Source organism: Dreissena polymorpha, chromosome 5 (assembly GCF_020536995.1).
Source record: "Dreissena polymorpha isolate Duluth1 chromosome 5, UMN_Dpol_1.0, whole genome shotgun sequence".
Lineage (NCBI taxonomy): Eukaryota > Metazoa > Mollusca > Bivalvia > Myida > Dreissenidae > Dreissena > Dreissena polymorpha.
The window spans coordinates 54,816,862-54,961,040 of NC_068359.1; the positions used below are offsets into that span (position 1 = coordinate 54,816,862).

The 144,179-nt window shown below is 34.9% G+C and overlaps 4 protein-coding genes across 6 annotated transcripts; 2 read left to right on the plus strand and 2 right to left on the minus strand.

The window, feature by feature from the left end:
• Positions 1 to 11,592: 11,592 nt before the first annotated feature.
• LOC127881308 (pneumococcal serine-rich repeat protein-like) lies at positions 11,593 to 65,127 on the plus strand. 2 transcript variants are annotated; one of them, XM_052429060.1, is made up of 18 exons: positions 11,593 to 11,737; positions 12,044 to 12,133; positions 15,053 to 15,261; positions 27,749 to 27,835; positions 34,761 to 34,926; positions 39,204 to 39,286; positions 39,701 to 39,776; positions 46,008 to 46,110; positions 50,005 to 50,098; positions 51,114 to 51,191; positions 52,763 to 52,908; positions 54,385 to 54,422; positions 55,662 to 55,770; positions 56,543 to 56,710; positions 60,088 to 60,208; positions 61,654 to 61,773; positions 62,125 to 62,176; positions 63,333 to 65,127. In XM_052429060.1, exons 1-18 carry the CDS (start codon positions 11,668 to 11,670, stop codon positions 64,901 to 64,903), a joined length of 3,381 nt encoding a protein of 1,126 aa, XP_052285020.1. In that variant the 5' UTR covers positions 11,593 to 11,667; the 3' UTR covers positions 64,904 to 65,127. The 2 variants fall into 2 exon arrangements, with proteins under 2 accessions (XP_052285020.1, XP_052285021.1); XM_052429061.1 differs by lacking the exon at positions 11,593 to 11,737 and having other exon boundaries at positions 11,773 to 12,133.
• A 7-nt stretch (positions 65,128 to 65,134) lies between these two features.
• LOC127881324 (cation-dependent mannose-6-phosphate receptor-like) lies at positions 65,135 to 90,081 on the minus strand. The gene is made up of 4 exons (XM_052429083.1): positions 89,961 to 90,081; positions 83,644 to 83,795; positions 70,546 to 70,672; positions 65,135 to 70,032 (listed from the first exon to the last, which is right to left on the minus strand). Exons 1-4 carry the CDS (start codon positions 90,072 to 90,074, stop codon positions 69,904 to 69,906), a joined length of 522 nt encoding a protein of 173 aa, XP_052285043.1. The 5' UTR covers positions 90,075 to 90,081; the 3' UTR covers positions 65,135 to 69,903.
• Positions 90,082 to 99,824: 9,743 nt separating this feature from the next.
• Positions 99,825 to 118,724, plus strand: LOC127881320 (cation-dependent mannose-6-phosphate receptor-like). Of its 2 annotated transcripts, none has more exons than XM_052429076.1 (6): positions 99,825 to 100,002; positions 110,090 to 110,250; positions 112,282 to 112,406; positions 116,774 to 116,925; positions 117,502 to 117,628; positions 118,425 to 118,713. In XM_052429076.1, the coding sequence occupies exons 1-6, from the start codon at positions 99,860 to 99,862 to the stop codon at positions 118,449 to 118,451; spliced, it is 735 nt and encodes a 244-aa protein (XP_052285036.1). In that variant the 5' UTR covers positions 99,825 to 99,859; the 3' UTR covers positions 118,452 to 118,713. The 2 variants fall into 2 exon arrangements, with proteins under 2 accessions (XP_052285036.1, XP_052285037.1); XM_052429077.1 differs by lacking the exon at positions 99,825 to 100,002 and adding an exon at positions 107,070 to 107,159 and having other exon boundaries at positions 118,425 to 118,724.
• Positions 118,725 to 119,068: 344 nt separating this feature from the next.
• On the minus strand, positions 119,069 to 120,146 carry LOC127831238 (uncharacterized). Its single transcript, XM_052356223.1, has 2 exons — positions 119,961 to 120,146; positions 119,069 to 119,200 (listed from the first exon to the last, which is right to left on the minus strand). Exons 1-2 carry the CDS (start codon positions 120,144 to 120,146, stop codon positions 119,069 to 119,071), a joined length of 318 nt encoding a protein of 105 aa, XP_052212183.1.
• Positions 120,147 to 144,179: the final 24,033 nt, after the last annotated feature.

The following is a 144,179-nucleotide window of genomic DNA, read 5'->3' on the forward strand; positions in this document are numbered from 1 at the left end:
TGTCGATGTAGACTCGCAAACCAAAAAATCAGCTCAAAATCTGAAAGCGTTGCATAAAAAACATCCGAAAAACGATCATTATAGAGAACATAACTAATGTTGTCTCAAATTTTCGTGCCTTTCAATTTCTATTAATAGAAGCTCCTACCTTTGATCATTCCCTTAAAAAAATATTACTACCCCTGTCATAAATAAACTTTACCTGCCAAATAATATATACGAAATATCTCCTTTTTAAAGCTTATAACTTCCCTTTGCAAAAAATTGATCAGTCAAAGGCCCGTTTCTTCGTCAAAATTCAACGGACCGGAACGAATTTTAAACTTCATCTGTAGGTCAAATAGGTAGACAAACATAACCGAAAATCAGCTCAATATCTGAAAGTGTTGCGTAGTACCCCGGTAATCCGCAGGAAATACAGAATGCTTGACGGACAGATAGTGCGACTGCTTTATGCCACCCTACCGGGGGCATATTAAAACAACATAATTAATATTCTTTTCGTCACGGTTCAATAAACATGCGTATTTACTAATTCACGGGATTTTCGTGAGTTTATGCGGGTATAGCGTCATTCGAGGTCCGCTTACAGGAGACGACGCACGTTGTGGTTCAATATATGTGTTAAAAGTTTGATATTGTGTTGGAACAATGTCGGAAAATCAAGAAGTTTTGTCGGGGAATTTCAGCAATTCATCGGCTGTGGAACAGTCGTTGCTCAGCATGGAAGTAGAATGTTCATTTCAGTGTAGAAAATAAATTTTCAGTATCAAAAAGATTAGAGATTTGATGATTTGTTTAGTTTTTCATGTTTGGCTAACATGTGATTTAAAAACTTAAGTTTCTCCTTTGTTAATTCGATAAAAGCGGACCGCCTTGTACATTTGGTGTTTGTTGTAATGTTTGTTGTTATTTGTTTGCTAGTCAGCAAACAAAAATTTATTAACGTACGAACGAAGCGAGGGAGAAAATAATTAACATTCTTTTCGTCACAGTTCAATAAACATGCGTGTTTACCAATTCACGGGATTTGCGTGAGTTTTGGCGGGTATAGCGTCATTCGAGGTCCGCTTACAGGAGACGACGCACGTTGTGGTTAAATATAAAAGGCGTTAATATATATATATATATATATATATATATATATATATATATATATATATATATATATATATATATATATATATATATATATATATATATATATACACATGTTTATTGTTCCAGCATAGTGGACATAGCAGTGTATGGGACGATATTGGTCAATTAAGTGCACATCATAGCTTGGGACACGCGGCTCAGAGGATATCGGACGTAGCCAAAGCAGTAAAATCCAAGAATACAAACAAAACGTATGACCTTTATTTTGAAAAATTCCAAAAATGGTGCAGCGAGCATGGTTTGATTTCGTTGCCGGCAAAAGAAGCATGTGTATGTGTTTTTCTTAGTGATTTAGTGGACAAACAAGTTTCGAGTGAGGTTGTAGACGCGTATTTCTACGGCATAAGTTGGAAGCATGATTTGTAATTACAGCAAAATCCATGTAATAACAAGCAAAAAAAATATATTTGAAGGATGCACGCGAATTTTTGCCAAGTCAGTGACTAAGAACCATTAACTGTGGATATGTTAAATAAAATCATTGATTTTCACTGTAAGGTCGTGTGGGAAAAATATGAGATTATGTTTGATGTGTACTCTTGGGTTTTCAGGTTTTTTTTCAGATTTGATGAGTTGTCGAGGTTAAAAATGAAGCAAGTTTCTTTTTATTATTATCATGCTTTAGGTTTTATAGAACATAGAAAATGTGATCAATTAAACTCTGGTAATAGTGTTTTTGTGTAAAAAACAGATAACAGGTTATGTCCGGTATTTTGGTTAAAGAGATTCATTTCAGTGTAGAAAATAAACTGTTTAAATGAACATATTTCATATAGACTGTGACTATGCTGTTGGATTGGTGTGTTTATGACCTTGTATTTTTTCTAGTCTACTAGTGTGGGTGAGGCACAACACTCGGCAACATGACATTTGACAAACGGGCACAGGTTTCCAGAGCTTTTTCCATAGACTTTCGAAAAGGTTTTTATCTCTGGTTTTTCCTGGGCGATTCATGTTGCATTTTACACGCATCCTAGTTTAAATAATGTGTATTTTTTGGAGTTTATGTAGATTGTATGCTTTGTTTGTGTGACAATAATATGTTTTACATAGTTACGAATGATTTTTTCTGTATCTGTTTTTTTTTAATTGGCAAGAACTATGATCTGTTAATGCACTCGTATACTTACATAAATCCTGGTGGTAAAACGGCTACAATAAAAGCGGACCGCCTTCTACATTTGGTGTTTGTTGTAATGTTTGTTGTCACTTGTTTGCTAGTAAGCAAAGAATTAATTTATTTTCGGACGAACGAAGTGAGGGAGAAAATAAGGAAGTTGAATTGTTAGCTGGACGGTTTGAAGAACATGAACACCTCACGCATCACGTATTCACTGACCTCAAATACCAAAGCAAGCGGGACAATTTACTTTTTTTCAAAATTCCCGAGGAAAAGGATTAGCAATGTTAAAAGAAAACCTGGACTTCATCGAGTGAAAAATATTGATCGAACAGGCATCCGGAGATATTAATTTGCACCTTGCCCGTATATTTGACCGTTATACTAGCACTTTCGTGTTACTATAAGACCTATAGTCGCACGATTTAAATGCTATCCGGATAGAGACAAAGTGAGGAAGGCGTCCAATGAACTCACATGAACTCCGTTATGAATATCAGAATAATACCACATTGGGAAATGGAAACCAAACAGAGGCTTACACTTGGCGAGAAGAAAGAGGCCTTCCTGAGAATCGACATATTTTTCATCGATGGCCGTGAGGAGTCACATGCTGATAAAAATGCGCGCATTCGTATTGATCAGTTATCTGTATATTTTCTATTATTCGCCGCCGACGCAGTATTATTCTCTGAATTCGCAGATGGATAACAATTTTCCCTTAAAGGGACTCTCAACCACGAATGATGAAAAAAATAAAAGTTCTAAAATACCGTGTTTTTTTTTAATTATTAGTTTATATTGATTAAAATTTCACGACTGGTATATTACATTACTTGCAAACAGTTCATATTTTCAGTATATTCGGTGATAAAATTTTGCGATGTGAAATCGAAAGTACATCGCGAAAATAGATGACATAAAGATATACACACTTTAAATAACGCAAGTAGATTGATCATTTGATAAATAAAATATATACAATTCACACCGCATGCACAATTTGCATTCCTGGGTTTACCACGTGACGATGATGATCAATCTACTGGCGTCATTTATAGTTAACTGGTAATTACCTGGTAGACATACCCAGTAAAATTTAATACCAAATATACTGAAAATATGAAAACTTAACAACTTTTTGCAAGTTATGTAATATACCAGTCGTGATATTTTAATCAATATGAACTAATAATTGTAAAAAATACGGTATTTTAAACTTTTCTTTTCTTCGTCTTCGTGATTGACAGTCCCTTTAACAATTTGTTTGCGCATTGCATGAACAAAAATTTTAATCTTTCATAGAGGCAGATTAAAAAATGGATATAGTTGGGTTTATAGCAACAATTCTCTTGAAATCGCGAAAATTATATTAATTATCTATGAATAGTTGTGCCAAACTGCTACGCATTGATTCAAGCCACAAATACTTTGTCAGCAAAATCCCTAAGGAGGATGAACTGATTATTTACGGTTAAAAACTCCTTGAATGCATTTAGTAAAATCATGGGCAATCTGTTTGATGTCTATATTGCATCGAGTCATTATTATGGACGATTGTAAGGATTTATTAAAGCTGACGATATTTAGCGAGTCCAACGCAAATTCTGCAAATGGCTTTTCTGTCCGTCTGTCTGCTTTTAAATGTGAAATCTGTTTCAAACAATATTATTTGTAGACAATGTTAAGAAGCATGTGGTAACCCTCACTCCAAGTCATGGGTATCAAACGTTCAAAAACGTTTGCAATAGTTATGTTTGAATGAAGTGTGGATATATCTAGTATCTGTTAATTTTTATTGTAAGGTTTCGCAAAGATTACACGATGTGCCCAGTAATTGGTCGTGTTTTCTTTAAAATAGCTACTGTGGAACTTCAAAGCATAGTAGGGGGTGGTCATTTTGTTTCACAAACACAGCCTTTGTTTCAAGTATGAAGCATATTGCTGCCAAGTGACACTGAATCGCTAGTTCTTTACAAGAAATTGAAACCCATTTTTGAAACTTGAAAACTTCAAAATTTAGAAATACCAGGGTGCAGGATCACGTGACTTCGTGGGAACCGGTAAGTGGTGATTTGTTTTCGAATAACTTTTGTAAAACATTTTTTTAAAGATTTCCAATTAGTGTATAACAGACAGATTTGTATGCTGCTTATTGCAATGTGAAATACATGAGAATTAATTTATTTAATAAGAATGTGTTTGTGATCAAAAAGTATATGTGCACTGCATTCATTTATACGGTTATGTTTCACGCAACGTGAAATTTTGACGTATTCAAGGATGTATTCATATACCTTAAAATAAGATATCGAAACAATCTGCAAGAAAAACTCTCTTGTATGCACTAAAGATTTTAGCAAAAACCAACTTAAGACAGAAAGTGTCGTCCCTGATTAGCCTGTGTGGACTGCACAGGCTAATCTGGGACGACACTTTAAAGCATTTGCATTTAAACTCTTTTCAAAAAGCACGGCTCATATATTTTTAATGTTCGATCATAAATTGGACGAGAAGCGCGTTCAGTTGTCTTATAACAGTGATGTATAGAGCTCGAAATATTCAAGAATATGATAAATGAATATTTATGAAACATTTTTTTGTTTTTGTCTATCGTATCGCTGAAGTTATTGGTGAACATATGTTCAACGTTTTATAAATTGAGAATATAAATAAGCGTTAACTTTTTCCCGAATTTATTAATAACCTCAATTTACGACCTGTACTACGTCATTGAGGTGTATGTGAGAGCGTAACCTATTGCGTTGTTATCGCCCGAGGACTTTCCTTTGTTTATCGACAGGCGCATCTATTAATACCCTCATATTATGAATGGACTGAGCAAAAATACTACGTCATGAAGACGCTGCAGAAAGTGGACTTTCTTAGGTTACAATATACTAAAATATTTTGGAGTGCAATGCTATACTCTCTAAAAACATGAACATCATTTGTAAGAAGACACAATTCTCTGTAGGGGCACTTGCCATGGCTTTATTTTAAAATGTTTCTATGTGCATGTTGTAGGGAAAACATTGATGTTTAACAGAAATTCACTCTTTTGCTTGAAGGTTGGAGACTACATGAGACTTTGACAGATGGCGGGAAACCCTTCTCAACTGGTACGAAGCCAGTAAATAGATGGCCATAAACAGTGACCGCTGATTCGCGTCGAGTTCTTTCTTGCATAACGTATGACCACCCCCCTTTTTATTGTTTAAATCAGTGCGGTTTGGAATGGTCTTTAAGAAAATGATATGGTTATGGGGATGTCTATGCGCAAAAGTTTGACTTTATTTTTTGTTTAAGTTATTGTTTTCACATTGAATTTGTGTAGAAAATCTTTTAGTATATTGTGACCTAAAAAGATCAGGGTCTGCGCTGTTTTCATCTCATCAGGATCTGCGCTGTTTGCTTGTAGAAATATTCTAAATATAGAAATAAATATACTAGACATCCCTAATTTTGGAAATAAATTGATCCAATTTAGAAAGATGGGATAGTTCACGAGGCATAAATGGGTTAAAGATAATGCGCCTCAGGGTGATTACACAACTTCTTGTTTATTGGTCGTGTATACATGAGCCATGTTTTGCGAAAAAATGGTGTTACGCGAGATGACCAGATTAGCTCTTTACCTGTCTGCGCAGGTATTAGCAGTAAACAGCTCTCTGTGTTGGTGGATCTGGCTTTTTGAGCGCTTGTGCTGGGGCAGTTTAATGGATGACATAAATGTATAATACTATGATCTCTTCTAGCTCTGAATGCTGAGCAGCATTACATGTGTTGTGTGATACTATTGTAAATAAGACCCAATGTTTTGTAATATAGTGGAGAACAATGACAATGCATAGTCCACACCTATATTTGGTTTGCTGTAATTTCTCTCAGATTTCAAATCACAATTATTAGAGTTCCTTTTTACCATGTCTGTTTTGGTAAATGGTGCTTTGGATCCTATGTTGGTCTTAGTGCCATATCTGGTATACGATTTGCTCGATATAACCTGCCGGATCTTAGGGCAATTATGTTTGATCAAACTCATTATCTATGTGAGGAGTGTTGGATTGTCCCAAGTCATCGCTCTTCACACAAAGAAATTGAAGTAATACTCCTAGAAATATGTGTAAATATTTCAAGGCTGTGTTTAATACATATTATGATATATTTTGTGCAAGTTGTGTCAAACAGTAAACAGCTCTCTGTGTTTTTGTGTCTGGCTCTTTGAGCGCTTGTGTCGGGGCTGCTAAGTGGATGACATAAGTTGTACAACACTACCATCTCTTATAGCTCAGAATGCTGAGCGGTAATACATATGTTTTACGATATTATTGGAATGCTCTGTAATGCGTAATATTGTGTTGATGAGATGTAAATAAACTATTAAATCTAAATCTATTAGCGTACAACGTAGATCCTGACTAGCTTTGGCGCATGCACAGACTGATCCGGAGCTATGATGGTCACATAAGTCATAATAACCATTTTCGCGTGATGAGGCTCATATTATCTTAATACCCAGATAGTGTTTAATCGCATGATAGAGCTATCCTATCCTGAATTTTTTAACATTTCAGTATTTTTAAAATATCATTATCAAATCCCGCGGCTACAATGGCTTCCTTTGTTAACATTTGTAATTTGTTTTTCGTCAAATTTACAATGGTTACATCCATGGACTATCGGTTCACTCACTTAGTATACAAACTGGTACATATGGTAGAAATAGAATTGATAGGAGGGGTCAGCGATATTGTAAATTTTGAAAGTAACATGATATTTAAGATGGATATCGTGTCATGCATATATGTCCTTTTTTGGAGGAGATACGCACACATATGTACCAAAGTATTATTATCAACGCCCACCTATGTTTACATTTTTGAAAATTTGGGGCATTGATAAAAACCAAATTAATTAAAATTTCCCTTTTTATTAAAAACGCATTAAATAAAAGAGACTCGTTGTTAAATATTAGTTCATCCTCGTAAAACAATCACACATACTTAAACATTTTGAATAACACAATGTGTATGTATATCACAATCAAAGGTTATATGTTTTATAATAAAGACCAGGTATACCGTATATACTGATTTGTATACCGTAGGTACTGAAATTATATGATTAACGTGACATGAATCTTGTTAATCATGCTTTGATTGTTTTGTAATACTGACGATATGTGTCGCGTTCGGAGAAAACTGGGCATGATGCCTGTGCGTAAAGTGTCGTCCCAGATTAGCCTGTGCAGTCCGCACAGGCTAATCAGGGACGACACTTTCCGCCTTAACAATAAATTCGGTAAGAAGGGACTTCCTTTAAACGAAAAAATGCGGAAGGTGTCGTTCCATGATTAGCCTGTGCGGACTGCACATGCTAATCTGGGACGACACTGTACGCACATGCATTATGCCCAGTTTTCTCAGAACGCGAATCATATATATTGTGCAAGTCCTAATAAAACACCTGTTCTGTTCTGTTAAAACATGTAGAAGTATTTGTTATCAGTCAATCAGCACATTTTCACCCGGGGAAGCGACAAGAACGCATGACCACATTGCTTCCGGCAATTGAAAATATGTGCGTGATTGGAGACAATAAAGGCTCAAGCAAAATATAGTTTTGTTTCGTGAGACTCGCTCAGAAAAACTGGATTTAATGCATTTGTGCTAAATGTCGACTTTCAGTCCGCACAGGCTAATCAGAAACGACACTTTCCACAAAAAACATGATTCCGTTAAGAAAATACTTCCGTTAAAAATCCATAAAAGCGGTAAGTGTCGTCAGCGGTTAAGTGTCGGTCCGCACAGGTTAATATGGAACAATACTTAACGTTTATGCATTAAGCCCCGTTGTCGGAGAGCTTGGCTCATGTATTTGCAAATTGTATGGTCAATCAGTGAACCGCCGATTACATTCGAAACAAATGCGCCAATACATAATTGTGTATTGCTTTTTCAAATAAATTGTAGTGATTGAACATAATTTTCACAAAAAAATAATCACGAAATGAATGCGGGTTGCAATAAAATACCGGCGAGGCTGGTGATCCGGCTTTTTTATTTGTGCCGAGCCTTACATTAAAAAACGATTCGACAATTTCTTGATTTTTTCTGATTATCAGACATGTACGCCCCCATGTATAGCGTAATAATGAAATAGTTCTCCCTTCATGGACTACTCAGGAAAGACACAGGTAATTCCTTCGATGACGCCATCAACAACTCGTGGCAATTTCCTATTTTACTTTAATGTCCCACACCACAACTTTTGTCCTACGGAAAATCTCGTGATGCATAGCAGTCACGAATTTCAGTTGAGCATAACTATTGGTAAGGATGGACTTCCTTGAAACCAAAAATATCATAAAAGCACAGGTTAATCTAGGACGACACTTTGCGCACATGCATTAAGCCCAGTTTTATCAGAACGCGACCAATATGGTCGAAAGGTCTTCGATCACAGACAAGGCGTTTTAATATTTGGATATCGCGAGAAACAGGAAACACCCATCTCCAGAGACGATGAGCGGCTGCTGAGGATCCATTGTGAAACATACAGTAAGTAACCTGTGTATAACTAAATAGGAAAGGTTCGATATATGTATAAATTTGTTTAAAAAAAAGCAATTAATATACTTGATAGAATTCTCGATTAATATGTAAATATTGCAAAGCGTTGCTGCTACGGAAACATGGTTACATGCACTATCATAACGACTATTATTAGGATTTAATGAAAAATTTCAACATTCAAACATTGACCTTATGCCATATCCGGTGAGCCTAGCTCCTGATCAGTGTGCGCATTCGAGCAGTCTGGTCAGAAGCAACGCTGTCCGAAATGCGAAGAATGGTCAGGAGCTACGCTTTTCGCTTTAATTAAAGTCACACTAAGTTTCGAGGTCGCATTAGCTTGCCGCATGCAGTTTAAAGTTTATTTGATACTACAGTAAACAATACGTCCATGCGTATATATGACATGTCAATACAGTATACATTAAACAAAGACACAGGTCATTCAAATCATAAACATCAAAAATAAATCCGTACATTGTCCAAAAAATATTGGGTGTTAGAGAGAAGACAATATACAGCGAGTGGTGGGGCATAAATATATAAAAAAAAAACTACCCTAATCGTAATAGGTATCATAAGTATTTCTTATTTACTATACTTTATAAATAAACATAGCCAAAATGTTAACAATATTATAATTTGAGAGATCAATAAATCTATAAACGTGAACATATTTGGTTCTACGTAATAACATGGTTTTTAATACGCTTTTCTTATATCAGTATTTAATCCATAACAAAGTGATATTCATCTTTTAAAGCATTGCATAGAGGACATTTTCTTTCTTCATAAAGAATAGCTATTTGTTTTTGCCATCTATCCGCATATGATATAAAACCATTTTTTGCATGACGCGGCTCAAATAACAAATAGCTATAGCGTTTTCCCTTGACTGAGGCAGTCATCACATGTTAAAGATCCGTAAACACTAACAAATAAACAAAGACTTCGTTAAATGAAGTAAACCCATGAACAATCAGTGTTCCTGATAGTAATAGCCAACATTTGGACGCCTGATGTGGTCTGGTAATATGGATACAACGAGATACAAAACGCTCGTTTTTATTTTGTGTCCGGCAATATGTTCCATTTGAATTTCCCGCGACGATATCCAAACATTTATGAGCAAAGTTGACGCGAGATTGGCTTCGAAAAGCGTCGGAAGCATGACGAAGTTCTCGTGAATAATCATTATGCTTTAAATGAGCGGAGCTCAAGTGAGGACGTCCTTGTTGATAGTGTGCAAATATGAAAGTGTACGTGGGGCAATACATTACTGAATGGAACTGCGTCAAGAAATTGGGTTTTCGCATGAATTTGAAATCGCCCTTTATCTATTATAATAGCACGCGGACCTAATTGAAAGCACAGGCAAATTGCAAATTAACGCAAACCGAATGAATTCGATCCTGACTCGAGATCACCCGTAAATCGAACATTGTAATACGATTTTTAAATGCTAACAAGTTGCAGATTATTTTGTATTTTAACGTTTGACACCAATATCACTTGTTTAATTGTCCTCGTATTGTAATTGACCTTCGTATGGCACTTTTTGTTGTTGAAAGTTTGTATATAGCATAAAAGTATTGGGCAGTGTTTATTGATCTTTAAAATATTAGTAGAAAATACGGACCATTAACAAATATTTACCTTATACATGTATTTCTCAGTTTCTCGTTTGCTTGAGAATGTATGGCGCATGGTACAAATTCAAATGATCAAAGCGATTGAAGTTTAATACCCGTTAAGATGACTCTTGTTTACAAATATATCGGCAAAACGTGTTATTGTCACACATACCGCGTTATCCGGCGTGATGTATATATTTAAATTGAATACCACATGCGCACACATGTTCATATATCAATCCGACTCATATACTAGTTCAAAAATGAAAAAATCGTTAAAGCATATATTGTTTTATAACAGAAATAAACGACGTTATGTTAGTTTCATTATTGTCAAAACCACCTTCATCCCCAGCCATCTTTAGCGCTCATTAATCTTACAAAAGAAGAAAACGGAAAAGTCGGGAAAACTAATGGAACCGACAATGTGAAGTTTTTTATTAAGAGAACAAATGACGCATTAAAAGTTTGCTTTTACTCATATAAATATGTATAAGCCTGATACACGAACATGTGCCTGTTATAACAAACGTCAAACTGCGAACCGTTGCATGCGACGTCAACTGAAAACCGTTGACCGTGACATCAAGCTGTGAACAGGTGCCTGTGACATCAATGTGTGTGAACAGGTGCCTGTGACGTCAAACAGCGAACAAATGCCCGTGAAGTTTAACTGCAAAAAGGTACGTCTGAGTGAAATCAAATGACCGTTAAATGTTTTTGTTCTGTTAAATTGCGATCATTTTTTTATTAAATCTAATATTTTTTAAAACATGATCTTTTTAACATAAGATGCTATTTCGAAATGTGTTTATTACGCTCAGTGTATAGATAAGAGCGGCTTATTTTACTTCCAAGTGTAAATTGTTTTTTATTTGCTTTTACACATAACTCAGTTTTAAACATTAGTAATTCTAAAGTATGTTTTACTCTTTATTGTTACATTATATTTTATTAAGTTTATAATTCTCGATTCATAATTGATAAGAATGAAATTAACAAGCGGATTGCCCCGGAAACGAAGTCGTATTTTTGCTTGGCCTCGAAGTTCGGACTGTGCGTTTGCGATGCTGATCAACGGGCCATGTGAATTTTGAGAGGCGACTTGATAACGTGTGTCAATTAATGGCGATACAGATTTGTTGTATTGATGTCTATGGATAAAATACATTGAATGTGTTTAAATTGTGTCTTTGTGTGTGCCGGATGTTGGCTTTTTGGACAGTTAGATAACCTACCGCTGGGTTGTGTATTGCGATTGGATTAAAAAAATGTTTTGACTGTTTTGGAAATTGAGAATGTTTTAAATCCGAAAGTGGAGTTAAGTAAAATTTGCAAAACGAACTTAAAGTTAGTGTTTTAATACTAACTATTCATTCGTATTTGCAAATAATGCTAATGTTTGCAACGTAACATAAGTACAATATATCAAAAGTCTAGCCTCACAAGAATGTCCGATATGCTGGTTCGGAATTAAACATGCTTTTATGATGTAACAATCTGGAATAAATATAAACAAAGAAATAAAAGTTGTGTTTTTTTTGCATCAGAAATAAGAATGACGGCCTTTTCCTGGAAGGGGATGGTGATGACAAGTTTCTTGGTGACAGCACTTTCAGCTGCGGTTGATTACGAGCAAGGTAAGGTATTAAATTGAAGATTTGAGCCGCGTTGTGAGAAAACTGGGCTAAATGCCTTTGCGTAAAGTGTCGTCCGCTTTTATGGTATTTTAGTTTCAATGAAGTCCCTCCTTACCGAAAATCAAGTTTAGGCGGAAAGGCTCGTCCCTGATTAGCCTGTGCGGATTGCACAGGCTAATCTGGGATGACACTTTACGCACATGCATTAAGCCCAGTTTTCTCAGAACAAGGCTCATTTTAGTTAATATGCGACTTTTGCAGCAATTCGTAGTAATCTGTAAGCTCTGCAATCATGATAATATAAAAATCGGTAGTATACCACAATCTTTTTAAGAACGATTTCATATCGCATATATTCTATGTATCACTGAAAATCATATAAAGTGATACTTCTCTACGACAATCATGCTTATATAAATACAAGCAAATCGAATTTATCAACCGTTGGCACTTTACACATGTTTTTTTACAAGACAGGTCCATCTCAACGAGTGCAGTTGGTCGGTTTTTAGCAGCAAGTAAACTTAAGTTTTCGTCTAACACATTACGTAGTATTAACATATAGGTGGATTGTCAGCCCTCAGATCACACACCACTTTCACGGCTGTCAACCATACTAAATTAACATACAATCATCACGTGTTCACACGTGAAAATTTTTTATAGAAGAAGCACGAAAGTTTGTAATTTAAAATTTTGGATGTAGGAATCTTTGTGATTTTTTACAATAGCTGGGAACTTTTTCTGGAGGGTCCAAATCCATCTATTTTAAAGTCCATGTATTTAAAATCTTTTCAAACTACACACTTTTTGCATATGGGTTAACACATATTTGTTAAAGCAATTTTCGACGCGTATGAAAGTTCGAAAGGTATTTTTACTGAAGCCTCAATGTTAAGGCCATAAAACGGTTGCACTTAATTCGGTGCACGTCGGTCCTTCACCCGTGAAACACAAATTAGTTTTCGGTTCAATGGGATTAGCACCAAAAATGTCCGCAAATGCAATCATCTTCAGCTTCTTAAAAAGGGTGCAAGTATATAATTAGAGGTTACGTTGAATGTATTAATACTTGACGCTTTAATATGTCGGCAAATCTGACGTTATGATAGAATTGGCATTTACAATACACTATATTATCCTTAATATGCAAAAGTGTATTATATAGCCAGGTAAAGGCTAGTGACACCATCGTCCATCCTACGTGATTAATTAGATCGCATGTAGTGTTGAATTTGAGTTGCAATTAATTGCGGATATATAAATATGTCTCATTATTATTTACTAATTAGCTTTTTTACCGGTATCGTAAATACATTTAAGGGGCCTTTTCACGTTTTGGTAAACAGACAAAATTTGAAAAAGTTGTTTCAGATTCACACATTTTCGATTTAGTTATGATATTTGTGAGGTAACAGTAATTCTGAACATGCACCATGCTCTAAAATAGCCATAATATGCATCGTTTGACGATTTAAAAACCCGAAAATTATATGCGTTGCAACGCGAAACGAATTAATAATTTGGAGAGTTCTGTTGTTGTCGTTAGCTTTTGTGAAACTACGAGGATTGCTTATGTATAGTAAAAAATAGATCTGACATTGTGTCCGGAAGGATGGCCGAGTGGTCTAAGTGGTAGACTTTTTACTCCAGGACTCCAGGGGTCAGTGGTTCGAGCCCTGCTGAGGGTTACCTTTTTTATTTTATTCTTGATTTTTTACTGGAGCTTTTTATATCCAATGTTAACATTTATCAATATAAAGCATTAAATGACAAACTTCAAAACATTCCAACATCTGCGAAAAGACCCCTTTAATAATTACATACGTAGACGGTAAATGTGCTTATCCGCCGTTTACTAATGGGTCCATACGGTTTACCGTTAAGGTTTTAAAACTATTATGAAGATCAATTATGGCAGACTCTGAAATGATAATTGAGCCATGCTCTGTGAAAAGGGGGTTTAATGCATGTGCGTAAATATCATAAAAGTGGAAAGTGTCGTCCCTGCTTAGCATTTGCGGACTGCAAGGCTTATCTGGGACGACACTTTCCGCTTTCATGATGTTTATGTTTAAAGAAAGCATATTCTTTTCAGAAATCCAGTTTAGGCGGAAAGTGTCGTCCCTGATAAGCCTGTGCGGACTGCAAATGCAAAACTGGGACGTCACTTAACGTATATGAATTAAACCCCCTTTTCACAGAGCACGGCTCATATGTTTATGGAGTGATTTATTGTTGCAGATAACACAATTATACGTTTGGTGCATAGAATAGGGCGAAATGATATAACGGACAAAAATATGCTATAAATCATTCGTTGCAATAAAAATGTATATTTTAGTTTTAATGGCTACGAATATGTCTGAATTGGAAAACATGCATTTCTTTCGTGTTTTGCTAATAAGTACTGACAAAAACAAGTGCCTCAAATTACACGTTAAGATGCATGGTAAACTTTTGACCTATGTTCAAAGTCCGCTTTGACCAGCTATTTCCTGTTCATTTTGAGGTTATATACTTGAACGTTAAAGTTGCTATGGTTAATAAATAATATCAAGATAACACATTTAATGGCGGACTGCTACATTTCAACTAGACGATTTACGGATACATTCACCGCGTGGAGCAATGACTAGTTCCACGCATTCAGGTTAGCCCAAATCAGAATTGTTCATTGCACATGTTTGTAAAACAGCAAAGCGTTCTTTGTTTATTTTTTTGAGTTTATTGATTCAATAAGTTTGCTTTGGTTTTTAATTCAATTATTCATGTGAATTTTCAAAGTCAATGATATCTTATTTGGAACACAACTCTTTTGAGCTTTTTTTAGATATATATTTAAATTTTCTATAATCAGAAAAGTCTCTAAACGTTTTGAATTACGTTTGTTAAGATTAGGGCTTTTATGTTTTCCAGAGACCGTGATTGTAAAGAAATTATCCGGACACATCAACAGAAGAAAAAGATCTGAAGACTATGAGTTTCCGAAAACGATGACATTTGAATTTAACTTCACATCCGGTCCAGTGCGCATGTCCCTCGAGAAAAACCCGCTATCTAGTGGTATCACGCCTGTCTACATAATCGGCTCGGACAATGTTGAACTCCACAAGAGAATGAATATGGTAAGAAATATCAAGTAAAAATAATAATGATAATGATATTAATTATTATTCATATGAAATAAGGCAAAGCCTCAAAGCGAGCTGGATTAATGTTTAAAAGAAGAAACTAACAAAAAACTTTAATAAAGATTATATTTAAATAAAATTATTATAGGCACTTCCTAACAGAAGAACGTGGAGTTCGTAAAGACTGGTAATAATATAGGCACTGGTATAAGAAAATAAGGAAACGAACTTTTAATTATTAAATTAATCAGCAATTAAAAAACAAACGGGCCATATTAAAGGGTTTCATGTGACCTGATGAACAGAACTTTTAGCCCAAAACGCCGCCCAAAACAGATTGTCACACTATCGGTTGCCAGCCTTGCAACGACAGGTTTACCTACGACGGTCAGATCGGGATTCGAACCCGAATCCAACCATGAGCCATCTGATGATATTGATCATATGATATTGGCCTGGGTTGCTCTTCCAATTAAGCTATCTGACCTTTTGAAAAATATATAGGTATACTGCAATGCTGTATAATAGCATTATTACCTTGCTTAGGAAAATTTTACAAAGACTTACATTTAATTGATATTCTGTTATGATTTAGAACAGAATATTGTCAGTTCAAAAGCTCACATGAGTTAATGTTTGAAAAGCCCACACAAGCTTCTGTTTGTAAAAATGAAGCTAATTAATTTGCCGACTGTGTATAGTTGAGATAAAATCACCTTATTTTGCACAAATCTGGTAAAATATATATGGTTCGAATACCAACTGCGGATAAGAGCAACAGAACAGCCCTTGTAACTAAATAACTCTAATATTTTAATAAGTAATTATCTAAACCATAAAGTGACCTATACTTCGATAATTATGTATACCTGAAGAGAAGATATATCGAAGGTGAAAGTTGCGTAATACATGAAACTATAAACAAATTGTGCAGCAAACAAAGATTTGTATATACCAAGGATAAATATATTAATCTAGTATGTATGCCCTTGGCATTACCTCCTTAAAACACCAAACAATCAACTAAAACCTACAATGTAAAAAATTAGAACAGCCAACTGTTGCTACCTTCTCAATTATAATTTTCACTGGCATCAGCAATGATTTCTCAATGTTGCATACTGTACTTAGATTTCACATTAGGGCCAGGCAGCATATTTGTTTTATTTTCCTTTTTGAGCATTTTAAGTCAAAGTAATTTCAAATTGCCATAAATGAGGAATAAATGCAAGGTAGGTCAGCGATAATTATGTCACCCATTAAAACATGTTATTTAATACCATTGATATAACACTTTGATAATTTTACACTTGTAAGTATATATTTTTTTAAGTACCAAAATACTAGGATTAAATTAATTTGTATATTCCTAACTTCTGTTTAAAAGTCATTTTGGTTAGCGACTGTCAGGTCACCCACCGCAAGGGAGCGACTATCACGTCACCCACCGTACTCAAGGTAGAGACTGTCAAGTCAGCCACCGTACTAAAGGTAGCGACTGTCACGTCACCCACCTCAAAGTTATGTAGCCTTCTTTCCTATACATTCGACCATTCCTATACATTCGTTATTTTTTTATTCGTGTTAATTTGCATATCATCCGAGCAACGCGCGTGACCGAATTCTTTGCAAGTTAGACAGAAACTTTGTTGCTCGTGTGAAAACTGAAAAATGCGCACTAAAACGGTATGTACTGTTATTTAAACCACATCCTACATGTAAATCTTACCTTCAAATCAATAATTCAAGCTATAGTATGCTTTAAACTCCAATGTTTACATTGTTTGACCCACATTTGTGTCGACTTGTTTTGTAAGTCACGTGAACAAGTTGATGCAAATGCTGATGACGTATTTGGGGCCGCACACGGGGTATTTGTATTTTGCGCATTGCTTTTAACAGCGACACAGTTAATTAAAATCCAATTTAAGCGCTATGAAAGCGTCAATTCATTTCATCTTACAATCTTATTTGAAATCATTTTTTATTTTTAATAATAGAGCCCAAGGAAATTCCATTCCAAATACAAGAATTATTTGCCAGAAAAAGTACTCAAAGCAGAGGTTGAGGTAAATAATAAACAACTATCGATCCGTCGGGCTGCCCAAGAATATGGCATTCCATACAACACCCTGCGAGATAGGGTCAATGGTCGAATTGACAGTGACAATTATGGAAAGGAGACGCTGTTCTCATCGGAGAAAGAGTTGGGGTTAGTTGAGCATGCTGAAAATTCTGCTAGACTAGGCTACGGCTACTCAAACACCAGCATGCAAAGATTAGCCGGCGAACTTGCCTACACGTTGGGAAAGCGGCCGTCGGATAAGCCACTCAGCAACTGCTGGCTCTACAGCTTCTTGAAGCGATGGGGTGACAGAGTGTCTTCATTAAAACCTTCATCCCTCGAGACAACCAGGGCAAAAGCCACCACTCCCGAACATATTGGGGCATACTTTGAAAACTTAGAGAAGGCGGTAGCTCTGCACATGCTCCAAGATAGGCCAGAACTCATTTACAACATGGACGAAACAGGCATAAGCCCCGGACACCGCCCCCCTAATATTATAGCACCGACAAAAGAAAAGGCCCATGCTGTGACCTCACCACGTTCCGCTACAACAACAGTGATTGCTGCTGCTAATGCTGCTGGAGCCTGTATACCCCCATATTTCGTGTTTAAAGGTTTACTTTAAACATATTTATTTTAGTAAAGATCGAATCCACAAGCTCGCGGTCGCAAGGCGGACACTATATCCACGACACCCCCGTGACCTCAGATGTTTGCGATCAAAGCATGCACACTTTATTAAATAATGCACAGTAAACATACAAAAGCCTTTAAGCGATTGAAATTACACACAGAGTAATTCATTTACTAACGTTCGTATTAATTGTTTCATTCGTATACAATATTCTAATATTCTAAAGGAGTATGTAAATAATTTGGGTAATAACACCATCTAACAACGCTATTATATATAAATAAAAAAAAATACGGCGCGTTGTCATCCGCAGGTAAGAGATACAACGAAGAGCTGATGGAAGGCGCGACACCGGGCGCACGGGCTACAATGTCGGATTCCGGATGGTCAACGACAGACGTTTTTAAGGACTACATTGAAAACCATTTCCTTAAGTACGCAGCCAGAACAGACGAAAACCAGCCAATCTTACTTCTTTTAGACAGCCACACTACCCATACGACACCAGAACTGACCAGATGGGCGAGGTCTAAAAACTTGCACCTGTTTTGCCTACACGCGCACTCATCCCACTTGCTGCAACCTCTTGATGTCGCTGTCTTTGGTCCATTTAAGAGGTATTATTACAGCGAGTGTGCAAACTTCATGAATGAAAATATGGGAAAAGCTGTCACAAGGTATGACATGGCCCGCATTGCATGTAAGGCCTACCTGAATGCAATGAGCCCATGGAACATTGTTTCGGCCTTCAAGAAAACTGGCGTCGTTCCGTTGAACAAGCAGGCCATCTCCGATGTTCAACTCATGATATGCGAGGCCTTTCGAGATGAGACACCTGTCTTGAAGTGCAGGGCCATCCAGAGCGGAAAACATGCGGTGTATGCATATCTAGAAAGGAAGCTAACCGTCAAAGCAACTTGTTCCTGCCCCTGCAACTGCCAGAAGAAAAAGTCGCCTCCCTCCATTAAGAAGCCTAACCCCTCTGGCAAAGAAATCACCAGTGACCAATTCCTGGAAGAAATGGAGGTTTATGCTTCGCAGAAGGAAAACCTGCCACCGAGCTCCGTCATGTCTACGGCAGGCACGAAAAAGCAAAAGCCGACACCCGTGGCCTCTCACATAAGCCCCAAACCAAGCACCAGTGGCCTTAAGCAAGAAATGATGGACTTGTCCGAGTCTGACGAATGTTCTGATGTTGAAGACACAGAAGTTTGTTGCGTCTGTGAAAGGTTTTCGCCAGAAGGATTGAATGATCGCCCACACTTGAAAATTGTAAATTGGGGACAGTGCGATAAATGCGGTCACTGAGTACACCTTTCTTTCTGTCATGAGAAGGCTGTGTTACGAAGGGGAGACACTTTCATCTGCCCCCACTGTTAAAAATGTTTTCTTCAAAATGTTTGTATTTTTTTCAAGTTATTTACTGGGTGTCTGGTGTGAAAACTACTACCCGAATTGTTTTGTTATTATTGTTAAACTTAGACTATATCCACGAGAAGATTGTTTGAATACTGAACGTGTGAAATCTGCTAGCTTCTGCTGGTCATGTTTATTACGCATTATCGTTAGATTATTAAAATTGATTACAACTTTTTTACAAAAATCAAATAGCATTCCGTTCTTCTTCATCACACCTTATTTCCCCGTCGAGAACCCCACCACAGTGCGCAAATAAAGGAGCCAATGAAAAGCAACGAATGTATAGGAAACTCCAGCTGATTTTGACATCCGGTTGTTTAGGTCAATAGGCAAGTAAAACAATATTTATGCATCGATTGTTTTAAACTTTTGTGTTGAAATACAATCAAATGAATGTCCGGCTATGAATTGAGCACAGTTTAAGTTCATCATATTTCCTTACAACGCGCATGCGCGAGATTCAATCCTTAGGTGGTCGAATGTATAGGAAAAGAGGCTATGTCTTATTTGAATTTATGTTTTAAATATGGTTTATCACATTTGATCACATCTTTTGATTGCTTGAATCAATCACATTTTATAGTATCTATAAACATTGAACTAATTGAAGTTATAATCAAATAATTAATTTAGAATGTACTTTACCAGAAAGGTTAGCTCAGATGTCAATAAGAGCGCTATCTCCCTCACTTTGAGATATTGTCAAAAATATTTGTTTGAATCATGCCATTTTGTGAGGCATAAAAATTAAACTAAATTCTTGTATTTTGTCAATAGAAGAGAATAGATATCTAGAATATGAGATAATCAAGTTTGGCCATGTTGAAATGATACTCAAATGTGATTTACCACCTTTAAATTTAAATGTAATGCATGACTAAGACAGTGAAAGAAAAACACTGTATGAAATAGTTATGAAATCGAGTTTTTGACTGTGCAGGTTGTTTTTTGAAAAAGTTTGGTACCTGAGTACATGCCGAACCAATCGTGTGTTTGTTCCTCAATGGCAATCGTCCAATAAATAATAGCACTTACTTGTTTTGTCATCATTTTTAATAAAAAATGCGAGTAGCGGTCGGTGTTGACACTTGCTATGTACACACAAAACGGTGACGTCATTCGTTACTTGGATAAATTTTGTGATGACATCATCGAACGGGGAAGTCCCTGAATGAAGACACATGTTTTACACGAAGAATGCTGATGCTTTATTCGAAATATAGTAACAATAAATAGAGAGAAGAATTTTAAAATATTTAAAAGCCGTAAATTTGATCAGTTTTTCTATTTTATCATTATGATCAATCAGGAGACGCTGGTTATTTACTCCGAAAATTTCCAGTTCCGGTTTCGGATATTCCGGATATCAGGTTCGGTTGCGCGCGTAGATACCAAACTTTTCAAAACAACAACCTGTGTAGTCCAATACGCAATACACGTGTTAACGTAATGCGAGCTCTCGAGCCGCCTACGGCGGCTCAGCGAGCTCGCTAGTATCAAATTACAAATTTAGAAGACTATGTTTATAATTGACTAATTGGCGATGTTAAATAACGGGACACATTTTGGAATTTTTAGATTATTTGGAATTTACGAATATCATGTTTAACTTTGTAAATAATTTAATGCTTTCAAAAGGGCATCAATTCACATACAAGTAAAATACGCTTATTTCCTTAAATGATGCTGTATTGAAGTGAACTTCATACCACCGTAACTACATTAACGTAAACTAATGTTTGTTTTTTTTCTTTACGATAATCAAGTTATATAGCTGCTTCTTAGGTAGAAATTGGAACATGCATATTTCGGGGAAATACCTTGAATATCACCCTTTAGTGATAATATTCGTGACAGATCAATTACTTTTACATGTTGATTGCAACAGTAACAGTGTGTGTCCCTCGTTGTAGACATAGATACAATCTTAAACACGCCATAGCTGCTATCGCCTCAAGCCTAATTCGATCGTTAATTATATCGTACACGGATATGGTGAAGATCAAAGCAACATAAAAAACGCACGTATAATATATTCCCCTGTACAGTTTGACGACAGATATATACCCATGATGATAATATCTATTAAAAAGTGCAAGAATGTTTGAATCAGATAAGACAGAACAGAACAGTAAGTGTATTCATATAACTTGAACAAGTGAAGTTCATCGTTACATATACACAACTGACAATATATAATTAATTAGCACATGCATATAACAATATACGCGTCCTCGATATCATTTGACTCACATATACTACATTTATGTTCGTTTCTATGAATATTTATTTTTATCCCACTTTTACAGCGAATTCGGTTGATTAAAGCCACGTTGATAAAATTTCTGCTATAAACCACGGCACGTGCTACGTTGTAAGGCTACGTTGTAAACAAATGTAGTTCCTAGTATAAAACAACTAAATGTTATATTGATGCTCTACAGCTTAAAGATTTGTAATTCAATATGAATAAACTTGTAATTAATAACGCACGACTCTTTGTCACATTACGATATTCTGATTAAAAAAAAATGATTATTTGATCAGCGGTTATTTTTGGAACGCAGAGTAATACACCGACCTTGGTTACACTACAGTCATTATCAAAATACGAAAAAACGAAAACACTCAACCAAAGACGTATTTTATAGGTTTACTGAATAAAAAGTGGGGTACATAGAATAATAGGTTTGTGTTTATTGATTATAGATCAGGTTTAACATACTCGGCACAAAAACGAAAGGCAGTAGCCAAAGCTCGTGCTTTTTGCTTTCTAAGCCTCGCATGATAAACCTGATCTATAATCAACACTAAACTTTTATTCTGTATGTCGCACAGATTCAATTTTTAACATATAAGACGAAAGTCTTAATTTTGATAAGTTTTTTCTTCAATCAAAGATTTGGATTATGTTAAGGTAATCAGATAATTCAAATCGATGTTTCAATCCATGATCTTAAGTTAATGAACTTTTAACATTACATAATTTCGCCACAAAAATATTTACCATATTAAAATTTACAAACAAAGGATACATCCAAACATCTACAAAATCACTATTTCGAAGCCAGTACCGTACTTTGGTTATCCAGTTTTTACATCGTATTATATATTCAGCACCGTTTCTCATACAATATACCGGTAGTGTACTTTATAATATACATTACGTTTGTTTACAAGTATGCAATTTTATTAAATATTTTATCATTCTTACATAGCGATTTATATATAACGGGTATCGCCCTAGTTCCCTGTATACTTCTGCATTAGGAGTTCTTATTTTGACATCAAGTAATCTTTTCAAAACTCTTCTATGAATTTTTTCAATATCTTCAGCATTTGAAAGAATACAAACCGCACACGCATAAAACAGTATTGAAGTACCTTACGAATCAAACAAATTCAACATTATTTTAACAGGACATGCATGCATTTGTTGATTAAAATAAAAGTACTGACAGTACTGGTGTGACGATGCTTTTGAAAAGGATTGATATGAAAGCATCAATTTAAGTTTATCTACATCACCACAATTGTGTATGTTGGTACGAAAAAAAAATGTGGGTACGAAACAATTATGCGAAAACAAATTTGGGTACGAAAAAAAAATGTGGGTACAAAAAAAAAATTTGGTACAAAAAAAATGGGTACGAAACAAAAATTGGGTACGAAACAAAATTTGAGTATGACAAAAATTTGGGTACGAAAAAATAATGGGTACGACAAATTTGAGGAAAAAAAATTGGGGGTACGAGGAAGTAGTACCTGTGGGGAACTTGACCCACAATCTCACATTTTCGGTCCTTTCCGTCAAACATCGGATAAGTACCTCGAAGGCAATAATATGAATACACATTTAGGAAGCCGTAATGCGGTCCTACCTACGCGCGTCAAAATGTAAGCGAAATATGTAAACAAAGCGGTAGCCTGTCAGGAATGTTTTAATTAACGAAGAAAATCGTGTATTGATGTAAAAATTTTTTAAAGAAATGTGCAGAAAAAAAAAGCAATGGCGATATTTTTCTCAGCCACATAATTGTTAATAGTTTGATAATATATAAATATTACATGGCTGACAGGGTGACAGTAAATTTGTCAACTTGAGGAAATACTGTCAACCGAGGCGAAGCCGAGGTTGACAGTATTTCCTCAAGTTGACAAATTTACTGTCACCCTGTCAGACATGTAATATTTATTTTATTATACCGAATAAACTATTTAAAAATGAACAATTTATATGAACCATGAACAATTTTAATATTCAATAATTGAATTTAATTTCAGCAATGAACAACCATTAATATGTTGAGTGGTTCAGATTTACGGGCAGAGCAATATGAACTTCGCTTTATTCGGCACCGACCTAGTAATCAATTTATCCCATCAATTTTCTTAGTCGTCAATTATTTCTTTAAAAATATATTACAGAACCAGCTTTCCGTATTTTATTTTCATCTCTTGATTACGCAATTTTATGACGTACTTGTGTGACGTCATTAAGGTGACGAAACATTTTGGGACAACAATATGGACGTGGTGCGGTTTTTTTAACAGTAAAATATTTGTTTAAAGCATCATACGAATCCAAAACGTATTTCGGATTGTGTGTTTGTCATGCATAACACCTTAAGAACAGACACTGAAAGTGTATATCGTTGTTACTTTATTGTTATTAGCATTGGATTAAAGTTGCCTTTGAGGTAAGCGTGTCGTTCTACTAAATTGATTTTCTTTTCGACTCCTGTCAAAGCTTAAATAATGGCATTAATCTATTCTACAGCACAGTTTCAGCTGCAATCGATATTTTAATTATCCAAATACAACGGACACGCAAAACTGCGTACTGCGCATGCGCGAATGGGACAGTATAATTTTCGAACATTCCGCACGTAATTGCTAAGGCAGCGGGATACAGTATTTTTTTGTCAGTAAATGTTTTCCCGCTGGTGGCACGTGATTGCTATGGCAGCGGGATACAGTATATTTTGGACAGTAAATTTATTCCCGCTGGGTCTGACAGTATTTCTATGTCACGATGGCCTATGGGAGTTTAGCATTGTAAATAAAAGTGAGGTATAATAACACAAAATGAAAGTGAAAGTAGAACTGTAAAAAAATGACAACCTGTCAACGTGTTGTTTTTGGTGGCACGAGAGGGCGATTACACTTAATGTGTTCACATTTTTACCATAGGCTTTGTCAAGGACCTTTTATAGTATGGGTGGCTTTGTTATTATATATTGCTATCATGTTACTGCATGATTGTGTGTATGTTTACAATACACAAAGCATAAATAAATATATAAATATACTGATTTAGCTTATAATAACCCGAGAACAATAGCCAGGTCAATTAAGGACTTAAAATACAATTTTTTGTCCTGATTTCATGAAGACTTGACCATGCATGTCCTAGATTTCAAAATCCCTGGTCTGACACATCGGTAACATTAACGTTAAACTGTTACCAGGCTTCTGAATTTTTTTTTTGAACTATGTAAGGAAATCTAAATCAGACATTGATTTTCCTTGTTTTATAACAGTCATAGGTCAGTTGTGGCCTCTCGGTAATGACCCATTTTTGCTTACGTGTCACACCCTTATAACTTCTTTAATAGCAAATCTGGATTTAGGTGATCTTCAATGGTACATTTAAACTTTAGCTCTGTTACAAGAGTGCTGGTAAAGTCAAGTCGCATATTTAAATCTAGGCCATGTCAAAATCAAAGTGTCAAAGACAAATAAAAGATGCGTTTATTAATTATTGTCCAATTGTTTACTACTGCTGTGAGTTTTTATATAATATAACTGATGACCATCATGTGAGAGAAAATTCACATTATCTTAGTATATCAGGTTTAGCAGCCTTTTAGATAACAAAGTTGGCTAGTTTTCAAAGTTGCTTCTGGGGATCAAACCCGCAGCGCAACCTCCTGCAATCAAAGAAGACACTCTTCCACTAGGCTTTTAGGAACATTCTGAAATTGTTCGATCCCTCGAGAGCAACCAAACCAAAAAATAAGTCAAATATTGCCGACTCGGTTTTATTGTGTCGGTTCATGAGAGATAATGGAGCTCGATTGGTCATTGTCGGCTCGGGTACTACTTACATGTACCCCGGGTACTCTTAAGTATACTTACATGTACCCCGGATACGGTAAATATACGTAATCGTACTCGGTCGATATTAGACTGTAACCAAGTTTTATTCCCGCCCCAAATCCGATGTCGTAAAACGCGCAACCGATTATCTTAAACAAACTTTTCTTTAAAATAAAAGCTGCATCAACATGCTTTTTGAGTATGAGTTCCGATAATAAAGAGGCCATTTTACAGAAAATTGACATAAATGTGAATATATAATCAATAAAAAAAATAGCCGACAACGACCGATTTAGCGTTAAATTTCCCGCTTTAGTATATTTGCCGTACCCGGGGTACATGCAAGTATACATAAGAGTACCCGGGGTACATGTAAGTAGTACCCGAGCCGACAATAAACAATCGAGCGATAATGGAAGGTGCAACATCTCTCACGCCCGTAGCATCGCCTTAAGCAGTATTCAATTCTAAACAGGAAAATGCTGGAGTCATTGAATTGATTAATGTTCGAAATAAATCATTTGATTAATGACAATTCTATTATTTGAGCCAGGTCACTGGAAAAGCGCAGTCCAATCAGTATCCAATTAAACTATTTGTTATTGTCAGAAAACCGCTTTTAAGCAGACAGCTTTCAAGCGACCGCAGGCTGATCTGCATCAAAACTGGCCACAATCGCCTTAATGTCTCTTTTAATGTGACACAGTTCATTTAGCTTTAAAAATGATATAAAGTACTAAAATAGAAAGAAGAAAGTACAAACCAGTAGTGCCAGTAAAGAGTTTGTAATCAATGTTGAATTTTAGGACAGCTTGGCGATCTGCAAATCCCCTATGATATGTTGATATCGGGTATCATAGTCATTCAATTAGTCGCAAATGTTCGAATACAATTTATAATGCCAAATGTGACTTGAATTGATAACTAAAAAAACAGTATGCCAGTTTTGCAGTGTCAAGCTGTCAAAATCCAGAAAGTCCTTCATTCACATGGAATATATCCTTCCAATTCCATCCATTGTTGTCATAAGCGGAGATTTAGTGCATAAATAACTCAGATATCCTAAATGACACTTTCTAAATAGCCAAACAAGCCGATTATTGCTGTAAGAAAGTTTTGACACGAGTGTCAACATTCTCTCATGCGCGCGGCCATTGTTGTATGTTGAGGCACGAACGACAACTCTGCTAGGAGAATGTTATCAATGATAATCAGCGAGGTATGTCGATTAGAAAAATCTATCTATCTCAATCGGACTGCCTCGGTCTTTTACATAGGTCGCCATTGTGAAGAATTTGTTCATGGTATGATAACTAAGACGAGCTGCTGAAGCAGCATCGTCAAAAATCGACCCCATAGTTTGAAGCGTTTATCTTATCAAGTTCGAGTAGTTTGTGTCAATGACCCACCACTTGATAGTACAATGCTGAGATAGTTAAATGATTAAACCATTTCTATTCGCTAATAATTATAAAAAAATATAAAATGCACGTTCGCATTATTTTTAATTAGCAGCACAGACTAATCAGCGACGACAAATTCCGTTTTTGTTGTATTTTTCTTTAAAAAGAAGCCTCTTCTTTGCGAAAACCCAGTTAGGAGGGAAGGCGTCGTCCCAGATTACCTGTGTGGACTGCTTATCTGGAACAGAACTTTGTGCTTATGCATTCAGTCCATTTTTCCCAAAGCGGGCTCTTATGTTCATGTCTGACAATTTTCAGGCACGATTCTCCGTGTACCAGGACATCTCGTTAGAGGCATCCTTGGGTGCCATATGTTCATGTCTGACAATTTTCAGGCACGATTCTCCGTGTACAAGGACATCTCGCTAGGGGCATCATTGGGTGTCATATATTCATGTCTAACATTTTTTCAGGCAAGATTCTCCGTGTATCAGGACATCCCGCTAGGGGCATCCGTGGCTGTCATATATTCATGTCTGACAATTTCAGGCACGATTCTCCCTGTACCAGGACATCCCGCTAGGGGCATCCGTGATTGTCATATGTTCATGTCTGACATTTTAGGCAATACTCTCCGTGTACCAGGACATCTCGCTAGGGGCATCCTTGGGTGTCATATGTTAATGTCTAACATTTTTCAGGCATGATTCTCCGTGTAACAGGCTATATCGCTAGGGGCATCCGTTGTTGTCTTATGTTCATGTCTGACATTTTTCATGCACGATTTTCCGTGTACCAGGCTATCTCGCTCGGGGCATCCTTGGTTGTCATATCTTCCTGTCTGACATTTTTCAGGCACGATTCTCCGTTTACCAGGACATTTCGCTAGGAGCATCCGTGGTTGTCAGACGTCCTGACACAGCGGAGGCAGAGTTTCACCTGGTAAGTCAGTGGTATGGTGTTGTGGTTAGATTTTGCCTCATTCCCAATCTCGATTAGTATATTTTCCCCAAATGACTGTCTACAGTTTCTCAATAAAATGTATGTTTTTTTCTTAAAATACACTGAAGTATTTGGTGCATTTCCCTATTATGCGCCATGAAGTAAGATTCAAAGAACACATCATATTGAAAAAAACTTTTACTCTAAATATTAAAGTATTTGTCAGCAAAAAACAAAACACATTATTGTCATATTTTCCAATATTTAACCCAACCCAACCCAAAGGGATCCGGCCCTTTTCCCAAAATGTTGAAACACGCTGTCAGCACATAGGAAATGACGTTATATGCCTGTTAAGACACTAAAACGTATAAAGTGTTAATTTGCGAAAATGTCTTAGTTATGTCTCGAAAAGAAAGTTTAGGAGAAACGTCTATGTAATGTTTTAATAAACATATTACTTCTGTATTTTTGTTTATTAATGTCTCTTTTGTAGATGAGTAATAAATAATACTTTCCGAAAATATTAATGTGTTTTAATATTTTGAATTTTAATAAACTGCACAGGCTAATCTGTGACGACACTTTTCGCACATGCATTAACCCCCATTTTCACAGAGCATGACCCAGTTACATGTATATTAATTTCATGCCCTACAGAAATGTACCAATGTGCGTCAAACTTCTTTAAAAGAAATGGCGATATCTACCGCAACATATGTACACTTCTACCCAAGATTATAAATGCACGTGAACGACAGGAGTATGTGCTGGAAATCGAGATTCCTTATAATATATTTATACATCGCATAAATATTATAATATATGTTTTTTAAGTACGTATAAGAACTTCTAGAAATTAAAATCGAACCATTGTACCCTTTCACTATGTGGAATTCAAATGAATACAATAATGTTTCCAAAAGCCGTAAATGTGAACTTATTCATCGTTATATGTTGCCAATGCAAATAACGCTAAAAATGGGTTAAGATGTTTCCACCGACAAATCATTGCATACGAGGAGAAGTTTTATGCTATTTATTTTTCGATCAAGTTAAAGAACATAATAGTAATTATATTATTATATAGAGAGAATATGTGGTTGGTTACATGTGATATCACACAAGTCATATATAGCATAGGCATTGGCAATGCTTGTCAATTAAAGTACGTTAACACAAGCCCATCTGTGTCAGATATTTTAAAAGCACTAAAGGAAGATTTCAATAGTTTTGAAGAAGCCACCGCAAATAGGACACACACGTGACATAAAATTCATGAAATAGCACCTTAAAAAAATTAAGAACCGTTGTTCGTAAAGAAACCTTTACAGTTTATTGTAAACCCTTCCTATGTGCGTTTTAAAAACTGCATAATGCATTGTAACAACCCGTTGTGCAATAACCCCATTTTGCAATAAATTTATTGCGAAACGGGTTGGAGTGCCTTATTGCAATTTGATTTTTTTTTACAACAACCTGTTTTGCAATAAACCCTTTTTGCAATAAAATCATCGCTCATTTATTTGCAATAATTTCATTGCAAAACGGCTTGGAGTGTCTTATTGCAATGTGAAAATTTGATAACAACCCGTTTTGCAATAAAATCATTACTCTTGTATTAATTTATTCAAATGGAAGAGTCAAAAGGGAGATTTCAAGTGTTGTATTTAAATAAAATAGTTATTAAAAAATAGACAAAACTTTGAGTTTTCTGGGTTTTCTTCACTTCAGTACGAACTTTGTTGAAATCACTTTCCATACACTTTTGTACTGTGTGTCATATTTATCATGAAATCGATCACTTTCGATTGCGTTGTTTTGTCTGCACTAATACTAATTTGTGTTATTTTGTAAAAAGAAAATCCATAAATACCACAGTGTTTAAGAATTTATGTTTACAGTTTTCTATTTATGATTTAAAACATGTGTGATGCGTTCATTGCAAAAACGGGTTTCTTCCAAAACGGGTTCAAATAAAAATTACAAATTGCAATAAGACACTCAAACCCATTTTGCAATAAAATTATTGCAAACGGGGTTATTGCAAAACGGGTTGTTAGAAAAATTTCAAATTGCAAAAAGACACTCCAACCCGTTTTGCAATAAATTTATTGCAAAACGAGTTTATTGCAAAACGGGTTGTCATTTTTTTACATTGCAATAAAACACTGCATCCCATTTTGCAATCAAATTATTTCATTTCCGGGTTTAATTCGCCTAAATATGAAAATGTTAAGATCACTTTATAAATACATTCGGTGTTTGTTTATCACATTTTCTCATGACGTTGGTCACTTTAAATGGCTGTTAATTTTTGGTCGCATCTTTCACCTCTGCTTATTATATGTATACAAACTCCCTTAATACGAAATTTGAATCTTTCTTATCGGCGTTTCAAATCAATTCGAATCAATAAGTACACGTGTAATAAGCTTATTGCAAAATGAGTTTAGTGCAAAAAAGGTTGTTAAAAATGCACATTGCAATAAAACACTGTATCCCGTTTTGCAATAAAATTTTGCACTTCTGGGTTTTCTTCATATATATATAATGTGTTGTTTTATCATATTTTCCTTGTATACGACATTTAAAACTTCCTTTATACAGTTTCGAATCAATTAGTATATTATGTGATAATTTTATTGCGAAACGGTTTGTTACACACAATCTTTATTTAAGTTCCAAATAGGTTGATATCACTTTCTATATACATTATATGTTGTTTTATCGTTTTAAATCTCGAAATACATCGCCTTCAATGCTTTTTAATTTTTAGTAGAAATTAACAGTTTTGTCTATATTTGGAAAAACTATTATTTCACTACGAGATTTCAAATTTCCTTTTAAATGTTTCCAATCCATTTGAATTAATTAATACATGTGTTACTATGTTATTGCACAACGGGTTTATTTCAAAGCGGATTGCTATGACAATTTCAATTTGCAATAAGACACTCAAACCCGTTTTGCAATAAAATTATTGCAAATCGGGTTTATTTCAAAACGGTTTGTTATAAAAAATATCAAATTGCAATAAGACACGCTTACCCGTTTTGCAATAACATTATTGCATTTCTGGGTTTTCTCCAATTAAGTATTACATTGGTTGAAATCACTTTCTATACCAATTCTGTGTTGTTGTGTCACATTTACTCATGAAATTGATAATTTTAATTGCCTTTTATTTGTTGGTCGAATCTAACACCTCTGTCTCATTCTGAAAAAAAAATCCTTATAAACAATATTTGAGACTTTCCTCGAAAAGTTTCCAATCAATTGGAATCAATTAGTACAGTTGTGATGAATTTGTGCAAAACGAGTTTATTGCGAAACGGATTGTTATTTATTTTTTACAAGGAAATAAGACCTGCAACCCGTTTTGCAATAACATTATTGAATTTCTGGGTTAAATTCGCGTAATAATGAACGTTTTAAGATCACTGTTTATATACATTCCATATTTTTGTTTCGCATTTACGGATTAAATTGGTCACTTTTATTGCCTGTTAATTTTTTGTGGAATCTTACACCTCTGTCTAATTATATACAAACTCCCTAAAAACGACATTTAAATCTTTCTTTTTCTCGTTTCATGAGTTTATTTCAAAACGAGTTTAGTGCAAAACGGGTTGTTATAAAAAAATACACATTGCAATAAAACACTGCAACCCGTTTTGCAATAAAATATTGTACTTCTGGGTATTCTTCACTTAATTCCCAAATTGGTTAACATCACTTCATATAAGCATTCGGCGTTGTTTTATCATATTCACTTAAGGGACGACATTTGAAACTTCCTTTATACCGTTTCAAATCAATATGAAACAATTAGGGTATATGTTATGATTGCATTGCGAAACGGGTTGTTACACAAAATCACATTGCACTAAGACATTTCAACACGTTTTTCCATTAATTATTGCATTTTTGAGTTAATCTTAACTTAAGTACTAAATTGTTTGAAATCACTTTCGATGCACATTCTGTGATGTTTTATCGTATTAAATCTCGAAATTTACCATCTTTCATGCATTTTAATTTTAAGTCTTAACTCACAGTTTTTTCATTCTTTTTTTAAACATTTTTTTTTAAATACAACACGTCAAACTCCCTTTTAACTCTTCCAATCCACTTGAATTAATTATTACAAGAGTGATGATTTTATTGCAAAACGGATTAATTGCAAAACGGGTTGTTATAAAATTTTCACACAGCAATAAGACACTCCAAACCGTTTTGCAATTAAATTATTGCAAATAAATGTGCGATGACTTTATTGCAAAACGGGTTTATTGCAAAACGGACTGTTGTAAAAAATCGAATTGCAATAAGACACCCCAGCCCGTTTTGCAATAAATTTATTGTAAAACGGGTTATTGCACAACGGGTTGTTATAATACATAATTGAAAAGTCTTGTATTTAAATCTATAATCGACAAAAATCAACTGTGATCATTAAACTGTCCATACTTTTGAGCCGGTGTGTTCGTTATGTCTGCATCAGAGACCATCTTGTTCTAAATGACATGATTGTTATACGACGTGGTTGATGTTTAAATTGCGCACTTTTAAATCTAACCGTTCATGTAAATTGTCGTTTGCTGACTGCGTTTTCTTATAAATACTATGATGTAATTTAATTTGGTCTCGCTTTGATGTTTTGTTCACATACAAAATGAGTGTTTAAACGTTACGATTCTTGTATATGTTTATATGCCTATGTACTGATTGTATTCGCCAATAAAATTGTCTGTCTGTCTGTCATGTTTTTATCAAGAACTTGTTCATGTTTGTGCAATACACATCGATCCATGTTGACGTCATCAGGCTCTCTTAGTTATATATTGTGTTGTTTGTTTAAATAAGTTTAGTTTCTTATGTGCAGGAAAGACAGGAAAAAAACTAGCAGCATATATATTTTCCTGCGATCTTTTAGCATTAGTTATGCGAACTCTCCGATTTCATTTAATGTTAATCTGTTAAAAACATTTCCAAGAAAATCTTGAGTCAATATTTCTAAAAATGGCTAAATTAGTATGGTATTGAAACTAGATTTCGAGAATGTCTATCCATAAGTAAGTATTGACGCCTAATGTTTCATATTGTCACGACGTCAAATAAGCTGCTAATTGGGTTATTTATTTGACACTGAAATAAGAATATGATGCAAGCCTCGCCTTTTCCTACGCCTTACGAAACTTTTCTGACAACAAATGAATCAAATGTCACCAACTCTATTCTCTATTATCGATCCTTCTATCCACGGATGCTCTTAAATTGTAAAGACAACAAATTTGGTTTATGAACGATGTTTTAATACTGGTGTTCAATTTACATTATTGTTTTCTTTTAAATGTGCACAAAAACGAAATTCATAATGTGCTAACAGTTCGGATTTAGGCTCCCAACGAAACGAGTATAATTTGCTGAGGTCAACTTGAAGTGCAATACAAATGTTTTCTTATACCGTGTGCAGGTTCTACGGGGTTTTCAGGGGTTTTCAAACGGGCTTCAAAGAATGTTAAGAACTGTATTTTTTGCAAATATCTCAAGTTATTGAAATACTTTTTTCGAAAATCTTTTGTGCATAAAAGACAGTGTTTTATTGCAGTTGTGACATTCACTCCTCTTTTCTTAAATTGCACTCCTCTTTTTTCTATCTCGTGGCCACGAGTTAGTAAGTCGAGGTCTCGTCGAGATTGAAAAAAGAGGAGTGTACAACTACACAAAAGAGGAGTGCAATTAAAAAAGAGCGGTGCAGTATATAAATGAAGGTTGCATTAAACAAAACAGGAGATAATTTTAGCAATCTCGAGGGAACAACTTAGCTCTCGGCCACGAGTAAGTCAGCCAATCAAAATGTTCCATATGGGTGTCCATGGCGATCTTTGTACAAAGGAAAGTAATCATCACAGTAAAAGCCCGCTTTGGCCACGACATAGCTAACTCGTGGCCACGAGATAGAAAAAAAGAGGAGTGCAATTTCAAAAAAGCGGAATGAATGTCACCTCGTTGCCATCGTAGTGTATGCCAATATCTTAAGATTAAAGAATAAATCCTTGAATACGTCTGACATCGGTGCCAAAAGTTCACGTTACGTGCTGCATAATTGTAAACATGAATTCAGTAAAGATCGAATTTCGGCCATTAACACAGGCTTATTAAATACAGTAATTCTAATGTATTTCACATTGCCATAAGCAGCATAAAAATGTCTTTTATGCACTAGTTGAAATTCTTAAGAAGCATTTTTGAAGTTTTAAAAGTTCTTTGAAATACAGCACCACTTACCGCTGTATATAAATCCATTAAAGTTTAATTGAACACCTCACGAAGTCACGTGAACTTGCATCCTGTTATATCTAATTCTAATAATTCTGAAATTCAAGAGGAATACTTTGCATAAGCTTATCAATTAAATTGTCATGTTAACATTTGTTATTACACAATAATAAAAAGTCATCCAGTCTACTTTAAATTATTTTGTGAAAGTGCAATTACCAGAGGGGGTAATCACGTGATAGTCAATACGGCGTCGTCCATGCCGAGGCAGGTCTTTTTTCGCCATTTTATACCCTTTATTACTTTATTACGCTACACAAAGAAAATTTGCGGGGAGTTAAGTCGATATATAAAGCGAATTTTAATAAGAAATAAACGCTAATCTCCATTTTACTGATATGGCTGGAAAGTGCGTGTCATTTAAAAATTTAACAAAAGTGATACAAGGTATAAAACGGTGAAAAATAATTTTCTCGGCATTGACGTCGCCATCTTGACTATCACGTGATTACTCCCTCTGATTCGTGTTCAATTTGAATTAAATAACAGAAAAACGGTATAAATTCTAAAACACATATCTTAATATGCTTCATAACAATGTATTAACATTATTTGTTCGATATATTGGTTACATTTTCAGTTTGGCTCTTTCGCTAACAATCGAAATCATTACCAGATAGAACCTGACATGACGTCATCTTCTTTAGTAGACCATGACGTCACGGCTGGTGTTTTACACAGAGTTCGACGACAAGAACTCCCCAGGGGTGTGGATAGTTTTTTGGGCGACGAGTTGCTGCCACCAGGTAAGCCTGTGAATAAGTCGTCTTTTTATTTAAGCCGCGCTCTCTAAAAACTTGTCCCGAAAGTAGCTTTCTGAGCGACGAGTTGCTACCACTCGGTAAGCATGGCAACACATTTAAATATACTTTTTTATGCGAGCCTCTTTCTTTGATGTTTGTTAAGTGTCGTCTGCACAGGCTTATTATTGACACTCTCTGCTTTTTTGGAAGTTTTATTTTAAGGAAGTGTCTTCTTAGCGAAAATACCCAAATTCATAATTATCATGTTCATACTGTTAAAGCAAATCTTGGACGACACTTTACACACATGTATTTAAGCTCATTTTTCAAGGCGCGGCTTATTTTTAGATGCATCTATTTTATTGAATTGATTACTTTTTGTGCTCTTCATTTCTGTAAAATAGTAAATTGAAGGTGAGATGTTTGCATACAGAAATCCCGATATTGTTGTAAAACGTTTTAATTTGTGGTCGTCTTGTCAATGCTAAATATATTGCTGCAACACACATGAAATACGCTTTTACTCATTAAATATAATGATAATTATAAAAAATAATAAAGTTTTTTTTCTGCAAAAATATATGGAGCGTTTCATAGATATAAGTTCTCAACTCTGCCTGGAACTTGTGACAATCACCATTCTTATAAATGAAGTCATTGTTTATACAGAGGATATTTGTTTATGTCAGTGTAAGTTTTTTTATTTCACAAGTGATCATAGAAAATATTATTTCTCTATGATCACGAGTGAAAAAACAAACGATCTTCCACTGACATGAACACATTTTCTGTTTCTTTTATGCCTCTTTTTCAAGAAAATAATGAACAGCTGTTTGCCTTTCGCTGACTGTGGCGTGCCTCAATACATTTCAATACACAAAATTTCGTCATTATCCCAGCGAAATGCAAGAGTTTAACTCTTTTACAATGTAAATAAACGGTGACAAAAAAACACACAAAAAAACAACATAAAATAAAAAGAAAATGTGTTGGATTCCGTTGATTATCGATTTTAATTCAATCGTGATTATAGAAAATCTTGATATGATAATCTAAAAATAGAAAAATTAGTTCCGAAAATGTGTTATTTTCACCGGTAAAAATAACAATTTGTTTTTAACACTGCTGTTATTTCGCTGCAGAAATATAATATTTTATCATTAGGTATAACAGAAAAAGAGTTTACTCAGGAGACATTATTCATATGAACAGCGTTCTGGGCAAACCGGGCGTAAATCACGTACGTAAAGTGATAAGCCTGTGAAGTCAGCTTTTACGGAAGTTTTCGTAAAAAGGAAATCTCATAAAAACTAAATGCCAATTAAGGCGGAGAGTGTCGTACCTGATAAGCCTGTGCGAACTACACTCGTAAAAGAAAATGTCAACAACAAGCATGGTATTTCTATGACAAAACCCCCGTCCTTGTTATAAAAGGGTGAAATCGAGGGTGGGGCGTCTTTTAAACGTCAAACATATTGTTACAACACATAGACAATACTTAGATAATCACGCAAATTGACTGAAATGTTTCATAAGAATTTAAGTTAGGAAAAGTTTGATATTTATTATATTTGAAAAGTCAAATACTGCATCAAGTGTCTCATAGACGACTAACACAACAACGTTTCTAGCTTATGAAGATCGGAAGTAAAGTCAATAGTACAATACATAAGGTAAATAAACGAAATACTGTACAATCATTTTAATTCATTAAATTTTCTGGAGAAACAAACATTATTTTTCTTAGACGTGTGTTATTTCTTTTATTTCAGATTTTGGGGGAAACGATTAGAGTTTGCGTTGGTCATTGTCCGATTGGTTAACTTTACATTCGTTGATCGGTCCACCCACGATAGCAACCATAATTATTGACCCACGAATCATAATGGGCCGTGCTCTGTGAAAATGGAGCTTAATGCATGTGCGTAAAGTGTCGTCCCAGATTAGCCTTGCAGTCTGCACAGACTAATCAGGTGCGCCATTTTCCGCTGTTATGGTATTTTTCGTTAACAAAAAGTATGTACTTAGCAAAAATCCAGTTTAGGCTGAAAGCGTCGTCCCTGATTAGCCTGTGCGGTTTTATGTCATTTGCAGCCAGCGTACATGTAGCTCCTTGCCAGCCTGCGCAAAAGCTCAGTCTTGTCAGGAGCTTCAATTTCCGCTATGGAGTCACGCATAGGTTCATGGCATCATTATATCACAGACAGGCTTCTGACGTGACTACGCTGATGGCCAGGCAAGACCACAGCTACTATGACCGCATATGACATGAGAATTATTGCGCGACGCTGGTCATATTTATGTTATCTACGCTAAATAGTTATTAACCCATTTGTGCCTAGTGGACTCTACCATACTTCTAAATTGGATCAATTTATTAAAAAAAAATAGGGATGTCTAGTATATTTATTTTATATTAAGAATATTTTTTACAGAAATTCGTTTAAGCAAACAGCGCAGACCCATATGAGACGCCGCATCATGCGGCGTCTCATCTGGGTCTGCGCTGTTTGCCAAGGCCTTTTTTCTAGACGCTAGGCATACATGCTGACAAAACCGTACACACGTTAAATTTCCAAATCGTTTTGGTATGTGTTAATGTTGTAAAATGAGTGACCAATTCCATTTTTGTTACAATACAATAAACAGAACTTATTAACGGGAAAGATGTGTTGTCACGTCTAAATGGTCAAAAGTCTGTTTATAACTCAATAGGACTTCGTTGATATTACTTCACACAGAGGGCTAAGATGTTAATTAGATTAGTCTTTTCTAATATGTAATCGCCCTACATATGGATAATTACATTGAACTAAGTCTGGATAATTTGTTACATATTTTGTGAGCCATGTATCGCAATATAAATGTATGATACTATTTACGCAACTTATGCTTATAGACAGTGACATTTTGTATCGATTGATGATAAGGCTTTAACGAGCCGGTATTTATATGCTTTGTAATTAATACAAATTCATGAACAATCCCCTTTCATGTAGTTATATTTCACATTCATAACAACGTGAGCCAAATCACCTTTTCCGAAAATACATAATTATTGGTTCGTCTATATTACTCTAAAAAATAATCATTCTTCATCATTCATCGGCACATTGACTTTTTCATTGACGTTTATGCAACGTTGAAAGTTTCTCAAAAGAGTTAAGCAGAGTTGTGAAGCAGTGCAACGTTTTCGACAACAGCGACAGACAGACAGACAGACAGACAGACAGACAGACAGACAGACAGACAGACAGACAGACAGACAGACAGACAGACAGACAGACAGACAGACAGACAGACAGACAGACAGACAGACAGACAGACAGACAGACAGACAGACAGACAGACAGACAGACAGACAGACAGACAGACAGACAGACAGACAGACAGACATTTTATTTGACTTGCACAATGTACATCGTCAACATCACATGTGGTTAGAATTGATATATGTCAACATGTATATGCGCAGTAAGCAAGTGTCAACAAAAATGAATATTTACAAAACAAATATATACAGAAGTACAGAGGATGAACAATAAGAGAATTATGTTATACGATTTAACAAATTCAATCTAATACTCAATGATTCCTTAACAAACAAACACAGTTTTATTAAATCAGACCTATTGGTTGATTGTAGCAATTGTACATACTTAATAACATATGGATTATTATAGAATTTTTTTATGTATTTCTTTCTTAAATCAACAAATGTTGAACAAATACATACAAAATGAAATTCGTCCTCAACATCCGTGGTATTACAACAAAGACAATATCTTTCTTGCCTAGCAATAGTGTTTCCATTATATCTACCAGTCTGTATACGAAGGGGGTGTACAGATAATCTTAATCGGCATAAATAAATCCTTAAATGTTTCGGAACTAAGAATAGGTAAATCTCATATTCGAGATTTGACTTAAATGTTCTATAGATGTCTAACATTGAACTATCTTCTAGTGTACGGTGCCAATTTTGTTTATATGAATCTATAATTCTGGACTTTATAATGGGTTTAAAAAGCGATACTGTCAGAAATGTACGCTTATTAATCATCAATAAATAAATAAATAAATTAATTAATTAATTAGTATCGAAATATTGTTTACTACGTTTCTTAATAAAATGTAGCCAAGTTTATCTATGAAAATATAGTCTCAAGTTATGCAGTGATATTTTCTTAGATTGTTATGGTTTGTCACATTTCTAGTCAACATGTGTATGTCCTGAGCGCTTTGATTAATTACATCATGAATTTCTTTCATACTTGTAGCGGAAAATATGGGTTTGAATAGACCGGAATCGCCACCGTTTCCGCACAGATACAAAGGAAATTATTCGGTCTTTTCACTCGAGGTAAGCAAAGGCTACAACCCGCATATATATCTTTTGCATTTTCAAACAACACATCGATAGAAAAATATAAAGTATGGATCGTGCACTGTTAATTTTTATTCGGTAATGCTAATTCAGAAAGATTGGATTTCAGTTAAATCTATAAAAAAAAGTTCGACACATGTACTCTTTTTAAAAACATCCACGTGACGTGAGTACATAATGATATTCAAGTTAAACGTTTTAACACCACTTGTTCTCTATTGAAATTGAAAATGGAAGCGAAGGTTTGGTATCACAAGCATGTACTAATTATAGTTCATTAAAATATTATAATAAGAACAATATATAATATTGTGCGTTATTCTTGATTATAACGTATTATTAACGTCTACATATTTATGGGAGTGGTCAAGGCAAACTGTTTCTTTGCAGCTCGATAAGACCGGAAGTAGTCTAGTAGGAGGAACGACAACTCTGTCACAACACAGCGATATTCTACTTCCGCCTGGTAAGTGGACTGGGCCTTACTGTCATAACCTTCTAGCATGTTTCTAATATTGCAATTTGAACCTGCTAGTTTATTGTCTAGACAATATGCAACATATATATCCGTTCGCGGTAGGCAACAGTTTTTATTTTATTATGCCACGACAGCGCATTTACGTTGGAGACGCTGACATGATATTTTAAAGTGTTATCGGATACCCATCCGATAACAGTTTTAAGCTCCGCCCATCAATATCCGTTTTAAAACTCCGCCCATATTTGGTTTACTCAATGATTTTTTTAGCGTTCCATGTTTTAGCCCCGCCCATTCTGAGAACTACTTTTTTGTAGGCGTGGTATGTCGCTTCTTTGATTTAAATGGAAACAAACAGCGATTCATATTTTATTCAGAAGTTAGAACATTAATAAACAATAAGTTGATTTTTTAAACAAAACTAACACTTTATTAAGTATATATCTATAGGGAAATATAAATTAAATGAGCATTAATCAATGGAAAAAAATTAAACAAATACAAATGTGCACCGCTAGCCTACCATTCATTGGCTGCAGATGAACACAATTTAAAACAGTAATGATAAACATTTAAAACGTAACACAACTATACTTAACACGTTTTAAATAAAATATGACAGATTTGATCAAGTTAAAGAAGAATTTATGACAAATATTCACTAAACATCTCGTCTAAGATTATATAAAAAAAATTAACTAATACTTTATTCTTATAAAAAGCAAGGCAAACAGGTGAATAGCATACACAATGAATTAACATTGACAAAGTAAAATAATTAATACTTGATTGAGATGCTTTGCTAATGCCTGCCATGCCTAATAATACATGACAATTTCAATTTTTAAGTGTCTGAAATCAAACTTTCACAAAAAAAATGATTCTATCTCCACAACCAAACAGGAAATTTTTGTGGTCAACCTGAAAATAAAATAAAGATTCCTTTAGAAGAAAAAACATCATCAAACATTCATTGCATAACTGCTTTAACCCTTTCAGTGCTGGAACCGAATTTTGAAGGCCTTTGCAAACAGTTTTGATCCAGATGAGACGCCACAAAACGTGGCGTCTCATCTGGATCCAAACTGTTTGCTATTCTGATAGTTATCTTTGAAAAAAAAAGAAGAAAATGCTTATTTTACAAATTCAGCAGACGACATTTTAGCAGACGACAAATTTCCCAGCATGCAAAGGGTTAAAAATAAAAATCCAGATATATAATTTGTATTAAAATTGAAACTTTATAAATATAGTGACATATAGATTTATAACATGTTCAGATAAAACAATTACATAAATACTTTCAAAAATAAATTTGTCGACAAAAAAGTATTACCTTTCCGACAAATTAATTAGATGGGTTGATGTGAAGCTGTGCCGGGATGCAGTTGGGGGGGGGGGGATATCTCGAGTTGGTTGAGAGGCAGAGAAAGACTCGGACAAGTGCAACTGACGAGGGTAGAACTGTGCCGCCAAGAATTTTGGTAGATATCATCGCCCATGGAATGTGTGGTCGCAACTTTCTGCCATTAAAAGAAAAACATTTCATATTATAATAAAATAAAACAAATCCAACAGGAGATAACATTTCAAAATAGAGTGTTTTAATAACATTTTTATGGCACAACTTGAACAAATTACAACTTTAATAGACACAATATTATTAATACAAAATGAAAATGTATAAACTCCACTTTATATTAAAATAATTAAGAATTTCTTTTAACTTAAAATATTTTTATTATGGACTCAGGGCTTTTTTTGCTTATTAAGGGAATATGTGTTTGTTTTCCTTATTTGAGAAATTTGCGACTCAAATTTTCACAATTTAAAGAAGTTCGGGACTCAAATTTTCACAATTTAAAAAAAGTTTGCAACTCATTTTTTCACAATGTTGGTCTGTGGGCGACACAATTTTGAACAGTTTTCGACACAGTCTTAAAAAAGTTGCACAGCGCGCAACTCATTTGTTCACAGTTTTCAACAGTGAATTTTTTTATGAACAGTGCGTGACTCAATTTGTTTACAATTTTGAACAGTGTGCAACTCATTTTTTAAAATTGTGAACAGTGCGCGACTCATTTTTCCACCATGTTGAATAAACAGTGCGCGACTCCTTTTTTTCCAAATTTTGAACAGTGCGCAACTCATTTTTACAAATTTTGAACAATGCGCAACTCATGTGTTTTCACAATTTGAAGAGTTTGTGACTTATTTTTTTGTAATTTTGAATGAACAGTGCCCCACAAAATTGTCCCCCATTTTTGAACAGTGCGCAAATGATTATTCCAAATTTTGTACAGCGCGTGACATGATTTTTTCACAATTTTGAACAGTGCGCAACTCATTTTCCCACAATTTTGAATGAACAGTGCATGCTTATTTTTTTGCAAAAATTTGAACAGTGAGCAACTCATTTTACAAATTTTGTACAGCGCTTGACTCATTTTTTCAAAATTTAATTTATGAAAAGTGTGCGACTCATTTTTCCACAATTTTGAAATCATAATGAACAGTGGGCAACTAATGTTTCCCACAATTTTGAACAGTGCGCGACTCATTTTTTCAAATTTTGGTACAGTGCGTGTCTCATTTTTTCACAATTTCGAACAGTGCGCAACTCATTTTTCCACAATTTTGAATAAACAGTTCGCGACAGTAGAACAACTGGCACTGATTATTGGTTCATCAGCATGAGAATGGGTGTAAAAAAATTGGCACAAATAATGAAACATGTGTGTTTAAGTATGCATACATAACAATGAAACTTACCAACTATTCGGACAGGAAACATATGGTGCAGAAGCTGCGGGATTCAGCATGCTCTCCCACTGATATTATGCAGATCAGTGGTCAAACTGGCAGTCAACTTATGTTGGGATTTCCCAATCGTTAAGATATTAACCTCAGCAATCTCCAAACACAAACATGTTCATTTATTGTCAGTCAAACAGCAATTAATCCATCATGTCACCCTGACAGTCTCAAAACACGATGCAAAACCAAAGCATTTTCGTTTCGTCTAACACACAGCTGGTAACGTCGCTGAATATTGCACAAAAGCAGCTTCATTATGAAGTTCCAGCGACTCGAAATACACGTTCCCCACCCACTTTGATTTCGCATGTGAAGGCCTGTTTTTTGGGGAAAACTGTGAACATCTCACAACTAAACGTATATTACGGAGATGGACAAGTTGAAAAATAAATCACTCTTATCACTTCCAAATTGCACACTACGTTAAAATCCCGTTCCATTTGATTATTGTATTTATTGTTTGAAATTTTCACTCTACACATTCGCTTTGAAAATAGCGGTTGGTGTGTACTCTTGGAAGTACATGGCGAATGTGTTATTGTAAAAAAATATTGGTATTGTGTTTTTATTGCAGAAATTGTTCTTTTAAGTTTCGATTTCTCGCTATAGTTTTTGTATTATGTGCGTTTAAATTTGATTGATTGTTGCTTACTTTCGAACTATTTTTTTATGTGTAAATATATATGCATAGACGCTAGCGGATGTAATCAGGTTGCTACTAATTTGCATATTTATCAATGAATTTAGCGGTTGTTTGTTTTTGTTTGTTTTGTGAATATTTTTTTATTTACTTTAAAATGTGGCATAATAAATAGAATATATGGTTGGTGACTTTTGATATCATGTGATATAAGACTCGTCCGATATGGCGTGTGAAAAGGCTCGGCAAGCCTCGCCTTTTCCTACGCCATATCAGACTCGTCTTATATCACATGATATCAAAAGTCACCAACCATATATTCTCTATTTATTTATTAATTTTTAGAAAAATATTTGCTAAATATAAATACATTTCATACAAAAAGTGCAATATAAAAATATGTGTAATGTATACGTTTAAAAATTCCTTTCAGCATCAAAACGTATCAAGGTCAAATAATACAAACCCATCTTGTGACTTATCAGAATGCAGGATTTATAGTACGTAACTTATGACTGGGAGTGACAAGCCTCTTAAAGAACAGAGATTAAAGGGTGCATGGCCTGTAATACGATATTATTTATATATCTAACGACAAATTAAAACAACATCATACTCATCGAAAAAAACAAGCGTCTCTTCCCATTGTGAATATTTCATTTAATCCGTCTTACAAATCGCCCATTTGGTGCAAAAAAGGCACCAAGTTCATTCTAATTTCAATGTCACATGGTGCCGTTTTCCACCAATGGGGCGAAATACACTATGAATAGGGAAGATAATATGCCTGTGATGTTGGCTCTTTAGCGCAGTGGTTGGTAAACGCGTTGCTCACCTCTGCAATACGGGCTTATTCCCCGCGCACGGTGAACATGAGTTTGGTTGGTAGTCACCATACCTTACAGGTGTGGTTTCCTTGATTTATTCTGACCCCACCCCCAATTGCAGCACACGACCACACTAATACTATTTATGAAAAACTCAACAAGACAACTAGTGATGCAACGCATCAAACAGCGTCGGGAATTTCAGTGTAAAAGGCACTCAATGATTTTACATGGAACGATTTTTTCTACTGTGATTATTAATATATTGGCCGAATATTTTTAACAAAATAGAAAAAGATACTGGTATAACCATTATCTATGATTTTGTGTTATAACCCCCAAATAACCATTATCTATGATGTTGTGTTATAACCCCCAAATAACCATTATCTATGATTTTGTGTTATAACCCCCAAATATTTCATAGTTCATTTTATTTACATTGGTTTCCTTTTTTTACTGGTATCCATGTGCAGTTTTCATTAATGGAACAGAACTGTGTAGGTTTTATAAAATCTGCTTCATCTTGTAAGCGTAATTTCATATTTTTCTCAACTTCAAGGGGAGATGATTCTGAACTTATTCTTACGTTGCTCATTTACGATAGGGGTTGAATACTCATTGATATGAAAACACGGTAAAAGTTTTTATATCTTTACGAACCCCCCCCCCCTCTCTCACACATATATTTCATGGGCAAAATAAAAACAAAAAAAATGTTACAATAAAACAGCATATTTATTTAAACTAAAATGTCTTCTTCAAAACAAAAAGTTAACATAGAACACAAATAACATAATTTGATTCTAATAGGGCTCGAACCATGGGCCTCTCACATGTGAAGCGAGCGTGTAACCACTACACTACGGAACCGCTTAAAAAATCACCTTCTAACTAAGATATTAATAAGTGACTGTAGTGTAACGGTTATCAATAAAGCAATAAACCGTGTAATTGCTGTCGTCTTGTAAAATTGAAGAAAATACGCGTTAACCAACCCTCGAACAGCAAAAGTCTGCGCTATTGTTATAAAAACCACAAAATAAATATATTTTGATTATGTTTTGTTTTTATACAAAACCAGAAAGTTTCACCGGTTCGTGTTTTTGCCCAGTCCCTGTGATCTTTTATTATTGCCCAGTCCCTGTGATCAGTTATTAATTAAAAGAATTATCTTTGCATTATTAGCAATATAAACTGGTAATTGTACCTATCATTCAAAATTCGCTCCAGCGTTTGTGTTAGTTATAGATAGGGATGCTGGGACACATTCAGTATCATCAAATTATGCGTCCTTAGGCGTGAAAAAAAACGCATAACTTTTCAAACTCACACACAAGTTTTATAGTACGTTAGATTGTATCGCACAGATTTGTGGATGTTGAATTCCCCAATTCGACACGATATTAAACGAGTGCAATACAATCCACCGGAACACAATGATTTTGTAAAAGTCCAAATAGTATATACTTCCTTACAAAAAAAAACACTGGCAAAAATTATAATTATTGTTGAAAATAACGAACCCATTTAAAATTGGTTAATCAGCAAAAGAAAAAAACACAAGCAAATGTGTGCATTGATATATCGTATACGACTTTTAAAATTCCCTAGCTCACCTCTGAGAAGCCATATGATTAAAGAGGTAACATCAAACAGCGCTCTAACCACTTACCACACTTTGCATGCAGAAGAGTCTGCACTATCGGTATAGAAGATACTCAAACACAGAATTATATCGGCAAAATGTTAACGTTAAACCGATCAAACAAACAAACAAGAAATACACGTGTAAAATATGCACTTTTTGTTTCATGTTATGTTACCATGGTTTAACGATATTTACGAGTCGGAATTGTTCTAAATGTCAGATTTCTTATGTTTTGATGTTCGTATGATCATATTTTCAACTTTGTGTCTTGCATGTTCTTTCAGACCGGAAGCGAAGACAGGCTTCCCCTTCAGACCGGAGGAGACGACAGGTTTCCCCGTTATACATCGAGTATATGGCTGTCGTGGATTACAAAAACATGGAGAAGTGAGTTGTCCTCGGTATTGTACTAGCCTTATACCTGTCTGATCTTATCAAACCTGTTTTGTCATCCAAAAGCCGAAGTTTGCATCCGAACTACTAGGTCAGTAAGCTTGCACTTTTTAATAATGAAACCATTTTATTTAACATTAAACGTAACCAACAAAAGATTAACACAATTATGTACGTATCGAGTTTGTTATAAGGTTGCATATTAAGTAATTTCCGCGAAACATGTATCGGTGAGCAGTTTTAAAGCATGAAAATAAATGCTATATTACAACACGGTTGCATGCCATTGAAACGAAAATTAATCAGTTATATATTCAAGAGTCTCTTCTATACTTGTTTTTGGCTTTCTATGGCTTTTATTGTACCTTACAACATTATTGCATTCTAATACATGAACCAAACAAAATTGTATTCTTAAATTTATTATCCGTCGGAAGCGCATTTTCGGTTGATCAAAAAGTACATTTCAAAAGGCATAAACTCGTTTAGTTTGTTTATATTTTACCAATCCTATTAAGCTTATTCTTAAAGGTTTGTAAGGACCGACGGTGTGATTAAATGGAGACTTAGAATGATCAAAATCGACATGCAAGAGAGTCAAACTTCTTACAAGGAATTAAGAACATAAAACTTCAGTCATTGTTTCTTTGAAATGTTGCTCGTTTATGAAAATTAAAAAGCTTTCGGTGGTGAGAAATCATTTGCATTTATATGAAAACATTTTGCTTTATGAAACGATGTCACTTGAGACTTAGATAGAATAAATCATACTGAAGTACAGTACCCAAACCATAAAATCAGCTTTCAAATTACCTCGTAAACTTTTATGACCTGTATATGATCATAGTTATATAATATCATACTTTAGAGAAAAAAATTCATTACCCACCTGTGCAGTATATCATATGTTTTTCAGGTGTTTTTACGTAATGTAATTTACTAACGGTTTACGATAACAGCACACACACTGGTGTTAATTAAATGCTTTTCTAAACCTAAACGCCATGGCACGATGCTAAAATAAGATCTTTTTCACATAATGTGAAACATAATATCGGTGCTTTCGAAGCTAATTTGTCGCTAATTAAATAATAGACCTACACTGTATTACGTGCTTCCAGTGCGAAGAAGTCAGTGCATGACTCCTATTACATTGTGAGTTTTAAGATGATGAATTAATTAACGTGCTTCTAATGGGGTTGGCATATTGACCGGTCAACCGGTCAATACTGGTCATTACTGGTCAATACTGGTTGATTGAAAATTATAGCATTTAAACATCACAAAGAAAGACGTTAAGCTATTCTATATTAAATCAATCATTATTCTGTAAGTGATAAACTTTTTTGAGTTATTTATTGTAAAAAAATAATTAAGCTGTTAAAAATTACTTCTTTATTATTTATGGAAACGGCCTCAAATACATAAGGACTAAGGCAATATCTTTATCTCAGTGTATACTATCACATCTGTTACTAAAGTATTATTACTATTGTAGTAACCATAGTATTTCACTGATCTATTGATAATTCCAGGGCCGTACCCAGGAAATTTTGACTGGGGGAGGGGGCCCAAACGGGGAGGGTGCGGGAGGGGTTGCCCCTACCGAATATATTTTTTTTATTAGGCACTGTTCAAGGTGAATTTTAATGCATATAAAAACATTATTTTATGCTATAAATTTATGGATATATAACAAGTAAATTAGCACTTTTCTGAAGTCTAAAGCATTAACCATTAGGGGCAGTCTATAAAGTATGTCATGCTCCAGGTGGGGGGGGGGGAGGGTGAGTAAGAAAGTGTGGCAGTTTGTGACATGGGGGAGGGGGGTCAGGCCATGTGTGCAAAAATTTGTGAAAAATTTGAATTAGTTTTATGTCAAAATAAGACGAATTGCTTATCTCCTGAATGTGTGTTTGAATGTTTAAAATCCGGATCTCATCTATTCTCATCTTATCTATTTGATAAGCAGATGGACAAACAAAACTCTGGCCCCTAAGCCTTAATTGGTGATAAATTGCATGCAGTGTTATGTCTCTGATATTGACAATGAAGCAAATCTGCACTTAGGCTTTTTCATATCACTCAAAGAAAAGGAGATTAATTTAATTTCATAGTTACTTCTAACTTGTCTTCTTTCTGTATTAAGAGTTTTTTCCTTTCATATTTTTTAGTTCAATTGGTCTTCAAATGAATAAGCAATCAAAGTTCTTGATTTTGCCAACAAGTAATGTTTTCCAATTGTTGGTCTACTCTATACTTTTCTTTTCAATTATTTTGTTTTCTTTAATAATTATTTCTTATTATGCTTTTTATTTTTATATCAATGGTTAATAACATATTGTTTCACTATTTTGTGTCAAAAGAATCATCGTTTAATATTCAGTTCTCAAAACAACTTTGACTAATTTGCAAAATTTTGAGAGATTGGCCTACAAATTGCATGAACAGCTCTAACATATTGGGTATTAATAGCTTAAGACATTATTGGCAACATGTCTGTTTGATTTATATTATCAATATTGTTTAATTAAGAATGGAATTTAATCAAAATTTGGGGTAAAGTTCAATCGGCCAGTTTTGACCAGTAATAACCACTTCGGGAATATTGACCGGGGCAGTTTTAACCGGTAAAAACCGCCGGTTAAAACCGGGGGCGGTCGATTGGTGCCAACCCAGTTCTAGTAACAGGCATTGCTAGTATTCTTGAACTGCATTACGTTTTGCTAAGTGTTGCACTGTTCAACGATTTCAATGTACATTAGTGTATCACGAGTTGCATTATGTCACACTGTGTCACGTGTTTCCACTGAATCACGAGTTTACACTGTATTATATTTTTCCACTGTTTTAAGTGCTTCTACTGTATATATTGCTTCTACTGTGTCACGTGTTTATAATGTTTCAATTGTTTCCTCTATATCAATTGTTTACATTGTATTATTTGTCGAAATTTTATCAATTGTTTACATTGTGTTTCTACTGTATCAATTGTTTCTACTGTATCATGTGTTCCAACTGTTCACATGTTTCTACTGTATCAAGTGTTTCAACTGCATCAAGTGTTTCCACTGTACCAATTGTTTTCACTGTATCACGCGTTTCTACTGAATCACGTGTTTTCAATGTATCAGTTTCTTCTACTGTATGAATTGTTTCCACTGTATGACGTGCTTCCACTGTATTAATTATTTTCACTGAATTAATTGTTTCTGGTGTATCAATTGTTTCCACTGTATCACGTGTTTCTACTGTATCAAGTGTTTTCACTGTATCACCTGTTTGTACTGCTTCACGTGCTTCGACCATATCAATTATTTCCCTTGTATCATGTGCTTTACTTTTTTCACGTGTTTCCATTGTATCAATTGTTCCATCTGTATAACGTGTTTCTTTTGTATAACGTATTTTCACTGTATCACTTGTCTTCACTGTATCACATGTTTCCACTGTATTACGTGTTTCCACGGTATCAATTGTTTCCACGGTATCATGTGTTTCTACAGTATCGTGTGTTTTAACTGTATCATGTGTTTCCACTATAAAGGTGTTTCGACTGTATCAATTGTTTTCACTGTATCACGTGTATTAATTGTTTCCACTGTATCACGAGTTCCACGGTATTAATTGTTTTCAATGCACGACGTGTTTGCAGTGTCTTGACGTGCTTCTTCTGTATCAATTGTTTCCACTGTATCACGTATTTCCACTGTTTCACGTAACTCCACTGTATCTATTATTTCCACTGTATCACGTGTTTCCACTGTATCAATTGTTTCCACTGTATCACGTATTTCCACTGCTTCACGTGATTCCACTGTATCAATTGTTTCCACTGTTTCACGTGTTTTACGGTATCAATCGTTTACACTGTATTACGTTTTCTAGGTGGAAGGCCAAGGTTGGCGGTGCGACAGAGAATGAGCAGTTTGACCGGGCGTTCGAGGCAATGCACGAGTTTTACACGTTCGTAGTCAACGGGGTTTGTATACAATTCGTACTTACGTTCATAAATACAAACTTTGTAACTTATTTATACCAAAAATAAGTTTTTCGTGCCTTATGAATATGCGTATTAATCGGGGACTTGGTGAGTTTACGACTATACAAAAATATTTCAAAAGCAGTGACTTACAAATTTAGAATTTGTTTACAGAATTAACACTTTTATACGTAAGTTTGTTGCAACAGGCGATTATTTTGATTATGTATATAAAAATAATCAAGCATACACTTCTTGTTTTATTTAGCTATTTGGCAAATATTTCAAGAAACTACACCCGATATGCATAAATAGTATATTTGCGCAAGCAGTTGTTTTCTTTTCAAGTTTGCAAATATGGCAAATGCACGTTGCAAAAAAGTAGATATGTATATAGAGAAAACTATGTTAGTGTGATTGTGTACTTAAATTTATCCCACGAGTGGAGAAAGGTTTGCATGGCGAGGCTTGCCAAGCCTTGCAAGCCTTTCTGAGACGAAAGGGATACATTTAAGTACATAATCACACTTACATAGTATTCTATTTATCCTACAAAATAATTCATCATACCTCTACGTCCCCGATTTGAAAGGAATAATGAAAAAATCGCTAAAAAGCTGCAGTTTTACCGGGACAGAATACCGGGTCGTTTGATGTGTTAATAATGACGTCATGAGCACGCGCGCTTAATATTTGTAAAAAAAAGTTTTGCTGTTTGTGTTGCATTTTGTGTTTAAAATATATTTCATCTAGGTATCAAATTGTTTGTTTTGTTTAATCTGATTCGATTTAATTAAAAATGAATACTTTATTTTTGATTCTGAGTAAAATGACTTTCCTCCACACATGAGTGGGATAAACCTTATCTTTTCTGTATCATAATCAGTCCTATTATATGTTCTATAAAATCATTTAGCCGTTAAATAAATTTAAAATCCCCATTGCTTAAACTAAGAAGGTGTCCCTGTAACAATTAAATTAAAATAAAACACCCCGAATGTTTCCCTGATCACAGATTGATGTACGGTTTCAAACTGCGACCGGCGGCGGACAGGCTTTGCGAGTCACCTTGGCCTCCCTGCTCGTCTCTACTGTGAGTATTCGGCAGCAATGTATGAGTTTCACATAACAACAGAAAAACATATGAGTCGCGTTCTGAGAAAACTGGGCTTAATGGATGTGCGTAAGCAGTCTGCACAGGCTAATCAGGGACGACACTTTCTGCTTACACTAGATTTTTCGGTAAAAAGTGACTTCCTTTAAACGAAACATACTATTAAAGCGGAAAGTGTTGTCCTTGATTAGCCTGTGCGAACTGCACATGCTAATCTGGGACGACACTTAATGCACATGAATTTTGCACAATTTTCACTGAACACGACACTTCACAGAACACGACACACATATACAAAGTAAAAAAAATCTGTAAACGTCTTTGCATCAGTGAAATGCCTTACCATACGTTCCTCATTTTGTACGTGAAAAACTGTTTAAAACACAGACATATATTCACACATCAAGCGTTAAACCGCTGTTTATTAAAAGAAAAAAACGGTCACATACTGAGTAGTGCATTAGATACATTACTAAGGATCGTATAAATATGTGTTTGTTTTGCATCAAGTTCAATATCGTGACTACCTAAATGGATATAAAATATACGCCATATATTAACGTCAAAGTAGACGAAGAGAATGCTCCAAGTTATTGCAATTTGCTCGTTTCACTAATACGTCATTCCCTGAGTAAGCAGATGCAGCCCATTTGATATGTTGTATACTTTCATGTAAATGCTTGGTAGAATAACGTCAAACGTACGTTGCATGTCATATTACGTCGTTATATTCGAACACGTAATTTTTCACATGTCACAGTCGGAAATTGCACACGTCACCATTTAGTGCTTCAATGTATATCAATGTATTCACATGCCGCATATACCTTGTTATTCAGAATATTTTACGGTTGTTGGAAAACGTTGTCTTAGAGTGTTGTCAATAAAATATAATCGCAATAATAACTTTAATGAACGTGTTTTCGTTATTGTGTTCCATTGAATATGCGACAAAATTTAGAAAATAAAACAGGTTCATATTTAAACAAGATGGGTTTATGAAACACTATGTCCCCCCATATATTTGACCTTTAACCTTGAAGATGACCTTGACCTTGTCCTTTCACCACTCAACATGTGCATCTCTATGAGATACACATGCATGTCAAGTATCAAGTTGCTATCTTCAATATTGCAAAAGTTATGGTGAATGTTAAAGTTTGACTCAAGCAAACAAACAAAACAACGAACAAACCAACAAACAGACAGGCAAAAACGATGTGTTCCCTTGTATAGACTGGGGACATAAAATGAACTAAAACGTTAACACATTGTTACTGTATATATTTGATAATTCATTTTGCACATATAGTGTTTTTTAAAGTTTTTTTTTTTTAGTATCAAATAACCATTTTGTTTCAAGTAAATGTCACATGTTAAACTTCTTTTACACAAGTCGGAAAACCCCATAAATAAACTAACAGCCCGAAAGCATACATGTATATTTTTAAAACGACATTCCAATGCAAGTTTTAGATACTTGTTTACATGTTTATAATATTATTCTTGTTATTAACAATTTGCCTAAATTCTCTCCGTGTTGCTTTCAGGAGGCGGAGACTTCCCCGTGGGTAACAAACAATATGATCGGTTCAAATGCTGTTGACGATGCCGGTGTTCTCCTTGATTTTGCCACGTGGAAAAGCTCTGTGTACCAATACCTTCCAACACACGATCATGCTGGTTTGTTCACTGGGTGAGAAAACAGATTTAAAGTGCAAGTGTAGTACTGCCTTTTAAGTATTCCAAAATAGATCATTTAGAGTAGCATTAATATTTGGCATTAACAATAAAAACAAAATCAAAGCGCTGAAATCACATCGTTGTTTGATGCTTTAATATGGTTTTCGAACGTTTTATGTAGAAAAAATAATTATTTGAACAATGCGGTTTCGTGGGAATTGAAGAAGTTATTTTTGTGGAATGTATGAAGGATCTATTTGATTTTTTCAACAAGTTTCAAATTGACAATAAATATTTAACTCAGACAGATAAGTGTTATTTACTGTTAATTTGAACACAGTATTCAGGTTACCCTCATTAGTCTTCTATATACTTGATATAAATAAAATATATGAGCCCCTCTCTACCCAAGACATTCACAGTATAGTCAAAAAGCATTTTAGGTTACATCAAATTTGGATTAAATCCTCATATTTAGGTACTAGCGATGTATGTCGTTAAAACGAAAAATATACGTAAGTATTTATAAACGTCACCTGTGACGGTTAGAAAATGACCTCATCAAAAAAATGATTTATTGGTTTTGTTATAGTATTGTTGTACTACGTCGGCCAATATTTAGTACGCCAGAGAGAATGTGCATGTTTACGAAGACAACACAATTCTTATCGATTTAAACTTAAAATATTGCAAACGTTTCATAATATGGTAATTCATCGAAACGAATCGTGTCTTATCGTATGTCCGCGTCGTGGCGATCGCAGGCGATCTTCGGTGCAGCGCGACAGTAGGCTGTGTAACGATCTTAAAACGACTCGTTGACATATTTTTATATTGTTGAAGACTGTCATTTAATTATTAACGAACAAATATATGATATTTTAAATAGTTTACATAACTATAATAGCAAGAAAATAAGGATATAAAATAATGATCTTTGAAAGCAAAATCAAATACGGTACCACTGGACAAACAAACCGATACTATTTTTTTATGTTCATTTTCAAAACTAAGAGTGCCATTTCTCCTGTACTAATGCAATGTATGCTCATTCAACAAGTCCATAAAGTAAAATGAGTTCGAAAATAAATTTGTTTCAATGGTTAGTGACATCTCAACCACAATCCTTTTGATTCTTAACAGAGAGAATGTATTCGCGATAGAGTAGCTGACCGTATCACCGAGTCAAACAATCGGACTTATCTGTGTTATACGAGTTGGATGGTCGTGTCAAAAGCCCTAATCATGATCGAAAGAAATCCTGATATTATGTCTAATATTTGAACAATTCAAATTTAAATTACGACAATATTCCTTTTGTGAACATTATTTGAATGTCATTGTATGTATGTCGGACTGCGTTAACCACAGTCTATATTCTTATGTATGTACGCTTGCATACTATATCTCTATTATATGAGAATATCTTGAGTAAATTACCTTTTAAAATATATAAATAGTTGTTGTACTTTGACCGTTTTTCTTTCAGGTTTGACATTTCTACACCGACATCTAACAACCCAATTGGTATGTTTCGCTATTTAGTTTTTGTACAAAATTATATATATATATATTTGCATAAATACCAGCGTGCTGTCAATCATTATACCGGGAGTAATTTTTATCGACATAAAGAAAGCAATAAAATACACCATTGCATACGTTATACATGTATTTAGCTATACGTTATAGTTTTTTAATTCAAATTAGACGGGTATCCATATGATACTAATGTCGACATTAACCAAATTACACATGTAAACAAGCTCTTATTCTCATTCATCATATTTCATTTTTATATTCCACTTGCAACAGTAATATTTGAGTTAGGCGCGACACAAACAGTGAACAGACGGCTGGACGAGCAATTACAAATCTATATGCCCCCATCCACTCTGAACGTTACGCTAATGATCGTTAGAAGCATAAGTAAAGCTGAACTGATTGTTTAGTGACCCTAACTTAAGAAAAACCTGTTAACGACTACGGACCGCGTTGACTACATCTTCAAAAATCCTTGTCTTAAAATAGCTTTATGAACTTCATCTACCATCCTTATTTCGCATTATTCGATGCAGTATTGAAAGCGTCATGCAGGTTACAGCGATTGCTACACAAACTTTTCAATTAGGCGATCCGTTGCCAGGCCTTTCTTCCGTTGCCATTTGATTAATATATCTATAAAAAAAAGCTGTATCTTGGATCTTAGTTTTACAATTTATCGTCCACATTTTCTCGATTCTAATGACTTCCTTCGGTAAATTTGCTTGGCCACACTCCCGATCCTTGCGCCATGCAGTCTCAGACACGGTGGTACTTAAAAGACTTGGACACCCACAAGATTCACGTATCTTATGTACTACGTACTACTTGTTTCCATATGAGGGCTATATGAACTTCATTGGCCAAAACTCCTCATTCATGTTTTATTGACGTAGGACCTAATGGCATTGTGTTAGCAACAGTTATCTTAAGGGAAAACACTTTTCTCGACTTGAATACAAAGTAAACTTTAAAGATCGAAAACAGACTTTGAGTTATCGGTATTAGGATAAATGTAAACCCTTTGCATACTGGGAAATTTGTCGTCTGCTAAAATGTCGTCTGCTGACTTTTAAAATAAGCATTTTCTTCGATTGTTTTAAAAGAATACTATCAGAATAGCAAACAGTTTGGATCCTGATGAGACGCCACGCCAAGGTCTTCAGAATTCGGTTTCAGCACTGAAAGAGTTAACAAACCCCCTTTGACGCATCCTCTTTGCAGGTATGGGTTATCTGAACTCAGTATGCCACAGTTCCTGGGCCGTGTCTGAGATCGAGGAGACCTACAACGCAGTCTCCATCCATATAGCCGCTCACGAGCTGGGTCACAAGTAAGATGAATATAAAACTAACTACAAGTACTTGTTATAGCAGTCGCACAACTGTTGTAAATGTTGCATAGTGGAATCAGGTTGTCATTTTTGTTCGAGGCACTTCTTGAAAACTATAAGGAAGAATTCACTCAAACCGTCATTAAGGTTATATGTGGTAGATTTATTGCCCTGTATATTTCATATGCAAACTTTGATATGGACATTTCTTGATCCTTTAAGAGCGCTCACAATGAAACTGTAAACGCCCTTTTAATAAATTATCATAGTGTTTTTGTTTTATCTGAATATAATTCAAGAAGAAAGTAAAACAAAGCATAAATATCTTAAGAATTATATCAAGTGACGTTTTGATGGTTGACGATGTACACGTGTTTATCTGAAAAATCTTACCAAAATGCGCATCCTTATTTGATTTCCACTGCGTACATTCACGCCATAGTAAATACGTTTTGCCTTAATGATCACCCATATTTGATTTCCAGTTGCACCATTTATAACCAAATTTTACTTGTAGGAATAAAATCTTCACCAAACTCACTAATTATTGTTGTATTATTGCGTTAATAAACATTCAGATTTTTGTTAGTTTGTAAATGTACACTAAGATAATATTTTCAGGGCTTATATATGGGCCTTGCTCTGTGAAAAGGGGGTTTAATGTATGTGCATAAAGTGTCGTCCCAGATTAGGTATGACGGTTACAGTTGTTCCAGCATAGCCATGTATTTGATGGCTCCCCGCCTTCCAATAATCAGCTCTTTTATTACAGTATTGGTACCCGGCATGATGGCAGCGGTAACGGATGTTCCAGCACAGCCCTGTATCTGATGGCTCCCCGCCTTCCAATCATCACCGCCGCATCAATGAAAAACAATCCGTGGACGTTTTCTTCCTGCTCGCAAACCGCCATCAACAGCTATATAGCGGGACTGGGAAGGTAGTGTATACATAGCGGGACTCGGAAGGTAGTGTATACATAGCGGGACTCGGAAGGTAGTGTATACATAGCGGGACTGGGAAGGTAGTGTATACATAGCGGGACTGGGAAGGTAGTGTATACATAGCGGGACTCGGAAGGTAGTGTATACATAGCGGGACTGGGAAGGTAGTGTATACATAGCGGGACTGGGAAGGTAGTGTAAACATAGCGGGACTGGGAAGGTAGTGTATACATAGCGGGACTCGGAAGGTAGTGTATACATAGCGGGACTGGGAAGGTAGTGTATACATAGCGGGACTGGGAAGGTAGTGTATACATAGCGGGACTGGGAAGGTAGTGTATACATAGCGGGACTTGGAAGGTAGTGTATACATAGCGGGACTGGGAAGGTAGTGTATACATAGCGGGACTCGGAAGGTAGTGTATACATAGCGGGACTCGGAAGGTAGTGTATACATAGCGGGACTCGGAAGGTAGTGTATACATAGCGGGACTGGGAAGGTAGTGTATACATAGCGGGACTCGGAAGGTAGTGTATACATAGCGGGACTGGGAAGGTAGTGTATACATAGCGGGACTGGGAAGGTAGTGTATACATAGCGGGACTGGGAAGGTAGTGTATACATAGCGGGACTGGGAAGGTAGTGTATACATAGCGGGACTGGGAAGGTAGTGTATACATAGCGGGACTTGGAAGGTAGTGTATACATAGCGGGACTGAAAAGGTAGTGAATAAAAAGCGGGGCTTGGAAGGTAGTGTAAACATAGCAGGACTGAAAAGGTAGTGTATACATAGCGGGACTGGGAAGGTAGTCTAGAAGGTAGTCTAGAAATCGACATGAGCTCGCCAACAATGACCGCACATAGCTCGCCAGAAATGTCCTCACAAAAACCTGTTTGAGAATATGAGCTTTTATGGATTTTTTAATAATATTATTAGTATTTTGTTATATATTTTGTATTATTAATAACATTATTTATTAAGTAGTTATCTGGGAAAATGGGTCTTAGTGCATCATATGTACAATCCATTATGGTCACCACAGACACATTTTAAAACATCGCGAGAACTCCGGCCATTACGTTTTTCCGCATGAAGATGGTGTTAATAATCTGTGTGCTTGTTTTAAGGAATTATGTGTCCAATATTTCATGCGATCTATATCATAGTAGAATGTAAGTCCGTACTTTTTCCCCTCAACAAAACGAGTATTAGTTTACATTAGCTTATTAATGCCTTGATTTATTACTTAATACTATGATGTCGCCTACGAACAACAGCGGCACTGGTCAACTACTCACTTAGGTCTGATATATTCGCACACGAGCTCAATTTCAGTCATTTCAGTCATTTCACTCTGTTGACTTCAACGCCATAGCATACCCTACCACGTCTTTAAAGCAAGTTTATACCAATATGTACTGTTAGGTCATATATGACTAAATAACTAGAATAAACGTTCAGAAGCAGATTTCCCTGAAAATTATGCACACACAGGCAAATTCATCCACAAAATAATGTACATATTTTAAAAATCTTCAATATCCTCCGAAGGTTTGTTCGCTCATACAACATTTATGGTTTTGCAATAAATATTAGTAAGCGCGTCGGTATTTGCGTAAACTTGATCGTAATGAATTTCATTCGAATAAAAAGCAATTTACAATACCATAATAGGACAGTGTGTTATTTTTTCCCCATGCACATGGATGTAAAGGTATTAGATTAAGACAATGTGATATTGACATTAAACCCGTCGAATACTCGCTTTAATTGTATCTGATCAAGTATTTGGTGAATAATGGCCTATTTGGTGAAGTGTTGCCTATTGGGAATATTGTTGCCTCAATCTCTTGCACGACGGTGACATTATATTTATTGTAGATTAACGCATGGAGCGACAACTCTGCATGGAGAATGCAGCTTACTATCAATGCAGCGTTGTTGTCAACTACTACTACTACTACTACTTTGCAAAATCCTCCGATAGAAATAAAAGATACTAGATCTGCGCATGAAAGAAAAAAACAGCACATGATGTCATAAATATTTGTTTACGCGTCACACACAATCGGAGTAAAAGTCAGATTTATTAAATGTAAAATAAGATTCAAGTATATTTGAACTTAATTGTGGAAAAATGACAGGACTATTTTGCTAATAAATTGTCCCCAAAATATCAATTCCACATATTTGTGTTATATCGTATTACTATCTATGCTTTGCCTCTCGTGTGATACGGCATGAAACAAGCCATTCAAAATATACGCACTCTTTGAGCAATCTCTCAATCTCCACGCAGAGTTGTCGTTCCTTGCTTTTACATTCAATCTCGTAATCTATATAAAGAGTTTTCGTTCCTTGCTTTTACATTCAATCTCGTAATCTATATGAAGAGTTGTCGTTCCTTGCTTTTACATTCAATCTCGTAATCTATATGAAGAGTTGTCGTTCCTTTCTTTCACATTCAGTCTTGTAATATATATGAAGAGTTGTCGTTCTTTGCTCTCACATACAATTTCTCAATCTCTGCGCAGAGTTGTCGTTCCTTGCTCTCAAATACAATCGCTATATCATCAAGCAGAGTTTTCGTTCCATGCTCTCACATACAATCTGTCAAATCACCATGCAGAGTTGTCGTCCCATGCTCTTACGTGCAATCTCTACCATAACAAAAAAAAATCATTCCAGATTTTTTGTTTTTAAAAGTATTATATTATGAAAATTATTATCATGTTCTTTTAAAGTTTGAAAAGAAAAGAAACCGTTATGGTTCATATTAAAAAATAAATTACCTAAATTTAATAAAGTAAAAATAACAACGGGAACATTACCATACTACGTGGCCCGGCTATTATCACGTTGTTGGTTATAACGGAAGGGATTAGATCCAGCTATACTGGTTCCAAACAAATCTCAGCGCGGAGGTTTGCAATAGACTAGGACAGATTTAGAGTATTTACGTGCTTTTTTCCACCTTGACTTTTTAGCTCATGTAAGAAGGAAAAACTTTATCTAGGCCCAAATATGAGGAAAACAATGTGATGCGTGAAAGAAACTGAGTGAAGTTGGGTGTCTTACCGTGCTCTGTTTTCGTTCCCGCCCTGCTGCAACTCCGGCCTGATCAAATTTATTAATGTTGACATTAGTTTTAATCAATTAAATTTAATGTAACAAATACGAAAATAACTAATGAACGAATAAGTAACTGTTATGTTATTCTGGACCGTGACATATACACGAACAAAATATGCATGTATTTCCAAATGTCTATGTGCTTTTGATTATATAAAACTGTTAACATTGAATGTTGCTCGACCCAGATCTCTTAAATAATATCCTGCTAACATTTCGAACACACGTGTCATTCCAGTTCCAACTGCCTCACCAATGTTCCCGGAAGTTCCTCCCTCGCGGGCGGGATGCCGGGCCTCGTGTATTCCGCGGACCAGCAGTGTAACATGACGTTTGGCCAGGACGCCGTAGTATGCCGGGTAAGATTTGTGATAATGGATGCTTACCTTTGCAAAGTTATGCTGCGACCACCGTTTGTAATTAGGCCTATTCTACGCTGTTTAACCCCTGTGTATTATATATGAGCCTCGCTCTGAGAAAACGGGTATTAATGCATGTGCCTTAGGTGTTAGGTGCCTTCCGTCTTCACTGAATTTTCGTGAAGAAGAGTCATGCTTTAACCCTTTGCATGCTGGGAAATTTGTCGTCTGCTAAAATGTCGTCTGCTGAATTTGTAAAATAAGCATTTTCTTCATTTTTTTTCAAAGAATACTATCAGAATAGCAAACAGTTTGGATCCAGATGATACGCCACGTTCTGTGGCGTCTCATCTGGATCCAAACTGTTTGCAAAGGCCTTAAAATTCGGTTCCCGCACTGAAAGGGTTAAATAAAAATACAGTAAAGCGAAAAATGTCGTCCCTGATTAGCCTGTGTGGTACAATTGTTGCTAATGCAATATCTGTTGGTTAATAATTCTTAAAAAATCCAAATGTTAAAGATGTGATAGTAAATTTATTGAATATTCATTTCATCATAAACTACGAAAATATGTAACTTCATGCGGTCGCATTGTCTGCCAAAGAGGTTGTGGACTTATCGGTTATAGGAAATGAAACGTATTAAGATCACATCTTCAGTAAAAGCAATTTGAAAACACAACAACAATTATCTAAAATATTAATATACATAAACCATTTTCACTGATCAATAGACATTGGCTGCAATTATTAGTACATTTATGTTTGTTTTAAAAGTTCTCTTTTCTGATAAACGGATGTTAATCTCATTTTCTTGCTTTCTTTCTTTTTGAATTTAACTCTACTAAATGGGGGATGAATACGCTGATTCTTAAAATTCAGTTATGGATCTACAACTGCTGGTGTATTTAACCCATTTATGCCCAGTGGACTCTCCCACCCTTTTAAATTGGATCAATTTATTTCCAAAATTAGGGATGTCTGGTATATTTATTTATACATGTTGTAGTACGGTAAGCAACTAGACATGTCACAAAACGAACTGTACTAGATTAGTGTGTGGATGTTTCTATGAGTTTGAAGTTAAATTAATCTAGGATACGCGGCTTTTTCGAGGCACGTTTTCTTATTTAGATATGGCAAAAATGCTCATCAACTTCGGAAAATGCATTCGTCACATAAACTATGGTAAATATGGTATTGGTTATTTTGAGCCGTCCTGTGAGAACAACATGTACAGGCTAATCATGGACATCCCCTCCCTCCTAGACTATATTTTTGTTTGGACGATACCTCCTTTAGGGAAGAATTCCCCAAATCGGGAAGTATCGTCCTTGCTTAAACTGTGCGGACTTACAGGCTAAACTGGGACAATAATATACGCTCATGTATAAAGCCCTTTTTCCAGTGCGCAGCTCATTCGATAACGGTATTGTTTCATTCCAGGACAACCTGTACTACCAGCTAGACTCCATTTGCTACGCCATGCAGTGCAAGAAGAAGGGAAGTAACTCCTGCGAGGGACAGTTCTTTCCCTTTGACGGAACTCCATGTGGCAATAAAAAGGTAAGCATGCATGCATTCGAATGAAATACGCGCGTACATGCAATACGATTTTTTTGTGAAGTCTTAGAGTGTAAAATAGTTATATGATAAAGTCTATTAACAAGAAGATACCGATTTATTTTTGGCGTTTTTACACCAATATTTCGGTTTATAAACACATTTTTTTCCTTTCAAACACCGATTTATTTCGGCTTATTTCTGATGCATAGGGCTTAACAAAGAGTTATGCATATGCTATTTCATTCCATAAGAAAATATACACACAAGAAATGTAAGAATATACAATTCTTCCAATGTAGCACTGTGTTTTTCTATAAGTTACTTACTGCTTACATACGCTATGTTTCACAGTGGTGCCAGTCCGGATCTTGTGTCTACTCCGTCGACGCACCAGCCCGTGATGGTAAGGAACAACCAAACGAACCTCGCTCCAGTGAGACCGGGTTGGGCGTAAAATTTCATCCAATAATAGCTTGTTGCGCCCGCACAGGCTTATCCGCGACAAAACATTTCTGCTTTAATTGTATTTTTCGTTTAAAGGATAAACTCTTCTCTACAGAGGAGCAGCATGATGGGACAAAATATGTATGCCCAGCTCATGCAGCATGCAAGTTTTAAAATTCGGATGATGATAAGTGTTCTAGATCTTACTTGAAAAGAAATTGTTATTCCCAATGTCAATAACTCCATCAAAACTCACTGATATGGAACGACATGAGAATATACGCATGTCCGCCCTATCAAATTACAGCAAGTAAAATGCCATCATTTGGATTGTAAGTTCCTATAAGATCTCCCACTGAAAGTAAAGTTTGAGAATATGCCCATATTCACCATGTAGGAATACTGCATGTAAAGTTGCATTGAGTTCGGGTCATTAGTTTTTGTAATATAACACAGAAACTTAAAATCAAAAAGTAAAATTGTAATTCCAATGCAACGAGAACCTGAACAATATTGGATCGGAACCTGAGAATATGAATGGAATTATGCATTTGATGCTGCACGCGAGGTGTCATATAATTCGGATCGTTGGAATGATAAGGCCATAGGCGTTTGAAAACAACATAAACAACTATATACAATACATTCTAATCTTTTCTATTTGTTAAAAAAAAAACAAAAAACATTCACCTCAGAAATTACGAGCATCAAGTCTGCCACTTTGAGTATAAAACAAATGGACTAAACACTCGCTAGAAACCACAAAACAAAGAAGTAAAAAATGGGGTATTGTTCTTATTGCTTTAATAATTAGAAACCTTTAGACTGACAGTTAAATATCAATTTTTTAATAAAATTATTTTCCACCAGCCACCGACGCTTATTTTCAAACTGAAATGTTTGATTTCAGATCAAACATCAAAATCGTCGTCACTTCCGCATATAACCCTCCTGCATATAACTCTCCAGCATATATAGCCCTCCTGCATATAACCTACAAGCATATTACCATTCTTCCGAAAGACAAAGAGTATTCTAGTACATAGAGTGAAATACGGATTTATATCACTGGTGTATTTCTATGTTTCGTACAATAAAAATATATTCAATTTCAGAAACGTGCGTTTTTGGAGACGATCCGAATGTGGACTGCACCTCTAGCAGTGCCTGCAGTAACGCTGACTTCTACACTAGTAAAGTACGCTGTTGTTCCACGTGTAGAGTAACAACTACTACAACAACAACAACAACTACTACTACTACTGCTGCACCAACTACAACCACTATGCCATCGACAACATTTACTGGAACATCACAAACAACTGCCTCAAAGACAACAGTGCAACAGACAACAACAACAACTGCTGCACAGACAACAACAACTGCTGCACAGACAACAACAACTGCTGCACAGACAACAACAACTGCCTCAAAGACAACAACTACTGCTGCATCGACAACAACAACTGCTGCACTGACAACAACTACTGCTGCATCGACAACAACTACTACTGCATCGACAACAACTGCTGCATCGACAACAACAACTGCTGCATCGACAACAACTACTGCTGCATCGACAACAACAACTGCTGCATCGACAACAACTACTACTGCATCGACAACAACTGCTGCACTGACAACTGCTGCACCGGCAACAACAACTGCTGCACCGACAACAACAGCAACTGCTGCACAGACAACAACTGCTGCATCGACAACAACTACTGCTGCATCGACAACAACAACTGCTGCACCGACAACAACAACTGCTGCTCAAACAACAACAACTGCTGCACTGACAACAACAAATGCTGCACCGACAACAACTGCTGCATCGACAACAACTACTGCTGCATCGACAACAACTGCTGCACCAACAACAACTACTGCTGCATCGACAACTACTGCTGCATCAACAACAACTGCTGCACCGACAACAACTGATGCACCGACAACAACAACTGATGCACCGATAACAACAACTGCTGCATCGACAACAACTGCTGCACCGACAACAACTACTGCTGTATTGACAACAACTACTGCTGCATCGACAACAACAACTGCTGCACCGACAACAACTGCTGCATCGACAACAACAACTGCTGCACCGACAACAACAACTGCTGCACCGACAACAACTACTGCTGCTGCACCGACAACAGTAACTGCTGCACCGACAACAACTGCTGCACAGACAACAACAACTGCTTCACCGATAACAACTGCTGCACAGACAACACCAACTGCTGCACAGACAACAATTACTGCTGCATCGACTACAACTACTGCTGCACAGACAACAACTTCTGCACAGACAAGTGCGGCCACGACAACAACTGTTGCACCGACAACAAGTGTGGCATCAACAACAGCAACTGCTGCACCGACATCTACTACTGCACAGACAATAACAACTGATGCACAGACAACAAACCATGTGCCATCAACAACTGCTGCACCGACAACAAGTGTGGCATCGACAACAACAACTGCTGCTCCGACAACAACTGCTGCACAAACAACCAATCCAAACGCACCGTTGTCAACCACTACACAGTCCACAGCAACCACTGTTCAACCAACAATCGAAACAACAACAGTCGAAACAGGTGACGCTGAATTATCTTTCGACTTACAAACCATGATCTCTTTATTTGTTTCTGTCGCCATTATTATATAACTTGTTTCGCCCTATTATCTTTTAAACAGACAATTTTACATTTACTTAGGGTGTGCAGAAACATTACATTTCAATGTGTTAAAGAGTGTACAAATGCATTTTTCCACTATTCGAAGATATTTTTTAACTTACACATAACTATGTAACTATAAAATTGTATGTAGGTATGTATGTATGTATCAAGCATGAAAACGTTAACTCTTTGGGGGAAAAAATAACGAATCTACGATGCTTTATTTCATTTTTATTATTTAAAAAAGGGAAAATAAAGAACATTCAACCCAAATAGCAACCGCACATCTGCAACTAAAACATTTTTCATGTGAATACATAAAAGTGAAGCCATGTTTCGGAAATAGTAAGCAATGCCAAGAGTTTAATGCACTTGTATATGTATAGAGCAATTCATTCAGCCATTTGAAGAGTATCAATGTGTTCGGACAATGTCGTATTCGGACAGAAACTTACGACACATTCAGTGGCACCCACCTATATTGACACACATTCAATAATGCTACTGAACCACGATTAAGATTAATACTGTAAAGTCATAATCATGTGTAGGAGATTAACTGCCGTTGATTTAGCAATGCGTGAATTTAACACATTCAAATAAATCGGAAAATGCAAGATGCGAATTCCTCAATTTTTCCATAATAAGAAATCCACGAATGCACGTGTCAATGAAAACGCCATTTTTGAAAACAGGAGGGCCTCAAAGGCCGAAAGTCGCTCACCTATGATACACTGAAACTGACATGTTTTGTGCAGCCCAAGATATAATCAGAACAAATGTTCTGACCAAGTGTCATTGTGTGAATTATAAATGTAACTTTAAGAGTGCTAACGATATTTTACGATAGCCAAATAAGGATAACTTCCTCGCCCCCTGGCGGCCTTGTTTTTCAACATTCCGGAACTATTTTCGAACGTATCGATGATATCATTAAACGAAACGGTCTGACTATGTTTCATGATGATTGGGCAATAAATGTGGCTTACAGAGTGTTCAGAAGTTTTATAGGAAAAATGCCCCGTCCAATGGCGGCCATGCTTTTCAACCAACCTGAACCATTTTCGAACTCGTCAAAGATATCATTGTGAAAATCGTCTGACCAAGTTTAATGAAGATCGGACTATAATTGTGGACTCTTGAGTGTTAACAAGGTTTTACTATAGCAATAAATGGAAAATGCCCAAGATATTAGAAAAAATGTTCAGACCTCGTTTCATGAAGATTGGACGATAAATGTGGACTTTACAGTCCAGTCGAAACAAGGTTTTACCATAACCATATAAGGAAAAATGCCCGCCCCTGGCGGCCATGATTTTCAACCAATCGGAACCATTTTCAAACTCTTCCAAGATATCATTGACACAAAACTTCTGACCAAATTTTTCAAGACGATCGGATAATAAATGTGTCCTCTAGAGTGTTAACAATGCAAATGTTGACGCTGCACGACGGATAAAAGGCGGTCACAAACGCTCACCGTTAGCACAATGTGCTCAAGTGAGCTAAGCAAAACACCAAATGTAATGCCAACGAGTTTTCACTATTTTCACAGTTGTATTTTAAATTGTATTGTTTCATTTAAGTGTATTAGGATATCATCATTGATTCAATCTATTCGTCATTCAGTCAGTCTAGTCGACCAGTATCACATTTTTAGGATAATCTCCATTGGGACAGAGACTGAGGGACATTTAGTGACATCTACCAACAGTTACACTCATTTAACAAAGCTTGAACAAATATAAGAAGCTAAAAAAAGAATTGCAATAAATAACAAAAGGAATGTGATTTGAGAACAAGAGGGCCTAAAAGCCTTAAAGTCTCTCACCTGAGATACAAAGGAACTGACTTGTTCTGTGCAGCCGAAGTTATCATATGAACCAATGTTCTGACCAAGTTTCATAAAGAGTGGACTACATATGTTACCTTTAGAGTACTAACGAGGTATTACTATAGCCATATAAGGATAAATTCGCCGTCACCTGGCGGCCATGTTTTTCAACAGACCGGAACCATTTTCAAACTCATGCAAAATATCATTTAAACAATGTTCTGACCAAGTTCCATAAAGATAGGACAATAAATGTGGCCTCTGGAGTGTTAACAAAGTTTTACTAAAGCCATATAGAGCCATATAAGGAAAAACGCCCCGCCCCCTGGCGGCAATGTTTTTCAACCAACCTGAATCATTTTCAAACACGTCAAAGATATCATTGGGACAAGTTTGAGGAGATGGAACAATAAATGTGGTTGTTAGAGTGTTAACAAGGTTTGACTAAAGCCATATATAGCCATATAAGGAAAATTGCTCCGCCCCCTGGAGGCCATATTTTTCAACGAAATGAAGCCATTGTCTAATTCGTATAAGATCTCATTTGGACAAATCTTTAGATCAAGTTTCATGAAGATCAGACAATAAATGTGGACTCTAGTGTGTTAACAAAATTTTACTATAGCCATATATAGTCCTGTACGGAAAAATGACCTGCCCCCTGGCGGCAATGTTTTTCAAGCAACCCGAACACCATTTTGGAACTTGTCAAAGATATCATTGGGAAAAATCTTCTAACTAAGTTTCATGATGATCAGACAATAAATATGGCCACTAGATTGTTAACAAGCTTTTACTATAGCCATTTCAGGAAAAATGCCCCTCCCGCTGGCAGCCATGTTTTTCAGCCAACCCGAACCTTTTCCCAACTCGTCTAAGAAATCATTGGCATATATCTTCTGACCGAATTTCAAGAAGATTGGACAATAAATGTGGCCTCTAGAGTCTTAACAAGGCAAATGTTGATGCTGCACAACTCACGCTAGACAAAGGGAGATCACAATAGCTAATCACTAGCACATAGTGCTTAGGTGAGCTAAAAATGCTCATTTTAATTACATAATGACTGGATTAATACATAAGACAAACTGTACAAAAAGAACTTTTCAAATATTGCAACAAACATTTATTGAAAACAATAATTATACAATAATTAAACAGTACCACTGCCCGTGAATGACATTGACTAACGAAAAATAAGGTTCTACAAATACAAAACCGCCTCACACATTTTTATGACTAAAATTTTGAATGCTTATTAAAAATCACTACAGTTTCAAATTCATTGATCATTAAATGCATTAACATGTAAGTGAATATATTATCTCAGCATTACCAAGATGTAACTTGTAGATGATGGCACTATTCAATAACATAATCAATGAAATAATTGAAATAAATCAATGCCATTAAAATGAACAAGAGGGTATGAACGGCCCAAAGTGGATCACCTGAGTGCACTGAAACAGACCTGTTCTGTGAAGCCCTAGATATCCTCAGACACATGTTCTGACCAAGTTTTATAAAGATTGAACAATAAATGTGACATTTAGAGGGCTAACAAGGTTTTACTATAGCCATATAAGGAAAAATTCCCTGCCCCCTGGTTTCATGAAGATTAGACAATAAATGTGGCATGTAGAGTGCTAAAAAGGTTTTAAATATAGCCATATAAGGAAAAATGCCCCGTACCCTGGCAGCCATGTTTTTCAACCATTTGGAACTATTAAGAATCTCATACAAAATATTGGGTCAAATCATTTGACTGAATTTCATGAACATCGCAAATAAATGTGGCCTCTAGAGTGTTAACAAAGTTTTAACTAAAGCAATATATAGTCATATAAGACAAAATGCCGCCTTCTGTCGGCCATGTTTTTAATTCAACTAGAACCATTTTTTATCTTGTGTAAGATAGCATTGGGACAAATCTCATGAAGATAGAAATCCCTGGTGGCCATGTTTTTAAACCAACCAGAACCATTTTCTAACTCGTCCAAGACATAATTAGTACAAAAAAGCGACAACCCTTTATGCACAATTAACAACTTGTTATGTAACTTACAACATTTGTTATCTTAAAAGAATAACCATAATGAAAGGTTATTGCAAAAAAACAAAATTCAGCATTTTTACATGTTCTCTCATGCTCCAACACAAACTGCAAAAACAAGACTTACAAAATAACTTTGTTCAAAAATCTGTTCATCCTTTACTTGTTTAAATAACAACAATTTATATATCACTATTTTGTAAATGTTTATTTGGAGTCAGCACTTTCGAAAACAAACATGTGACTTGAATTCAAAACTTTTACACTTCTGGACAAAGTGCTCTGTTAGAAAACAATCTTTTAGAATCTATTAATACCTCCACACATGAAATGAAAATGAACATTGTAAGTCATAGTTAATCTCTGCCCTCAGATATCACATGATTGTTATCCAATTTACTCTAAAGAACAAACCTTTATGCTACTAAAGGTTTAGTGACGCATAGTTAAGGGAAAACTAACATATATTAACAAATGGAATGTTTATATCTACAACTAGATCATATGTAATATAAAAGAATCTCAGTAATTTCTGGAAAAGTTTACTGTTAACCCTTTCCCACTTAAAAGCAAAGTAAAAATAGCTATGTGCAAACAGCATAAAACCAGAACAGGCTGCCCGTAACTCTCAGTCTGTTTAGGTTTTATGCTGTTTGCTGCTCAACAGTATATAAATGTAAGCATTGAAGCCTTAAAAACTTGAGTCTAGTAAGAAAGGTCTTAAATTAAATATAAATTTCTTAGGGTCTACAAATTCGTCAAAATATGTATCGAAGTAGTAAAGGGATAAAGCAGACTTTTTTTTATCATTTACATGATTTTTTATTACAACATATACATATTTGTCAAAACATACTGGTAGTTCAAAAGTTAGCCCACTCAACTTATTTAGTTTTTCGTTTTAGTGTGGTCTCTTCTTAACGAAAATCAGAACGAGTAAACAGAAAGTGTCATCCCTGATTAGCCTGTGCACACTGTACATGCAAATCTGTGATGACACTTTCACTTTTTATAACGCAAATACATTAGGCCAAATTTTCCAGAATGATGCTCAAACATGCCTCATATCCCTCACTGATCTGAGTCTACATGTAGTGGCCCTACATTGGCAGGAGACCATCGTCATGATTGGCCGTGAAATCAGGCTCATCAAGTTGGGCGTCTGCAATGCCTTTGTACTCCCGAGGTTTACGTGCGCCTCTTGAACGACACACAAGGTCACAGCCATCCTGCAATTTATTATCATAGCACAGTTTGTAAAAAGTGCTGTCAATTTATGGGGTAGATTTACAGAAATGGAGCCAATCTGTGCAAAGAACAGCAGTTTATATGTAATAAAATCCATAAAAATATCCCAAGCAAAGTTTCTATATTAGCAACATATGCATACAATTTGAATGCAATACTTCCATCAACACTGAAATGATTTAGCACAATCAGTCTTTCTATTTTAGTTACAGTGACCTTGACCTTTACCTGACTGGCCCCAAATAGAGTCCCAAGCTAATTATCCATTGAAGCTTGTGGTACTGGTATAAGATTTTCTTTAAATTTGTGTTCCAATCAAATTAAAACATACAGTACCAAACTAACTACGGTATTTAAAATAAGAATTAACAATTGCAATACAAATTAGCATTAATTTTGATTTACAGTTTTAAAGCTCTCATCCAACATATAAACAACCCAGTAACTAAAGGTTACTGTAACAAGAGCTGTTAAAATAAACACATGTTACTCACAGCTTCCAGATTTCCAAAGTCCTTCCAGAAGTCTATGTTCGGTATCTGCTCAAGACCTTTGGCTTTCAGCATCACCCTCTTGTATATCACACCGGCAAGTAGGTAGAATGTAGCCACACATAAAAACCTGCAAGTAAGTAGAATGTAGCCACACATAGAAACCTGCAAGTAGGTAGAGTGTAGCCACACACAGAAAACAGCAATTAGTGTGAATGTAGTCACACACAAAATTGTAAAGAATGAGTTTCCATTAACAATTCAATGAAGACTATTTTGTAAATGCTTTTACAACAACTAGGCTGTCAATTCAATTTCAACTTCTTCTTCTTCTTCTGATACAGTACTCCTTCTTAATAGAAGTTTTGTGCCGGCGCCTATTGGTTAAGGGTTGAGACCTGTACAAAGGTGCTCAATTGGGTGTTAGTTTAAAATAATTTACAATTTAAATGTTTACAGGGGGACAATGCCTTGGAAATGTAGTTTTCGCAAAATGCATCATTAAAGGTTTCACAAAATTCCTCATGAAGCTATCCATAAAGCTTCATTAAAACTTTCTAACAATACCTAATAAACCCCAAATTACCCATAGTTCAATGACTGGCCCAAAATGCAATGCCAAACTATGTATCAATGTACACACATGTAAGCCTCAACAAGACTAATTAATACTATGATCCTGTGCCAACCCACCATACTTCAATGTTATAACCAGGATTTTTCAATTTTGATTTAAAACATTTGATAAAATTGCTTTACAACAAATCAAAATTATCTAAACACATTACAGGAAGATTTGGACAAAAATACGACATGTAGAGTGTTAAAGGGGCCTTTTCACAGATTTTGGCATGTTTTGAAGTTTGTCATTAAATGCTTTATATTGATAAATGTAAACATTGGATCTAAAAAGCTCCAGTAAAAAATCAAGAATAAAATTTAAACAAGAGCACCGCCTTGCGGGTGTATATTGCTCATCTATTTTCTTTTTAAAGGTGAAGGGACTCTTATTTTCAATCACAAAGGGAGGGAGGGGTGGAGTGAAGAGGGGTGTATAGTGTGGGGGTGAGGACATTTATTACATTATCTTCCAAAAATGCAAAAAAAAAAAGCAAAAATGCACAAAAAAAAATCCAGGGGGGGGGGATACTTGGGTGCGATGGTTGGACGGTATTTCAAACATAAAATAATATAAATAAATATTTGTGTTTTTTAACTGTTTCAAAAAAAAAAATTGGGGGGTGGGGTGGGGGGGGGGTATAGTGTGAGGGTGTGGTGGTAATTTGTGAGATGATCTTAAATATAAAAAAAAAATTAGGATGGGGGGATTCAGGTGGGGGGAGGGGGGGGTGGGGGGGGGGGGATTCTTGGGTGCGATGGTTGGACGGTATTTCAAACATAAAATAATAAAAATAAATATTTGTGTTTTTAAACCGTTTCAAAAAAAAAAATTGGGGGGATGGGGTGGGGAGGGGGGTATAGTTTGAGGGTGTGGTGGTCATTTGTGAGATGATCTTAAAAAAAAAATAAAAAAAAATTGGGGGGGGGGGTTCGGGGGGGGGGGGGGGGGGGAAGGGCACGGGGGATGGTTTGGGTGGAGTCTATTGTGGTATGTCAGGTAAGAGTAGTTTTGTCAAAGTATCAATCAAATCTAATCATAACTAAAGAAGTTATGGCAATTTTAGCAAAATTTAATAATTTGACCTTGAGAGTCAAGGTCATTCAAAGGTCAAGGTAAAATTCAACTTGCCAGGTACAGTAACCTCATGATAGCATGAAAGTATTTGAAGTTTGAAAGCAATGGCCTTGATACTTAAGAAGTAAAGTGGATCAAAACACAAAATTTAACCATAAATTCAAAGTTACTAAGTCAAAAAAGGGCCATAATTCCGTAAAAATGAAAACCAGAGTTATGCATATTGTCCTTTTACTGTACCCTTATGATAGTTTGCGAGTGTTCCAAGTATGAAAGCAATATCTATGATACTTTAGGGGTAGAGTGGACCAAAACACAAAACTTACCAAAATTTTCAATTTTCTGAGTATAAAGGGCCCATAATTCTGTCCAAATGCCAGTCAGAGTTACATAACTTTGCCTGCACAGTCCCCTTATGATAGTTAATAAGTGTTGCAAGTATGAAAGCAATAGCTTTGATACTGTAGGAATAAAGTGGACCTAAACACAAAACTTAACAAAATTTTCAATTTTCTAAGTATAAAAAGGGCACATAATTCTGTCAAAATGCCAGTCAGAGTTACATTACTTTGCCTGCACAGTCCACTTAAGATAGTTAGTAAGTGTTGCAAGTATGAAAGCAATAGCTTTGATACTTAAGGAATAAAATGGACCTAAACACAAAACTTTCAATTTTCTAAGTATAAAAAGGGCACATAATTCTGTCAAAATGCATGCCAGAGTTATCTAACTTTGCCGGCCCAATTCCCTCATAATAGTTAGTAAGTGTACCAAGTTTGAATGCAATAGCATTGATACTTTCTGAGAAAAGTGGACCTAAACGCAAAACTTAACCGGACGCTGACGCCAAGGTTATGACAATAGCTCATAATTTAAAAAAAAAAAAATAGATGAGCTAAAAAGGACAAAAAAGTTTCCCGCAGTAGAGCTCGAACCAGAGACCCCCGGAGTAAAAACCAATAAGACCGCTCGGCCTTCCTGCCAAGTATGTACAACAGACGTATTTTATACTTTATATAAGCAATCTTCGTTGTTTCACAAAATTAAACGACAACAGAACTCTCCAAATTATTCAATCGTTTCGCGTTGCAACGCTTTATAATTTTCAGGTTTTTAATTTGTCAAAAGATGCATATAATGGCTATATTAGACCATGGTAAATGTTCAGTATTACTGTTTCCTCATAACTAAAACGAAAATTTGCGAATCTGAAACAACTTTTTTCAATTTTGTAAATTAACCGTAACGTGAAAAGATCCCTTTAACAAGCTTTTTTTTTATTTGATCTAGTCACCTAGTTTTTTACCTCATGTGACCCGCTTTTAAACTCATCCAAGTTTTCATTGGGACAAATGCTCTGATCAAATTTCATTAAGATTGGATAATAAATGTGGCCAAAAGGGCATTATATAACAAGTTTCACTATAGGACGATCACAAAAGCTCACCATAAGCAGGTTGTGCTGAGGAGAGATAAAAATAATTGAATAATGAATTTAACTTGGCATTTAAACTTTTACTTTACTCATTAATTTTGGTTTCCTTTATTTATGTATATTATAAGTCTGACAAGGGACAAAATTGTCACAAAACCAGGTTTTCAGTTGAAAAAAGTCTGATAAAGGGAGACAATTCAAAATGTGTATTGTTAACCCCCTTGTGTAAAATTGACCTTGATTTCAATTTAAAAAAACAAGAGATTTGTTCGTCAGAAACACAATTCCCCCTATTGCGCCGCTTTGAAATAAATATAATTTATTTTTATTTTTTTACCTTTGACCTTGAAGGATGACCTTGACCTTGAACTTCCAACAATCAAAATGTGCAGCTCAATGAGAACGCCGCTTTGAAAATTTTTTATTATTGTTTTTATTTTATTGTTTACCTTTGACCTTGAAGGATGACCTTAACCTTGAACTTCCACCACTCAAAATGTGCAGCTTCATGAGAATGCCGCTTTGAAATTATTATTTTGTTGACCTTTGACCTTGAAGGATGACCTTGACCTTGAACTTCCACCACTCAAAATGTGCAGCTTCATGAGATACACATGCATGCCAAATATCAAGTTTCTATCTTCGATAATGCAAAAGTTATGGCCAACTTAAACTTGTTGTTTTTTTTTTGGATGGACGGACAGACAGACTGACATACACACATACTGACATACACACATACTGACATACTGACGGACAGTTCAACTGCTATATGCCATCCTACCGGGGGCATAAAAAGTCTGATAAAGAGAGACAACTCAAAATCAAAATGTGCATTGTTACTGATTGTTCATAGTTACATAGTTGTTTCAAAATCAATATATTTTTAGTTGTGGCAACCTTGACCTTGGAGATATTGACGTAATTCTTTCCCGCCACACACCGTCCAATAATGATGAACAAATGAGCCATATGATTTTAAAATCTCACAATGAATCACAAAGTAATGGCCCAGACAAGCTCATTTATGGCCATTTTTGACCTTCAAACTCAAATTGTGACCTTGACCTTGGAGATATCGACGTAATTCTTTCGCGCGACACACCGCCTAATGATGGTAAACAAATGTGCCAAATTATTTTAAAATCTGACAATGAACAACAAAGTTATGGCCCGGACAAGCTCATTTATGGCCATTTTTGACCTTCAAACTCAAATTGTGACCTTTACCTTGGAGATATCGACGTAATTCTTTCGCGCGACACACCATCTAATGATGGTGCACAAATGTGCCATATGATTTTAAAATCTGACAATGAACGACAAAGATATGGCCCGGACAAGCTTGTTCCGCCAGCCCACCAGCCCGCCCGCCGACATCCCCAATCTAATAACCAGTGTCCAATAATGGTGAACAAATGTGCCAAATGATTTTAAAATGTCACAATGAATGACATAGTAATGGCCCAGACAAGCTCATTTATGGCCATTTTTGACCATCAAACTCAAATTGTGACCTTGACCTTGGAGATATTGACGTGATTCTTTCGCGCGACACACCGTCTAATGTAGAGAACAAATGTGCCAAATGATTTTAAAATCTCACCATGAATCACAAAGTAACAGCCCTGAGAAGCTCATTTATGGCCATTTTTGACCTTCAAACTCAAATTGTGACCTTGACCTTGAATATATCGACGTAATTCTTTCGAGTGACACACCGTCTAATGATGGTGAACAAATGTGCCAAATGATTTTAAAATTTGACAATGAACAACAAAGTTATGGCCCCGACAAGCTTTTTCCGCCCGCCAGCCCACCAGCCAACATCCCCAATCTAATAACCAGTTTTTTCCTTCGGAAAACCTGGTTAAAAACACAAAGGGCCATAACTCAGCACAAATTGGTGGCTGTCAAAATTCCGTTCTTTACTGATGTAATTAAACTATGGAAGTTATGGAAAGATTCACACAGAAGTAAAAGAGGAAATAATAAAACACATTTTGAGAATATATATTCTTTAGTGGAAAAAAACAGACACAAGGCCATAATTTTGGCAACACTCCACACATCAAAATTCCTTTCTTTAACATCATTTAAACATAAGGCTTCTCTTCAGTGCTTAATCAGCTCAGAATAGAAGTTGTCCACTTCTGGAGATTTCCCTGCCTTCAGACTACGCACTCTCTCCTCCACCTCTTCCTTTAGTAAGCACGGACAATCGTCAACCACTTTCTGGTCAGAGATCGTACTGACAGAGAAAGGGCGCTGGTCAAAGCAGGTAGTTAAAGTAGTCGCTGGGTTAGATTTGAACAAAATACTATAAGGGACCACTGATGATGTGACATAACAACTATTAAATCTGTGCTTTTTGATGAAAATACGCTTGGCGGTTTGGAGCTAATTGACAACTGACCTCTTACAAATGACAACACACGACACGCCGCTGGGCCAGCTACTACCATAGCTCACCGCATTTTGTACTCAGGTGTGTTAAAAAAGAACCAGTACATTCGTTGAATTCATATCCCCCGAAACATAAATTGAGTTGTGGATGGGTGCAAATCCTTTGATATAAAGGTATACTCATAAATAATAATTAAGTGTATGGTAATTGGTTTATGAATTCTCCTCATTGATATCTTAACACCCATGAATTTACATGTTGAAATATGGCATTGTATCTGAGATATAGCCTTGAAAAGTTACATCATACAAAAACAGCCAAGGGCATTAACTATGAGTTAAGAAAATGCAGGGTTATGGTTATGTTCATGTAACTTCTTTTCATTGATTTCTTCACATCCATGAATTATCATATCTGAGATATAACCATGAAAAATTCCATTGTACAAAAACAACAAAAGACAATAACTCTAATTTAAGAAAGTGAAGGGTCATGGTTCTTAGTCACGGAACTTCTCCTAATTAATATTGATACACCCATGAAGTTTCATGTTGAAATCTTGCATGGCATCTGCGATAAAGCGCTAAAATGTTCCATGATACGGAAACAAACAAAGGGCAATAACTCTTATTAAAGAAAGTTTGAGTTATGTTTATTGTGCATGGCAATTCTCCTTATTGATATCTACACGCCCACGAAGTGCCATGTTAATATCTTATATAGTTTCATAGATATAGCCCTTACAAGCTTTGTGACAGAAAGATGGACGAACTGACCGACTAGCGGACGGAAAAGGCCATTTCTATATCCATCAGCCTTTGCGGGGGATAACAAGGACCATTATTCTGCCAAAAAGTGTTTCACTTAAAACCTCTTTACAAGCATATACATATAAAAGCCATCCAACTGTGAAAGTTTGAAAAAGATCCACCCAGTAGCAATAAAACAAAAGAGATACACAGCATAAGTTTTGAGACGGACGTTATCAAGGACGAACTTACGGATGGACAGTTTGATTGACAAGTACATTGCTAAATGCCTCCCACTCGGTGGGCCCATAAAATAATAAAAAATGACAAAATTCTGCCAAAACAGGTCAAAGCACAAATTCCTTTCTATATGATAATATTTACATTAAGGTCATTCTACTATAAAAGTGTGAGCAAAATCGGCTCAGCAGTTAAGGAGGTCGAGTTAAGTACACACTTTCGAGGCCTTAATAGTCCATAGAAAAATCAAAGCGCTGAAGGCACTGAAGTTGTTTGCAATTGCATAATATAAGATGCAATTCATTTTCCAAAATTAATCACATGATTGAAAGTAACACAAGTCATTCAAATTTATAAAGAGTGAGTCTATCTCGGCACGGATGCAGCAGTTATCAGGTTTATCGTACCTAAAAAAACTTGCTTGAAAAATGTGGTATTAATCTTGGTATATCAAAAGCAAACAAGAAATTAAGCTGTGAAAGTTTTTTACAAACATTTGGCACAAACTTAAGGAAGAAATGAGTACACAAAATATTTGGGCTTATATATAATTGAAAAACATACAAAGGGCCATAATTCTGTCACAACTGGTTGCAGCCAAAATGTCTTTGCATGTATTTACGATCATCTGCACACCAATGTATTTCAGCTGTGAAAGTTTGAGCATGATCCACCCACAAGTTGAAAACACATTCTTGATATCGGACACGGAAATAAAAAGTCCTTTTATTAATTTAACAGCAATAACTAGGTAAACAACCCAAGTATTCAATTTGGGATTGAAATATTCGATAATTAAGTGTTTCATTACCAGTAATGTCATGGTATCGCCATTTTGAAACAAGAGCACCGCATTACGGATGCCACGCTCGGCTGCCAAAGCTTGTCAGAATTTTTTTTCTTTTTTTTTAGAGGTCACAGTGACCTTGATCTTTGACCTAGTGACCCAAAATGAGTGTGGCATGTAGAACTCATCAAGGTGCAACTACATATGAAGTTTGAAAGTTGTAGGTGGAAGCACTTTGATTTTAGAGCCTATGTTAAAGTTTGATATTAGAAGTCACAGTGACCTTGACCTTTGACTTAGTGACCCAAAAATGGGTGTGGCGTGTAGAACTCATCAAGGTGCATCTACATATGAAGTTTCAAAGTTGTAGGTGGAAGCACTTTGATTTTAGAGCCAATGTTAAGGTTTTAGCACGAAGCCTACGGCAGACGTCGGACGGCGGACATGCTGGCTATGACAATAGCTCGGGTTTTCTCCGAAAACAGCCTCGCTAAAAATACATTTTACAAGTAAATGTCTTTAAATGAGACAACTGTCAATAAAATTATAACCGACAAGATGTTTGTCCTAAATATACCCATTGTTTTTGTTCACTATTTTGAGAATGGGGCTGGTTCACTTTGATTTGAGAAGTATCACGTCTTATGTACTTAAATTTTGTAATTAATCTTGTTAACCCTTTCCTTGACAGGTACGCGTTTCTACGACCCTATCGATTCCCTGTCAAATACGCGTATCTACGCCTGTATCGATTCCCTGTTATCTACGCATTTCTACTACCCTATCTATTACCTGATATATACGCGTTTTTACGCGGCACGATTTGATTTGCTATTTAAATGCTTAAAATGACGTTTTAAGTGTAACAGAAATGCATATACACCCGCGTTCATCATTTTTCTAAACTGTCTAGTAAACATCCAGTAATGTTGCTATTTAAAGTTATGATGCAATTGGCGACCAATCAAGACAAGGGTTTACCATTTGACATGCGTAAATCACGTTCCGGGATGTGCGCGCTTCAGGCATTTCGTAATGTCCTAAAATAACTGCTATTCTCGAACCGTATTAATTTGGACATTTTTCCGAAAACCTATTAATAACTTGTTACAAATGTCGCAAAAATAAACACGTTCCATAGGGATATAATATCATTTGGGTGTAAATCGATTTCATTCTTATTGTTGTTTGATTCCATTATATCGTAAATGTTTGTTTCTGAGATCATATACGAGAATTACATATCGATATGTTTAATGGCATGTACACTAAAATGTTTTTACCAACGACACGTGCTTATCTAAAGTTTGTTATTTCGTAATACACAGGATATTGGATTATCGGTGCTTGATTGGGCAATAAAAACAAAGACACAGTCGGCGGTCTTCAATATTCCTTTGAACTGACCAATAATAATTAATAGCGCACGTGGTAATCTAACATTTAGGGATAAGAAACATGGGTTCTAGACACTTTGAATAAACATGTTTACCGGACACAGCAGTAGTCTTCAGATGACGTTGGCGCACGTGCCATGTTACCTCGGCGTTTTGTAATTTGGTACACTAATACACGGGTTTGTCGGCGACTTCTGGGTTATAAAGTTATATGTCGGCGATCAGATTATAAACTGGAGTATTTGATAATAAAGTAGCCGCTTAAAATTGGAATTTTGCAAATAAATACACGAACTGAAGACTTATTGCAGACGCCGACATTGCTGGTTTTCGATCGGTTATAAAATGCAAAATGCAAATTAATTATATGAATATTCATGGCACATGCAACATCCAATTAAATTGTTACCGGTATCTATAAATGTTTATAAATCATTTAGTGAATTAATGTAATAGAAATACCAAGTATTGTACGAATTTTATAAGAAATAATACAATAGATTTGGAAAATGCATGAAGTTGTTTGAGAAACTCTGTGTTTTTCTATAGTTATTTATAAGAATTTACATGAATTTTGAGGCTTGCAGAATAAAAAAATCTTCAAGAAAGAAGAATTGTAGTTTGGAAAGTAAGAAAAAAAATTAATATTCCAAAATATAATTATTTGTATTTGATTCAACACACCAACTTCGCAAAGTTTTTATATGAGCTGGAAAGAGATTTGCATTTAAATCCAGTAAAACACACAACGGTCAACTTTACATGACTATAACTGATGAATAAAATAATGTAGAAACATAAGTTTACACCACAGGAAAGGAAATTTTATTAGCTAAAACTTTCATATTGAGTGTTTTTCAATAATATTTCAACTTTTATGAGAAAATCAGGTTTAAAGGCAATGACGGTTGCGTTTCCAAAGAGGTAGATTTGCATTGAAACGCAGTAAAACACACAACCGTCAACTTTGCATGACTATAACTGACCAATAAATAAAGGTAGAAACATACAGTTTACACCACAGGAAAGGAAATTTTATTAGCTTAAACTTTCATATTGTGTATTTTTCAATAATATTTCAATTTTTATGAGAATATCAGGTTCAAAAGCAATGAGGGTCATACAGGGTTCATACAGATTTTCTCCAATGAAATTCAAGCACTTTTTAAGCACTTTTCAAGGGAAAAAATCCAAATTCCAGCACTTTTTTAGTCCGTTCTACTGAAAACTGTATATTATTTTGTGGCCAATACTGACAATATTTTCGCTAAATTGGTCTCTTCTTGCCTAATATTCTATGTAAATTTCAACAGTCTGCACTACCCTGCTACAGTAACAACTGTTTAATCAAAAGTAAGATATTTCATTATGATATAGTAATTGACCAAGGCATTACACATACCAAAAAAAAACCTGTTATTTGTATTGTTGTATTGAATATCATTATGTTATCTAAATGTTCATAACAGATATTCCAGTGGTATAATATAGCTGCTACAAAATGTTAAAGACAATTATGCATCTGATACAACTTAATTCTGAAGTAAAAATAGAAAACTACAAATGTACAGAATCTCGCAACGGCAATATTAAATGCCATGTATTAATTGAGGCTTGTAAAAAGTATACTTATTAAGTAATTTTCTACAGCAGGTACACATATACATGTAAAATCTGTTATAGATGCAATAGTGTACTGTGTATGTTCAGACTGAGAGTCTGCACTCATGTAAACAGATTACAGTTTCTTCACAGTATCATCTTATTTATTTGACAATCAGTCAAGTGCAACTTTTTTGTCTTTTGTCTTTTGCAGTACGTCTGAATGAATTGGGTTAACCGAATGAATTTGCTTCACAGACAAACTGCATTTTAGGTGGCTTTTCAACGCCGATTCCCACAAACTGTCGATCTCTATACCTGTTCTGCGTTCTTTACAAGATGCTTTGACTTTAGAATCAGCATTGTCAACAACCCAAGGGTACTTCAAAAGCCACCCTTTCTTAAAAGATGTACTTATTCGCTGGCATATTTCTACTTGTCAGCACCGTAATGGAATAATGCGTACAACAAAAACCGAAGTAGACCAATTAGCGGAAGATTAGTAGTAGTTGCCTCCCTTACGTTCTAAAACCCGTACCGATCCAGTACCTGCCAGTATGAACAGATCGGAACCGTCATAAATCCTGAAAAACAACTACGACTTCCGATTCACGGAAATTAAATATTTTTATCCGTTTTTCAAGCACTTTTCCAGCCAAATTCAAGCACTTTTTAAGCACTTTTCAAGGCTATGGTTGAAAATAAGCACTTTTAAGCACTCGATCCAGATCGTTTTTAAGCACTTTTGAAGATAAACCTTGATTTTCAAGCACTTTTCAAGCACTTTTCAAGGTCTGTGCGAACCCTGCATTACCAACCCTGCGGCGCTCCGCCAACATAGACCACACCCACCCAAATTTGCCTTTTGCTATAACTTCTTCTTTTCAACACCGATTTTCTTCAAATTGATACAGCGTTTTTCCAATAATGCCTGTAAATATGGGGTACTGATATTGATAAGATGGCTATCAGCCACTGGTCAGCAGGCAGCTAGGTCTTGTGGTAACTGGAGAGGCTTATATTGGCTAAATAGCTGTCAAGGAAAGGGTTAATTTCATGCTAACAAATACTTTATAACAGATAATAAAAGTATTGCAATATAATATTGTATAAGGTTCAACTTAAAGAGCTGGATTTGGAGATAATTAAAATTTGTATCCTTATAATAAAAAAACTTTTTTGAAAACTTTCAATTGGGAATTTGTAGGTCCCATTTGGGAAAATATATATACTTCTTTCAATATGGAATGGGCCCCCATACCGGACCCAAATTTGAACAAAAAAAACACACTGATACCATAGCAGGACAAATATGATTGGTTAATTGTCTTCTGGGCCCTTAATTTTTGCACCATATAAACTATATTTATTCGGTCAAAAACACACATTCTTTATTTAACATTAAGTTTAACACTATCATTATAAATAAACTGTTCTGTGAATAATTCCATGAAATACCATCCCAAATATACATCAGTGAAATACCGCCCCATATTCACATCAGTGAAATACCACCCCATATTTACATGTACATCAGTGAATTATCATCCGATATTTACACTAATGAAATACCCCCCCATATTTACATCAGTGAAATACCACCCCATATTAACATCAGTGAAATACCACCCCATAATTACATCAGTGAAATACCACCCCATATTTGTTGCTTAAATGCAAAGTTTTTCTTGTTCTGAAAGTTAGTTTTAAATAAGTTACATTTCAAACTAGAAGTGTTATGCAAAATGTGCATGGTTCACGGACGATCATGCCTTTTTCGCCCATTCCTGTAGCGCCACATTTCTGCCCCATTCCCAATCTAAAATCGAAAATTTTAATAAAGTAATAGAGCTTTTTCATTTATCTTTTGTTAGTTAAACAATATGTGTTTGTGAAACACAATGTCCCCCTATATGACGTTTGACCTTGAAGGATGACCTTGACCTTGACCCTTCACCACTCAAAATGACCAGCTCCATGAGATACACATGCATGTCAAATATAAAATTGCTAGCTTCAATATTGCAGAAGTTACATTACATGAGCAATTTTGACCCATATATTTGACCTAGAAGGATGACCTTGACCTTGACCTTTCACCACTCAAAATGTGCAGCTCCATAAGTTACACATGCATGCCAAATATTAAGTTGCTATCTTCAATATTGCAAAAGTATTCATACAAGGGACAAAATTGTCACAAAACCAGGTTTTCATTGTGAAAAAAAAACTGATAAAGGGAGACAACTCAAACTGAACTTTTGAAATGAACAAACAAAATTAACCCCCTTTGTAAGTTTGTTTTAAAATAAATCTATTTTTAGTCGTGGCGACCTTGACATTGGAGATATTGACGTGATTTTTTCGTGCGACACACCGTCCCATGATGGTGAACAAATGTGCCAAATGATTTTAAAATCTCATAATGAATGACATAGTTATAGCCCAGACAAGCACATTTATGGCTATTTTTTACCTTTGAACTCAAAGTGTGACCTTGACCTTGGAGATATTGACGTAATTTTTTCGCGCGACACACCGTCTAATGATGGTTAACAAATGTGCCAAATGATTTTAAAATCTCACAATGAACGACAAAGTTATGGCCCGGACAAGCTTGTTCCGCCAGCCCGCCAGCCAGCCAGCCAGCCCGCCAGCCAGCCCGCCCGCATTCGTCAATCTAATAACCAGGTTTTCCGTAATAACCAGTTTTTTCCTTCGGAAAACCTGGTTAAAAACCTGGTTAAAAATTAGTTGTTTAATAAGGGCCTGCATTTTGTGAACTTACACAATGATGAGAATGGTGCCGGTACTCAGTCCTATAGTTATCAAAGGCCTTGTTTCGCACACCACATTCGTGTTGATCTCGAACAAGTAAAAGCAGTCCATTGTTTTGTTATTCATTTCTTCCACAACGCGAGGTTGCAGTGCTTTCACATCCTGTGGACACAAAGCATGATTTAAGTATAAGCACTTATATTAATGACAAAGTGAGGATTTAGTATCCATGTTAAAGCAAATAAATGTTTTATATCAGTTTCATATAGAAAGCATCAGTTTATCAACAGTATTCAAAAGGTTAAAGAATCAGTTTTACAGCTAAGGCGAAGGTTAAGCCAATATAGTGTCTGAAGTAAAGGGAGAATAAAGCATCAATTGTAGTGAACAATAAATGTTTAAGCAGCAGTATTGGTGACAAAGTCAGATTTAAGCATCAGTATTGGAGATAAAGTAAGGTTTAAGAATCCGTTTTGAAAAAAAGGTAACGTTTAAGCATCAGTATTGGAGAAAAAGTAAGGTTTAAGAATCAGTATTGGAGACAAAGAAAGGATTAAAAATTAGTTTTGGAGACAAAATAAGATTGAAGCATCAGTATTGGAGACAAAGTAAGGTTGAGCATCAGTATCGGAGACAAAGTAAGGTTGAGCATCAGTATTGCATTAGTATTGGAGACAAAGTACGGTTAAGACATCAGTATTGGAGACAAAGTACGGTTTAGACATCAGTATTGGAGACAAAGAAAGGTTTAAGCATCAGTTTTGGAGATAAAGTAAGATTGAGAACTCAGTATTGGAGACAACATAAGGTTTAAACCCATCAGTATTGGAGACAAAAAGAGGTTTAAGTAACAGGCATATAGGTATTGAAGTAACTTAAATGATCATAAGTCAAACAATGCCCATGTTCTTAAATAACTACTTACAGAAAAAGACCTGTGTTTGTGAAACACAATGACCCCTTACTGTGCTTGAAAAGCCGCACAGCAGCTATTTGAGAGGAAAAAGTCCCAGGCCATAACTTTACCAAAAATCGATGGACCAGAACAAAATACCCACACTTCATCTCAATCTGCAAGTTATGTATGTTAACTAACATGCCAAAAAGCAGATCTGAAACATTTCTAAAACCAAGACCCATAAGTTTGCCAAAAATCGATGGACCAGAATGAAACTCACAGTCTCCCACTTTATTTTAAGGTCATGTAAAAAGATTCAAATATAAAAAATAAGCTAAATTTTTTAAAGTGTTTCGTAGGATTGCTCTGTAATTAGAAAATTTTGAAGTCCAAGGCCCATAACAGGGCCAAAAATAACATGGAGTCATGAAGGTAGACTCATGTACCTAAAATCCGCTCAATTTCTAAGTGTTGCGTAAAAAAAACGCTCCGGAAAACGTTTATTTTAGAGAAAATTTCAAAGTACAATCAGGGTTGTCATTATGATTGTAAACAAAGGATTATTTTGGAAAAGTAACCGATTCGGCTGGGGGTCAAGGGGGCCGCCTAGGCCCCCTTATAGGTCCAGGGCAAGGCCCTGGTAGGGAGGTCAGGTGGGCGAAGCCCCCCCCCCCCCCCCCGATCGAAAACGAATGCTAGACATTTTAGAGCATTAAAAGTTAAAATGAGGTCTAAAAAGAATAGAAACTTTTAAGATTTTCACATTTTTAGTATACTGTACAATGTAAAAACATATTATATTGATAGATCTTTGCATGTTCCAATTCTATCCATTACCCGATAATCTAGTATTATTACGATTTCTTTTTTTTCAAAACCAAATTACGCCCAATTTTGACGATGAATGTCGTCCGCCATTTAACGCAAGTGCATATACAAATTGAATTGTGGGATTGGGGAATTCCCACTGAACATGCGTGAATCACGTGACGCGATTTGAGAGCATTGAGAACCGTTTATATTTAGTAATTACGACAAGTCAACCACTCAATCTAAACTGTTACATGTACGGTACCTCCTTTCAGAAAAGTTTGCGAAAGTGAAAGTGAATTTCTGAGAATAAAAACGCGCCTTTCTTTAAATTTTACCGAGTACTTTTCATTCCGGATCGTGATATAACTTTTCAGGTCATTCATGCATGTAGACCTATATGTATGCATAGTTTGGCAATCTCAAAACACGTTATTTACCTACTTATTACATTATGTGTTATGACCATTTGTATAACAAAATGCATTATTTAATTGAAGTGTTTTCAAATGCGTATAATTAAATGTGTTATCCGAAATCATTTTCAGATTTCATTATTCATGGAAAATTAAGAAAATTCTAGCAACAGAGACACATTTCTCGTGTTTTTCATGTACAGATGAAAATCATGCCAAAGTGAGACTTCATGTAAATCATCACGTCATTCTTCCTCGGGAAAAGCGTGGACTTTAATATTTAGATGCCGAATAACAACTTCGTAGCGCAGAGGTCGCTAATATCTTTTATTTTGGTAGAAAATCGAAGAGCATTTTTTAGTATGTGGAAACCTTTTCTCTTACTAAAAAACTAGTTAATTACGCTCTAAAGTGCAACATTCATTGAGATACGGTCAGTAATAATATCTGAAATGTACAGCTATTTGATACAATTTCACGTGGGGTCGGCGTGTATTCGGCTGCCTGAGCGCTGATTGGTTGACGTGCTTACCAAGAAGAATTTGATTGACAGCTGGAAAAATCAATATTGGCCACTCGCTTAGAAATTCATTGAAAACAGTAGCTTTTAGGCGGAGTTAATGGACTGACTGAATGACCTGCGTCGCTCTACTATAGTACGGTTATTCCTCAGTCAATTATTGTCGGTTTGCATGATCAAAACTTCCGATCGCAATTTTTAAGATTCGGGAAAAACAACCGATTTTCTGGCGATTTCAACCGATGAATTCGATCGGCAATCGATTAATAATGACAACCCTGTCAATGCCCTTAATTTTGGCAAAAATCAATAGACCGCACTGGAATGAAACTCACATGTCATCTGTAGGTCAAGTAGGTAGACTCACATACCAAAACTAAGCTCAATATCTGTAAAAAAAATCTCCGGAAAATAGAATTACTGACAGACTGATGGACAGAGAGTGCGTCTGCTATGCCACCATACAAAGGGCATAAAAAAGAAAATATTACAAGCCTGCTTATAATGAAAATCTGAGAAAGCCAAGTCCAAAATCTACAAGTGCATTGCTTGCGGATAAGACTAAATTCAATTGATATCAAAGACAGATGAATTTTAATTTAACATTATAATAAACAAGAGCTTTGTCACAGACGTGACATATACCCCCACATGCTGCATTGACACAGAATATTTTGCATGCTGTCTTCACAAAACAAGAGAAGCTAATTTATGACGATTTTTAACAATTATTATGCCATTATTATTTATGGCCATTTTGACCTTTGAACTCTTGAATTCTTTCGCCTGACACGCCATCCAATGACTGTGAACAAAATTAATGTACAGTCATTTTAAAATCTCACAATGAATGACAAAGTTATGGCCCGGACAAGCTTATTTATGGCCATTTTTGACTTTTGAACTCCAAGTGTGACCTTGACGTTGGAGATATTGACATCATTCTTTCGCATGACACACCATCCAATGAATGATTGTTAACATATGTACAGAGTAATTTTAAAATCTCACAATGAATGACATAATTATGGTCTGGACAGGATCATTTATGGCCATTTTTGACCTTTGAACTCAAAGTGTGACCTTGACCTTGGAGATATCAACATAATTCGTTCCATGACACATTGTACAATAATTGTGAACAAATGCATCAAGTAATTTTAAAATCTCATAATGAATGACATAGTTATGGCCCGGACAAAAATCATTTATGGCCATTTTTGACCTTTGAATTTAAAGTGTGACCTTGACATTGCAGATATTGACATAATTCTTTAACATAACACACTGTCCAATGATGGTGAACAAATGTGCCAAATGATTTTAAAATCTCACAATGAACGACGTGGTTATGGCCCGGACAAGCTCATTTATGGCCATTTTTGACCTTTGAACTCAAAGTGTGACCTTGAACTTGGAGATATCATCGTAATTCTTTCGCATGACACACCGTCCAATGATGGTGAACCAATGTGCCAAATGATTTTAAAGACTACCAATAAAGACAAAGTTATGGCCCTGACAAGCTCATTTACATGTATGGCCATTTTTGACCTTTGAACTCAAAGTGTGACCTTGACCTTGGAGATATCGATGTACTTCTTTCCCATGACACACCGTCCCATGATGAACAAATGTACCAACTCATTTTCATATCTAAAGATAAATGACATAGTTATGGTCTGGACAAACTTTCGGTTTAAAATGAACTGACCCCATGACCTTGTTTTTTACCCGGCATGACCCATATTCTAACTTGACCTCGACAACATTTAGATACAACTTCTGACCAACCATATATTTTCTGATTATTTTGATTTAATCATAATAATACAATTTTTTCCTGCTCACATAAATGCTGAATTGTGACATGAAAATAGGCTTGTTTATCATTCCCTGATTAACAAAATAATGCCAATCAATTTAAAATGATAATTACCTACTTTAACAAAATCTTTCAGTTCAAGTATTAAACACAAACCTCAACATTCAATGCATATTTACATCATTTAAATAAATTTAGGCCATGCTCTATGAAACGGGTGTTTAATGCATATGCATACAGTGATTTTTCTTGCTCAAAATTACCGCCAATTTTGGCTGCTTCCCAATCGCAAAAATACACGTTTTTCCCCAAAAATCTTACCAAAATCCCCCCCCCCCAAAAAAATCATTTTTTTTTAGAAAGAAGTCTCTTATGACTTAATTATGAAATCTTAACTGTAGATCTCAACTTTATTTTTTTTTAAACATCCTACAAAATATATGACTTAGTTTAGTCCTTTCTGTCGATAAATAATTCCCAAATTTACCACTTTTATTGATTTAAAAAATCTCAATTTGACCAGACTCATTTTCCCTAAATTTCTAGAAAAACCCCTGAACATGCAATTAACAACAATATTAATTCTGTTTCTTATAATCATATGTATAATGCTTAATTTTTCCCAATTTCATGGTTAATCGCGCTATTTTCCCCAATTTCATGGTTTATCGCGCTAATTTTCCCAATTCAAATGGCACAGACTGTAACAAATAAAAGAATATAAAAATCACTGGCATAAAGTGTCTTCCCAGATTAGCCTGTGCAGTCTGCAGAGGATAATCAGGGACGACACTTTCCGCCTAAACTGGATTTATGCCAAGAAGGGACTTTCTTTAAACAAAAAATATAAGTGGAAAGTTTCGTCTCTGATTATATATATATATATATATATATATATATATATATATAAATAAATAAATAAATATATATATATATATATATAGCCTTTGCAGACAGCACAAGCTAATCTGGGACGACATTTTGCACAGATGCATTAAACCGCCTTTTATCAGAGCATGGCTCATTATTAAAAATTTTTTGGAAATCAGGCTTAAATATTTAATATACGCAAGGCTTATCAGGGACGACACTTTCGCCTTAACTGGATTTGCTAAGAAGAGTCTTCCTTTAAACAAAAATTTCCTTAAAAGTGGAAAGTGTCGTCAATAATTTGTGCAACACTTAATGCACATGCATAAAGCCTTGTTTGCCACACATTATGCACATGCAGAAAGCCTTGTTTTGCCACTCTTTGTGCACATGCATATGTTTGCCACACTTTATTCACATGCATAAAGCCTTGTTTTGCCACACTTTATGCACATGCATAAAGCCTTGTTTTGCCACACATTATGCACATGCAGAAAGCCTTGTTTGCCACACTTTATTCACATGCATAAAGCCTTGTTTGCCACACTTTATGCACATGCATTAAACCTTGTTTTGCCACACTTAATACACATGCATAAAGCCTTGTTTTGCCACATATTATGCACATGCAGAAAGCCTTACTTTGCCACACTTAATACACATGCATAAAGCCTTGTTTTGCCACACTTAATACACATGCATAAAGCCTTGTTTTGCCACACTTAATACACATGCATAAAGCCTTGTTTTGCCACACATTATGCACATGCAGAAAGCTTTGTTTGTCAACACTTAATACACATGCATAAAGCCTTGTTTTGCCACACATTATGCAAATGCATAAAGCCTTGTTTGCCACACTTTATACACATGTATAAAGCCTTGTTTTGCCACACTTAATACACATGCATAATGCCTTATTTTTCCACACTTTATGCATATGCATAAAGCCTTGATTTCCCAGAGTCAGACATAATTTTTGACTTACTGAGGCTCCTTCATCACACACAAACATGATCTTGGCCCTTCTTTTCTCGCCCGGTCCTGACCCATTTCCTTTACAGTGGCCCATGTAGGGATCACCATTCTCATAGGTCAACATGACCCAGTCCTCTGTAGTCAGTAAAAAAAGTGGTTCAAAGACATATCAGGACTCATTTTCAAAACATATGACTTTAGAATAAAGAATTTACTTAGAACCAAGAAATATATGTGACAAGTTTGTATAAAAACAGGCTTCCTCTGAAGGATGAAGTCATTAACAAAATGTTCTACACGAAGAATGATGTAGATAGATGTGGTTAAATACAAAATTGACACAAAATAAAGTCATTTCTTGACTATTCCAATCTAAAAAATATTCCTTATTGTTAGACTTCTTAGAATTGGTTGGTGAATACTGGTTCAGGCTAAAAGATGACAACACGGTACTATTGTCAACCCTAAAAAGAAGGCAGGGCTTTTTTCCCCTGCTTTTGTGAAGCTGCCCTGGCCCCCTCCCCCATTTTGTGAAAAAATGAGTCGCAAACTGTTCAAAATTGTGAAAAAATTAGTCGTAAACTTGCAAAATTTGTGAAAATAAGAGTTACAAACTTCTTAAAATTGTGAAAATTTGAGTTGTGAACTCCTTGAAATTGTGAAAATTTGAGTTGTGAACTTCTTGAAATTGCAATAATGTTAGTGCCATTTTCCCGAAATTGTGAAAAACGGCCATTCTCACAGAAGGAGAAAAAACCCTGGAAGGGGATTCACATTATTAATGCCTCGTCTTATACATGTATACATGCTGTAAGTTTTTTGTTTGAAGAAAGTGACTGAACCACAAATCCACTGTACGCTGACAGCCTATGCAGACTGGATGAACCCTTTACCCTTTGTCACTCAGATACTTGTTTTGACAGGCCTGTTACAAAGTCCCTTTGCTGATCAAATTAAATGAAATACTTTTCTAAGAAGAATACAAATTTAAAGGCTTCATTTCTAACCCTAAAATACTGATGAGCAGCAAACAGCATAAACCTGAACAGCCTGTGAGTTACTTGCAGGCTTTTCTGGTTTTATGCTGGTTGCATGTAGCCATTTTCCCTTTGCTTATAAGCAGAAAGGAGTAACGTTACAGGACTGCGCTCATTGCTACAAAGCAACACTTTACAATTAACATGCATTTGGCCCATTTACTTCAAATGAAATAGAACTTAAAGTAACTGTATAGTCTCGTGACAGGCTCTAGTTTCTAGGGCACTTCGGACGCACTTCCTTGTGACACAACATAACACAGACAACTCCAATACTATGTGTTGATGGAATATCCAGATATATAGACATTAGTTATATTTCTGCAGTCCAATTTTGAATGTGTATTCTTATTCATTAAAGGGACCTGTTCACAGATTTTGGCATGTATTGAAGTTTGTCATTAAATGCTCAATGTAAACATTGGAAATAAAATGCTCCACTACAAAGCAATAATAAAATTGAAGAAAATGAAAAAAAAAGTAATTCTAAACAGGGCATGAACCACTGACCCTCGATGTAAAAGTCTAACTCTTAAATCACTCTGATCCCTGCTCTCAGTAAGAAGTGTATTTTGTATAACAAGAGAACTCTCCAAATTATTTAATTATTTCTGTGTGAAACCCTTTATTATTTTCAGGTTCAAGCATAGTATATGTTCAGTATAACTGTTTCCTCACAAATATCATAAAAACAATGAAAATTTGCAAATCTGAAACAATGTCTTTCAATTTTGTCAATTAACCAAAAGGTGAAAAGGTCCCTTAACGTTATAATACACAATCTATTTTCACACCGGTCCCAATAAAAGCAACAATCATTTGTTATTGCTGCTTAATTTCACATGTTTGTTTTATTATTAAAACAGGTCACCATATTAAATTCACCAGTTTCCGCCATACAAATATTTGAAAAATGATTGTTTTAGCTTTAAGTTGAAGGCTTTAACGTAATCAGATTTTACTTTCCACCAAAATTATATTTTGTGAAAAACCTCTCCCAGATAGGCCTATGCAGACACCAATGACACCTAACACCTACAAGAAATTTTCCTCAGAACAGTCTTCATTTAAACCAAAAATACCATAAAAGTTGGAAATGTCGTCATTGATCAGCTGTTGCAGACTTCACAAACTAATCTGGGACACACATAACACAACTGCAGTAAGCCCCATATTCCAAGAGTGAGGCTGATGTATAACAAACTTGCTTCCACTTACTTCCATGCATAATATCTGAGGCATCAATTCTGCCAACGACAGTCTTGCGATTTTCCCCCGGTAATTCCATTTGTAAAACACCCACTTTATCACCGTCTACTACTGAATGGCAGACGCCAATCAGATACTTGTATCCACCGCTTTCATCTAGAGCCGTGAAGCTGAAATGGACAAGACACACACTTGTTAACAAGATCTGTGTGTGTAAAACACAATGCATTTTCTGCGCTTTGAAGCCGCACAGCAGCTTTTTTAGAGAAAATTGTAAAGTCCAAGGCCAATAACTTCACCCAAAATTATTGGACCAGAATGAAACTCACACTTCATCTGAAAGTCATGTAGGTAGACTAACATACCTAAAAATCAGGTAAATATCTGAAATTGTTGCAAATAAACCTCTGGAAAACGTTTTTTAAAGAGAAAATATCTTATTCCAGGCCAATAACAGCCCCAAAAATCAATTGACATGGTTTAAGACTCACATACCAAATATCAGTTTAATACATGTATCTTAAAGCATGTAAAAAAACTCCGGAAAACATTTATTTAAGAGAAATGTTCAAAGTCAAAGGCCCATAACTTTGCCAAAAATCAATGGACCAGAATGAAACTCACACTTCATCTGAAAGTCATGTAGGTAGACTCCCACACCAAAAATCAGGTCAATATCTGATAGCCTTGCGTAAAATTACTAAGAAAATGCTTGTGATATGGTTATTGTAATACAAAATAATGCAAAGTCCAAGGCCCATAACTTAGCAGAAAAAATTTACTGGAATGAAATTAACTCTTCATTTGTAGGTCATAAATGTCATGAAGATAGACTCACATACCAAAAATCAGCTCAATATCTGAAAGCATTGAGAAAAAAACAACTCCGAAAATGCCAGACAGTGTGAGTCACTGTTTTATGCCACTCTAACAGGGGCATAAAAGTAACTTTCAGGTGCAGCGTTTTTCCTCTATATAAAATTTGTTTCATAAAACAGCACCATTCCCAATACAACCATTTTTCCAAAGTTCAATATAAATAATTCCTAATTGACAGAACAGATTCCCAATTAACAGAACAAAAAATGTGAAGCAGATACTCTGCATCAGCAATCAAGTGAGGTTTAAATCATTGATTGTTAAAAAAAACATTGGAAGTAACCGCAGCAAGCTTTGATGACAGAGTAGATTGGTTCCAATTGTCTGAATACTTCATTGTTTCTTAGCAAGGGAACCTAATAAAAATGTATCTACATTTTCAGAGATTCATATAGGTACATGTAAGCATCTTATTGAACATTAAAACTGTGAAAAAGTAGTGGTGTTGGACCTTATTCCCTTTTTGAAATTCTCAAATGCCCATGTTTAAATTTGTCATCTGATACCCACACATTTCAATGTTAATAACTCAAAGCAAATAAATTCTACTTTCGAATAAAATGTTATACTTTGTACCAAGAAAAAGGCATGAAAATTATTCAATGCATGGACAGCGGCATGGAAATTGATCATGGATGTATTGATTTTTGTATTACAACTTTGTAGTGCATTGAACATTGAGCTATTTTCATTTGGTTAAATGTTTGTAGTTTATTTTAACAAAGTTATATAGCCAATGATTTGGAATTGGCTGTTTTTCTACATTGATTTCAAATCAAACACGCTGTATCTTTTATGATTATGGTCTTTCAGAGCATGCCTTATTGAAACATTTATAGTACCAACTGTATTCTGATAAAATGGAAAATCCAAACTAACTGGATTTCGTGTTGGTGTTGTAAAAACACGCTTATCACTATAGCAGGTCTAATTGTGTAAAAAGCCATGTTTTGACAAAAGGGATGAACATGTGTGAATTGGCTGATATAGTCCATAACAACCGGTAATAAATTGTTCTAAATCATTTTATTGTTTTAATCAATTCGTTCCTATAAATATAATGGAGAAGATATATTAAGCCCTTAAAAAATAATTCATTAACTATTGACATTCATTACCGTAATAACTTTTCTGACGCTCTTAGTTTTCCGACACCCTCTTTTTAGCAAAAGTAATTATTTTTCGTGACTCTTAATTTTCCGACATAATTTTTTTTTTCGGTCCATATTTAATGTCTCTTAATTTTCGAACAGTATATTTTACAGTACTATTAATGTACAGATTTCGGCCATGTTTTAGCTAATTGTTTGACACTTTAATCATGGATTTTTTTCAACAAGAATATGGTCATTAAACCTGGAAGATAGATGCCTTAGGGCAATTGACCATTACATGTGCAGTCAATATCCATGTATAAGGGTAGAAATCAATGGATTCATCCAACAGCATTTGAAACAGTATCATCCTACATGTATGAGGAAGCGGAATGTTTTATGATTTTACTTTTTTGTTCAATATCATTTCTGCCAATAGTTAGCAAAGATGTAAAGTTGTTATCCCCACGCTTTTTGAAAAAAAGGTGGGGATATTGTGGTTATCTCCGCCGTCCGTCTGTCTGTCTGTCCGTCCTGGCCACTATCTCCTCCTACACTAAAAGCACTAGAACCTTGAAACTTACACACATGGTAGCTATGAGCATATGTGCGACCCTGCACTATTTGGAATTTTGATCTGACCCCTGGGTCAAAAGTTATAGCGGTTGGGGTGGGGCCGCGTCAGAAATTATCACTCATTTTTTTAGGTTATTTTACATTTACTTCTTTATTTCTACACCGATTCACTTCAAATTGATAATGGACCTCTCTTATGACAATACGGTCAATCTCAACCATGCATGGCCCCATTCCCAACCCTGGGGCGCCCCGCCCACATAGGCCACACCCACCAAAAATTTCCATTTACTATAATTTTTTCATTTCTACACGGATTCACTTCAAATTGATACTGAACTTTTGTTATGACATTAGGGTCAATCTCAACTATGCATGGCCCCAATCCCAACCCTGGGGCGCCCGCCCACATAGGCCACACCCACCAAAAAATTCCATTTACTATAATTTTTTCATTTCTACACGGATTCACTTCAAATTGATACTGAAATTCTCTTATAACATTAGGGTCAATCTCAACTATGCATGGCCCCATAACCAACCCTGGGGCCCCGCCCACATAGACCACACCCACCCAAAATTGCCTTTACTATAATTTCTTCATTTCTACACCGATTCACTTCAAATTGATATTGAACTTCTCTTATGACAATACAGTCAATCTCAACTATGCATGGCCCCATTACCAACCCTGGGGCGCCCCGCCCACATAGACCACACCTGCCCAAAATTGCCTTTTACTATAATTTCTTCATTTCTACACCGATTCACTTCAAAATGATACTGAACTTCTCTTATGACAATACGGTCAATCTCAACTATGCATGGCACAATTACCAACCCTGGGGCGCCCTGCCCACATATGTCACACCCACCCAAAATTGCCTTTTACTATAACTTCTTCATTTCTACACCAATTCACTTCTAATTGATGATGAACTTCTCTTATGACAATACGGTCAATCTCAGCTATGCATGGCCCCATTACCAACCCTGGGGCACACCTAGGTCAAACATTCGGCGTGGGGATACGCGTCGGCCTCTGCGGCGCCATTTCTAGTTTTTATTTTCTTTAAGCAGATAAAGAAGATTAAATCACAATACTATTATTGTACATTTATGTGTTGCTTTTATTTCAAGAATTAATTTCAATATTAATAATAATGTTCAGACACCTTGATTTTTGTCTCTAAATTTTCCGACACCAATAATTTTTGAATATTTTGTTTATCTAAATTTTTTAACACGAAAAATATGTATTATGTTTAAGTGTCTGAAAGCAATAATTACTGAGAGTAATTTTGCTAAGTAGAATGCTCTTTGCCAGGCAGGAGTTAGGATGGCAACAAAAAATTATTACTATATTACTATCTATACTGTCTAACTCCCCTTGCTGGTATTATTGACAGGTGTGCAGTCAGTGCAAGATAAAAGTGATAAGTGATAAAGATAAAAGTATGTTAGATTTATCATGCAAGGTGAAGTGATTTAAGGTTACAAAAAACTGATAAAAACATGTCTCTCGGAGTTCAAGGGGCAGAAGGGGAAAGCAGGGACCGCTTAAACCCTTTAAGATAAGGATGTAATACTGTAGTGGCAGGGAGGTCGTTCCACATCACAATAGCACTTTGGAAAAATTAAAACTTATAATAATTTGCAGTGGTATGGATCTGTCTGTAAGAGAGGGTATGCATGTGACGGGTGAATCTGGTGGGTCGCTCGATATTTGAATGTAGGGGCACGGCCACTAAACCTTGAAATTTTTTGAAAAAGATGATAAATTTAGTGTCATTTCGTCTGTCTTGTAGGGTCTGCCAACTAAGTTCCTGTTGCATGGAGGTGACACTGTCGTATAGGGAATAGTAATGCTTGACCAGCGGACAAAAACAGTCACATGACTTTCTTTGATTGGTTTATACATATTTTACCACTCAAACTTTTAATTATTACTATTTATATTAAATGCCTTTTGGTAAAAATCAATATTAAATTAAATTAATGTAATTATTACAAAAATCACACGAATGAAGTTAATATTTAAGATCTTTGAAAAGACTAAATCAGTTATGGAAACATCAAGAGCAATAGTCAAACTAAATATGTATGTTTTTATTTCGTTGATTTATAAATATGAAAATAAAATTTAACATTTCATATCAAAATCTTTATCAAACGCAAAATAACGACATAATATTGAATTATTATCCGAAACATATATCCGAAATAAATATATAGTTACATTTGGTGTTTTAACGCCTCGATTGGCTTGCTAACAATGCTGTCATCTGCTCTGTGTTTTTCAAATTCACAGTCATCAACTGAAACAGCGTATCCAATAAGTGCTAAAACAACAGGTACGTAAAAAACAGCTATTTTGAACATTCTGACAGTGGTTCCGTGTACTTAAACAAATAATTTATGTTGAGTAAGAATCGCAAAAATAAAAGGCTGCAAAACCCAAATTAGTGTTTCTTAATCGCGAACGTGTCAACCTCGCCGGTTGTTGCAGTAGTTACAGTAGACAGGGCCGTACCCAGGATTTTTTTTACTGGGGGGGCCCAACCGGGGAGGGTTTGGGAGGGGTCCCCCCTCCCTATATATATACTTTTTTTAATTTGGCACTTTGCAAGGTGAATTTTAATGCTTATAAAAAACGTATTTTGTGATATGAATTAATGGAATATAACAAGTAAATCAGCACATTTCGAAAGTCTTAAGCTTTAAACATTGGTGTGAATTCACAACAATATTAAAAGCTTTTGATTTCGGAAACTTACAGGTTTAAACTGGCGATTATCCATATCAACTCTCGTATTGCTTCCACCATTTTTTCACAAAACAATAACGTCACAGGTTTTTTTAAATCTGATTTTTTGGGGAAAGACCTTGCAATTTTTTAGGAAAAAAAAATGCGCGAAACGCCTAATTTTTGGGGGGAAATAATGAAAGTCTTAAATAATCAATTTAACATATTTTACTGTTTTCAAACAAATTCAAGGAAAGAGATAATTTAATTATACAATATTTTTCTACACTGGATCAGGTTAACTTATATAATGAGATCGATTTGTTGTTTTAATTTTCATTTTTTTACCAATGAGCCATTAATAGGTTGATATTACTCAATTCTCGGTACTCAATTATTTTAAATACTGAATTCTGCCAAATTCTTATCTGTTGCTCGGCAAATTTATGAATCTGTTTTTCTTTTAATCAAACATGTTAACTATCTCATCGTAGTCTTTTTCAGTGATTTCCTTTCAAAAATTATAAATACTCATTTTTAAAGCCATTGTCAGTGATTTGTTCCGGTTCAAATTCAGGGCCCTATTCTCAATGCAAAAAGTATATATTGGGACCTAAAAATTCCCAATAAAAGGTTTCAAAAAAAAAATAACTTTTAGAAGGGAAAAATATGTCTAGGTCCTTCTCAAAAAAGGAAAAAAACTTGCGTCGGCAATTATCAGACCATAGTCTACGAACTCCTGTAGCAGTTGCTTCCATTCGCTGCACGTATCAAAATACATGTTACATCAACCATCGATAGATGAAGCATTCATGATCACAACGGGGGACTGATCGGGGATGTGTGTACACGGCGATAAGAAAACATTGCCTAGAGGCTTATCTCCATTGGCGAGCGTTAATCCCCTTGTTTATCAGGGACAATAAAACATAGCTGCTCTTTTGTTTTGAGGGAAAGTGTACCGTGGGCCCTTGCACGAGAGAAAAACTTGCAGTGGGCCGATTATTAAAAAAAATCATAGTTCGACAGCCAGCTGGGGGGGGGCCTGGGCCCCTGGGCCCATGGCCTGGGTACGGGCCTGAGTAGATGTAACAGCAGTAGAAGTCGTAATAGCAGCAGCAGCAGCAGCAGCAGCAGCAGCAGCAGCAGTAGTAATAGTAGTAGTAGTAGTAGTAGTAGTAGTAGCAGTAGTAGTAGTAGTAGTAGTAGTAGTAGTAGTAGTAGTAGTAGTAGTAGTAGTAGTAGTAGTAGTAGAAGTAGTAGTAGTAGTAGTAGTAGTAGTAGTGGTAGTGGTAGTGGTAGTGGTAGTCAGGGCCAGATTAAGTGGGTTTGGGGTTTGGGACCCAAGACTGCACATGTTACGGATGCCCCCTTCCCTCTGTTCCCCTTCTGTATATTGCAAATCATACTTCAACTTCGAAAATAAGAAAACTTGCATTTGTAATAGTTGACAGTTACATTATATATAGCAAACAAGTTAAACAATTTATTAACTTAAAATAACACACATGTAACATGTAACATAGTCCAGCCTGTAAGTCTCTTCTTCGACACTTTTTGAAGGATTTGACATTCAATAGACAGTAGCCCCAATGATGTCAACCTTTAGTTTAAACTTATTTATTTTAGCTCTATTGCATCGAAAGCTTTAGGCTTATATAGACGCTCTCGAGTCCGTTTCCTGGGCCTAGAACCAGTACTTGGTGTCTTTGGAGGATATGTACAGAACGCTCCCACGGTGGGGATCGAACACGTGACCTCGCGTTCGCGAGGCGGACAACATATCCATTACTACACGGCTACTGTCTATTGAATTTCAAATCCTCCGAGAACAAGACTTCAAACTGCTGATCGATGACGTTAGCCAGCTGAAGTGTCGAAGAACAGACCAACAGGCTGGAATATGTTACATGTTACATGTGAGTTATGTTCAGTTAATAAATTGTTTAACTTGTTTGCTATATATAAAATGTAACTGTCAACTATTACAAATGCAAGTTTCCTTATTTTCGAAAGTGAAGTATGATTTGCAATAAACAGAAGGGGAACAGAGGGAAGGGGGGCATCCGTAACATGTGCAGCCTTGGGTCCCAAACCTACATAATTAGGCCCTGACTACCACTACCACTACCACTACCACTAACACTACTACTACTACTACTACTACTACTACTGCTGCTGCTGCTGCTGCTGCTGCTGCTGCTATTACGACTTCTACTGCTGTTACATCTACTGTAACTACTGCAACAACCGGCGAGGTTGACACGTTCGCGATTAAGAAACAGTAATTTGTGTTTTGCAGCCTTTTATTTTTGCGATTCTTACTCAACATAAATTATTTGTTTAAGTACACGGAACCACTGTCAGAATGTTCAAAATAGCTGTTTTTTACGTACCTGTTGTTTTAGCACTTATTGGATACGCTGTTTCAGTTGATGACTGTGAATTTGAAAAACACAGAGCAGATGACAGCACTGTTAGCAAGCCAATCGAGGCGTTAAAACACCAAGTGTAACTATATATTTATTTCGGATATATGTTTCGGATAATAATTCAATATTATGTCGTTATTTTTCGTTTGATAAAGATTTTGATATGAAATGTTAAATTTTATTTTCATATTTATAAATCAACGAAATAAAAACATACATATTTAGTTTGACTATTGCTCTTGATGTTTCCATAACTGATTTAGTCTTTTCAAAGATCTTAAATATTAACTTCATTCGTGTGATTTTTGTAATAATTACATTAATTTAATTTAATATTGATTTTTACCAAAAGGCATTTAATATAAATAGTAATAATTAAAAGTTTGAGTGGTAAAATATGTATAAACCAATCAAAGAAAGTCATGTGACTGTTTTTGTCCGCTGGTCAAGCATTACTATTCCCTATACGACAGTGTCACCTCCATGCAACAGGAACTTAGTTGGCAGACCCTACAAGACAGACGAAATGACACTAAATTTATCATCTTTTTCAAAAAATTTCAAGGTTTAGTGGCCGTGCCCCTACATTCAAATATCGAGCGACCCACCAGATTCACCCGTCACATGCATACCCTCTCTTACAGACAGATCCATACCACTGCAAATTATTATAAGTTTTAATTTTTCCAAAGTGCTATTGTGATGTGGAACGACCTCCCTGCCACTACAGTATTACATCCTTATCTTGAAGGGTTTAAGCGGTCCCTGCTTTCCCCTTCTGCCCCTTGAACTCCGAGAGACATGTTTTTATCAGTTTTTTGTAACCTTAAATCACTTCACCTTGCATGATAAATCTAACATACTTTTATCTTTATCACTTATCACTTTTATCTTGCACTGACTGCACACCTGTCAATAATACCAGCAAGGGGAGTTAGACAATATAGATAGTAATATAGTAATAATTTTTTGTTGCCATCCTAACTCCTGCCTGGCAAAGAGCATTCTACTTAGCAAAATTACTCTCAGTAATTATTGCTTTCAGACACTTAAACATAATACATATTTTTCGTGTTAAAAAATTTAGATAAACAAAATATTCAAAAATTATTGGTGTCGGAAAATTTAGAGACAAAAATCAAGGTGTCTGAACATTATTATTAATATTGAAATTAATTCTTGAAATAAAAGCAATACATAAATGTACAATAATAGTATTGTGATTTAATCTTCTTTATCTGCTTAAAGAAAATAAAAACTAGAAATGGCGCGGCAGAGGCCGACGCGTATCCCCACGCCGAATGTTTGACCTAGGTGTGCCCCAGGGTTGGTAATGGGGCCATGCATAGCTGAGATTGACCGTATTGTCATAAGAGAAGTTCATCATCAATTAGAAGTGAATTGCAGCTGCTGCTGCTGCTGCTGCTTTTACGACTTCTTCTGCTGTTACGTCTACTGTAACTACTGCAACAACCGCCGAGGTTGACACGTTCGCGATTAAGAAACAGTCATTTTGGTTTTGCAGCCTTTTATTTTTGCGATTCTAACTCAACATAAATTATTTGTTTAAGAACACGGAACCACTGTCAGAATGTTACAAGATACAAGATACAAGATACAAACTTTTATTTCAAGTCGGTTTACAATAAATAACAGTATAACATTAGCTATGTATAGCTATTGACCGACACATACAAAGGTAATATGGTTATGTACAAGGCATAAATAAATAAATAAATAAATTTTCATATTTCTTGTTATAATATCAAAGGCATATTCAGTCTTCTAACAAAGCACATGATAATAACTTAGCAACTATAAAATAACTTATCAACTATATAATAACCTAGCAGCTATATAAAAGATATAAACACATATAAAAAAGTAAGCTTGTAATTAAAACATAATTATTTTCTTAAAGGATTTACAATAGTTATGATGACTTAATAATGATTAAGCTTATATATAAAAAAAGCATATATCACAGTGTGCATGAAACATAAAAAACAAGCAAGCAACAATTAAACAGCCAAAATTTTAGCAACTTAAACAAGCAAGCAACAATTAAAAAGCCAAAATTTAAGCACTTACATATTTAATGAAAGTATATTTTACTTAATAATGATTTAACTTACATATTTATATTAAAATCAGGTTCGTTGCATGAGTAAAAAGAAAAGCGTTTATCACAATGTGCTTGCAACACAAAAGCAAGCAAGCAACAAAATCAAAAAAATTTAGCGACTTAAACAAGCTAGCAACAAAAAGCCAAATAAAACGATTTTTTTTAAGCAACTAACATATTTAATAATCAGTTTCGTTGCGTGAACAAGCATATATCACAGTATGCATGAAAACATAGAGCATGCAAGCAACAACAAAAAAGCCAAATTTAGCAACTATGTTTGATACATGCAATAGGAGCAGCGGCAGCTCTCACCGTCCCATTAGCTAACCAAACTGGAGAACTGGTTGAAATGTAATTGGCCCCTGAAATGTTGGGGGAGAGAGTTCCACAGTTTGGCAGCCCCGAAACGGAAAGAGTTGATGCCGTAACTTGATGTTCTTACTTGAGGGATTTCAGCAGTTCTGGTGTATCTAAAAGAATAGGAATTAGATTTAAGATTTGCAAGGTCATTAAGATAAATGGGAGTTTAATTATTGACTATTTTAAATGTTTCCAAAATAATTGATCTTAGTCTCCTAATTTTTAATGAAGGCAATTTTGACTTTTTCAATAAATCGTCATAAGTTGAAACATAATCGTCATAAATAAATCTTAATGCTCTCTCTTGAATTTTTCCATTTTCTTTGTATTTACTTCTCCACAGTAATGCCATACTACAGGACAATAGTTAAATTTAGATAGGATAAAAGAATGATAGATGGTAAGTTTACCTAATTTACAAAGGTGTTTTCCAATTCTTTTCAAAACATTTAATTGCCTTGAGGCTTTTTTACATATGTTAGATATATGGCCATTAAATTTAAGTTGAAAGTCAATTATGACACCTAATAATTTTACTTCTTCATCACATTTAATAGTATGATTATTTCCAAGATTGTAGGATGTAATATGTTCTCTAGATTTTTTTCCAACGGCAATTCATTGAAATTTATTTGGGTTGGCTTGCATTTTATTGTTTGAAAACCAAGCTATTTAAGTTTTGGTATCTTCTTCAAGAGTACTAACAACGTCTGTTAAATTCTGTCCTGAGTATGAAAGGGTGTTGTCGTCAGCATAATTATACAAGCTGCTATTTGCAATGATATAACAAATGTCGTTTATAAAAATGTTAAATAAAACCGGCCCAAGAATAGATCCTTGAGAGACTCCTTTGTATAGGTGTAAAAACTGACTATTTAAATTTCCCATACGGACACACTGTTTTCTATGTGAGAGGTAACTTTTTAGTAAATCGGTTGAGTGTTCGGACATACCATATGCTTTAAGTTTTAGCAGTATCAAGTCGTGAGGGAGACAATCAAACGCTTAAGATAGGTCCATTAAAATTGCAGCAACAAATTAATTTTCATCCAAGGATTTTTTCCAATCTTCTATTAATTTTTAAAGTGCAGTTTGGCAACCATAGCCTTTCCTAAAAGCAGATAAAAAAGTGTTAAAATGATTGTTAAAATATGTTATTAATTGTTTATTTATGGATCGTTCGAAGATTTTGGACAGTGTGGATAAAATACTGACTGGTCTGTAAATTACTGTTTCTTAATCGCGAACGTGTCAACCTCGGCGGTTGTTGCAGTAGTTACAGTAGAAGAAACAGCAGTAGAAGTCGTAATATCAGCAGCAGCAGCAGCATCAGCAGCAGTAGTAGTAGTAGTAGTAGTAGTAGTAATATTAGTAGTAGTAGTAGTAGTAGTAGTAGTAGTAGTAGTAGTAGTAGTAGTATTAGTAGTATTAGTAGTAGTAGTAGTAGTAGTGGTAGTGGTAGTGGTAGTGGAAGTCAGGGCCAGATTAAGTAGGTTTGGGGTTTGGGACCCAAGGCTGCACATGTTACGGATGCCCCCTTCCCTCTGTTCCCCTTCTGTATATTGCAAATCATACTTCAACTTCGAAAATAAGAAAACTTGCATTTGTAATAGTTGACAGTTACATTATATATATATATATATATATATATATATATATAGCAAACAAGTTAAACAATTTATTAACCAACACGAAATCCAGTTAGTTTGGATTTTCCACTTAACCAGAATACAGTTGGTACTATAAATGTTTCAAGAAGGCATTATCTGAAAGACCATAATCATAAAAGATACAGCGTGTTTGATTCGAAATCAATGTAGAAGAAAAGCCAATTCTAAATCATTGGCTATATAACTTTGTTAAAATAAACTACAAACATTTAACCAAATGAAAATAGCTCAATGTTCAATGCACTACAAATTGTAATACAAAAATCAATACATCCATGATCAATTTCCATGCCGCTGTCCATGCATTGAATAATTTTCATGCCTTTTTCTTGGTACAAAGTATAACATTTTATTTGAAAGTAGAATTTATTTGCTTTGAGTTAACATTGAAATGTGTGGGTATCAGATGACAAATTTTATCGTGGGCATTTGAGAATTTCACACACAAAAAGGGAATAAGGTCCAACACCACTTCTTTTTCACCGTTTTAATGTTCAAGAGGATGCTTACATGTACCTATATGAATCTCTGAAAATGTAGATACATTTTTATTAGGTTCCCTTGCTAAGAAACAATGAAGTATTCAGACAATGGGAACCAATCAACTCTGTCATCAAAGCTTGCTGCTGTTACTTCCCATGTTTTTTTTTAAATCAATGATTTAAACCTCTCTTGATTGCTAATGCAAAGTATCTGCTTCACATTTTTTTTTGTTCTGTTAATTGGGAATCTGTTCTGTCAATTAGGAATTATTTATATTGAACTTTGGAAACATGGTTGTATTGGGAATGGTGCTGTTTTATGAAACAAATTTTATATAGAGGAAAAACGCTGCACCTGAAAGTTACTTTTATGCCCCTGTTAGAGTGGCATAAAACAGTGACTCACACTGTCTGGCATTTCGTTTTTCGGAGTTTTTTTTTCGGAGTTGGTTTTTAGCTCCACTGGCCAAAGGCCAGCGGGGCTTATGTCATGGTCCTGTGTCCGTCGTGTGTGCGTGCGTGCGTCCGTGCGTTAACTTTTTCTTTAAACATCTTCTTCTCCTAAACTACTGGTCCAATTCTGATGAAATTTCTCAGGAATGTTCCTGTGGTGAACCTCTTTCAAATTTGTTCACATTATGCCCCTTGGGTCAAATTTGACTTTGCCCCTGGGGGTAAAAAAAATGAAAATTTGCTTATATAAGGCCTATTTTGTGCAAATTTTATAAATCTTCTTGTCAAGAACCATTGGGCCTAGGGCTACCAAACTTGGTATGTAGTGACATCTTATAGTCCTCTACCAATTTTGTTCAAATTATGCCCCTGGGGTCAAATTTTACCCTGCCCCGGGGGGTCAAAAAATGGAAAATTTGCTTATATAAGGCCTATTTCATGCAAACTTTAAAAATCTTCTTGTCCATAACCGTATGGCGTAGGGCTACCAAATTTGGTATGTAGTGACATCTTATAGTCCTCTACCAAGTTTGTTCAAATTATGCCCCTGGGGTCAAATTTGACCCTGCCCCGGGGGATTAAAAAAATGATATAAGGCCTATTTTGTGCAACTTTAAAAATCTTGTCCATAACCATTGGGCCTAGGGCTGCCAAATTTGCTATGTAGTGACATCTTATAGTTTTCTACCAAGTTTGTTCAAACTATGCTCCTGGGGTCAAATTTGAACCTGTCCGGGGGGGGGGGGGGGGGGTAAAAAATAGAAAATTTGCTTTTATAAGGCCTATTTTGTGCAAACTTTAAAAATCTTCTTGTCCATAACCATTGGGCCTAGGGCTACCAAATTTTCTATGTAGTGACATCTTATAGTCCTCTACCAAGTTTGTTTAAATTATGCCTCTGGGGTCAAATTTGACCCTGCCCCGGGGGGGTTAAAAAATAGAAAATTTGCTTATATAAGGCCTACTTTGTGCAAACTTTAAAAATCTTTTTAACCATAACCATTGGGCCTAGGGCTACCAAATTTGCTATGTAGTGACATCTTATAGTCTTCTACCAAGTTTGTTTAAATTATGTCCTGGGGTCACATTTGACCCTGCCCCAGGGGGTCAAAAAATTGAACATTTGCTTATATAAGGCCTATTTTGTGAAAACTTTAAAAATCTTCTTGTCCATAACCATTGGGCCAAGGGCTACCAAATTTGGTATGTAGTGACATCTTATTGTTCTTTACCAAGTTTGTTCAAATTAAGCCCCTGGGGTCAAATTTGACCCTGCCCCGGGGGGTCAAAAATTGAAAATTTGTTATAAAAGGCCTATTTTGTGAAAACTTTAAAAATCTTCTTGTCCATAACCATTGGGCCTAGGGCTACCAAATTTAGTTTGTAGTGACATCTAATAGTCCTCTACCAAGTTTGTTCATATTATGCCCCTGGGGTCAAATTTGACCCCGCCCTGGGGGGTCGAAAAATCGAAAATTTGCTTATATAAGTCCTATTTTGTGCAAACTTTAAAAATCTTCGAGTCCATAACCGTATGGCACAGGGCTACCAAATTTGGTAATGACAGCTTATAGTCCTCTACCAAGTTTGTTCAAATTAAGCCCTTGAGATCAAATTTGACCGTTCCCCAGGGGTCACAAAATTGAACATATGCTTATATTTGGCCCATTTTGTGCAAACTATAAAAATCTTCTTGTCCATAACCATTGGGCCTATTTCTATCAAATTTGGTAGGTAGTGGCATCTAATAGTTCTCTACTTAGTTTTTTCAAATTATGCCCCTGGGAACAAATTTAACCTTGCCCCAGGGGTCACAAAAATATACATATGCTTAAATAAGGCCTATTTTGTGCAAACTTCAAAAATCATCTTGTTCTTAATTATAGAGCCTAGGGCTACGAAATTTGGTTTGTTGTGACAACTAATAGTTCTCTGCCAAATTTGTTCAATTTATTCCCCAGGGCTCAAATTTGACCCTGTCCCGGGAGGTCACAAAACTGAACATATTACGTTTACCAAGGGAGATTACTGCGAACGTGTGGCTGTGACCACCAACAACAACAACATCTTGTAAACATGAGATAAAACCCTGTCATTTAGTGCCATTTTAGATCAGATGGTGACTGCTTACAAAGGAATTGAAGTAAGAACATGTGTTCTGAATGTTTTTCTTATAAACTGAAAAAAGTCGGGATTTATTTAAATATGTCGAAAGTGACCATATATCCGGATAAAAAAAATTCGGATGACATGTTAATTTAAAGTCTTTTTTGTAGTGTTTAAACCAGTTTAATAATATCTTATTGATTTTAAAACACAACTTCCATGAACATAATTGTTTCCAGAAAAGTCAATATATGATACTGCATTGTAAACTCAAACTTTGTATGCAAGAGAAGGTGTTGGAATTAATGAAGTACAATGTTCTTAACTATCGTATATGCTGCTTTTTTATAACTAATGATTCATTGTTCCATTTGTGAATTGTGACTCATGAATTGTGGAGATATGATTGTCAATTGCTCAACGATCCATATAAATTTCTGATCATTTTATAATTTTCTTAATATAAGTTATGAATTGATCTTGAAGTCAAATGTATTACTTAATTAAATACATTTATAAATATAAGAAATAATCTTTAGATGATCATAATATTCTCAGGCCTGTTAATCTAAGGTATGTGTGGGTTGTTAATTATATTTATGCCCCTCGTCGAAGAAGAGGGTGTTTAAGGTTTTGCACATGTCGGTCCGTCCGTCTTCCGTATGTTCGTCCACCAGATGATTTCTGGATGATAACTCAAGAACGCTTAGGCCTAGGATCATGACACTTCAAAGGTACATTGATCATAACTCGCAGATGACCCCTGTTGATTTTGAGGTCACTAGGTCAAAGGTCAAGGTCACGGTGACCCGAAATAGTAAAATGTTTTCCGGATGATAACTCAAGAACGCTTATGCCTATGATCATGAAACTTCATAGGTACATTAATCATGACTCGCAGATGACCCCTATTGATTTTCAGGTCACTAGGTCAAAGGTCAAGGTCACGGTGACCCGAAACAGTAAAATAGTTTCCGGATGATAACTCAAGAACATTTTATGCTTAGGATCATGAAACTTCATAGGTGCATTGATCATGATTTGCAGATGACCCCTATTGATTCTCAGGTGAAAGGTCAAGGTCACTGTGACCCGAAATAGTAAAATGTTTTCTGGATGATAACTCAAGAACGCTTATTCCTAGGATCATGAAACTTCATAGGTACATGGATCATGACTCGCAGATTACCCCTATTGATTTTCAGGTCACTAGGTCAAAGGTCACGGTGACTCAACTTAGAAAAATGGTTTCCGGATTATAACTCAAGAATGCTTATGCCTAGGATCACGAAACTTCATAGATACATTTATCATGACTCGCAGATGACCCCTATTGACTTTCAGGTCACTAGGTCAAAGTTCAAGGTCTCGGTGACTTCACACAGTAAAATGGTGTGCGGATGATAACTAAAGAAAGCTTACGCCTAGGATCATGAAACTTCATAGGTACATTAATCATGACTCACAGATGGACCCCTATTGATGTTCAGGTCACTAGGTCAAAGGTCAAGGTCACAGTGCCAAAAAAAAATTCACTCAATGGCTGCCACTACAACTGACAGCCCATATGGGGGGCATGCATGTTTTACAAACAGCCCTTGTTTGAGATGATTCTTTACAAAGAAAGTTGTTACTATTGTATTTGTTATAAATGTGTGAAAGGAACCAGAGATTATAAACCCTTTACCAAACACCAACATGATTTTACGGGTTTATAGCTGACAACTTTACAAATAATTATGATAAAATGAAAAATTGCTCAAGATGAGCAATTTCTCCTTTTATCACAATTATTTCTACCCTACCTGATTATTTCCTTAATATTCCATTACAATTTAATTGTCGTCTGCAACCTTTTTCAAATTGGGAAAGTCTAAAACGTGTCGTTTGGTAAAGGGTTAAGGCATTTTGATTCCTACGGGTCTTGTGAATCTGTTTCAAATCAAATTCTTATATTTGATCTTCAGCATCTAAAAATATGTGAAATAGAAAGAATGACAATATCTTTTGGAGAGATAAATGTACCTATGTTATAAGCAATAGGACTGTGCTTCAAAGGAACAATTCCAGGGCTTTTTAGTCTGTTTAGTTAACACGGTAGTAACTTTTTCCATACATAAAAATGCTCACCCTTCCAACTTTAAGCGCCCAGTAGGACGAGAGATAGACAGAGAAAGTCACATGCTTGAGTACATTTCAACCCATGCGCATTGCGCGTTTATTTCGCATAAAAAACAGTGGAGCGATACAGGGCCATCATGGCCCTCTTGTTTTCTCAATGCTTTCAGATATTGAGCTGATTTTTGGTATGTGAGTCTACATTTATGACCAACAAATGAAGAGTTAATTACATTCCAGTAAATTTTTTCTGCTAAATTATGGGCCTTGGACTTTGCATTATTCCGTATAACAATAACCATTATAACAAGCATTTTCCTATTAATTTTACGCAAGGCTATCAGATATTGACCTGATTGTTGATGTGGGAGTCTACCTACATGACTTCTAGATGAAGTGTGAGTTTCATTCTGGTCCACTGATTTTTGGCAAAGTTATGGGCCTTTGACTTTGAACATTTCTCTTAAATAAATGTTTTCCGGATTTTTTTTGCAACATGCATCAAGATATTAAACTGATATTTGGTATGTGAGACTTAAACCTGGTCAATTGATTTTAGGGGCTGTTATTGGCCTGGAATTAGATATTTTCTCTTTAAAAACCGTTTTCCAGAGGTATATATGCCACAATTTCAGATATTTACCTGATTTTTAGGTATGTTAGTCTACCTAAATGACTTTCCGATGAAGTGTGAGTTTCTTTCTGGTCCAATAATTTTGGGTGAAGTAATTGGCCTCGGACTTTACAAGTTTCTCTTAAAAACCTGCTGTGCGGCTTCAAAGCGCAGAAGATGCATTGTGTTTTACACACACAGATCTTGTTAACAAGTGTTTGTCTTGTCCATTTCAGCTTCACAGCTCTAGATGAAAGCGGTGGATACAAGTATCTGATTGGCGTCTGCCATTCAGTGGTTGACGGGGATAAAGTGGGTGTTTTACAAATGGAATTATCAGGTGAAAAACGCAACACTATCATTGGCAGAATTGATGCTTCGGATATTATGCATGGAAGTAAGTGGAAGCAAGTTTGTTATACATCAGCCTGACTCTTGGAATATGGGGCTTACTGCAGTTGTGTTATGTGTGTCCCAGATAAGTTTGAGAAGTCTGCACCAGCTGATTAATGACGACATTTCCAACTTTTATGATATTTTTGGTTTAAATGAAGAGTGTTCTGAGGAAAATTTATTGTAGGTGTTAGGTGTCATTGTTGTCTGCATAGGCCAATCTGGGAGAGGTTTTTCTAAAAATATAATTTTGGTGGAAAGTAAAATCTGATTACGTTAAAGCCATCCACTTAAAGCTAAAACAATCATTTTTCAAATATTTGTATGGCGGAAACTGGTGAATTAAATATGATGACATGTTTTAATAATTAAACAAACATGTGAAATCAAGCAGCAGTAACAAATGATTGTTGCTTTTATTGGGTGTGAAAATAGATTGTGTATTATAACGTTAAGGGACCTTTTCACCTTTTGGTTAATTGACAAAATTGAAAGACATTGTTTCAGATTTGCGAATTTTCATTGTTTTTATGATATTTGTGAGGAAACAGTAATACATAACATATACTATGCTTGAACCTGAAAATAATAAAGAGTTTCACACAGAAACAATTAAATAATTTGGAGAGTTCTCTTGTTATACAAAATACACTTCTTACTGAGAGCAGGGGTGGCAGAGTGATTTAAGAGTTAGACTTTTACATCGAGGGTCAGTGGTTCTTGCCCTGTTTAGAATAACGTTTGTTTCCCTTTCTTTAATTTTATTATTGCTTTGTAGTGGAGCATTTTATTTCCAATGTTTTACATTGAGCATTTAATGACAAACTTCAATAATGCCAAAATCAATGAACAGGTCCCTTTAATGAATAAGAATACACATTCAAAATTGGACTGCAGAAATATAACTAATGTCTATATATCTGGATATTCCATCAACACATAGTATTGGAGTTGTCTGTGTTATGTTGTGTCACAAGGAAGTGCGTCCGAAGTGCCCTAGAAACTAGAGCCTGTCACGAGACTATACAGTTACTTTAAGTTCTATTTCATTTGAAGTAAATGGGCCAAATGCATGTTAATTGTAAAGTGTTGCTCTGTAGCAATGACCCTCTGCTTATAAGCAAAGGGAAAATGGCTACATGCAACCAGCATAAAACCAGAACAGCCTGCAAGTAACTTGCAGGCTGTTCAGGTTTATGCTGTTTGCTGCTCATCAGTATTTTAGGGTTAGAAATGAAGCCTTTAAATTTGTATTCTATTTAGAAAAGTCTTTCATTTAATTTGATCAGCGAAGGGACTTTGTAACAGGCCTAACAAAACAAGTATCTGAGTGACAAAAGGTAAAGGGTTTATCCAGTCTGCATAGGCTGTCAGCGAACAGGGGATTTGTGGTTCAGTCACTTTATTCAACCAAAAAACTTACAGCATGTATACATGTATAAGACAAGGCATTGATAATGTGCATCCCTTTCCGTTTTTTTTTCCTTCTGTGAGAATGGCCGTTTTTCACAATTTCGGGAAAATAACCCTAACATTTTCACAATTTTAAGAAGTTTGTAACTCTTATTTTCACAACTTTTGCAAGTTTACAACTATTTTTTTTACAATTTCGAACAGTTTGCGACTCATTTTTTCACAAAATGTTGGGGGGGGGAGGCAGGGCGGCTTCACAAAAGCAGGGGAAAAAAGCCCTGCCTTCTTTTTAGGGTTGACAATCGTACATTGTCGTCATCTTTTAGCCTGAACCAGTATTCACCAACCAATTCTAAGAAGTATAACAATAAAGAATATTTTTTAGATAGGAATATTCAAGAAATGACTTTATTTGTTTTAATTTTGTATTTGACCACATCTATCTACATCATTCTTCATGTAGAACATTTTGTTAATAACTTCATCCTTCAGTGGAAGCCTGTTTTTATTCAAACTTGTCACATATATTTATTGGTTCTAAGTAAATTCTTTATTCCAAAGTCATATGTTTTGAAAACGAGTCCTGATATGTCTTTGAACCACTTCTTTTTACTGACTACAGAGGACTGGGTCATGTTGACCTATGAGAATGGAGATCCCTACAGGGGCCACTGTAAAGGAAATGGGTCAGAACCGGGCGAGAAAAGAAGGGCCAAGATCATGTTTGTGTGTGATGAAGGAGCCTCAGTAAGTCCAAAAATATGCCTGGCTCTGGGAAATCAAGGCTTTATGCATGTGCATAGTGTGGAAAAAAGGCTTTATGCATATGCATAAAGTGTGGAAAAATAAGGCATTATGCATGTGTATTAAGTGTGGCAAAACAAGGCTTTATAAATGTGCATAGAGTGTGGCAAACAAGGCTTTATGTATGTGCATAAAGTGTGGCAAAACAAGGCTTTCTGCATGTGCATAATGTGTGGCAAAACAAGGCTTTATGCATGTACATAAAGTGTGGCAAAACAAGGCTTTATTCATGTGAATAAAGTGTGGCAAACATATGCATGTGCATTTAGTTTGGCAAAAAAGGCTTTCTGCATGTGCTTAATGTGTGGCAAACAAGGCTTTATGCATGTGCATTAAGTGTGGCAAAACAAGGCTTTATGCATGTGCATAATGTGTGGCAAAACAAGGCTTTATGCATGTGCATTGAGTGTTGCCCAAATTATTGACGACACATTCCACTTTTAAGGAATTTTTTGTTTAAAGGAAAATTCTTCTTAGCAAAAATCCAGTTAAGGCGAAAGTGTCGTCCCTGATAAGCCTTGCGTATATTAAATAACTAAGCCTGATTTCCCAAAAGCAGCCTCAAATGAATTTTAATTTAAAACAATGAGCCATGCTCTGATAAAAGACTGTTTAATGCATATGTGCAAAGTGTCGTCCGAGAGTAGCTTGTGCTGTCTGCAAAGGCTTATCAGAGACGAAATTTTCCACTTATATTTTCTGTTTAAAGAAAGTCCCTTCTTGGCAAAAATCCAGTTTAGGCGGAAAGTGTCGTCCCTGATTATCCTCTGCAGACTGCACAGGTTAATCTGGGAAGACACTTTATGCCAGTGATTTTTTTTTGCTTTTATTTGTTACAGCATGTGCCATTTGAATTGGGAAAATTAGCGCGATAAACCATGAAATTGGGGAAAATAGCACGATTAACCATGACAATTGGGAAAAATTAAGCATAATACTTATGATTATAAGTAACAGAATTAATATTGTTTTTAATTGCATGTTCAGGGGTTTTTCTAGCAATTTAGGGAAAATGAGTCTGGTCAAATTGAGATTTTTTAAATCAATAAATGTGGTAAATTTGGGAATTATTTATCGACAGAAAGGACTAAACTAAAGTCATATATTTTGTAGGATGTTTAAAAAAATAAAATGTTCAAATCTAGAATTAAGAAATCATAATTAAGTCATAAGAGACTTCTTTCACACAAAAAAAGATTTTTTTTTTGGGGGGGGGGGATTTTGGTCGGATTTTTGGGGAAAAACATGTATTTTTGCGATTGGGAAGCAGCCGAAAATCGGCGGTAATTTTGAGCAAGAAAAATCACTGTATGCACATGCATTAAACACCCGTTTTATAGAACATGGCCCAAATTTATTTAAATGATGCAAATATGCATTGAATGTTGAGGTTTGTGTTTAACACTTGCACTAAAAGATTTTGTTAAAGTAGGTCATTATCATTTTAAATTGATTGGCATTATTTTGTTTATCAGGGAATGATAAACAAGCCTATTTTTCATTTCACAATTCAGCATTTATGTGAACAGGAAAAAGTTATATTATTATGATTAAACCAAATAATCAGAAAATATATGGTTCATGTCAAGAACATAATTTGAGTGATATAATATTATTTTATGTTATAATTTATCATTATACCCCCCATTACCATTGGTAACTGGGGCTATATAGGAGTCACTTTGTCGGTCGGTCTGTCCCGAAAATTTCATTTGATCTTCACCAAACTTGGTCAGAAGTTGTATCTAAATGATGTCTAGGTCAAGTTAGAATATGTGTCATTCCGCGTAAAAAACAAGGTCATGGGGTCAGTGAGATTTAAACGGAAAGTTTGTCCAGACCATAACTATGTCATTTATCTTAAGATGTTTAAATGACTTGGTACATTTGTTCACCATCATGAGACGGTGTGTCATGGTAAAGAAGTGCATCAATATCTCCAAGGTCAAGGTCACACTTTGAGTTCAAAGGTCAAAAATGGCCATAAATGAGCTTGTCAGGGCCATAACTTTGTCTTTATTGGTAGTCTTTAAAATCATTTGGCACATTTGTTCACCATCATTGGACAGTGTGTCATGTGAAAGAATAATGTCAATATCTGCAATGTCAAGGTCACACTTTAAGTTCAAAGGTAAAAAATGGCCATAAGTGATTTTTGTCCGGGCCATAACTATGTCATTCATTATGAGATTTTAAAATTACTTTGTGCATTTGTTCACAATTATTGTACAGTGTGTCATGCGAAAGAATTACGTTGATATCTCCAAGGTCAAGGTCGCACTTTGAGTTCAAAGGATAAAAATGGCCATAAATGATCTTGTCCAGGCCATAATTATGTCATTCATTGTGAGAGTTTAAAATAACTCTGTACATATGTTCACAATCATTCATTGGATGGTGTGTCATGCGAAAGAATAATGTCTATATCTCCAAGGTCAAGGTCACACATGGAGTTCAAAAATCAAAAATGGCCATAAATAAGCTTGTCCGGGCCATAACTTTGTCATTCATTGTGAGATTTTAAAATGACTCTGTACATTAATTTTGTTCACAGTCATTGGATGGCGTGTCAGGCGAAAGAATTCAAGAGTTCAACGGCCAAAATGGCCATAAATAATAATGGCATAATAATTGTTAAAAATCGTCATAAATTAGGTTCTCTTGTTTTGTGAAGACAGCATGCAAAATATTCTGTGTCAATGCAGCATGTGGGGGTATATGTCACGTCTGTGACAAAGCTCTAGTTTATTATAATGTTGAATTAAAATTCATCTGCCTTTGATATCAATTGAATTTAGTCTTAGCCGCAAGCAATGCGCTTGTAGATTTTGAACTTGGCTTTCTCAGATTTTCATTATAAGCAGGCTTGTAATATTTTCTTTTTTATGCCCTTTGTATGGTGGCATAGCAGACGCACTCTCTGTCCATCAGTTTGTCAGTAATTCTATTTTCCGGATATTTTTTTACAGATATTGAGCTTTTTTTTGGTATGTGAGTCTACCTACTTGACCTACAGATGACATGTGAGTTTCATTCCAGTGCGGTCTATTGATTTTTGCCAAAGTTAAGGGCATTGTACTTGGAAATTTTCTCTATTATAACCGTTTTGCGGAGCGTTTTTTTTACGCAACGCTTTTAGAAATTGAGCGGATTTTAGGTACGTGTGTCTACCTTCATGACTCCATGTTATTTTTGGCCATGTTATGGGCCTTGGACTTCAAAATTTTCTAATTACAGAGGGGTTTTTTACGAAACACTTTCAAAAATTGAGCTTATTTTTTATATTTGAGTCTTTTTACATTACCTTAAAATAAAGTGGGAGACTGTGAGTTTCATTCTGGTCCATCGATTTTTGGCAAACTTATGGGTCTTGGTTTTAGAAATGTTTCATATCTGCTTTTTGGCATGTGAGTTAACATACATAACTTACAGACTGAGATGAAGTGTGGGAATTTTGTTCGATTTTTGGTAAAGTTATAGCCTGGGACTTAACAATTTCCTCTCAAATAGCTGCTGTGCGGCTTTTCAAGCACAGTAGGGGTCATTGTGTTTCACAAACACAGGTCTTGTTCTGTAAGTAGTTATTAAAGAACATGGGCTTTGTTTGTCTTATGATCATTTAAGTGACTTCAATACCTATATGCCTGTTACTTAAACCTCTCTTTGTCTCCAATACTGATGGGTTTAAACCTTATGCTGTCTCCAATACTGAGTTCTAAATCTTACTTAATCTCCAATACTGATGCTTAAACCTTCTGATGTCTAAACCGTACTTTGTCTCCAATACTGATGTCTAAACCGTACTTTGTCTCCAATACAGATGCTCAACATTAGTTTGTCTCCGATACTGATGCTCAACCTTACTTTGTCTCCAATTCTGATGCTTCAATCTTATTTTGTCTCCAAAACTAATTTTTAATCCTTTATTTGTCTCCAATACTGATTCTTAAACCTTACTTTATCTCCAATACTGTTGCTTAAACGTTACCTTTTCTCCAAAACGGATTCTTAAACCTTACTTTATCTCCAATACTGATGCTTTAATCTGACTTTGTCACCAATACTGCTGCTTAAACGTTTATAGTTCACTACTATTGATGCTTTATTCTCCCTTTACTTCAGACACTATAATGGCTTAACCTTCGCCTTAACTGCAAAACTGATTCTTAAACCTTTTGTATACTGTTGATAAACTGATGCTTTCTATATGAGACTGATATAAAACATTAATTTGCTTTAACATGGATGCTAAATCCTCACTTTGTCATTAATATAAGTGCTTATACTTAAACCATGCTTTGTGTCCACAGGATGTGAAAGCACGTCAACCTCGCGTTGTGGAAGAAATGACTAACACAACAATGGGCTGCTATTACTTGTTCGAGATCAACACGATTGTGGTGTGCCAAACAAGGCCTTTGAGAACTATCGGACTGAGTACCGGCACCATTCTCATCATTGTGTAAGTTCACAAAATGCAGGCCCTTATTTTACAACTAATCTCCAGACTTATAATATACATTAATAAAGGAAATTAAATTAAGGAGTAAATGTAAAAGTTTAAATAAGTTAAAATCATCATTCCTATTGTTTAGTTCTCCTGAGTTCTCACGGTGAGCTCATGTAATGGCCCTATGAGGAACCTTGTTAATGCTCTATTGGCCACATTTATTTCCAATCTTCATGAAATTTGGGCATTTGTCCCAATTAAAACTTGGCTGAGCTTGAAAGTAGGTAACATGAGGTAAAAAACTAGGTGACTAGATTAAATTCAATTTACTTTTTATGATGCATTTTGCGAAAATTACATAACAAAGTTGAAATTGTATTGACAGCCCAGTTGTTGTTAAAACATTTACAAAATAGTTTTCATTGAATTTGTAAATGGAAGCTCATTCTTGACAATTTTTATTTGTGTACATTCTAATTGCTGGTATCTATGTGTGGCTACATTCTACCTACTTACAGGTTTCTATTTGCGGGTACATTCTACCTACTTGCAGGTTTTTATGTGTTGCTACATTCTACTTACTTGCAGGTTTGTATGTGTGGCTACATTCTGCCTACTAGCTGGTGTGATATACAAGAGGGTGATGCTGAAAGCCAAAGGTCTGGAGCAGACACGGAACATAGACTTCTGGAAGAACTTTGGAAATCTGGAAGCTGTGAGTAACATGTGTTTTTTAAAATGTGTTAATTTTAACAGCTCTTGCTACAGAAACATTAATTCACAGGGGTGTTTGTACCTTTGTGTTGGATGGGAGCTTTGCAACTGTGATTACCAAAGGCTAATTTGCATTGCAATTCGTAATACTTATTTTAAATAGTTAGTTTGGTAAGGATAATTTTAATTTGATTGGAACACTATTTAATCCTTAAAGAAACTATTGTACCAGTTTCACAAGCTTCAACAAATAATAAGCTTGGGATTCTTTTGGAGGCCAGTTAGGTCAATGTCAAGGTCACTGTAACTAAAATATAAAAGTGATTGCGCTAAATCATTCCAGTGTTGATCGAGGTATTGCATTTAAATTGTGGGCTTATGTTGCAAATTTGGAAACCTTACTTGGGATACTATTGATGGATTTTATAACATATAAACTGCTGTTCTTTGCACCACCTTCTTGGCATTGGCTCCATTTCTGTACATTTGCCCCATAAATTGACAAAACTTTTCGGTGGGAAACATACAGAAAAAAGTATAAATCTGTAGTTTTTATACTGATATCAGACATACGTCACATGTGCCTTTAGTTGTCGATGTTGAAACTAAAGTAACATTATTCTTATAAATAAAAATTTCATTGAATAAGTACTTAAAACTTATATGATCAAAAGGCAAACGTTGGCCTTCTTTATTTAGGTCAGTTTTTCTGTAAAAGCATCTCCAGTCACGGTACATTTAACATAACAAAAAATCAGCTAATTCCAAATTAACCACGGTTTTTGACTGTCTTACAGATGCTGACACAAACCAAGAAGATATAAGTTATGCCTTCATGGCTGCCATGATGGTAAAAGGAAGATCGCAGCTCGCTTTTTGATTCGTTCTTAAACTTCTTCGGCGATGTCGCTTTTATAGTTGTTTATTTTACAAACTGTTCAAGGATTTTATACTGACTTTTTTACGACACCAATGAAATGCATTACATAATATTATGTTAATATAATTCATATATGGTTTTACATGTAAATCAATAATGAATACCAGCATGTTGTTATTCACATTTTGATAATGGCCTTGGTTTATTTCATTGGATGTTGTTATACATGTATCTTATAATATACTTTTTTATAATACGGAGTGTTGAAATTGGACAAACAAGCTAGTTAACACTTAATTCATTAATAATTCAATTAGGCGATAAACACCTCATAATATTGTGAAATGTAAAGTATGCCTTTGACATATTACAAATTATTATATTCAATATATGCATGCACTCAAGCACTTTAACAACAAGTAAATGCACGCATATAATAGAACCAATACCTACCACATTTCAATAGTTTAAATCATCCTACACATTGAAAAGATGGACAAGGCTTTAATGAGTCAGCGGGAGGATGCAATTATCTGCTCACTGGAATTTGAAAGAATCTCTTTAAATTACATCGCCGTCTGTCAAGTAGAAGATGATGACATCAAACAGTTTTGTCCATGCAATTTCTACGTCATTTGACCAAGAAGAATCTAAATGTTGACGTATGGCTGTCAGAAAATGCGGTAAAATGACCTAGAACAAATAAAAGTATGCACATCAAGTAAATAAGTACTACTGTTGAGCTTTTAATTAAGGTAAAAATTTGTAAATCATAAATATCCCCAAAATGCATGGATGTTAAAGATGTTCAATTCCCTATATAATTACATCGGCTAGCATAAGCATTAATATATTGGTAATAAACTTTTTAACCAAGGATTTTCAAATTGTTTGGCAATCTTTTGACACACTTACGACAGACTGTACCAAAATGTATCCAAAAATGAGGAAAATACAGAAATGCTTCGTTGAGTCTGGTATCATCATTATTGTACCTAAAATAGTCCTGTCTACAGCCCGTCGCTTATACATACTTTTTGTGGTTATTGTTTCGTTTTCGCAAACGTCATCTTGAGACAATTTTTTCAAAATTACCATATGCCCTTCATAACCTTACAAGAAGACTACAAACACGGTCGCAGCAATACCGAACAATAGTTTTCAAATGTCGTTTGCGAAAAAAAGAAATGTAATCGACGGCAAAAAAACAGCTTACAAAAACATTGGCACCGGACGATCTAAAAATGTAAGAATGAATTTGCATCCGACAGAAATGCTGAAATGTAACATTTTTTATTTCAGTTGTATATGTGCTTAATCTCGTTTTGAGCGCCGATTTAAATATATTACTTTTAAAAGACGCACCATAAAACTATGAGACAAATTAAAAACAAAAACAAACATATATATTTGCCTGGAACAAATCATGAGGCACGTTATATCTTCTATGAACCTCTCCAACTTCTTTGAGCGTCTTGGCTACTTCTGGCATGTCCTCAAGCTGCGAAATGACTGCCTCTACCGTTGCCATGACGCGCAGAGCGTGGTCGTGTAGCAACCGCGAGTCACGTAACTCGGATACATCTTTGCTGTCGAAATTGCTGAACACCTTGATGAGTTCGGGTCGACTTTCAAACATTCTGGAAAACACATATGCTTGTTACACTTTATGTTAATGTATCTTTGTAATATGTTTAAACAATTGTGAATCGAATTCATTGAGAAAGCTGAATATGGTAACTTGAGAAAAATATCAATTAAAAACAATAATGTAGAATCCTTTGACAGTGAATTTGAACCGTTTAATACTATTGTCTCACAAACTTAGAATTCAAATTTGCTGATTATTGTAGTGTTAAAGACTTTTTACAAATACTATTTAAAGCTCACCGTTAATAAAAAAAAAATGTAGCACCTATTTGGTATATGTTATAACTATATGCACCTACATGTATTATTGCTTCTCTATGCCTGTCATCTGTTATTGCAATATTACTTTCTTGTGTTTTCACACTAGAGGATTTGTTTTTCATTTTAATGGATGGATATGTTTTTTTTCTTTCAACACAAAACCTCATATAATTGTTAAGTTTAAAAGACACTTCGCTAACATATTCTTCGTCTGTTGTAGACTTCTACCATATATACCTTTATTTAGATATGGCTTGGTTGCATTACATGCTTGTTTTCTTGTTTCCTATTACAAATCATTATTGTTAAATTCATATTATACGCGCAATTGATTGCAATTTCGAAATAAAATTTGTTGGGAAAAAAGTTTTTTTAAACACTACACCTTCTTATAGTTTAGATAGTTCTATTCAAATCGATTATTTGCTCAATCTTATTTGAGTACCATGCCGCCTCTTTAGCGGGTCTAAACACTACCAACAATATAACATATTACCAACATGGTAGGAAGTGTGCTAATTATTAGGGGCTTAGCCCGTTTTAAACGCGTGGCATAGTTTTCCGATGGGACTCATTCAATATATTAATTTTGCATAAAATATTTGGCGGACGCACCACTCAGATTTGGCTGATTTTGACAGAGCGGCATTGAATTCGTACCAGTGTCTCATTTACATTTTGATTTAGTTGTCCTCGATTCTTTTGTAGTAAGATATCACTGACTTCCACGTGGTGGTTTTATAAAATTGAAATCTTAAGGTTTTCATTCATAAAAATCCGAAACATAACACATTTTCAATTCAGCAATCAACAATTTTATTCAATGAACCCTACCATTGACAAAATTACTTGTGCACAAACGATATACGATATAGTCTTCCTTATAATTAGTTCTATCATTAAACAGCATATGCTTTCGCAAATAAAATACTAACAACTACAAAAATAGCATAAATAGGTATAATGTATACATCTTATAATCGTTGTGTAGAGGTCTTGTAATTCCACATGGTATGTTCACTTTTATGAAAGGATGCGAAAATAGTTTTATCCCATTTTTATACAGACATTGACGGTTAACACCTTATGAAATAAACTAGCCTGTCTCCCACCTTTTTGAATATACCTGTCGCGTGCACGGACTACTTTTTATTCTACCACTGAAGGATTTTTCATAAGAAATCTCTAAAGTCGATAAAACTTTAACTTTAAAATTATACGACCTTCAACCTTTAGATCTTGTCTAAGGACATAATTTTTCGCCATCCGTATACTGAATCAGCTGATTGATGGCGTCATAAAATGACATATTTATTGCGTCATTTTTGTGATGTCATCTTTTGGTGTACACGAAATACTAGTAGTAGTCGATGTCTGGAAATAAAACATTGAAGACGCGCATTTTTTCGTGTTAATGTATCGTGGATGTTATGAAACAGTGCATATTCTATCATGGACCACTTACCTTAGATGGAACCGGTGAGACGAAGGATTTAGATCTAATGTATATCTACCTTATTATTGTGATTGATTTTCAGAATGTTATTTTATCAAAGAAAGTCTATTCAGTAAGAATTACCCTTTTGCAAAAATGTTTTTCAAAGCTTAATAGAATTATTACGGATAATCTTGTGTTCGGGTCACAAACTACACATTGTGAAGGCTAGATCTAGACGCCATAAAAATCTACAGCGTCCATGAACAAATAAGGCGAGTATATTTTTTTTATGATTTATGTTTAGAACGACTCTGTGTGTAAATCTACATTTACATGTATGTTGACATCGACATCATTTTGTTAGGAGCTATCGCCGCCATATTAGATTTTGATAATTTTCTTTCGAAAATAGGATGAATAAAAAAAATTCGCGGTCGTTATGTGTTACAATTTGCATGCTGCATAACATTGAATTGAGGCATATGGTGATGTTTTTTCTTGTTTTACATTTTGTGTATGAAATTTTTTAAGCCTCTTTTGCGTACCAGAACAAATACATTATATTCTATATCACTACGCATGGTTGCATTCGTTAGATTTTAAGCACTTTTAAGAATGAATTACAATTATTGTTAAGGTTATTAGATCTATTTATTTTAAATGTCACGTTGAAAAAAATGGGATAAATAGAATACTAGGTTAACGTTAAATACAGAGAAGTTTATGTTGCTCGGCTCGTAGATGGTATGTTCATTTTTCTGAAAGGATGCGATAATAGTTAAGTCTTAACTACAAAAGGAATGTTCATCTTATTATGCGATACTTAGCAGCGAATATAATTTATGATCAATGCATGTTTACACGTATTTGTCGATTATTTAAAGACTGTTTTACACTATTAGGCTTACCGATTCGTGTTACCATTTCAGAAACGAGTAGATCAATATTTGTCAAATTAAATTTGAAATATTGTTGTTTAAACTTCTTTTGACTATACAATAGTATTTAAATAACTATTGATGGCAAACTGGGCTAAACTTAAGTTTTATAGAACAAGTTACCAACGAACGCAGTCGCGAATACCTCAAACACGTGTTGCTGTTCGATGTAATGATATGCATTGGTGAATGTCCACACTCTACGACCTAAATAACCATTACTGGCAATGTGTCATATTTGTCTGATTTGTTAGTATGCTTCATCAAAGATTTATTGACGAAGATCACTGCCTTTTGAGCTTACATAAAGAAATAATTGATTGTTTTGGTAATAAAATTGTCTCTCATAAAAGAAAAGCGTTTACTCTGTGATGTATTATCTTGTAGCAGTGTTATTATGAATAGGCTATTAAACGTCTGTTAGAATGACATCACATCGAACAAACAAGTATTATCGTATAATAAAGAAACAAAATTCATGGACGTTTGCTTAAGAGCTGTCATAAAAGACAAGAAAAAGAAGAATATTCCTCATAATATCTAACATAGCGAGTGACTGCAGACAGCATTAAACATGTGTGCTGCCTCTATATCAATATCCATGTTTTAAAGAAGTATATTTTTCTGAAACACGATTGGCCTTTGTTACAAAACTTAATATGAAGTTAACGACACCGTTAACATAACATGTGCTATTTGTGTATCTATACAACACTTTCGATGTGAACTTTTGTTTCATTTGTATTCAGCAGGATGTCTAAGACCAGGGCGTTTCATTTGTCTACTTTGTAATTGGGTATTTAATCATATTCATTTGTAATACACACATACCGCATACAAAAAGGCAAAAAAAAAAATGAGCATGTTGCTTAAATGCTGTCTGAAAGACAAAAAGACGAACTATTCCATCATAAATCTGGGATATTTACATCTTTTTTGGCATTTAATTGATCATATCATTGCATTGAAATTCGTGCGTACACAGAAATTCTCGCAGTAGATGCGGGGTATTTTACATATTAGTATAATTTATGAAATGTCCCACTGCTCAAGTATATATATTTAAATATTCATTTACATCGTTTTTATGAACTAACCTTAATATATCTGGGATAAATCCTTGGCATTGACAATCATTGTTAAGAAATCGCGTCAGTCTATTCGGAAACAAATGCTTGGCCAAGTATCTACAAGGAAGACTACTTAACCGTCCAAACAATTTATGTTTTCTTGTGTCAACATATGTTTCCAACGATTCAATATCTAACATAGCGAGTGACAAGTCAGTGCAGACAGTTTTAATGACTGTATGTTTTTAACGCTAAACATGTGTGCTGCCTCAGGTATATCAATATCCGTCTGTATGTATGTCAAAATTTGTTTTACTGAAGACATCAAACTTCAACAAGAAGTTATAAGTATATTTTTCTTTACTGAAACAACGTTTTGGCCATGTTGGCCTATATACGGTTTGTTACAATAAACTTGAAATGACGTCGACTTAATATGAAGTTAACGACACCGTTAACATATGACATGCACAGTTGTGCTATTTGTGTATACGTCGATACAATGTATACAACACTTTCGATGTGAACTTTTGTTTCATTTCTCTGTATTCAGCAGGATGTAAATACATGTTTGTTTAAGACCAGGGCGTTTCATTTTTCCGTAAACGCATATCTCTGGATGGAACACATTGCTTTAAATGGTGTACATGTAATAAAGCGAGTTGTTTTAATTATTTAGCTCTCGAAAGGTATATTAAATCTTGGAACTGCGAACTATATATAGACAAGTTATACGTCTTTGAACAACAAGTATGCAGTTTTAAGGTTGCACGTTCCTTACAAGGAGATTCAGTGGCATTGAAAGCGATTCAAACCGTCTCGGGGAAGTCACCATTTAAGTAAAAACACACATTAGCGAAATCACTCGATACTTCTGCACTGTGGTCGAATTAAATGCGGTTTAAACCACCATTAAATGGCTTGAAGGAACAACATTTGTTATACTAAATATAGTAACACAAGTATAAAACATGTTATAAGTTATAAGTTCAGATAAAGTAACACAAGTATGAATCACTTTTACTAGATAAGTGACACAAATATGAATCATATAATCAATAAGTTTTACTAAATAGAATCACACAAATATTATTCATGAAAAAAGTAACAAAACCTTTAGTTACAGAAGTATGAATCATGCACAAATTACTATTACTAGATGTTGTAAAACGAGTATTTATCACGTAATAAGTAATATTATTTGATAAAAGTGACGCTTATATTGATCGTGTAATAAGTTTCTATTACTAGATATTGTAAGACAATTGTGAATCAGTTAACAAGTAACACGAATGAGATATAGCTCATACGTGTAACTTATTAATTGATTAATAATTGTAGCACACAAGTATTATTCATGGCATACGTTACTATTATATGATTGAGAAATACAAGTGTGATTCATGTAACAAGTTACTATAATTAGATATAATAACACAACTATGACTTATTTAGTAAGTTACTTTTACTAGATACAATTTGAAAAAGTATACATTTTGTAATCAGTTACTATTGCTATGGGTAGTAACAAAAGAATGAATCGTCTATTAAGTTTTAAAACAATATCGTTACAAAAGTCGCAAAAATGTATCCATTCAATTCCCGATTCCTTATAAGATTAGAATTATTATACCGAGAAAAGCTTAATGGTATTAAATTACATTTAAGATATATCTGTTTAAAAATACCCATGATCAAACTTAATTCTATATTTATAAAAAAGTGTGCTCGATATTCAATCTGATTTAAAGTCCGATAAACTGATACAAAAAGTAATTTAAATATAAGAAAGAAACGATTATACAGACCAATTTGCAATAAGATTATGATGAAAGAAAACGAGCTACAAATGCAAGACCACGAGGGTAAGTTACGTAAAAGCGCGATTTTCATTGCACAATATGATTTTGTAAATATATCAATAAGTCTTTAAAAAAAACTTCTTTATTATGTTCAATATAAAGCCCATATTCATAAACTGTTATTATGTTCGAATTTTAAAAATTTAAAATACCCACCCAACAAACATGTTAACTCCTACTTTTGCATTGTGAAGTTTTACTAACTGCCATGAACGCTCCACAATTATTCTATGCTGATCTTGCAGACCATGTTCAGATGTATCTAACACCGTATGCTGTTCTCTGTCCGATATACTTGAATATTGACATCCCATTTTAATTCAGTATGAATCATGTAAATATAAATGCGATTTACTTTCTATCCAATTTGCACGATTCACATTTGAGCTAACATCTAAGTCTACTAGAGATATCGATTTAGTTTTTCGTCAATGTCCTGAAACAGAACAATAAAATGATGAGTAGACGGAAAGTCGTTAGTCATTAATATAAAGATGAAAACTAGAACATGATACAGTTAAGTGGCATCAATGTGTCTAACACTAACGCAAAGCAATCCGCTGCCAAGCCGTCGACTTAGCAGTCTCACTAGACGAACAGTAATTGCGTTGTAAACTGAACGACGTACAATACGTGTCGCGCGTGTATTCAAAATATCAAAATTTTGTAATTGTATGAATGTTGATTGTCCCTTCAATATCTGCCACACATAGGAAATGAAAGAATCAAGATTATACAATACCATACTATTAAAAAAAGTTTTGTCATGAAACAGGCAATATACTCAACCAATCACGTAAATGTTAACGGAATATTCAAGTTCATATATAATGTAATTATATCGAACCAATTACAAACACAAAGGAAACGCATTTGGATTATTTAAGGGTATTACTAATTGACAAATCTTTCAGTTCCTGCGTTGCGTTGTAATATCCAATTTTTAGACAGCCAATACATATACATATATTTGTTCTGTTTAAAATAAATTGTAGTACTTGTACTTTTCATAAAGTATATAATTAATAAAAGTATAATAGCAAAAACACAGAAAAAAACATTTAAAAGGTATAATGACTGTTTTTTCGACATCTATGTATCTAAAAATAGCCTAATTTTGAGAACATTATGTTAAATACATGTACCCTTTTACATTATTTTTCAATACATATCATGAAAAACTGTAAAGTATACAATTAAGTGCAATTAAGTAAATCAGCTTACAATCAAGCATAGTAAATAACATGTTTATATGAACGATTTGATCATTACAAAAGAAGAAATATTTTTGCGGTGTTCATTATAATCATGCATTACTTATTAATTTATTATTGTTTATCTTCTTATTTTTATATATGTAAATTATTCTTAAATATATTTATAATTTTTAAAGTCTATTTTGCATATATATTCGCAAAATGTCATATTTATATCAGTAATCAACATATATCGTATACAAATTTAATATAATTTTAAAGACACTAGTAATCTTTAGTACATCTAAACTTTTACTACAAAATAATAAAAATACCGCCAAGTGAAACCGATTGTATATTCTAACCCACAGTTGCTCTAATTGCTTGACAATGTGTTTTTAATTATTAGTATTCCAATCGTGTTGAAACAAAACATTACATAACATATCAAAATTGCATTCCAGTATAAACGCGTTAAAAAGCCCACAAACACTCACAATCAACGATTATTTTGTACAATATTTAAAAAAAATAAAATTATCACATAAAAACGCAATGTTCCTTATAGCAATAGCCAACATTTCAACGCTAGATGTTTTCCGGTAACATATATTAAACAAGATACAAAATGCTCGTTTTTCTTGTTTGTGAGACTATATATTCAAAAATTGTTCATGTAATTTACCATATTAGTGTTTGTGTTTCTTATACATGATATCGTTGAAGGAGATTAAAATGAAATTTATTGTTCCACAAACAAAAATAAAAACGAGCATTTTGTCTCGTTATACCACATCTAGCGTTGAAATGTTGTCTATTAAAAAATGCTATAAGGAACACTGATTTGTTTAAGGGTTAACTTTATTTTAAGAAATATTCTGCGAAATGTTCGTTGATTTTGCGTTTTTATGTTACTGTAACACTGTCTGTTATTGTCCCAAATAATCCTACAGCGTTCTTTTTGAAATACCATTTGACAATGTTCATTCGATCCGATCCAACTATTGACACTCTCTTCTAAAACGAAGAAATATGCGCTCTAAAAGATATAAATCAGGCCCTCGTTTGTTTCGGCGTCAATGAACAAAATCCAAAACCAATTACTCTTTCTTAACTTGCAATTTGTGAGCATGACAATAACAGCTGCGTAGTATTTGGGAAAATAGAATCAGTATGTATTTGCGACGAGATTACATGTCGTAAACAGCTAGAAGTTTTATTTAAGATATGTTTACTTAGACTGTTTATCTTAAGTTCAAAAAAACATATTATCGAGATAAAATACACAATGTAGTGCCAACCATTATGTGCCCGTATAATTAGTCTAATACAATTCAGTCATGTGAAATGTTCATAGGTGTCACATTAATGATCAACAGTAAGTTTCTATGCTAATTTGTTTTCCCAACGATGTGTTTTATAATTATGTATCCGTCATGTTTCCTTTTGTTTGTTCATATTGGAGGAACAATTTATCACCGCAATGGTCAACTTTATGTAAATAAACTAATTAGAGCGAATGAAACCGTTAAATGAATCATAGTATTCCACACTGGGATTGTATATGCTTTATAAACAGCAAAGACAAGATACATTTTAAGCTGTTTTAACGGACTATAAAGATTGCTTGTTAACTCAAGCGAACTTGCAAAGCAATTCAATAGAAAATAAACGACGTTAAAAGGGCGAGAGAATCGACGGACTCAAACGACCTAACGAATAAAATATGTCACCCCTAATTAAAAGTATGAATGTAATGCTACATCAAATCGGATCAAATCATAATAGAACCCTTGGCTCCTGAAACCGAAGAACTAAGGAGGCACAATGATGGCGGGAGGGCGGATATCGAGTATAATCGGTATAATTATCGGTGGTATGCCTCTGCACACAAATAGACTCAGAACGGACGGACAAGTGGCAACTTTAAGCCTCTTCCTTGAAGGCAGTATACAAAATAAAAACCTTTTGTTCGTTCGAAATTTATGAAAACAGAAAAAAGACAACATAATTCATTAATCATATAGCAAATTACGGAATATTAAATAGAAGTCCTCATTTGGTTCTGGTGTGAAAACAGCTCCTTTTACATCCATTTATGTTTGTCGTTCGTTTTAATGTTGTGCAACATAGCACAAAATCATATTAATTATTATGTTAGTTAGTGCCACATACAATTCACCACAAAGCAACATTTTTACAGTTGATATTCTAACATTTTTAGTAGTGAAATGCAATACAGTGTGAGTATCTTTTCCGATTAATTTATTTTCAACTTCGGATTTGACTAGGCAATTCATCACTTATATAATATTATATATATTTATATTATCTTCGCAGCGGTTACCATGTTTGTTGTAACATCGTTTATTTTGATGTTAATAATATTAAGTGTGTATTTGTATCATCATTCGTACTATTACCTAGAATCTCCTCATGTAGATTGTACTTATTTTGCTGAATTGCTTGAATCACTACAGGCAGAATTTGGAAGATAAAAAATGGTGTATACAGTTTGTCCACACATCTGTGCACTTGTAAAAGAACGCTGTTAAATTTAATCAAAGTGATTTAAAATGCAGAATCATACATCACTATGTCGGTAACATTTGTTTGCTTAATTATCGACGAAAGCTTTACACACGCTTACCCGATACTTAATTTGATTGATAATAATCAGTAAACGAACAAATATTTTTGAAGATGTTTTTAGACAGAATTGCAACTTTTTTTGTTTAAGAACAATACACACATTCGTGTTTAAATACATACCATTTTAATTTTCATTTTGCAAAATTATAGACGAGTCCCTTAAATATAATGAAAACAAGTTTGTAACAAAAACAATTTCACCTTTCAGTATTATTCCATTCAAAATATTGATTATTGCATTTTCGTTGTTCAGTACAAACAAAATAAACATAAGTGAAAATGTTGGAAAACCGTTTAATTAACTCCATCTAACACATTTACTTTTATTCAATGTATGATTCTTGTCGCATTGCTTAATTGCATAGTCTTAAATTTACCGTTGTTAACAAACATTAAATCTATATGTACTGTACCTAATAAATGCAGATAGTCCGACATTTGCAGCGCTTAGTTTTATCGTCTGCCACGATGTTGCCAACTCGCATCTCTGCAGTCTTGATATAGCAGGTACCCGGTCCGATATACGTGAACTTAAGCGGCGCTCAATAGAAGCTGAACAGCCCATTGTAAGACGGAAATTATAGACTTTTTAATTTATCCGCTATTTTAATTCAATTTACAAATGTGTTATCGATTAATTGCACGACCTCAATGTCAGTTATGCCGAGGGTTTTCATTACAATGAAAATTATCAACAATTATAAATTATTAATTTTTATCGCGAAATCTGCCAGGAAAAAAATGACATTCTAAATCACAAACGTTCTTGAAACCCATACCTATTGATCATTCTATAACACTTTCACAAAAGGATATTAAATGAAATATTTTTATCGTTTCCAATACCGTTCATCTTGTTCTCTTGATTTCTCTTTAAAATAAAGACACATAAAAGAGAAAGGCGGTAACAATGGATACTACCTGTCATAACGTGTATTGACTTTTGCTGGTATCACAATCATAAGAAGCCGTGTGGTATAAAATACAAGCGAGATTCTATATAGCATCGCATTTGTCTGAAAACGTGACTGTGTGAGTCATTAAAATACAAAAAAGACAGTATATAGAACGCAATACTCCACGTGACAACTTGTGTCTGTGGCCCAAAGATGGCAATATATAGAAATTAATATTTAACAGTTAATTGAAAACAGTACGCATAGAAAAAGAATGTACTAAGTGGTCGCTAGTGTATTAGACTAAGAATTTCATCTAACGTCATTTCTGTAGTTTTCGTTATGTTACATACTATATCAAATAAATTGCATTATAATCATGCAGCTATTCATCATTACATAACACAGTCGTTAGCTCAATATAATATTAAAAGATGTCATTAAACAAACAGCCGTCTGACAGAGTATTCTCATTTTAATCGTATCATAATAGTTCAATAATCAACTGCTTCTAAAAACCACTATCACTGCTTCTACTCCTACACCTTCTACTACAACTACAACACTTACTACTACTGCTACTAATACAAACTACTTCTACTACTACGACAACAACAACAACGTACGTCTACGACGACGGCGACGACGACTACTACGGGCACGGCCGACAACGACTACTAACTTCCGACGGACGAACGACCTACTACTACTACTACTACTACGACGACGAGACGACTACGACTACTACTACGACGAATTACGACTACTACTATACTACTACTACTACTACTACTACTAAGACTACTACTACTACGACGATACGACGTCGAGACTACTACTTAACTGCTTACTACAACTACTACTACTCACTACTACTACTACTACTACTGCTTCTTCTCCTACTATTTACAACAACTACTACTACTCACTACTACTACTTCTACTACTACTACTACTAACTACTACTACTACTACTACTAGCTACTACTATACTACTACTATTACTACTACTCTATCTAACTACTACTTACTACTACTTACTACTACTATTCTACTACTACTTACTACTACTACCACTTCTACTTTTTATTAATACTACTACTACTTATTTTTACTTGATTTTTACCAAACGGCATTTAATAAAATTGGTTAAAATTGAGAGTTTGTGTGGTAAAATTTGTAAAGACCAATCAAAGGAAGTCAGGTGACGGTAATATAGTAATACTTTTTTTGCCATTCTAACTCCTGACTGGCAAAGATCATTCTGCTTACCGTAATAACTCTTAGTTTTCAGACACTTAAAAATAATAAATATATTAAATTATCAAAAATTTAAATACGAAAAATATTTTATAATTTTAGATGTCCGAAACTTTAGAGACACAAATTAAGGTGTCCGAAAATTGTAATGATATTGAAATAATGATATTGAAATAAAAGCAAAACATAATTGTAAAGTAGTTTTATTGTGATTTACTCTTCTTTTTCTGCTTAAAAATACAAGTTCACACCTTTGCTACCTCTTGCCTGAAATGATATGACAAAAAATGTAAAAATATATAAAATTATGCTCCCTTAATTATACGACAAAACTGTTGGTTGAATCCATTGATTTCTACCTGTATACATGGTTAGGCATTTATCTTCCGGGTTTTATAACCTTATTCCGGTTGTAAAAAATCGATTAAAATCAGCGTTAACAGGGCCAAAGTCTGTACAATAGCGCTGTAAAATATATCCGAAAATAAAGAGAAAATAATTATGGATCAAAAAGCCTTTATGTCCGAAAATTAAGAGTCACGAAAAATAATGCTTAAAATAGGGTGTCAGAAAACTCAAGAGTGTTCAAAACTTAGAGTTAGTATTATGGTATAGTCTGTCATTGTCAATCAGGTGGTTTTGTAGCCATTTTGGGAAAAGGAGTCTGGTCAAATTAGGATTTTTCTTATCGATAAAAGTGGCAAATTTGGGAATTATTTCTCCACAAAAAGGACTACATTTAAGTTATATATTTTGTAGGATGTTTACAAAATAAAGTTGAGATATAGAGTCTCATAATCATCAGTCACAATATTTTCTTTCTTTTTTGTGGGGGGATCGGGATTTTTTTATATAAATAATTTCGGTTTGTGATCAGGTCTGTTTGCTTTGTGATCGAGTCCGTTTATGGCCTGTTTACATAGCAGAAAAACAATGTTAATGAATTAATTATTAAGGGCTTCATAAATATATCTTATTAAAATATAATTATGTTCTCCATGATATGTATATTAACGTATTGATTTAAACAATAACAAGATTTAGAAAAAAAATTACCAGTAGTTACGGTCCATATTGGCAAAGACTGGCAAAGCTGCATTCACATATGTTATCTTTTTGTCAAAACATTACTTTTTACACAATTTAGTCAGTAGATCTGCTATAGTGACAAGCCTGTTATTACAACACCAACACGAAATCCAGTTTTGTCCGGATTTTCCTTTTAATCAGATTATTGTTGGTACAATATACGTTTCAAAAATGATTTATCTGAAATACCATAATCATAAAGATACAGCGTGTTTCAATTGAAACCAATTCAAAATCATTGGCTATATAAAAACATTAAATGAACTACAACCATGTAACCAATTTAAAATATCCCGATTTTCAATGCACTACAAAGTTTTTATACAAAAAAATACATCCATGCCGATGTACATGCATTGAATAATTTTCCTGCCTTTTTCTTGGTACAAAGTATCACATTTTATTTGAAAATAGAAAGTATACGCTTTGAGTAAACATTAAAATGTGTGTGTTTCGGATGACAAATTTAATTATGGGCATTTGAGAATTAAACAAAAAAGGAATAAGGACTCAAACCATTACTTTTTTCCCGTTTTAATGTGCCAGAGCCATAGAATGTTACCTATATTAATCTCTAAAAATATAAATACATTTTTATTAGGTTCCCATTCTGGAAAACAATGACGTTTTCAGACAACCATTTGGTATTCAGAATACCAATTTATTCTGTCTTCAAAGCTTGCTTGCTGTTACTTCCCCTGTTGCTAAGCAATTAATGATTTGAGCCTCACTTAAATGTTGATGCAAAGTATCTGCTTCACTTTTTTTTGTTCTGTGAATTGGGAATTGTGCTCGATATGAGGGTATTATACAATAAATATTTTACTATATGGTAGTAAGAGTTCGTAAGCAATAATGTCAAAGGTGCAGGGTGAACATTTTTAACAAGGGATATTTTAAGTATTTGTTTACTATTTGTTATTAAAAAAATAGGAGTATTCATGACGAAATCATTAATATGAAATGTCAGTTAACTGAAATGTCATGTGCTGCAGCATCTTGAATTTCGTTTTCCGGACTAGGCTTTTTTCTCAATGCTTTAAGATATGGAGCTGATTTTTGGTATGTGAGTCTACCTATATGACCTACAAATAAAGTGTGAGTTTCATTTCGGTACTTTTTTTCTGCAAAGTTATTGGCCTTGGATTTGTTTTTTTTTTATAATAACCATTTCCTAAATTCACGCAAGACTTGCAGATATTTACCAGATTGTTGGCATGTGTGTCTACCTACATGGCTTTCAGAAGTGTGAGTTTGGTTCTGGTCCATTAATTTTTGGAATAGGTATGGGCATTCGACTTAAAAAAAAATAAATATATATTTTACTTTGCCTTGGGTTATTTAACAAAATGCAGTTTAAAATATAAAACTAATGTTTGGTATGTGAGTCTTCATTCTGGTCCATATTGACTTTTGAGCACGTTATGAGCCTGGAATTAGATATTTTTATCTATAAAACTGTTTTCCAGAGGTTAATGCGCAATAATTTAAGATGTTTACCTGATGTGTTGGTAGGTGAGTCTACCTACAGGAAATACAGATGATGTGTTAGCTTCATTCTGGTCCAATAATTTTTGGTGAAGTTATTGGTTGGACTTTACAATTTTCTCTAAAAAAACTGCTGTGCAGCTTCAAAGCCCAGAAAATGCATTGTGTTTCACATACATCCTTGTTATCAAGTGTGTGTCTTGTCTGTTTCAGCTTCACAGCTGAAAGCGGTGGATACAAGTATGGGATTGGCGTCTGCCATTCAGTGGTTGACTAGGATAAAGTGGGTGTTTTACAAATGGAATAAGCGGGTGCTAAACGCAACACTATCGTTGGCAGAATTGATGCCTCAAATATTATGCATGGAAGTAAGTGGACGCAAGTTTATTATAAATCACCCTCACTATTGGAATATGGGGCTAACTGCAGTTGTGTTACGTGTTTTCTCAGATTAGTTTGAGAAGTCTGTACATGCTTATCAAAGACGACATTTCCGGCTCTATGGTATTTTTGGTGTAAATGAAGTCTGTTCTGAGTGAAAATTCATGGTAGGTGGAAGGTGTCAATTCTGTCTGCAAAGGCTAGTCTGGGTAGCACTAAACTTATATGCATAAAGTCCTGTTATCCCTGTTTTAATCATAAAACAAACATGTGAAACCAAGCAGAAATAACAAATGAGTGTTGCTATCGTTTGGTGTGAAAAATATTTTGTATTCATTTCTTGAGGAAGAATAGCACTTCAAATTTCAATTTAAGGGACCTTTTCACCTTTTGGTTAATTTACAAAAGTCTAAGACAATGTTTCAGATTTTCAAATTTTCGTTGTTGTTATGATATTTGTGAGGAAACAGTACCACTGACAATTTACTATGCTTGAACCTGAACATAATTAATTGTTTAACACAGAAACAATTAAATAATTTGGAATTCTGTTGATATAGTTATATTTTGTGACATTTCGAATTGATTATATAATGTACAAAATACACTTCTTACTGTGAGAGTTAGAGTTTTGCATCAAGGTTCAGTGGTTCATGCCTGTTAAGAATTACTTTTTTCTTTTTTTTCCCATATTATTTTTATTTTGTAAAGGAGCATGTTTACATTAATCAAGTTAAAGCATCTAATGACATACTTCAATACCTGACATGTACATGCCAAAATATGTGAACAGGTCCCTTTACTGAATAAGAATGTACATACAAAATTAGATTCCGTAAGGGTTCATAATAGGCATTATTGTACATGGTGAAATTTTAGTGAAACATCACATTTCTAATTTAAGGGACACAATTTTTACGGATTTTTGTTAACAATGAGAAATTAATATTAACAGTGTTTTAAAAAGAAAGTACTCTATTGAAGTTAAATTCGAGAGACATTCACTATTTTTAGCTCGCCAAAGCACAATGTGTTGATAGCAAGCATTTGTGATCGCCTTTTGTCTGTCGTGCATCATCGGTCTTCCTCATTTACCTAATAGCAAGTAACTCGCAGACTAATAAGGTTTATGCTGTTTGCTGCTCATCATTATTTTAGGGTTGGAAATGAAGCCTTTTAAATTTGAATCTATTGAGAAAAGTCTTTCATTTAATTTGATTATCAAAACGAGTATCTGAGTGGTAAAGGGTTAATCCAGTCTGCATAGGCTGTCAGCGTACAGTGGAGTTATGGTGCAGTCACTTGAATAAAACCAAAATAATTACTGCATGTGTATAAGACGAGGCATTGATTATGTGCATCCCATTCATGAAGGGGTAAAAATCGTACACTTTCGTCATCATATGGCCGGGACCAGTATTGACCAACCAATTCTAAGAAGTCGAATAATAAAGAATGTTTTTTAGATTGAAATATTTAAGACTTGACTTTTTTGTGTGTCAAACATGGATTTAACCACATCTATCTACATCATTCTTCATGTAGAACATTGTGTTAATGACTTCATCCTTCAGTGTAATCATGTATATATTCAAACTTTGAATATATTTTTCTTTGTTCCAAGTGAATTTTTCATTTGTAAGTCATATGTTGTCAGTATATGCCCTGTTATGTCTTCGAATCACTTCCTATTACTGACTACAGAGGACTGTGTCATATTGACCTATGGGAATTGAGACCCATACACCAGCCACTGTAAAGGAAATGGGTCAGCACCGGCCGAGAAACGAAGGCCCCTGATCATTCTTGTGTGTGATGAAGGAACCTCAGTTAGTCAGATAATGAGCCTGGATCTCGGAAATCAAGACTTTTTGCATGTGCATTAAGTGCGGCAAACACGGCTTTATGCATGTGTATAAATTGTGGCAAACAAGGGGTTATGCAAATGCGTAAAGTGTGGCAAACTAGGCTTTATCCATGTGCATAAAGTGTGGCAAACTAGGGTTTATGCATGTACATAAAGTGTGGTGTGGCAAACAAGACTTTATGCATGTGCATAAAGTGTGGCACACAAGACCTTATGTATGTGCATAAAGTGTGGCAAACAAGGATTTATTTATATGCATAAAGTGTGGCAAACAAGGCTGTATGCATGTGCATAAAGTGTGGCAAATGAGGCTTTATGCATGTGCAAAAAGTGTGGTAAACAAGGCTTTATGTATGTGCATAAAGTGTGGCAAACAAGGCTTAATACATGTGCATTATTGACGACACTTTTTGCTTTTAAGGATTTTTTTACTTAAAGGAAGACTCTTTTCAGCACAAATCCAGTTGAGGTGAAAGCGTCGTCACTGATAAGCCTTGTGTATGTTACATTACTTAGCCCGACTTTCCACAAGCCAGCCTCACATGAATTTAAATAAAAATTAATGAGCCATGCTCTGTGAAAGGGGGTTTAATGCATGTGTGCAAAATGTTGTCCCAGATTGGACTGTGCTGTCTGCACAGGCTAATCAGGAACGACACTTTCCACTTTTATATTTTCTATTTAAAGAAAGTCTCTTCTTGGCAAAATTCCAGATTAGGCGCAAAATGTCTTTCCTGATTATATAGCCTGTGCATACTGCACATGCTAATCTGGGATGACACTACTCACATGCATTTAATCCCCGTTACACAGCGCACGGCCAAATTTATTTTAATTATGTAAATACGCATTGAATGTTGATGTATTGGTATTATACTGTTGTATCTAATGTGAATAGGACCAGCAGAAACATCAATTTTGCACTGAAAGATTTTGTTAAATAATGTCCCCCATTATCATTTGAAAGTGATTTGCATTATTTTGTTTATCAGGGAATGATAAACAAGCATATTTTCATGTCAGAATACAGCAGTTATGTGAACACAAAAGTTGTATTATAATGATTAACCCTTTCCCAGCTAAGCTAAGTGAAAATGGCTATGTGCAAACAGCCTAACATCAGAACAGCCTGCCAGTAACTCGCAGTTCGTTCAGGTTTTATGTTGTTTGCTGCTCATCAGTATCAAATGGTTGAAAATGAAACATTTAAAACTTTTATCTTGTAAGATTAAGATCTTTAATTAAGTGTAACTTTCTAAGGGATTATACATGGGTCAAAATATGAATCTTAATGGTAAAGGGTTAAACCCAAATATTAAAAAAATATTGTTTATGTCAAGAACATAATTTGAGTGATAAAATATAAATAATTCATATTTTGACCCATTTATAATCCCTTAGAAAGTTACACGGACAAACTGTGCGTTTTCTATGCCACCATACCAAAGGGGCCGGGGCATACAAAATAAAATATGACAAGTTTGCTTATAATGAAAATCTGAGAAAGCCATTTTCAAAATTTACAAGTACACTGCTTGCATCTTATTCTTAATTGAATTGATCACAAAACCAGATGGCAGTTGAATTTTAATTTTACATTTTAATAAACGATAAATTGAATTATTGTATATATATATATATATATATATATATATATATATATATATATATATATATATATACACATACCAAGTTTCAATGAAATCTGTCAAAGCACTTCCAAGATATGGCTCAGGACGAACGGACGGACAGACAACGCCAAAACAATATCCCTCCGTTTATGGCGGGGGATAACTAGCGAACTGCGGGGAGTGGGGGCTATGAACGGCGATATACGGCGTTGATTGTGGTTGGGGTCGGTGAAAGGTAAAGAGTTTAATGAATGAGATCAAAGGTAGCGATTGTCTTTGCCATGCAGTTCTTAAATGCATCACACGGAGAACGGGAAGTTACGCGGAGTTTTTGCGGCTTATTTGACATTATAACATATTGCTTATCATATATCTACACTCAGTAGATACAAAACAGAAACACAAAAGAAGAATAGAAGTGAAATTAAAACATGTAAGTAAACCGGCCACATTCGAAGTATCCGTACATATTTTAAATATTTATTTCGAACAAACCTGTTTAAGTGGTGTGTCGGGCATTGCTATTTGTTTCGATTATTAACAGTATCGGGAATCATCGCGCTCATGCTTGACAAATTGGTCAAAATGGTGGAATAATGCTTGTTTAATTAATCAAAAATAATATTTATCATCGTACTGTTGTAAACACATTAAGAATCTATGCTTGACCTACCATAGTTATATCGCTGAATATCTTCATTTAACATATTACTGGTCTAAATACAATTCCGGTTCACCTAGTTAACGCGATAGCGCCTATATTATATAACAATCCGTTTACTGGCCGCGAACTATACCTGATACCTTGAGGGTTGGAATGCAATGCATTAAAGTGAGGTCACGATTCCACTGCTGGAACGACGGCTTGTTTAAAACTTTATACGTTTACATGTGTATTGTTCAATTTCGAAAATAATTTAAAATGGTAAGTCAAAAACGAATATCAGGATAGGGGTAAAAGATACTTTTATGAACTATAATATACTCGTACACAGGCAGCAATATGGTAGTATGAGAAATGAGAACATAGCCTTTAAGTACAAACGCTCTGGCGCTGGCAATCCTCTGAATATAAAGGGGAACACAAAACTGTATTAATGTCAGGATTTGAGTGTAAAACCTCAAGCCTTTTCATTACAGATAAAATTGTTTCATGCTGAGCACGCAGTAAAACATTGTTAAACGCTATACTACAGAGACGTGGTCATGTTTCCAATGGTATTGGGGATTATGCTCAAATCAGCCAATGGAATAAATGAAGTGTATTCATTCGTGTCTAGCCGCGGGAAATTTTACTTGAATTTTATTGGACAATTTTGAAAATATAATGAGTGCAATTTCTTCAAAGTTGCGCGATAAAGTACGTTAACAAGTTTGTGCGTGAATTTTCAATTCGATGGCATGGTGGTGTGAAAATAAGCAACGTTTCCCAACCATTGCGCATTTGGCCTAGGAAGCTTTTCTCCGTGTCATCGACATCCAAGCAATTGGAACGAGTGTTCTCGAAAAAGGTCGTCTTCTTAGCAAGGCTCGCAAGCGCATCCGCCACAAGCTAGCTGACAAGGTCATTTTCTTGACCAAATGAAAGCTGTTGTTTTATGCATGTTCTGTATATACATGAATGTTTACTGATTTGTTTGAACTATGAGATAGTGTTGCACTAGTTAAGCAATTGCTTAAAACATTTTTAAAGATTATTTTAGTTTGAAAAAAGATAAAACAGAATGAACAAAGATAAACAACATGATTGTGGGCGATATTACGCGAACGTAATATAAGAGGCCATAAAGTCAATATAGCTTATTTGTCGCTTAATATACGGGAAACAAACAAATGAAGACCTTAAGAATAATCTAACTTAAACAATAATAAGGTCCTTCAAATGAGTATACATGCTTGTGCTTTAAATTAAACTCGGACAATTTTAAGTACCATGGAACTCTTAATTTTCATCCGATTTTTATGTTTCAGTTTAAGTGATATTATGGTCATTTTTCACTGTTGAATTGAGCTAAAAAGAATTAACAGGTCAAAAGAGTAAGTTAAAATGTGGTTACTGACCAATTATCTGCAACTCATCTTACTACCAGTTGTTTATAAAAAATATATTTTATATTATATTTATTTTACGTGACCCACCCAGTCCTGTAAGCCGAAATGATCCGTAAAACAAAATGGTGTATTTGTGTCGTATAAACGAATCTGCACTAAAACTAAATTTAGGTTCGCATTGTACATGCGTGATCAGTTGTCAAACGAAAGTACGGTTGAAATTCAAATTCATTATTTTTCTCTTTCCGGGATATTGGTTTAGTATGTTGATGCTGCATTAACAAATATACGTGTATATGAAGTGAAAACACCAAAAATAAACAACGGTTGCGATAGACACCTATAAACTGTTAGATGCCCATAATATCACTGTAAACACATCTCATAAGTACTTTATTTAGAAACTGAAATTCAAATTCCTTAACCAAATTACAGCACCGATCACATGACAAGGTTTCTGTCATTTGAAGACATATATCCGACCGAACTCGCACGGCCAATTAATATTATCATACAACATGATCGAAATCGAGCGTTATATTAAATGTACATTCTCCAGATTGACACAATAACGTTTTTAAAAAAATGTCATTAGGTCAAACATCAGGGTGCAGAATCAACGGGGTTTTCAGCGGATTTCACACGGGCTGGACAGAATGTACACACAGCGTTAAGAACTTTATTTTTGCAAATATCTCAAGTTATTGAAATACATTTCCAAAACTCTTTATTGCATAAAATACAGTTTATCGTGCCGTTTGTGCCTAGATCTTAAGGTATAAAAAAATCATTGAATTCGTCTGAAATCGATGACAAAGTTTCACGTAAAGTGCAGCATTACCGTGCAGTACAAATCGACTGTTTGAACAAGAACACAGGCTTATTTAATAGATTGATTTTGATGTATTTTGACTTGTCATAAGCAGCATTAAAAAATTGTCTTTTTGGACGAGTTGCAATTCTAAAGAAAAATTGTTTAAAAAAGTTATTTGAAAACAACAACAACACCAGTTACCAGTGTGTTTACATCCATTGGAAACCCCACAAAGTCTCGTGATCCTGCACCTCGAACATTCATTATTATATTTTGTTCATACCAGCGAAATTACACTCCTGACAATTTTAAAGCAAATACCGTTTCTTTAATTAAAACTCAGAAATTGATGTGGGCAAATTTATAAGACGTTACTTTGTAACATTGTTCATCGATACTTTGGTTATACGTGTTTCATTCAATAGCGTTTTATTTCTTAAGCCTTATTATCACAGTGACAGCAGTTTAGATACTACTTCTAATACCGGTGAGCGCAAAACAAATAAAATTAGTACCTCTCAAGTAAAATTAGTGTATAATAGTTCACACAGTATATTCGCTAGTAAATTTGTGTCAATATATTTATTAATATTACGAAAATATGTCAATACGTTACTTTAAATTACATACATTTGAAAAAAATATTGTGTTTAACAGTTAAACATTTTATTTAACTAAAACTAGTATGGATACTTAATGTTTTCATTTGATAAAGTAAAGATAACGTTAATATGGATGACTAGGCATATTATATGCATTTTATTAATATATGTATCGAGTTAACACTACAGATAGTAAGATTACTTATGGAAAGTATCCGTTTGCAACTCATTCCCATTAATTTGCACAAAAATAATAACGTACTCTCAACGTGGTGTTCATTTATCAATATGAGTTAATGTGTTTATATGTTGCTTCGATGCTTTGTGATAAAATTACATATTTCCTCTCATACAGACGTTGATGTAATGACTAGGATATTTCTGAGGAGAAAGTATACATTATTTTGAATTTGATTTCCGTAACCGCTGTGTTAACTGGTTAAGGCTTCTTTTCATGTACTCCGGTGTTATACTCCTAATTTCCGACAACAAGATTACTGTTAAAGATAAATATTCCAATAATAAATACATATCATAGGCAGATGAGGAATACCGTATATATTGCTTCCCAAGGTAATTGATGTTTACCTTTGAAACGAAAGTTAGGTATTATAAAAAGTGTTATCATGTGGAGAACCAATTTCTTTGAAATGTGATTTTGTATACGAACGTTATTAAGTCCTTTCACGCCTATTTTAATGCTATGAATTGACAGATTGGTATTTGTCAACATCGGACACCTGTTGTTATGATAACAAACAGCGTCTTCATTCGATACCGTTGACTGATTAAAAATAATGTGACACTGTTAGAGCTCTCACCATCTCCCACAATATTTATTATTAAAAAGTTTTATATTTTTTTATATGTCTGTCACTCAAACATTTAAGTAATAAGCAGCCTTTTAAATGTTTTTTGTTTGTTTTTATTTAGTTTTATTTATCGTGCTATTGTTGTATATGTATTTTAAATGTGTTTTGTGAATATGTCTGGCAATCATTTTGATGGACTGTTTCAAACCGATGTAAGACACCTCTAAGAATACTCACCTTTATTGTTGAAGCAAAATATATGATGGGTCAAATGACTTTGTTGCAACATGTTTAGGGATCTCTGTTGTATAAATTAATTTCTCACATAGGTTGACAGTTTGTGCATTAAAGGTTTTCGGTTAACCGGTTATTAACCGGTTACGGCAAAAGTTTTTACGCTTTAAGATATTGAGCTGATTTATGGTATGTGAGTCTACCTACATGACTCCAGTTTATTTTGGCCATTTTATGGGCCTTGGACATCAACATTTTCCTTTTTCGGAATTTTTTTTCGACACGCTTTCAAATATTGAGCATATTTTTGGTATATGAGTCTTCTTACATAACCATAAGATGAAGTGTGAGTTTCATTCTGGTCCATTCATTTATGCCCAATGTATGGGTCTTTGTTTTAGAAGTTTTTCCTATTATAACCGTTTTCCTGTTTATTTACGAGACGCTTTCAGATATTTAGCTGCTTTTTGGCATGTGAGTTTACATACATGACTAACAGATGAAGTGTGGTTTTCGGTCTGGTCCTTCGATTTCTGGAAAAGTATTTCTTATGGGCCTTGGACTTAACAATTTGTTCTCAAAAACCTGCTGTGGGGCTTTTCAAGCACAGTAGGGGTCATTGTGTTTCACAAACACAGGTCTTGTTCTGTAAGTAATAATTTAAGAACATGGGCATTGTTTGTCTTATACTCATTTAAGTGACTTCAAAACCAATTTGCCAGATACTTAAACCTCTCTTTGTCTCTGATGCCTTATGCTTACTTTGTTACATACTTATGTCTAAACCTTACGTTGTCTTCAATATTTATGTTTAAACCTTACGTTTATGGGAATTGGACTTAACAATTTTCTATCAAAAAGCTGCTGTGGGGCTTTTCAAGCACAGTAGGGGTCATTGTGTTTCACGAACACAGATCTTGTTCTGTAAGTAATAATTTAAGAACATGGGCATGGTTTGTCTTATGATCATTTAAGTGACTTCAATACCAATATGCCAGATTCTTAAACCTTTCTTTGTCTCTGATGCCTAATGCTTACTTTGTCTCAAATACTTATTTCTAAACCTTACGTTGTCTCCAATACTGATGATTAAATCTTTCTTTGTCTCAAATACTGATGTCTAAACCGTAATTTATCTCATATAATGATGCTTAAACCTTACTTTGTCTCCAATGTTGTTGCTTAAATCCGACTTCAAAATTGTTTCCAATACTGCTGCATAAACCTTGATTTATGCTTTAATCTTGCTTTACCTCAGACACTATGAGGCTTAACCTTTGCCTATACTCCCAAACTGATACTTAAACATTTTTCTTTTCTACAAAAATAATGCTTTAATCCTTCTTTATCTCGATACTGATGATAAACTGATGCTTTTTTATCTGAAACTGATATGCTAAATCCTCGATTTGTCATTCATATCAGAGCTGACTCTCAAACCATGCTTTATGTCCACAGTATGTTTAATCACTGCAACCT

Bases quoted from the DNA above. Each gene is read 5' to 3' on its own strand.
- LOC127881308 (XM_052429060.1), top strand. From the start codon at position 11,668: ATGTGTTTAAATTGTGTCTTTGTGTGTGCCGGATGTTGGCTTTTTGGA. The intron at 11,738-12,043 runs GTTGTGTATTGC...TTTTTGCATCAG, and splicing joins GTTAGATAACCTACCGCTGG to AAATAAGAATGACGGCCTTT. The intron at 46,111-50,004 runs GTGAGTTGTCCT...TACGTTTTCTAG, and splicing joins GATTACAAAAACATGGAGAA to GTGGAAGGCCAAGGTTGGCG.
- LOC127881320 (XM_052429076.1), top strand. From the start codon at position 99,860: ATGTTCAAAATAGCTGTTTTTTACGTACCTGTTGTTTTAGCACTTATT. The intron at 112,407-116,773 runs GTAAGTCCAAAA...TTGTGTCCACAG, and splicing joins TGTGTGATGAAGGAGCCTCA to GATGTGAAAGCACGTCAACC. The intron at 117,629-118,424 runs GTGAGTAACATG...ACTGTCTTACAG, and splicing joins ACTTTGGAAATCTGGAAGCT to ATGCTGACACAAACCAAGAA.
- LOC127831238 (XM_052356223.1), bottom strand. From the start codon at position 120,146: ATGTTTGAAAGTCGACCCGAACTCATCAAGGTGTTCAGCAATTTCGAC. The intron at 119,201-119,960 runs GTTCATAGAAGA...TATTTGTTCTAG, and splicing joins CGCTCAAAGAAGTTGGAGAG to GTCATTTTACCGCATTTTCT.
- LOC127881324 (XM_052429083.1), bottom strand. From the start codon at position 90,074: ATGTTGACCTATGAGAATGGTGATCCCTACATGGGCCACTGTAAAGGA. The intron at 83,796-89,960 runs GTAAGTCAAAAA...TTGTGTCCACAG, and splicing joins TGTGTGATGAAGGAGCCTCA to GATGTGAAAGCACTGCAACC. The intron at 70,033-70,545 runs GTGAGTAACATG...AATAAATTGCAG, and splicing joins ACTTTGGAAATCTGGAAGCT to GATGGCTGTGACCTTGTGTG.